The 141,404-nt window shown below is 49.6% G+C and overlaps 2 protein-coding genes across 4 annotated transcripts in view; both read left to right on the top strand.

The window, feature by feature from the left end:
• The window catches only part of UTP14A (UTP14A small subunit processome component), a 17,129-nt gene extending 1,346 nt beyond the window's left edge, over positions 1 to 15,783 (top strand). Inside the window, exons 3-15 of one of the 2 annotated variants that reach the window (XM_040999842.1) lie at positions 454 to 524; positions 948 to 1,012; positions 2,351 to 2,493; positions 2,742 to 2,897; positions 6,826 to 6,945; positions 7,045 to 7,139; positions 7,961 to 8,084; positions 8,170 to 8,247; positions 8,703 to 9,102; positions 10,322 to 10,716; positions 12,712 to 12,905; positions 13,025 to 13,124; positions 15,369 to 15,783. In XM_040999842.1, coding sequence (XP_040855776.1) covers positions 454 to 524; positions 948 to 1,012; positions 2,351 to 2,493; positions 2,742 to 2,897; positions 6,826 to 6,945; positions 7,045 to 7,139; positions 7,961 to 8,084; positions 8,170 to 8,247; positions 8,703 to 9,102; positions 10,322 to 10,716; positions 12,712 to 12,905; positions 13,025 to 13,124; positions 15,369 to 15,641 — 2,214 coding nt within the window. In that variant the 3' untranslated portion in view covers positions 15,642 to 15,783. The remainder of the gene's footprint in view (positions 1 to 453; positions 525 to 947; positions 1,013 to 2,350; positions 2,494 to 2,741; positions 2,898 to 6,825; positions 6,946 to 7,044; positions 7,140 to 7,960; positions 8,085 to 8,169; positions 8,248 to 8,702; positions 9,103 to 10,321; positions 10,717 to 12,711; positions 12,906 to 13,024; positions 13,125 to 15,368) is intronic. The other variant, XM_040999843.1, reaches the window with a different exon arrangement.
• Positions 15,784 to 66,996: 51,213 nt separating this feature from the next.
• Positions 66,997 to 136,256, top strand: BCORL1 (BCL6 corepressor like 1). 2 transcript variants are annotated; one of them, XM_041000016.1, is made up of 14 exons: positions 66,997 to 67,126; positions 92,436 to 92,565; positions 97,607 to 97,697; positions 97,955 to 101,221; positions 107,123 to 107,288; positions 108,248 to 108,328; positions 110,549 to 110,938; positions 114,537 to 114,760; positions 119,509 to 119,730; positions 120,707 to 120,873; positions 121,714 to 121,859; positions 130,603 to 130,680; positions 131,761 to 131,914; positions 135,397 to 136,256. In XM_041000016.1, the coding sequence occupies exons 2-14, from the start codon at positions 92,480 to 92,482 to the stop codon at positions 135,677 to 135,679; spliced, it is 5,355 nt and encodes a 1,784-aa protein (XP_040855950.1). In that variant the 5' UTR covers positions 66,997 to 67,126; positions 92,436 to 92,479; the 3' UTR covers positions 135,680 to 136,256. The 2 variants fall into 2 exon arrangements, with proteins under 2 accessions (XP_040855950.1, XP_040855951.1); XM_041000017.1 differs by lacking the exons at positions 66,997 to 67,126; positions 119,509 to 119,730 and having other exon boundaries at positions 92,247 to 92,565.
• Positions 136,257 to 141,404: the final 5,148 nt, after the last annotated feature.

Below are 141,404 nucleotides of genomic sequence, written 5' to 3'. Positions count from 1 at the left end.
AGATCTCTCAAGTATGGATTTCTGTGGAGTTACTTAATAACGCTAGTTAAATATGTATGTCTCTCTATATATGCTTTAATAATGGTGGGGGGTTGCTTTTTTTCCCTAGGAAAAGACACCTTAGTGACTGGCTATAACTTACATGTGTGTTTTGGTGTCAAGCTATACAACCACATACTGTAGAGAAACATTAACTTTTTCTTCTTCTCAAAACAAGTTAAGACAAGCGAATGGCTTTAGTTCCCAAGTTACTAAGGATCCATGTCCCTTCTTATGGGGGAGTTTGGATTTTGAAGTTCTTTGAAACAAAACGCCTCGTTCATGATACCTGTCTGGTTCCTAAGTTCTCTACTGACCAAAGGAATGAAAAATTTAACATGGTCCTCAATTTCCACATTGTTTCTCCTACCCTACATCAACATTCGGACAGTTTTTTCCCTTTTCTGTGTCTAGGGGGATAGTGATGGAGAGAGAAAACACCAAAAGCTTCTGGAAGCTATCAGCTCCCTCGATGGAAAGAACAGGTAACAGTTTGCCTTGTTTGAGCAGATTCCAGTTAGCTGATTCCATGCAACTGCTTTGCAGCTTCCATTCGATGCCTAATGTAAAGATCGAACAGTGCCTGGAACATAGAAAGCATTATGTAATTGCTACCTATTATTCTTCATGCTGTTATTTGTGTCAGACCTTCAATTATTTGGATACTAAGTTCAATGTGTTTTCCACTATACTTCATTATCTTGTTTTAGATGGTTAAATATGCATAAAGAAAAAGAGTCAAGGGTTAGATTACCAAATCCAGGTTAGGAACGGATTTCCTGATTGCTTTGGAGTAAAACTTGCCCCTACAAAGCAAGACTTATTTAAAGAGAGAAGTGTTTGGTCCTCCGACACACATACCCCATAAAATCAATCCATTCCTATTAAATTCTTTTGCCTAATTTCAGGCGGAAATTGGCTGAGAGGTCTGAGGCTAGTCTGAAGGTGTCAGAGTTCAACGTCAGTTGTGAAGGTAAGTTTTACAAAGAAAAATATCTAACGCAGTGGCCCTGCTAAAGTCCCTGCCTTCCTTGCACCAGGATCCCATATGGCCACGGATTCATATCCCTGACTTTTCCACTTCCCAGCCAGTTTCCTGCTTGTGGCCTGGGAAAGCAGTAGAGGACAGCCCAAAGCCTTGGGACCCTGTACCTGCATGGGAGACCCAGAAGAGGTTGCAGGCTCCTGACTTTGAATAGGCTCAGCTCCAGCCATTGAGGCCACTTGGGGAATAAATCGGCTGATGGAGGATCTTTCTGTCTCCTTTTCTCTGTGGATATGATTTTCCAATAAAATGAATACATCTTGGGGGGGAAAAAGCGGAAAATTATCTAAAAATGGAGTCTATGGAGCTCCAAAAGCTTAGTGCTCACCTCACTAACCTCCAGCTTCCCCTTTCCCAGAATGATATAGTCAAGTGACTGAGTAGCTAGCTACTTTAGATTGGTTGGTCATGAGAGGTTTTTGAAGAAACAAACTTGTAGGGCCTGGCGGCGTGGCCCAGTGGCTGAAGTCCTCACCTTGAACACGCCAGGATCCCCTATGGGCGCCGGTTCTAATCCCAGCAGCTCCACTTCCCATCTAGCTCCCTGCTTGTGGCCTGGGAAAGCAGAAGAGGATGGCCCAATGCTTTGGGATCCTGCACCTGTGTGGGAGACCTGGAGGAAGTTCCTGGCTCCTGGCTTCAGATCAGCATAGCACCGGCCGTTGCGCTCACTTGGGGAGTGAATCATCAGATGGAAGATCTTCCTCTCTGTCTCTCCTCCTCTCTGTATATCTGACTTTGTAATAAAAAATAAATAAATCTTAAAAATAAACAAACTTGTAGCTGAGATGTGAAAGATAAGAAAAGTCTAAAAGGTGGGAGAAAACATTGCAGTCAAGAGAACAGCTAGTGTGACAGTTTTAACTTATAATCTATATAGATTAAATATATATGTATATTTCATGTATAGATGAAACTTGAACAATGTGGCAATTTTATGCCATTGAAATATTCACAGAATTGAGAACTTGGTACTTACTGGGCTAAGGAAGAAACAGGTAAGGATGTTTGATGACTAGAAAGGTGCCTTGTGTGACTAGAGCATAGTGGAAAGTGGAGAGTGATGTGAAGGTGGAAAGGCACACAGGGACCAGGTTCCATAGTGCTGTGTCCTTTACCTTCATAGGAGATTTTTCAGCAAGTTCATGGTGCTGATTTACATGGCAACCCCCTGAGGAATGAATTTCCAAGGGGTTTGTTAGTTTTTTGTTGTTGCTTGTTTTGTTTCACTTCTCAGTCTAACCAGAAAGTTTGGCCTTTATACAGGAACAGGCGAAAAGTTAGTCCTTTCAGATCTGCTCGGGCCTGTCAAAGCTTCATCCTCATTGGCCACTGTGAAAAAGCAACTGAACAGAGTCAAATCAAAGAAGACTCTGGAATTACCTCTTAACAAAGAAGAGGCTGAACGGGTAAGTCACTGAGAAAGTGGTTCCCTGTTGGGAAGAAATGAAGTTGACAAGAGAAGATGGGGTTAATCAAAAAAGAAGTTATAATTTTTTTGACCATAGGCAAGATTAAAAATGGCAGCCCCAAGAGGGTAAGCCAGAGCCGTTTTCCCACATCCTGATTCTTGGGGCTAGGAAACAACATTACCTCCTACTTTCTTGTTACTCTGTTGGGTTTGATACTTAATCTCATGGGACTTTGCCTGCTTCAGATCCACAGAGAAGTGGCATTCAATAAAACCTCCCAAGTCCTCTCCAAATGGGATCCTATTGTTCAGAAGAACCGCCAAGCAAAGCAACTGGTGTTTCCCCTGGAGAAGGAGCAAGCAGCCTTTGCTCCCATTGAGCATGTGCTAGGTGGCTGGAAGGTGAGTACAGCGAAATGAAACTGAACTTGGAAACTCATGTTTTGCAATGTGCAGATTTCACAGCTGGCAGTTGATGTGATTGGACAAAAGAAACCTAATTCCTACCTTATGTCACCTTAGTTTAGCCAACAGAAAGGGAAGTGGGGAGTAGTAGAGCATTTGCTTGTAGTACATAGGCTTGGTTATATTTTTGCATTAAAACAGCTGTCAGTATAAATGACCAATTCTGATCCTAGGGAAATTAAAATAAATGTTGTTAGCCAAGATAGCTAAAACTCAAGTATCTGCTGATAATGGGGATAAATATATCTGGTGATGTTTTTGAAAGTCACTACGATTCTCTTTCTAGAATGCTTCCTTTTCTACATGAAAAAAGATTAGTTTTAAAGTGTGGCTGCAGGATAAAGAGAGAGTTTAGAAAAAAAAAATCAGAGGTAATATAATTTGCAGGATTCAAAAATTAAAAAGTGTAGGAAATACCTAGTAACAAATCTGATTGCACCCATCCTCCAGCCCATCTACTGATTTTTAGCCTGTACTTAACCCAGAAATAATTACTTTACTAATTTTTCACTGTGGTTGTTAAAGTTTTATTTTATGTCTTCATGGTTACTTTCATTTTAGTTGCGAAAATGGTAGTATCTGTACCTTGCTTTTTCCAAATGACACTAATCTGGGAAATGGCAGCAAAATGCCAGTTTGTTTATGAAAGAAGAAACGGTGGAGGAGGAAGAGCTTACAGTAAGACTGGTCCAACCTCTTCAGGACAGAGTGGGGCCCAGATGCTGTGTGTTGAATGCACTGTGCCATTCGTTTCATTCTAAAATTACGTCAGTGTGGCACACAGATAAGAGAGCACTTAGTCCAAGGGGTGATATTTAGCTAGCAACTCCTTACAGCTTGGAGTGCGTAAATGCTAGAGTTTCTGGGATTTTATTGATTTATTTATTTTATTTTGATCATAAAAATCTGTACTAGCTTCCCAAGATTTCACTGAACTCTAGCTCAGAAGAATTAAATGAACTGATGCATGAGTAAGCATTTGTAAACTACAAAGTACTCGAAGTAAGGTGACTTCTTCATACTTCCCCCCACTTTCCCATGCTGATAGGCTCCACTAGTATTTGACTGAACTCATCATCAGCTAGGAGGGTGGGAGGATTCTGCTGCTATAAAGTGCTGCCACATTCCCCTACTAGAGATTGGAAATTAACAACTTATGAAAAAAAAAAATAGTGAGGAAGCCTCTTTTCTAACCCAGGGTGTGAAACCTGATGTTATTAAAAGTGGAGTTAAGTTTTAAATTTTTTCCAAAATGCAATAAATCTTGTCATTCTCAAATGAGGGGAGATGCGCTTTGGGAAGAGCTGGTGTCATCTACTGTTTCATCTTCCCCGCCCTTTTTCAAACTGCAAACCCATATTCCATATGACCAGCAAATATCACCTAGGTCTTCCATACGTGCACCTTAAATTTTAGCACAATCCGAAGGAAGTTCTGCACTTCCTTTCTCCAGTCTCCCAAAACCTACAGCACCACATCAGCACCTTCATTCTGTAACTCTGTGAGTGGTTTAAATCCCTGCCCCTGTTACCCAGGCAGAAAGCTTGTCATCTGGTTCCGGTTTATCCCTTTGACTGCCCTCCCTCCCCAGCCCATACAGCTGACTAGTCCTATCAATTCTGTCTCTGCAATAGCTCTGCGATCCCTGGTTTCTCTTTGCATTTTCGTTGTCACTCTCCTGGTAGAGCGCCTCATCACCTTTCATTTGGAAACTTGACATCTGTCCTCAACAATATCGCCAGGACTTTCTTTCTAAAACAGAAAACTGATTGCCACTCTGCTGCTTAACAACTCTCAAAGGCTCTCTCGCCTGTAGAATAAAAACGAAAGCACTTTGCTTTTTAGCTACCCTGGACAACACACTGCTCTCTGACCTACCACTGATTTCCCTATAGCTGGTTTCCCCTTACGCTCGTTTCTTGGTTTCAGCTGTTTTCCTCCTGACAGAATTATACTTAGGCCTTAAAAGGCTAATTCACAAAACACACTGCTTTCCCCCAAGCCTAGCTTACCTCCTAATAAGAATTAATGGTTCCTTCACCTATGATCGATGACCACTGTAGAATGATGCTTAGCCTATTATGTGATGTTGCTAGTGGTGTTTGGGTTTGTTTTTGGCTCCGAGAGGCTGTAAGCTCTATGAGGACAGGAACTATCTTAATTATGTATTCATGGCACGCCACACGAGTGCTGAGAATGGAGCTGCAATCAATAAGTGTGAATTGAATTGCAGATTACAACATTGTAATATAAATCACTTTGTAGCCTGTGACTGATCACTGCTGAAAATACTAAAAATGGAAGAACATGCACTTTTATTATGCAGAAGAATGTGTTTATGGCTAAATCAATAGCACTGTGTGGCATGATGATGTGTTTGCCCAGATTTTTGCAAAGTTAATAGTGTCCGTGATGTGTGTGGCTATTGGAGAAAACCACGTATAATATGTGTGTGCAGTTTGCAATTGGCCTTGTTGACTGGTGCCATCTTTGTGCCTTGCTAGAATGGACCATGGCATGATTATTTTAGCTGGCCTCACAATTTCAGTTCAAGATGCAAACGGGGTCTTTTGTTGACATGTGAAATGACTGGTATAGAGTTCATTCATTTCATATGGATAGACTCTGGCTTGCTGCAAAAATTAACTAGGAACTGAGGAGTTGGAGCCAAAGTTAGAAAATGAGTTAAGTTTGAACTATCCAGAAACAGGTCATAAAAGTCAATTATTTTTTTAAAGTTAGTATTGTACTCAGTATCTTTTTGTACTCAGAAAGTTAAAATACAGACCCTTGCCATCAAGTGATTGTAGACTATGCCTAGGTTGTCATGTTTTTCTCATTTCCTTTCATCAATAATTCATGATATCAAAAGACATAAATGTACCAGTTGGCTGTGGTTAGAAACAGGTCGAGGTTCTCTGAGCTGTTATGTAGATACACTTCCCGGTTATAGTCATTGCCAAATGATGCTTAAGATCCAACCTTTCCCCCCACCCCTTCCCTCTGGAAATATTCTTTTGCTTGTTTGAGAGACAGGGAGCTTCCATCCACTGGTTGATTCCCCAAATACTCACAGTAGTCCGGGATGGAGTGGAACCAAGTCTGGGAAGTAGGTCACAGTTCAGGTCTCCCTTGTGGGTGAGGAAGCCTAATTACCCCAGTCATCACTACTGCCTCCCAGCGTCTGCATCTGCTGAGAAGTGGAACCGGGCGCTGAAGTCAAGATTGAACCCAGATACTTCCATAAGGGGCGTGAGCTTCTTAATTAGTAGCCTAAGCACCAGTTCTTTGTGAACAGCCCCTGTATTGTTAAGTATATTTGAGGTACACATTTGCCTTACAACTGGGAATCCCAGAATGTTATAATCAAGACGGTTTCTGAATGGGCATTTGGGCTGGTGGTTCCAAACTGGAGCACTTGGGGTAGATTCCCAGTTCTGCTCCTGACTCCAGCTTATTGCCAGTGCAGGTGCTGCGAAGCATCAGTGATGGCTCAACTGGGTTCCTGCCATCCATATGGGAGAACTGGATTATGTTGCTGGTTCCCAGTTTTAGCCTTCAAGGGCATCCCACTTAGATGCTTGAGAGAGTGGATTTTGGTTTTGTATATGTTGGGAACCTGAACACAGTAATACCACTGAACACTGAGTAATACCAAAGAATATTGAATCCCTTTGCTGAAGTTTCTTAAACCAGAATAAAATGAGACTTTATTTAACAAGCAAACCTAGAACATTTTTCTCTTGCTGTAACCAGCCAGTCACATCCGGTTAGTGATTATAGTTATAAAGCCACCAATTAGCCAGATGTTAAAGAGAGCTGGAAGAACATGGCCTAAGATTTCCCATACTCTCACCTTTTTAAGGCAAGAACCCCCCTGGAGCAGGAAGTCTTTAACCTCCTCCATAAGAACAAGCAGCCAGTGACTGACCCTTTGCTGACTCCTGTGGAAAAGGCCTCTCTGAAAGCCATGAGCCTGGAAGAGGTAAGTGTCACGGGCCCCTTGACCAGCACAAGCCTGCTGAGTTCTTTCCCAGTGTCTGCCCTTGGGCCCAGCGTCACCGTGAGTGCCGTTTGCTTACAGGCTAAGATGCGCCGCGCAGAGCTTCAGAGGGCCCGGGCTCTGCAGTCCTACTATGAGGCCAAAGCACGAAGAGAGAAGAAAATCAAAAGCAAAAAGTAAGGCGTGCCAATAAGCTGCTGTACTGTGGCTGATCCTGAGAGAGCCTTGGTCGGCTGTGGTGGTGATTGAGTTCATGTGAAAGTGATCCCAACTGACACTTTTGCCTACAGCTGCGCCTTTCATTTTGGGTTTTGCTTCTCTCTCTCTCTCTCTCTCTCTCTCTCTAATTGATTGATTTGACAAAGTTGGAGGGAGGGGCAGGGAGAGCTCTTCCATCCATTGGTTCAACTTCCAGATGGCTACATCAGCCAGGGTTGAGCCGGGTTAAAGCCAGGAGCTTCATCTCTGTCCTGCATGGGTGCAGGGGCCCAAGGACTTGGGACATCTCTTACTGCTTCTCCCAGGCCATTAGCAAGGATCTAGATGGGAAGTGAACAGCCAGAACTCAAACCAGTAGTCCTATGGGATGCTGACATCACAGACTGTGACTGTACCTATTACACTACAATAGTGGCCCCCTTGTTTTCTTGTTTTCTATTCTCTCCAAGTTCTGCGTTCAGTAGCTGTTGAGACCTGTAGGACTTTTTGCGTAGTTTTCTTATTATTTTGTTTGGTTGGCTTTGTTTAGTTTTGCCTCTTTGAAACTTATTTTGCTTCTCCCTTGAGCTCTGCATGGGTGTGCCCTTGGGGACTCTAGGGAGCAACAGTCCCACTAAGCTGCCAACCCCATGGCTTCCCCTAGTCAGCTAGCTTTGTGAGATCCATTCTGTCCCTTGCATGTAAGGAAACCCCTTGGGTAGTATGGGCACTTGCATCCTTGGCATCAGTGCTGCAGCTCAGTCTCCACGCTTCCCTCCTCCCCATCTGCCATCTGCAGGTATCATAAGATTTTGAGGAAAGGAAAGGCCAAGAACGCCCTCAAAGACTTTGAGCACCTGCGGAAGGTTAATCCACTTGCTGCACTGGTAGAACTGGAGAAAATGGAAAGGGCCAGAATGATGGTGAGCTTGCTTCTTGCCCCTGCCCCCTCTGAAGCTACTTGCCCTGGAAGGCACAGAGGAGGTCACGGTGCCCCTTTCTTTTCAGGAGCGAATGAGCCTAAAGCACCAGAACAGTGGCAAATGGGCCAAGTCAAAGGCAATCATGGCCAAGTACGACCTGGAGGTAAGGCAACAGAAGAGTGACACTGGAGGAAAGAATGGGATATTGGTCCCGAAGGATGCCAGAAGCAGCAGAGTTAGAGAAGTCATGAGGTTGGATGTAGAACCAGAAAAACTAAAACAGCATCAGACAAATCCATAAGGCAGAGAAGAAAATGCCCAGGAACAGTGTAGAGAAGCAGAGATGAAAGGGGAAACAGCATTGAAGGCCAAGTCCAGTAAAATGGCGGGGGGGGGGGGGCTTCTTTTTAATCCTCGGGTCACATTGATTCCTTAGGAACCAAAAAAAAAAAGTCTTCCTTTTTATTCCATGGCATTGGCACAGTGATATGTGTACAGTGCAAGCAAAAAATACTTAATAAGGCCAATTGAAGGGAGGCAGCTTTTAAAAATAGGCTGGGGAAAGGTGTTATTGTGGTTGCTAATGATACTGCTCCGTGCTGTGACTCCTTTCGCCAGGCTCGCCAGGCTATGCAGGAGCAGTTAGCCAAGAACAAAGAACTGACGCAGAAACTGCAGGCATCCTCCATGAACGAGGAGGAGGAGGAGGAGGGCAGGGCCGCCAAAGAAGAGGAAGAACTTGTCCCTGATGCAGTGAATGAAGTCCAAACCAATGCAGACGGACCAAACCCCTGGATGCTCAGGGCCCACACCAGTGACCCTACAGGGGCTGCAATCCAGAAGGACCCTGAAGAGCAGCCGGAACCCATGGCCCCTGAGCTGGCCGGAAGCGAGGAGGATGAAAAGCCAGTGCCAGAGGAAGAAGCTTTGTTGAAAGAGTTTGAAGAAAGGCGATCTCTTAGGAAAAGAGCTGAGCTCACCCAAGATGCTGTGCCAGGGGACAGTCGGGAACCTCAAGGTGAGCTGGGATGCGGATGAGGAGAGCTTAGTGCTACCCACACTCTGTGAGAGAGAGAGCTCACTGTCCACCCCCACCTGCTGCTCAGGGGTAGCTGTTAGACTCTGGGGATTTGTCCCTAAAGAGTAATTACGCTCATAATAAGCATTTTTCTGTAACAAGCAGCCCTCTCTACATGTACTATGTTCAGACCCATTTTCTACTCTTTCCGGAGCTTACCATCTGCAGAAAGACCTAACTGGATAGTTTTAATGGGTGTGGGGGGGTATGATTAGAATTCCTGGGACTGACAGATCACAGAGCTATGCGTCTGGCAGTGGCAGATCTCAAAAACTGCTGACCTATAGGCTTGCCTAGGTGGACTGTGAGATGATATGAAACTTCTTCAACTCAGCTGGAAGTTTTCACTTTGTAAAGTCAAGGAGCCACCCTGAGCCCCTTCCTGGTCTGTACGGCAGGGGCTCTATAATTAGGAATTGTTGCACAACCAGCGTGCTGCGTTAGAATTGCGAGCGCACACTCAGAAGCTGTGTGCATTAGCTTCTCCGCCCTGTCTTCAAGAGACCCAAGACCAACAATGCGAGGGATCCTTAAGCCTCAGTAGAGCTGGCCTGCCACATTCAGAAATCACCCAGCCACCTGGCTGTCCTCAAGTGCGACATGATTTCACATAGGTGCCAGGGGTATTGATGACAGCGAAGATCTGTTTTAACATGGCAAAGAGTTGTTTTGAGAAGACCTGTTGTTCAGAAGGTACTAGTTCTTAGTAATGTATTTATAAGTAATAAAGCACAGATTACAAGGAAGGAAGTGCATATAGAGGGCACCTGTTAAAAATGACTTTCTCTTTTCAGATTTGGGACTTGGCTGGCAGGGGAGGGGTTCTTCCCAAACAGGATATGGCATGCAGAAAAATTAAGCCACAATCCTAAGTATTCTACGTGCCATTGGCAGAGCTGGGAATGGGCCCCAAGGAGTCTGCCTCCCAACATTCTGCTTTGCATTGTTAAATTCCATTGCCTGCTCCCTTACAGATGGCCAGTAGTGAGCTCTCCAGGAGACCCAGCCTATAGAGTTGTCTCTTCCCCCTTCATCCTTATTAGAGTGGCTAAAAGAGCACTTAGCACCCAGTGGGTATGCAACAAGTACTCATCAACAGGGCACCATCCACACCCCTTTTCTGACAGTTTCTTCATCTCCACCCTTCCCCCTCCCCCAGATTCCAGTACCCAGGAGGTGCTGTCTGAATTGAGGACACTATCTCAGAAATTCAACAAGGACAACCATCGAGCCAAGAAGCAAAAAGTAAGCTCAGTGGACACTGCTGTCCAGGCCAAGAGAGAGGAGGCAACCCCAACCCCGGAAGAGGAGGAGCCTCTGTTGCTGCAAAGACCAGAAAGAATACAGACTCTAGAAGAGCTGGACGACCTAGGCAAAAGAGGGGACCTCTTGCAGCAGGAGCCACCCAGACCCACAGCTCAAGGGCAGAGGGCAAGGAGCTCTGATGCCCCTACAGGGAAGAAAAAGAAGGAACAAATGATCGATCTACAGAACCTCCTAACCACAAAGTCACCCTCTGTGAAGTCGTTGGCTGTTCCCACGATACAGGAGCTGGTGAGCAGAGACAGGGTCCTGGATCCAGAAGTGCTGCGCAAAGGGTCCTTTTGCCACAAGGGAAAGTCCATGCAGCTGGTTTTCCCCAGGGATATATGTCAGCAGTTATGAGGCCTGAGGGAGTCTACAACCAGGTTAGGTCCTGTGACGGCCATAATGTGAAGATGCTTTGAAATGTTCAGAAAATGAAGAGTTCCATTTTGATCTAACAAAGGCTTGGAGCAAGTTAAGCTGCTGCCTCTTAAGTTAGCATCCCATAGGGGTACAGGTTTGAGTCCCAGCTGCAGTACTTCTGATCCAGCTCCCCACTAAGACACCTGAAAAAGCAGCTCATGCTTTCCATGCTTTCCTGTTGTGTGTGTGTGTGTTTCTCTTTATCTGTAATTCTGCCTTTCAAATAAAATTGTTAGGGGCGGGGGGGGGAGTTTTGAAATTCAGGCATACAGGAGCCTTCAGATAGCCTGTGCAAAATGCATATTAGGAAAATATGGTTTATAGTTTCAGAACATTTTGTACCAAATTAAACATCTGTGAATTCTATTTTTCCATGATTTTTTTTTTTACAGAGATTCATTCATTCATTCATTATTTGAAAGGCAGATTTACAGAAAAAGAGACAGAGGGAGCTCTTCAATCCGCTGGTTCACTCCCCAAGTGACAGCAATAGCCAGAGCTGGGCTGTCCCAAAGCCGGGAGTCTGGAGCTTCTTCAACATCTCCCATATGCTACAGGGGCCTAAGGATTTGGTCCGTCTTTAGCTGCTCTCCCAGGTCATAAGCAGGTAGTTAGATCAGAAGTGAAGCACCCAGGACTTGAACAACACCCATATGGGATGCTTGCACTGCAGGTGGAGGCTTAAGCTACTACACCATGGTGCCAGCCCCTTCATGAATTTTTGGAACTATTCTCATAGATCCAGGTACGTGGGTACCTCCAAGATCCCCCACATCCTAAAACCCTGAACCTCCAAAACTTGTCTTGAAGACTCTCCAGCTGCCCTCAGGGGAAGGGAGTCAAAGCTGTTACCGGCTCCCAGGGAGGGCCCCTTGGAAGCGAATACTGAGCTATTCCTGAAGTTTCCTTGACTCCATGAGATCTCACGTGGTCCTGCACTCGCTCACTTACATGACTGAAACTGCTAGAGTTAAGCGGTGCCTATCTATCTCTTCGGTGACATGAGCTAGAGGAAGGGTCCACTTGGACCAGGCTACCTGGAGCTCAGGCTAGCAACACAGATCCTCTGCCTTTCAGCTTCCTTCCTAAAAGGTTAATGCTGGGTCATACTGAGTGGCCATTGTGGAACAGTGGGCTAGACCATCTCATAGGATACCCACATCCCATCTCCAGGTGCCTGAGATCAAAATCTGCTTCCTTTCCCAACTTCCAACTAATGAACCTGGGGGACAGCAGATGATGGCTTAAGTTCTTGGGTTCCTACCACCCACATGGGATATTTGGATAGAATTACTGGCTGGCTACTGATGTGGACATCTGAGGAGTAAACCAGTGAATGGAAGAGTTCTGTGTGTGAGAGAGAAAGAGAGTGCCTGACTCTTGCCTTTCAAGTAAATGGCTTTAAAAATAAAAGTGTTTCATGGTATCAAGCTGGGGATAGCTTTCTCTAGAGCAGGGGGTGAGAAAAGTCATGCCCGCAGGCCTTATAAGGCCTACGAAATCATTTGGGCTGGTCCTGCCAAGGCAACCACAGGTGGGACTTGAAATTCAGTAAATCTATAGCAGGATAATTTTGAGTTGATAACTTTATATGGCCCATGAATTACGTTCTAAATATGCAAATGGCCCTTGGCAGAAGAAAGGTTCCCCACCCCTGCCCTAGTGAGAAGAAAATTAGAGCATGATTGGCTACTAATTGGCTTGTATTTAAAAGATCATAGTTCAGCATTTTCCCCTAGGGGGCGCTAAAATGTCACAGGCCAAAAATTCAAGCGTTCTTGCCATGAAGCTGCAGCTAGTTCACTCTTCGTTTCTTCTCAGGAAGATGAAAAGGAGCGAGACCAAAAGCAGATAATCAAGGAAGCTTTTGCTGGGGATGATGTCATCAGAGACTTCTTGAGAGAAAAGAGGGAAGCTGTGGAGGCCAGTAAGCCAAAGGATGTGGACCTGACCCTGCCGGGCTGGGGCGAGTGGGGTGGAATGGGCCTGAAGCCCAGTGCCAAGAAAAGACGCCGGTAAGAATGAGTTAGGAACAGGCCACCAGGCCACGTTCTCCCACCTCATCCTTGAGAGCCCTCCCAGCCCTTCTGACTTCGGTCCTTAATGCTCCTTGTTCTATTGCTTTACTTCCCAGGTTTCTGATTAAAGCCCCTGAGGGGCCTCCACGAAAGGACAAGAATTTGCCCAATGTGATTATCAATGAGAAGCGCAACATCCATGTGGCAGCTCATCAGGTGGGGTTAGAGCGCTCTCCAGCTGCCCACTCACTTTGCTGCCCAGCTGTCTTGCTCCAGGGGAATGTTCTAGTGATCTAGTGGTCACTGCTCCAGAGGGATGTGTGATTTTATTTGGGGGGGGTGTGATCTTTACCGCAGAGTTCAATCTGCTGTTTTCCCTGCCTGTGAGATTCGTAATTCCCGAGAGACCGTGCATTGCAGTGACTGGCTGGGAAGGCGGCTTACGTTTACAAGCAGCATCCTGGCAAGTCTGTATTTCGCACTGCGCTACCCAGCCAAGAATGACCATCCCACAGGCTTGGTATTTAAAGTCAGCAGTGCTCAAAGGTTGGAAGGCTTAAGAAAAACTGGTACTTAAGGAGGTGAAAAGATTTGAAATTATCGTAGTAACTAGGGAAATTCGTAAAAGAAACTTGGAGCAGAATCATGGTCATCGGGATGTACTGACGTTTACTGTGTACAGTCAAGTTAGAGTACAGGCAGAATGTCAGGAGAAACTTTGTGACAATCCAGAGACAAAATAGGCAGGCTGGGGAGGTGGGAACATGTCAGGGGACTCAAAATGAGACAGGCCTGGGCGACCTTCATGTCCTCTTCAATTCCGAGATCTGTCCCCAGCCAGAACAATATTGAAATGAGTCAACATTTTCCCTCCTGAAAAAAACTACAGGTAGTGAAAATACACATTTCAGTGATACTCTAATTTGATCTATTTTGTGGGCCAATCTGCAGAAATTGATTTGTAACCACGGTAATCCCAATTGAAGGTCATTACGTAGAAAATAGGCAGTTGAGTGGGCAGTTACAGGATGCAGGAGGGGCAGAGGGTGCTGGAACAGCCCGGGGTTCCAGGTGATGAGTAGGGTGGGAACTGCAACGTAAAGGCCACCTTCCCCTCCCTGGGGTCTTACCCTGTTTGTTTCTAATGCAATCGTAACAAACTGATTGACAAGCTCTCAAGAGTCTCCCTTGATTTTTATCATCTTATTAATAAGCTATATACCGTAGGGTCTAGCATACAATAGAGTGCTTCGTGGTGTAGGGGAGAAGCGTATTCCTGAGACAGTGTTCTTTACTCTCTCTGCCCCCTCCCCCCACCATGAATGACATACGCAGCTCTAACCATCTAATCGAATGGGCCATTCCCTCAACTGAAAGAACATCTGCTTCCTTCAGGACCAGCAAATAGCATGGCCACAGCTGCCCTCCAAACACTGCCTTTTATTTTTCTACTTGTTTGCTTTTTTTGCTTTGGGCCATTAGGGGAGTGCTACTTCAGCATCTGAAGATAGCATTATGTTGGAGTAGAGAGTAGTAGTACCAGGGAAGGAAACAGGAGGCCTTGGTTCTGATTCTGCTACTGGTTCTGCCATGCTGCTCCTCATTAACTTAAGCGGACCACTCCCATCTTGAACCCAAACCTTGGGTCCAAGAGAGAGTACCCTTGCCATTTATCTAGAGTCTTCAGCTCCACATTCTGTGATGCCAAAAGAGGATAAAACTAATAAGCACAATAGCCCAGTAGAGTTTATGATGCAGTAGCATGTCTTTGGAATCCTTAAAACATGAATTCTGGGGCCAGAGTTGTGCCACAGAGGGTTGAGCCATTGTCTAAGGCCCAGCCCTTCCACTGCTGATCTAGCTCCCTGCTGATGTGAAGACAGCAGAAGATGGCTCTACTACATGGGAGAGCTGGATCAATTTCCAGGTTCCTGGCATTGGCCTGGGCCAGCATTGAGTATTGTAGGAAGTGAATCAGTGGATAGATCTCTCAGTCTCTTCCTCCTTCCCTTTTTCCCTCTCTCTCTTAACTCTGCCTTTCAAATTAGAGATGAGTCCCATGTATTCATGAGAGGAGAGATTGGGAGCTTGAAGGGGATAGATAAACCCACAGAGGTACACAGTGCCCAGGTATCCCTTCCAGTCAGGGCATTAGCTAGGAGGGCCCACTTGGAGGCAGTAGCCTTGGACTGGCAGTGGTTAGACATGTGTGGGTCGTCTGTCAGCCTCAGAGAGTTGTTGGGTCAGCCTCAGAGAGTTCTAATTCAATTCTGCTGCTCTCAGATGGTCTCAAGCAGATTGGGACCTCGGGTGACGTGGGAGCCCTAGCTCTGGGCAGCTTCACCCCATCACAATCTCCCTGTAAACCCGCCTGTGCCCATCCTATGAGCTGCTGTTAAAGGAAACAGCTACCCCCTGGGCCTGGCTCCCACCGAATCACTTCTTCCTTCCCTTTTGCAGGTGCATGTGCTTCCATATCCCTTTACCCATCATCAGCAGTTTGAAAGGACCATCCAGACCCCTATAGGATCCACATGGAATACCCAGAGGGCCTTCCAGAAACTGACCGCTCCCAAGATTGTCACCAAGCCAGGCCATATCATTAAGCCCATAAAAGCAGAGGATGTGGGCTACCGCTCTTCCCCAAGGTCAGACCTCTCTGTCATGCAGAACAATCCCAAACGACTGTCTACAAGTCAGAGAAAACAGTTGCAGAATACCTCTGCAGACTAAATGGCCAGAGGAGTGACATCTTGGTACCCAGCACACATAGCCCTGACCGTTCCACCTGTCTCCACTGCTACAAGATCAACTTCACAACTGGCTCCACACACTGGGTGTGGCTAAATCACATTTTAAAAATAAAGGCGTTTTTATCTGCTTAAGTTGAGTGAATGCTGTGTTGTCTCGCAGTTGAATAAATGTCTTTTTTAAAGTTGCTCACCTTTGGATGCACCTGCCTTGCATTTCTCTGGAGGCATTTGTTGGGGAACCTGATTTTCTCACCCAATATTTTCTAGAGTTGACCTCAATCAGAGTATAGAATATTTGTATGATTTTAAATACATCACAGGCAAGATACAATGTGCCACAACTGGCCATTTGGAGAGTCAGAAATAGTGACACACCGATGTGTGTTCTAACCTGAAGCTTAGAGCAGGAGTACAAAGAAAACCACTGCATTCTGCCCTAGAATGATACAGGACCAGGACAGTGCTGCCACTGGTCCTGTCGCCAGGTGTGCAGCGCCTTCACTTTGCATGCCCAAAGCCCCCAACTTGTGCAGTTTGCTGTCCTGAACATCCAGCACTTCCTCTCTTCTTGTAACGGGTTTTGCCCCTCCTTTTACAGAATGAGGGTCATGTGACTTCAGAAACACCTATTTCCTTCCCTTCCCAGCTCCAGACTAGCTCCTCATCACTGATTAAAACTGGTCTATCCAGGGTTACCCTGCCCTGTGATGCTTCACTGGGGAACCTGCCTGTCTGGGTGGCAAATACCTGCCAAGAGTTCCTAATGAGGAATCCTCTCAGATTCCACAGCATGCGCCACTTCTGCACCTTGCCTCGTGTCTCAGGTGTCCAGATACTCCCCAGCCTTTATAGACGAGCAGGCTAATTCTCCCATGGTCCGGCTTCTCTGAGAACATAAAGTTACAGACCACACCCAGAAAACTGCACAGGCATGTGCACTGCTTCAGTTTCAGGACAAACTTCATCCTACGCAGTCCAATGGTCCTCAGCCAAGCACGCCACTCTAGAACGGTTCCAGAACAGTTGGACATCAAAGTAGCTAGCCCCAATATCTTCTGGGAAAATATCAGAGAAAGATACGCCCCATGCTACACATTAGCCACTAAGTGGGGGCTAACACGACCTCTGAAGGCAAAGCCACATGATAAATTATGAGTTTCTCAGTGGTACATGTGGCCCTTGCAATTGCTCATCCTGTTAGGTAACAGCCTGGGACTTCGGAGGAAAGAGCGTGTTGGACAGTGTTCAGTACCCAAAGGCTGCTTCAAAGTTCTCTCTTTGGTTGTGATTATCCACAATGCACTGGCCGCCGCTAGTGGGGAATGGAGAATGCCCCTGCCTCCACTTAGACAAGATTCTCCTTCACTCTAGAGCACAAAGCTGCCACTTCTGTCCCTCCCTGCCCCGTAAACTAGAGCACCTAATCAAGTGCCCCGGCAAATGTCCAATCCCTGTCTACTTTGCCAGGACCAGCTCGATGCCCCCCTCCAAACCACCCAAGCCCCTAAACGGATTCGATTGTTGTTTCGTGGGGCTTTTTTTTTTTCTTTTCTTCCTGCGAACCTCCGAAGTGTTCTCCCTTCCCATTGGCCAAAGCTGCCCCTTGACGCCACCCTGGCCTTGCTCGCTGATTGGTCCGTTCTGGATGAGCCCAAGCCTTTTTCCCAGGGTGTGGCGCGCCCCCCCTTCCCCGCCCCAACAGGGTTCTGACCCCTGGCGCCTCCCTTCCTTCCCCCCCCCGGCCCCCCTCTCCTTTCCGAATGGTACCTCCCTGGCTCGGCTTCCCCCCCACACACACACACACCCCGGTCCAGGCCGCTGCCCTCAGGGCCCCCGGACGGGGCGGGGCACGCTGGGGACGGGCAGAGGGCGGCGGTGGCGCCTTCCTGCCTAGCGCCAGGCCGCCCCCGCCACCCTTCTCCGGCCCTCGTAAGGTCCACTTCCCTTCCTCCCCTGTGGACAGTTTGCGTGCTGCCTGCCTCGGCTGCCCCGTCCCGTCGGTGCACAGCCCCCCGCCGTGGGCTTTTCACTCATCCCCTAACAGCGGCGTTCAATGTCCGCTCCCAGCGCGGCACACACGCCCATCCGCCTCCACCCTCGGGGTCCCGCAGCATTTCCTTTGCCCGGGTCGCTGCACCGTATCCCTCCCGCGGACGCCGGAGCCCCGGCCATCCCCAGGAGCAGCAACCCTCGCACTGCACCCCCCAACTGCGCGATCGCTCCTTGGCGGCTTCCAACCTCCTCCCGCTCGCTCGGCTGCCAGCGTGATGGAGCCCTCCCGCCCCCCTTTCTCAGCACCCCGTGCTCCCTTCTTATGCTGTCCCTCACGTCCCCCGGCCAGCCGTCACCCCCCACCCCGAGCGCCCCGCCCCCCCTTGCTCGCCGACGCCCCGCCCCCCCGGCCCGTCCTTTTGTCTCCTCTTTGGTCTCTAAGTGCCCCGCCCCTCCCTCGCGCCCGCCCTCGCTCCCCTGGCCGCTCGTTCTTATCTGCCCCGGGTCCGGCGCCCCGCCCCCGGCCGCGCCCCGCCGGCCCCCCTCCCGCCCGCCACCCCGGCTCCGCCCTCGGCGCTCCGCCCGCCCGCCCCCCGGGATCGCTGCTTCCCGGGCCGCCAGGAGACTCGCGCTCCCGCGCGCTCTCCCCGGACACGCACTCCCTCCGCCCCGCCGCGTTCGCTCGCTCGCTCGCTCACCCGTGCGCCCAGGCCCTGCAACGGCGGCCCAGCTCAGGGCACAGCGCAGCCAGTCTAAGAGTCCCGCGCGAGCGTGGACACCATCCCGGGCGGCCCGCAAGGCCGGGGAGCGCGAAGCCCGAGCAGGATCGTCCGTCCCCCAAGACGACTTTACCCAGAGCCTGCTCCCCGGCTCCCACTTCAAACACGTGCCCCCTAACGCGCCGCTGGGCGTTCGCTGTGATCTGGACGAGGTTGGCGGACTATCCCTAAAATGCCCTTAGGGACAGTGGAGGTGCCCTTTACCGCGGCCCTCTAGGCCCCGGTAGATAGGTGGGAGAGCCGGCGACAGGGCCCGGCCACCCAGGAAGAGAGGAGGAACTACTGCCCATCGCCTCACCGCCCGCCACCGCAGCCCCGCGGGCCAGGTTCCCCGCCTTAGCACCTGCCCCACAGGGCCATTGCCTCCGTCCCCTTGTATGAGGCCCGCCGGTGGGGCACTTGGACCTAAGCTGGGACTGACCGACAAGCAGACAGAAAGCCCGGCCACATATCATAATACACTTTTAAAATGTCTATTCAGCGATGCCCAAATTGGCTGTGTTCCCTTGCCTATGGAAGGGAGGGGGCAGCCCCAAAGACCTCGGCCAGGCTTACCTGATGCCCGGACCACACTGGAAGCTCTCTGAACGGTGGGAGAGTGGGAGAGGGCTTCAGTGGGTCCCTTGTGATTGGCAGACAAGTGTAAGTAGTTGACTGCCCGCTTTTGGGGTCTGTGTCTTCGTGTGACTTAAGGTTGTAAACTCCAGAGGGTCCGCTTGGGATTACTAGCTCGTGCCAGGCACAGCATGATGCCCGGAACTGACTGGAGATGCTTTTTGTGACTGATGTCACTCATTCAGCAGCGATGCCAACGTCTTGGTCCCCTCAAAACTCCAGGACTGTGAGAGGTCAACATTAAGAAAATGCCCTTGCTCCTATCTCCGGCCAACAGCCAATTCACCCAGCCACCCAGGGGCTGCCAGCACCCTCAGAATACGCCTCAATCACAGAGGTGACTTTTTGCTCCTGCAAATGGCTTTGCCAAAAGCTCGGAAACTCTGGATTTTAACACGTTTTGCAACTGGAAGTGGAGCGGGGCGGAGAAGTAGACAGATTCCTCCAAGTGTAAAGCAAACAGTGCCATATAATATCAAACCTGTAGCTCCTTATCCATTTCTACCAGCCCCAGCGGGAACTCCAGGAGCCCAGGCCTTTGAGAAGTACCTATTGCCCCCATTTACAGAAGCCACCTGTACTCTGTGCACGGCAGCAACCTGCTGACTTCCAAGTGTGTCCGGCTCCCTGGCCTGCCTCACCCTTCAGCCCCCAGCCTTCCTCAGCCCCACACTGCTGCCCTCCTGCACCCTCCCTCCCCCTCCCCCAGGCAGCTTGCTGGACACGGACACATCAGTGAACCAAGCAGATACTGCGAACACTAACAATTGCACAGTGTGGAGAGAGCAGCAGAGATGCCTCAGAACGCCCAGCCTCCTCCTTCTTCTGCCTTGGCACAGATGTTCTTATTGTCCTGGAAACACATACTGAAGTCCCTCCCCAAGTGTGGAAGGCAGGGAGGGGGATACTCCCGGGCTTGGTCCCCAGGGATACAGTCGCCTGCCCAGCCCAGTTCAGTATTCAGACTGAGACACTCACCATTGCTCTTGCCCTATCCCAGCCAAAACTTCTGCCCCTACTGGGGAGAGGAGAAGCAGGAGAGCGTGGAGCTGGATCGGCAGGTTACCAAACTGTTGTTTGGGACTGTTAGAATATTGAAATACATATTTGGAAAATGTTCACAATGAACACTGGGAACAAAGCAGTCAACACAGTGTCACTTTGCCAGGCTCAACAGTTCTGTTTTGTTTAAATGCTAATAGCCTCAAATGGGGAGCAGCAGCCATCAGTTAAATAAACAAGCCATTAGACTGAGACTACAAGTGTCAACACATGACAAATCTACTAATTGGGAGAAGACATCCGGGATAGGAAGTAAGGCGGCAAAGCAAGCGAGAGGGTGCGTGCTGGACTGCTGGAACACCATATGCAGGATTGGAAGCCAAGACCCGGGTTTGAATCCCGTCCTTAACATCTATTAACTGAATGGCTTTCTTTGGGTGATTTCATTTCTCTGAGCCTCTGTTTTCCCATTATGTAAAATGGGAACAATAGTACCTACTATTGTAAGGGCTGTTATAGGCATAAATTGAGATAATATGAATAACGCTGATAGTAGTGGCCTGCTGCGTCCAAAATGAGCAATGTCTCTTACTGACAATAAGGAACCTTACACATAGTAGATTTTTTAAAAAAAGATAAAAAAATAATGTCCTCATGCTTGCTACCTATTGGGCTTACATGGTCCCCAACGCACGGGACTAATGTCCCTGGGCCCCCAGATAGAAATGGCAGAGGGACAAGCTCAGTAGACTAGTGGCTAAAGTCCTCGCCTTGCACACACCAGGGTCCCACATGGGCATCAGTTGATGTCTCAGCTGCTCCACTTCCCATCCAACTCCCTGCATGTGGCCTGCATGTGGAAAGCAGTGGAGGATGGCCCAAAGCCTTGGGACCCTGCACCCGAGTGGGAGACCTGGAAGAAGCTCCTGGTTCCTGGCTTCAGCTCGGTTCACTTGAGGAGTGAACCAGCAGGTAGAAGATCTTTCTCTCTGTAAATCTGATTTTCTAATAAAAATAAATACATCTTTAATAAATAAATAAATAATTTATTTTTATTGCAAAGTCAGATATACAGAGAGGAGAGACAGAGAGGAAGATCTTCTGTCTGCTGGTTCACTCCCCAAGTGTCCACAGCGGCCAGTACTGAGCCAATCTGAAGCCAGGAGCCAGGAATTTCCTCCAGGTCTCCCACACAGGTCCAGGATCCCAAACCTTTGGGTCTTTCTCAAATGTTTTCCCAAGCCACAAGCAGGGAGCTAGATGGGAAGTGTGGATGCTGGGATTAGAACCGGCACCCAGCACATTCAACACAAGGACTTCTGCTGCGAGGCTCCTGCATTGGGCCCAGTAAAGACATATTTTACCAAAGGGGAGGGGGGGGGAAAGCATTTAAGGTGCCCAGGAAGGAAATGAAAAGAGTTTGGGAGAGGGGATAGAAATCTGGTCTTTGACAGGCTAAAGTGTCATGAGCACAAGTTGTATCCTTCAGGGACAATTTTGCCTCCTGGTAAATTCTGCCTTGAACTCCAGACCTGGAACCAACCCACACCAACTTCTGGCTACCAGCCCACCCCACCCCCACCTCCACCAGCACCTTCCTCTCCAGTTCTACTCACCGGCAGCTCGGGCAGTCAGATCAGCAGCCTTCAATCAGTTTAGTTTTGGGGGACCATTCTTCTTTCCTCCACACCTCCGGACAGAGCAGAGAAACAGGCCTGTTGTTGGGGCCCTGCGCTTCACTAACAGGTTGATCTAATGCAGTAAAACCCCTTCCAAGTGCTAAGGGGTTAAATGTGCCTGCCCTCCTGTTATCCTAGCCCTTCTGCTTGCTCCCCACTCCTCTCCTCTCTGTTGGCAACTGTTTCCAGGAGCTGAGACACTGAAGCAGCCTGGCCCCTTACCTTGTTCTCTGCAAAGTCAGCACTTGTGTTCAAAAGGCCCACTGAACTGCCCTGCTTTCAGGAAGCTGTCACAGGCCACCTGCTAAAGTCACCAAAGTCACTTTCCCATCAGTTGCGACCCTCTTGCAGCCCTCCCTTGCACACTCCACCTGGAGCCTCAAAATGAGCTCCTGCCTGCTTCCTTTTGCTCCTTTCTGTACTTGGTTTCCGATGTATTGCAGATCCAGTTAGCCACAATCAGTGGGACCAGCCTTGACTCCGGGGATTCACTACATTTGTTTCGGCTTTGGGTTCCTAGCCCCCTCTCCCACACAAACAGTGCCTAGCACTGCCTGGAACAGCACTTTGAACAAATGAAGCCAGGATTTTGGTGTGAAATGGGAGCTGAGGCTTTCAGAGCAGCTGAGGAGAACCGAACACGGTATGGTATGGGATGGGGGCGGGGGCGGGGGAGGAGTGCGTGGACTCCCATACACTCTGTCTGGTAATAGTAGCTTCATTTCACAGGGGAGCTGGTGAGGCTGACAGAGCTGAAGGAACTGGCCGTGGCAGGGCTGGGATTCCCACCCAGCTGGCTGCTTGCTACCTGCTCTGCTTCCATTTTATGGCATAGAAGACAAACTCTGCTGTGCAGGGCAGCAGCATCACGCACAATGTCTTGCACGTTAACAGGGTAATTGTCAAATACTGACACTGAGTGGTGTCCATCTCATCTCAGAAGTCACCTCATCGCTGCAAGCCCAGTACAGAGTGGGAGCGCAGGCCCCAGGCCAGGATTTGAGGGAAGAAAGTGAACCTCCCCCCATGGGCTCCTAAGACTGCATAGTTTGCAAAAGATAAACAAAGTTTCTTTCCTCACTCCCACCAGTACGGTACATTCTCTTCTGATCTCTGCAATGACCTTGCCACACATAGCCTCCTTTGCAGCCTTGCAGGCTGCTCCCTGCCTCTCTGGACAAACATCATTCTTTGTAGCCTTTGTTCTGTGCATCACCACCCCCACCCCACCCCACCCCACAACACGGACTCACCACGTTTTTTGTTTTTTTTTTTTCCCAGCAGAGGATGGCCTCCCCAACTGCTTTCCAAACCTACATTCTCCAAGTCCAGGTTCAGGTCTGATTGCCCCACAGAAAGCTTCCCTGATTCAGACCACTTTGCACCTTTTTAATCTGGTCTGGTTTTCAGTTTTGTTTTAAAGCTGAGTCTTGATGTTCTTAGCTGTCCCCTGGCTCTCTGGGTGTCTTCTTCTGGGTCGTTCATTTCCTTGATCACATTGAAAGTCCCTGGAGACAGACTTTCTGCTGCAGGAAGGAAAAAAAAAAAAAAAGGAAAAAGTTTTTCAGGAAGAACATGTGGTGAGTTTCCTTTTTATATATATATATTTTTCCCCTCTGTTCTTGCTTCCTCCATGCTATCGCCTTGGGTTTCTATCTCTGCTGCCCCTGGCATCTTTAAAGACCATAATGTCTGTCTCCTTTGTAAATGTTTTTCATTCCTGGAGCCTGCACCATGTAGAATAAGCCTCAGTCTGCAGCACCAGAATCCCATATTGGCGCCAGTTCATGTCCCAGCTGCTCCTACTTCTGATCCAGTTCCCTGCTTATGGCCTGGGAAAGCAACCAAGGCTAGCCCAAAGCCTTGGGCCTCTGCCCTTATGTGGGAGACCTGGAAGAAGCTTCCTGCCTCCTGGCTTCAGATCAGCTCAGCTATTGTGGCCACTTGGGGAGTGAACCAGCAGGCAGAAGATCTTCCTCTCTGTCTCTTTGTCTCTCCTTCTCTGTGTGTAACTCAGCCTTTGACAAAGAAATAAATCTTTAAAAATATGTTTGTCACTCTTGGCTTTCATTGGTCAGGTGGACAGAGGGATCGCTGGGATCCAAGAAGTCTTTTTATCTGAAGCTACTGTGGGGCTTTCTAGGTCTGCTAAGCAGGGGCCGGAGAGGAAATCCTAATCTTTGGGGCATGTTGGTGCCTGCGGTGTGAAGCCCCACTTTATTTCCTTTGGCCCCCACCAGCACACAAACCATGCATGCACACACACTCACAGTTACAGCTGGGTAGGAACAGCCCATCCTCGACTCGACAGAGAAGGAAGAGAGCTTGCGACAGCCTCTGAAACAGAGCCTCCCCTTTCTGCTTGACACAAGGCTGGCTGACCAAGGGGTCACTGAGTAAGGACCACTGGGAGGCCCAAGGGCAGCAAAAGATCTAACCCCTCTGCCCCCATACCCCCATTGTGGCCTGCCCCAAGAAGCTTAAGCTGGGGAAGCACAGAGCAGTACCCTAGTCCTTAAAAAGGCTCAGGCCATGGCACTGGAGTGCTAGCATAGCAAGCTAATCTTCTGCTTGCCATGCCAGTGCCTGTCCTGGCTGCTCCACTTCCCATTCAGCTCTGTGTTAACGGCTTGGGCAAGCAGCAGAGGATGGCCCAAGTCCTTAGGACCCTGCATCCACATGGGAGACTCGGAAGAAGCTCCTGACTCCTGGCTTCGAATCAATCAGCTCTGACTATTGTGGCCATTTAGGGACTGAAGCAACAAATGGAAGATATCTCTCTTTCTCTCTCTCTCTCTCACACACACACACACACACACACACACACACACCCCATGTCTGTGACTCTGTCTTTCAAGTAAAAATAAGTAAACCTTTTAAAATAAATAAGTAAATAAATAAAAGGCCCAGGCCAAATGCATGCTGGGTCACCCAAGCCTGTCAGTTTTGAAGGGGCCAGCATGTACTGAACTTAGAGCTGTTGCTGACATGCGAAGCCCATTCTGCTGCAGGCATTCCCCCTCCCCTGCCACCCACTGCCCCACCACAAGCAGGCAGCAGCAGGCAGGATGTTGCAGCCTCCTCGAAAAGGTAAAGAAACTGAGGCACTGAGAACAACAGGAGCCTCATTTTATCATCTGTAAAGGGAACTTCCTTCCTAGCTTAGGGCCCTTGTTATCCTGGGCCCCCGGGGGTTGGGGTGGAGGGGAGTGGTCAGTCACCTCGGGTCTGGTCCCTGCCTTTGTATGGCCATAGTTTCAGGATCCCAACTCTCCCACCGTCTCCTCTGGCACTCACCCAGTGGCTCTCTGACCACTCCCCGCCCCCTGCGCCCCGCCCACCCCCGCCGGTGCCGGGTGCCAGGCCGCTCCCTTCCTCAACTTGCCAGGCGACCCGGAAGTGCCTGGCCCGTGCGATCCAGCAGGCTGAGGGTCGAGATCCTGCAAAAAGAATAGCAAGAGGAATTTTCTCCAAAGAGCCAGACTCTCCCCGCCTTCCAACTTTGGCTCTGGGCATCATCCATAGAACCTCCGCACTTGCCCTGGCCCTCAGGACTTCGAAGTCACCTGCCTGAGGGCGGAGCCTGCCACGCCCTGCACCCATATGGGCATTGGTTCGAATCGTGACTGCTCCGTTACCGCCAGCTCTCAGCGAAAGACGCAGAAGGTGACCTAACGTGTTTAGGACCTTGCCACACCCATGAGAAGCTCCTGGCTCCTGGCTTCAGCCTGGCCAGCCCCAGATGTTGCAGCTGTCTAGGCAGTGAATCAGCAGCCAGAAGATTTCTTTCTCTCTTTCCGCCCTTCAACCCCGCTTTGTCTCTGTAATTGTGACTTTTAGATAAATAAATACATCCCTTTTTTAAAAAGTGCATTTTGGTGCAAAAATTGTAAAATTCAAGACTAGTTTCATAATACTTTTTTTTCTGAGCTTTGAGAGTGGGCAAATGACAAAAGCTGGTTTATGGGTGTCATAGAATTAAAATTAAGGCAATGTAATAGAAAAGAACCTGGAAAAGTGTCAAGTACCAAAAGAAAGACTATTTCATGTATATGTGTGTATATATTTAAAAGGAACATGAATTGTGGCACAGAAGGCTGCGCCACCTCTTGGGACACTTGAATCCCACATCAGTGTGCATGCTTGAGTCCTGGGTATTCCACACTTTCTGTCTAGCTTCTGTTCATACACCTGGGAGGGAGCAAGCATTTGATGGCCAACAACATGGGTTCCTGCCACCGGTGTGGGAAACAGGGAGAATCCTGCCTGCTGGTTTCCAGCTAGCCTAGGCCCAGGCTGTTACAGGCATTTCAAAGTGAGCATGTGCATGGAAGATTTTTGTCCATCTCTTTTTCTCTCTCTTTTTCCATCTCCCTCCATTTCGCTATTTCTTCTTATCTCTCTGCCTTTCAGAAAAAAAAATATTTTTTATTGTTCAAAGATGTGTTTTCTATCATTCTTTTTTCTTTTCTTCTTCTTCTTCTTCTTCTTTTCTTTCTGAAAGTCATTTACAGAGAGAAGGACAGAGAGAAAGATCTGCTGTCTGCTGGTTCACTTCCCAAGCGGCTGCAATGCCTGGAGCTGAGCTGATCTGAGGTCAGGAACCAGGAGTCTCCTTCAGGTCTCCCTTGGGTGCAGGGTCCCAAGGTTTTGGATTGTCTTCTACTGCATTCCCATGCCACAAGCAGGGAGCTGGAAGAGAAGTGGAGGAGCCAGGATTGAACTGGCACCAATATGGGGTCTCAACACAGGCAAAGTGAGAACTTTAGCCACTAGGCTATCACACCAGTAGCAGAAAAAAATTTTTTAATCTTTTTTCATTAATATACAGTCATTTTGGAATTTTCCAAAATACAAGAAACTACAAAGACCATCGCTTACAATTCTACCACATAACATTTGCCATCACTGACATTCCAGTGTTCCTTTTTTCCCCAAAGACTTATTTATTTGAAAGAGTCAGAGAGAGAAAGAGAGAGAGAGATTGAGAGAGAGAGGAAGGAACACAGAGAGCAGTCTTCCATCCACTGGTTCACACTGCAAATGGCTGCAATTGTCGAAGTTGAGATAATTCGAACCTAGGAGCCAGGAGTTTCATGTGGGTCTCCAATGTGGGTGCAGAGGTCTAAACATCTGCTGCTTTCTCTGCCTACTACTAGCAGAGAACTGGATTGGTTGTGGAGCAGCCTGGACTTGAACCAATGCCCATGGGGGATGCCAACATTGCAAGCGGCTTTATCCACTACTACACAGTGTGGGCCCCTAGTATTTTCTTTATAGTTATTATATAACTTTAAATGCAAATGGAATCATGATTTTTATATATATATATATACATATAAAACTTTTATAACCTGAGTTACTTGCACTTACCAGTTATTATTGTCTGAAACCATTCTTTTTATTTCTAAAAAGGATTTTATTTATTTGAAAGGTGGAGTGACAGAGAGAGGGAGAGCAGGAGGGGGCTTCCATCCACCCCACCAGCACACTCACTGAATAGCCAGAAATGCCGCGGTTGGGCCAGGCTAAAGGCAGGAGCCAAAAACTCCATCCTGATCTCTCACATGGGTGGCAAAGCCGCAAGCACTTGGGCCATCTTTGTTACCTTCCTAAGTGCATTAGCAGGGATCTGGATCAGAAGTGGAGCAGGCGGGACTCAAACCTAAACACATATGGGATGCTGCTGCTGTAGGTGGCAGCTTTACTCATTACATTACAATGCTATCCCCTATAGTGTTTCTTGGTTTTGTTTTTGTTCTAAGATTTATCTATTTTTATTGGAAATGCATATACACACAGAAAAAGAGCCAGACCCTGCTATTTCTTCTTTTACCTGTATCTCTAAAAAGACAATCCATAATTCCCAGGATCAAAGGAATGCTCTCCTATTTTCTTAAAGATTTATTTAAGAGATAGAAGACAGAGATAGGAGAGAGAGAGAGCTCTTCCATTCACTGGTTCACTCCCCAAATGGCAGCCATGCTCAGAGCTGGATCTATCTGAAGCCAGGAGCTGGAGCTTCTTCCAGGTCTCCCAAATGGGTGTAGTGGCCCAAGGACTTGAGTCATCCTGTTCTGCTTTTCCAGATCACAAGCAGGAAGCGGGATTTGAAGTGCAGCAGTCAGAACTCAAACTAGAGTCCATATGGGCTGCTGGTGCTGCAATCAGATTAGCCTGCTATGCCACAGTGCTCGCCCCCTTACTTATTTTCTTCTAACAGATTTTTGGAGGTTTTGGCCATTCGTCTTTTAAAGATTCATTTATTTGTATTGGAAAGTCAGATTCACAGAAAGAAAAGAAGAGACAGAAAGATCTTCTGGTTCACTCCCCAAGTGGTCACAACGGAGCTGAGCTGAGAAAATCCAAAACCAGGAACCAGGAGCTCTTCCAGGTCTCCCACATGGGTGCAGGGCCCCAAGGCTTTGGGCCGTCCTCCACACTGCTTTCCCAGGCCACAAGCAGGGAGCTGGATGGGAAGTGGAGCAGCCAGGACATGAAGCAGCATCCATACGGGATCCCGGTCCTGGTCCTTGCAAGTGGAGGATTAGTCACACTGGGTCCTATGTATTTATTTTTGAAAGGTAGAGCATGAGAGAGAGAGAGAGAGAATTGGTTCACTTCTCAAATGGCCACAACAGCCAGGTTTTGGCCAGGCTGAATTTAGGAGTCAAGAATTTCATTCACATTTCCCACACATTTGGCAGTGGGCCAACTTCAGACATCATCTGTGGCCTTCCCAGGAACATTAACAAGGAAGGCAACTGGATCAGAAGCAGAATAGCAGGGACTTGAACCAGGGCTCTGATATGTGATGTTGTTCCCAAAGTAAGTGATATAACTAGAATCTTTTATCTTTATATTTACTAATATTTGAAAAGTGAAGAAAGAGAGAGAGAGAGAGAGAGATCTTCCATCTACTGATCCGTGTTTCAACTGCCTGCAACAGCCAGGGCTGGGCCAGGAGCCTGGAGCTCCATCTGTATCTCTTACATGAGTGGCAGGGACTCAAGCGTTTGAGCCATCACTTTCTGTCCTCCGCAGCATGCATTAACAGGAAGCTAAAACTGGAAGCTGAGCCAGGAATCAAAGCCAGGCACTTTGAGATATGCATCCCGAGAGGCACCTGATCACCACCGCAAGAGCTAACTCCTATTTTTTGGCTCTTTTGGGGCACGGTGGACAAGTACAGGCACTGGAGTCCAGTGTAGCTGAGACCAAATCTAGGCTCCCCTTGCACCCCATCACCAGCTGTGTGACCAAAGACATATTCAATTTCCTCAGTCGACAAAATGCAGATAGTAAGCCTCCAACTTACAGTGTTCTTTCGAGGATTAAATGAAATGATTTATAGAGAGAGCAGTTGGTTGGCACCTAGCAGACATCTAGTGCTCAAGGATCATTACAGTGACAGTAATTAACATTTTAAAATGATTTGTTTATTTATATTTGAAAGGCAGATTTTCAGAGAGAGACAAAGATCTTTTGTCCCTTAGTTTATTCTCCAAATGGCTGCAATGGCCAGAGCTGGGCAAGTCCGAAGTCAGGGGCCTAGAACTCCTTCTGGGCCTCCTACATGGGTGCAGGGGCCCAAGAACCTGAGCTGTTTTCTGTTGCTTTCTCCGGGTCATTAGCAGGGCACTGGATCATGAGTGGAACAGCCAGGATTCAAACTGGTACCCATATGGGATGCTAGCATTGCAGATGGCGGCTTAACTTACTATGCCACAGCACCAGTCCCAATGTCTGGAAGTTTGTTCGTTCAGTATAGACACCCTAATGATGTGAAACAAATCATGAGAAGCACAAAAGGCAATATTCCTTTTTTTCCACTGGCAACTAGGAAGAGAGGATGAGACCCAGGCTCTGCCAGCCAGATGCATTCTTGCTCTCTCTCTCTCTCTCTCTTTCTTTTTCCCCACCCCCATCTAGATTTTGGGACGAGAGCATCATGGTACTGACGAAGATTCCAGCTGTTATTCTCAGAAGTCTCAGCAGTCACATGCCTAGCTGAACAACAGCAGCTCTCCTGGAGCAGGCCGTGCCCCTTTGAGGCCACCTGAGCTGCCAGGCCTGCATGGTAATCCTGACTTTGCCTGCATTCCTTCGTTCCTTTCCTCTTCACGAGGCTGGTTGTTCCTCACATTGCCAGAAACAGTGAGACCTACAACAGCCTTCCAGCAAACTCCCTTTTAGTCTATGCTTGTATAGGATACTGTGGTTTGCAACCAAGAGCCTGAGGTTTCCCTGGGGGTTACTTTGGTAGCTGGCATGAAGAGCTAACATCTTTGTTTTCCAAATCACATGTCCCCAAATCATTAATTGGGGAGTTTATTTATTTTTTATTGAAAATGCACATTTCCAGAGAGAATGAGAAACAGAGAAAGATCCTCCATCTGCTGGTTCACTCCCCAAATGATCTCAATGACCAGAGCTGAGCTGATCCAAAGCCAGGAGCCAGGAGCTTCTTCCTGATTTCCTGTTAGGGTGCAGGTTCCCAAGACCTTGGGCCATCCTTGACTGCTTTCCCAGGCCACAAGCAAAGAGCTGGATGGTGTTAGCTTTTTTTCCACAAATTCAAGATGCTGGACACTGCTAAGTGAGCCACACAAGAGGCCTTTATTTCAGTGAAGGAGGTAGCCCGTGGGTCAGGGAAAAAGAGCAGAGCAGAGGGAGAACAAAGGGAGAGGCAGCTTTCATGGCCTCGGGATAGGAGATAGGAAGTATGCGGTCAGGGACTGGCCGGATGCCGCTGCAGATGGACACCAGGAATACATGCCTCAAGGGATTGGTGGAGCTCACAGTTTAAACCTGAAGGTCAAAAAGCTTGATTATGCAAGTGTGCCTTAAGGGGGCTGAGATCTAAGAGGTTTATGGTAGTGTTGGGTGACCAGGTGTTCAGGGAGACTGAGACCTAGGGGACTGAAGGCAGTACTGGGCAAACTGCCATTCAAGGTGGCCCCTGAGTCCAGGGCGGTGGGTTCAGTCCTCAGAGTCCTTCCTTATGGATGGGAAGTGAAATAGCTGGGATCCTGGCGTTTGCAAGGGGAGGGTTAGCCAATTGAACCGTAGCACCGGGCCTTTCCCCAAATCACTGTTAAAGAATGTGTTCTTGGGGCCAGCACCATAGGATAGTAGGTTAAACCTTCATTTACAGTGCCAGCATCCTATATGGGCCCTATATGGCCCATATGGTTAGGGCCCTATATGGTTGGAGTCCCAGCTGATGCACTTCAGATTCAATTCCGTGCTATTGTGCCTGAGAAAGCAGTAGAGGATGGCCCAGGCCCTTGGCCCCTGCACCCACGTGGTACACCCAGAGGAAGCACCTAGATGCTGGCTTTGGACTGGCTAACCTCTGGCAACTCTCTTTGTCTCTCATTCGCTCTCTCCCCTTCTCTCTATAATTCTTTCAAGTAAAATAGATAAGTTAAAAAACAAAACAAAACTAAACAAACAGTCTTAGGACCTCAGCAGAGGATCTTTTATTCTCTCCACAAGAAAAGTTTCCTGTTCTAGAACGCAGTCTGTCTAGAAGGTGCTAAACCCTCTGAATAACAAAGGATCTCCCTGCCTCGAAGCTGGAGGGCTGCATTCACTTAGATTCCGAAGGAAGGAAGGAAGGCAGGGAGCAAGGAAAGAGGGAGGGGAAGGGAAGGAGGGAGTGAAGGAAAGAAGGAGGGAAGGACAGAGGGAGGGAAAGAAGAACAAGCAAGGGCCAAGAGAGACACCTGCTCCCACTGCGCCCCATCTGCTCATCGCTCCCTATTAGGTAAGTCTCAATAACGCCATGAGAGAACAGCGCCTATCAATCTTCCAATCTTCCTCCAATCATAGGAGCTTGATTGGGCCCAGAATGCCCTGCCAGTGGCCACAGCACTCGCCTCCTAGCCTACTTTTCTAATGACATCAGAAGTGTTCACTGAGGGCCCAACACGGTAACCTAGTGGCTAAAGTCCTCACCTTGCATGCCCAGGATCCCATATGGGTGCGGTTCATATCCAGCTGCTCCACTTCCCATCCAGTTCCCTGCTTGTGGCCTGGGAAAACAGCAGAAGACGGCCCAAAGCCTTGGGACCCTGCACCCGCATGGGAGACCTTGAATAAGCTCCTGGCTCCTGGCTTCAGATTAGCTCAGCTACAGCTTTTGCAGCTACTTGGGAAGTGAAACAGAGGACAGAAAATCTTTCACTCTGCAAATCTGACTTTCCAATAAAAATAGATTCTTTTTTTCGAAAAGCCATCTTTTAAATATATATATATATTATTTTTATTGGAAAGTCAGATTTATGGAAAGACTGAAGGAGAGGGCCCGGTGCAGTAGCCTAGTGGCTAACCTTGAACAGGACCCAGGATCCCATATGGACGTCAGTTCCAATCACAGCTGCCCCGCTTCCTATCCAGCTCCCTGCTTGGGCCTGGGAAAGCAGTTGACCACAGCCCCAAAGCCTTGGGACCGTGCACCCATGTGGGAGACCTGGAGGAGGCTCCAGCCTGCTGACTTCGGATTGGTTCAGATCCAGCCGTTGTGGCTACTTGGGGAGTGAATCATTGGATGGAAGATCTTCCTCTCTGTATATCTGACTTTGCAATAAAAATAAATGAATCTTAAAAAAAAAAAAAAAAGAGTGAATGGGCCCGGCGGCATGGCCTAGCGGCTAAAGCCCTCACCTTGAACGCACCAGAATCCCTTATGGGTGCCGGTTCAAATCCCAGCAGTTCCACTTCCCATCCAGCTCCCTGCCTGTGGCCTGGGAAAGCAGTCGAAGACGGCCCAAAGCTTTGGGACCCTGCACCCGCGTGGGAGACCCGGAAGAAGTTCCTGGCTTTGGCTCCAGATCGCCACAGCACTGGCCGTTGCGGTCACTTGGGGAGTGAATCATGGGACAGAAGATCTTCCTCTCTATCTCTCCTCCTCTCTGTATATCTGACTTTCCAATAAATGAATAACTCTTAAAAAAAGAAAAAAAGAGTGAAGGAGAGACATAGATCTTTTGTTCTCTGGTCACTCCCCAAGTGGCTGCAATGGCCAAAGCTGAACCAATCCGAAGCCAGGAGCCAGGAGCTTCTTTCAGGTCTCCCACACAGGTGGCAGAGTCCCAAAACTTTGGACCGTCCTCAACTGGTTTTCCAGGACACAGGCAGGGAACTGGATGGGAAATGGAGCAGGCTGGATTAGAACCGGTTCCTAAATGGGATCCCGGTGGGTGCAAGGCAAGGACTTTAGCCACTAGGCTACTGCGCTGGACCAAAAAAAAAAAATAAATCTTCAAAAAAAAAAAATAAGTGTTCACTGAGCAGCACAGGGGCCATCTCTACTATGTGGAGAGAGATTTGCCTCTAAGAAAAGCTTGACTTGTAGCAGCTTTGGGAAGTGAGAACAGGGCAAGATGCTGAAGGGAAGGCCTAGAGGGTGTTCTGGAGCCAAGGTAGTCTTGAGATATAACATGCTACTACAAGGTCTCTGAATGGGCCACCATAAAATGTAAGGGCAGAAACTCAATGAAGTGTCAGAGTGATGACTGGGTGAGGGGCTGGTATTGTGATGTAGCAAGTTAAGCTGCTGTCTGTGGCGCCAGAATCTACTATGGGCAGCGTTTGAGTCCCAGATTGCTCCACTTCTAATCTAGCTCCCTGCGAATGCGCTAGAAAAAGCAATCGAAGATGACCCAAGGTCTTGGGACCCTGCACCCACATGGGAGACCTGGAGGACACTCCTGGCTGCTGGTTTTGGACCGGCCCTGCTCCAGCCATTGCAGCCATTTGGGGAGTGAACTGTCAGATGGAGGATCTTTCTCTTTTCCCTAACTGTATCTTTTGGATAAATAAAAATAAATCTTGGGGAAAAAAAAAAGAGAGAGAGAAATGCCTGAGTGAAAATACTGACCTCAGTGTCTGAAGAATTAGTGGAATTTGAACGAGGAGACAGGGACCAGGTGGTTTCACAATAGGGTTTGTAATTAAGGGTGCTGTGGTGGCGCTCATGGTCCAGGACAAAAGACAATAGGTCTGGGGTCTTTTACAACAGGGAACTACACAATGGGGACTGTTATGTTTATGTCATGCTTGTGTGAACAAAATGTTCACAAAGATCCTTTTTCATAACATGAGGAAATTCTTCTTGCAGTTTGAAACTGTAAAAAACAAAAAGGAAAGCTGCGGGGCCAGCATTGTGCCGTGGCTCAGGCTGCTGCCGGTGACGTCAGCACACTATATCAAAGGGTTAGTTGGAATCCTGGTTGCTCCACTTCTGATCCAGCTCCCTGATAACGTGCCAGGGAAAACAGCAGGAGAGGGCCAAAATGCTCGGGTCCCCTCATCCAAGTGGAAGAACTGGAAGAATCTCCTGGCTTTGACCTGGCTCAGTCTCAGCCATTTAGGGAATGAACCAGTAGGTGGAAGATTCTCTCTCCTTCTCTCTCTGCAACTCTGCCTTACAAACAAATAAATAAAATTTTACATTAAAAATAGGTATTAAGTCAAATCACACAAACTAAGCGGGAAAACCATGCATGTTGGGCCTGACGCGGTAGCCTAGCGGCTAAAGTCCTAGCCTTGCACACAAAGGGATCCCATATGGGTGCCAGTTCTAATCCCAGCAGCCTTGCTTCCTGCTTGTGGCCTGGGAAAGCAGTCAAGGACAGCCCAAAGCCTTGGGACTCTGTACCCGCGTGGGAAACCCAAAAGAGGCTCCAGGCTCCTGGGTTCGGATTGGCTCAGCTCTGGCTATTGCAGTCTCTTGGGGAGTGAATCAATAGACAGAAGGTACGCCTCTCTGTCTCTCCTTCCCACTGTATATCTGACTTTCCAATAAAAATAAATTTTTAAAAATCATGCATGTTTTAATTATTAAGTTCTTATTTCATTTTAACATTTGTTACAAAAGTGACAGTATTGCCAATCCATGTGGACCTCCACTTACTAGGCTCCAGCCTGGTCTGGCCCACCCCAGTTCCAGTGCTCACTAGCAGTGCTGCAGCCTAGTGCTGGTTTTTCATGTGCCTGTGAGTGCTAAGGCTTAGTCAGGGTGACCCCAAAGAACCCCTGCCAGACTTACCCCAAACATGGTTCTCACAACCATGAGCAGGTGCTGTCACCCAGCCTGGCCTGGTCCATCCACAGCCCCAGCTCTTGTGCCCGGGGGTGGTGCTTTGGCATGACCCATGGAAACCCTCAATTTTCCCCTTCCAATCTACTCCATCTCAGCCTCCTCGATTACCTGTCAGTGTAGAGGTCCAGTTTGGGGAAGACCCCTGAAAGCATTTTATATGTGTCAAACAAGCTCTCAGTGGTCCTCATTCCAATGTGTTCCCAATCCCACAGTCCCTAGCAATGTACAGCCCTGCCACAGGCACCTGTGGCTCCGGCAGGCCAACAGTGGTACCAACACTGGTGCAGTGAGTGCTCCACCCGCTTCTCAGCCCCAAGATTTATTTTTTTTTTTTAAAGTAGAACATGCATCTATGCTGGCACACTGGTATAGTTAACACAGAGTCGGCCTTAATCAAGCCAACAATGCAAGCTAGCTACTGACTGATTTTTTTCCCAGCAGTGTAGCTCTTGTACAAGGCAACCTAGGCAGCTGCCTATAGTTGGAGTAAAAATGCTCTTTTTTTTTTTTTTAAAAAGATTTATCTATTTTTATTGGAAAGTCAGATATACAGAGAGGAGGAGAGACAGAGAGGAAGATCTTCCATCCGATGGTTCACTCCCCAAGTAGCTGCAACAGCTGGAGCTGAACCGATCTGAAGCCTGGAGCCAGGAGCCTCTTCCAGGTTTCTCATGCGGGTGCAGGGTCCCAAGGCTTTGGGCTGTCCTCGATTGCTTTCCTAGGCCACAAGCAGGGAGCTGGATGGGAAGTGGAGCAGCCAGGATTAGAACTGGCGACCATATGGGATCCTGGGCGTGCAAGGTGAGGACCTTAATTACTATGCCATTGCACCAGGCCCAAAACACTCATTTTTAAAAAGACTGGACAGGGGGCCCACAGCAGTAGCCTAGTGTCTGAGGATCTTACCTTGCATGCGCCAGAAGCCCATACGGGTGTTGGCTCGTGTCCCAGCTGCTCCTCTTCCCATCCAGATCCCTGCTTGTGGCCTGGAAAGCAGCAGAGGACGGCCCAAAGCTTGGGACCCGGCACCTGTGTGGGACACTTGGAAAAATCTCCTGGTTCCTGGCATTAGATCAGATCAGTTCCGTTGTGGTCACTTGAGGAGTGAACCAGCAGACAGAAGATCTTTCTGTCTTGCCTACTTTCTGTAAATCTGACTTTCCAATCAAATTAATAAATCTTAAAAAAAGACTGAATGGGGAGCTGGTGCTGTGGAGTAGCAATTGACAAGTTGAACAAAGTAAAATAATAATAACTGCAAAAATTGCGATAATGGAGGCTGGCACGGTGGTATAGAATGCCAATGCTCTGCCTACAACACAGGTGTCCCAGATGGGCACTGGCTCATGCCCTGGCTACTCCACTTCCAATCCAGTTTTTCTTTTTCTTTTTGAAGATTCATTTACTTTTATTGGAAAGGCAGATATACAGAGAAGAGAAGAGACAGAGAGGAAGATCTTCCATCCGATGATTCACTCCCCAAGTGGCTACAATGGCTGGAGCTGAGCCAATCCTAAGCCAGAAGCCTGGAGCTCTTCTGGGTCTCCCACATGGGAGGGGTCCAAGGCCTTGGACCATCCTCAACTGCTTTTCCAGGCCACAAGCAGGGAGTTGGATGGGAAGCAGGGCTGCCGGGATTAGAACCAGCAACCATATGGGATCCTGACATGTGCAAGGTGAGAACTTTAACCACTATGCTATTGCACCGGGCCCCAATCCAGTTTTCTATTTATGGTTTGGGAAAGTGATGGAAGACGGCCTAAGTGCTTGGGTCCCTGCTTCCATCTGGGAGACCCCGCAGAAGCTCTCCGCTCCTGGCTCTGGATCAGCTTAGCTCCAGCTGTTGCGGCCATTTGGGAAGTGAGCCATTGGATGGAAGATCCCTCTGTCATGGTGTGTGTGTGTGTGTGTGTGTACCTCTCTATGTAATTCTTTCAGGTAAACACATGAATCTTTGGAAAAACCGGTGATTAAAATCATTTTTCTGCTTTTCTCTGTTTTCCAAATTTTGGACAATAAGCATGTACTTTCTGTCTTTAACCAACTGTCTCTTTCCTTATCTGATTGATCCTTCTTGTAATAGGAACAAATAGGAACATTCTCTTCTGCTCCTTACAATTTGTAACCTCTTTCTCAATAGAGCAAGAGCTCCTGGTGGGGAGAAGTCTTCCATCCAGTCCCAGGTCTCCGCCTAGAGGGGCACAAAGTGATGTCCAATAGATGTTTGTCAAATAATGGATTGAAAGGAGTAATAAAAGAGCAATGGACACCAAAACGTTGACTCTTTTATTTTTAAAAAAAATATTTATTGTGGGGTAGTATTGTGGTGTAGCTAGTTAAGCTGCAGCCTATAACACAGGCATCCGATATGCAAGCTGGTTCCAGTCCCAGCTGCTCCAATTCCAATTCAGCTTCCTGCTAATGGCCTGGGAAAGCAGTACAGAATGGCTCACGTACTGGGATCTTGCCACTCACATGGGAGAGCCAGACGAACCTCTTGTCCTGGATTTGCTCTAGTGTTGGCCATTATGGCCACTTAGGAACTGAACAACAAATGGGAAGATTCATTCATTCTTTTTTAAAGATTTATTTTTATTATTTTTTCATTGGAAAGGCGGATATACAGAGAGGAGAGACAGAGAGGAAGATCTTCCGTCCGATGATTCACTCCCCAAGTGAGCGCAACGGGCCGATACTATGCTGATCCGAAGCCAGGAGCCTCTTCCGGGTCTCCCACGTGGGTGCAGGTTCCCAAAGCTTTGGGCCGTCCTAGACTGCTTTCCCAGGCCACAGGCAGGGAGCTGGAAGGGAAGTGGGGCTGCCAGGATTAGAACCGGCGCCCATATGGGATCCCGGGCGTGCAAGGCGAGGACCTTTAACCACTTGCGCCACCGCGCCGGGCCCTAGATTCATTCATTCTTTCTCTCTCTCTAAAATAAATTTGCAACTACCCAGGCTAAGCCAAGAGCTGGGAACTCCATCCGGGTCTTCCATGTGTGTGAAAAGGACACAAGAAATGGTTTCATCATCCACTATTTCCTAGGCATATGGGAGGTGAGCTGACAGAAGAACGGAGTAAGTAAGCTAGGTCTCAAATGAAACACTCCACTACGGGACTCTGGCATCCCAAGCGGAGGCTCAACTCAGTGGACCACAAAGCCCGTCCCATAAACTTATCTTCCAAATAATTTTCCATCAATTGTGAAGCACTTTTGTATATACAAGGAATTAACACGTTCAAGACCAACATCTCAGGGCAGATGTCATGCGCAGTTCATTAAGCAATCCACATCAAAGTGCTGGCTACTTCACTTGCTGTTAATCTACGTGCGGTCAGTAGGTGATGGATGGTTCAAGCACTCAAGGTCCTTGTCCCCCATGTCACGATGTGCATGGAGTTTCCGGCTGCTGGGTTCAGCTAGGTCCAGTGCTTGCTATTGTGGGCATTTGAGCAGTGAAACAGGAAATGGAAGGCTTTCTCTTTTTCTCTGTCACCATGTCTTTTGAACAAAAAAATTGAAATTGTTTCAGAGCAGGTTAATATGCTGCCAGCACTGCATCTTACAGCGTTGGTTCCAGTCTCTGTTCCACAGCTTCCGATCCAGCTGCCAGTTATTGTGACTGGAAAAACAGCAGAAGATGGCCCAAATACTTAAACCTTTGCTGCCCTAATGGGAGACCTAGATGGAGTTCCTAGCAATGGCTTGGCCCAGCTCTGATCACAGCAGCCGTTTGGGGAATGAACCAGGGGATGGAAGAGCTCTTCCTGTGTCTTTCCCTCTAGCACTTCACCTTACAAATAAATAAATACAACGAAATCCACAAATTACTCTTAAGAAAGAAACACAAAACCACTGCAGCTGACATTGTGACACAGTAAGTTAAGACACCCCCTGGGACACCAACATCACATCAGAGTGCTGGTTCCAGTGCCAGATGTTCCAGCTTCCTGCTAATGCTCCTGGGAACCCAGTGCCTGATAGCTTAAGGACTTGTGCTCTGCCACCCACAGGGGAGTAGATGGAGTGCTAGGCTATTGGCTCGAGTCTGTCCCAACCTTGACCGTGGCAGGCATCTGAGGAATAAATCAGAAGGTGGAAGTTCTCTATCTCTCTGTCTGTCATTCTACCTTCAAATAGATTTTTTGAAAAGCCTGGCTTTTGGGGCCCGACAGCGTAGCTTAGCGGCTAAAGTCCTCACCTTGAACACACCAGGATCCCATATGGTCGCCAATTCTAATCCCAGCAGCTCCACTTCCCTTCCAGCTCCCTGCCTGTGGCCTGGGAAAGCAGTCGAGGACGGCCCAAAGCTTTGGGACCCTGCACCCGCGTGGGAGACCCGGAAGAGGCTCCTGGCTTCGGATCGGCATAGTATCGACCGTTGCGCTCAATTGGGGAGTGAATCATTGGCCGGAAGATCTTCCTCTCTGTCTCTCCTCTCTGTATATCCGCCTTTCCAATAAAAAAATAAATCTTTTTTTAAAAAAAGCCTGGCTTTTAAAAAGATTTATTTATTTTTGTCTTTCTTTTTAAAAAGATGTATTTATCATTTTTATTGGAAAGTCAGATTTACAGAGAGAAAGAGAGACAGAGAGGAAGATTTTCCATCCATTGGTTCACTCTTCAGGTGGCTGAAACGACCAGAGCTGAGCCAATCTGAAGCCAGGAGCTTCTTCTGCGTCTCCCACGCGGGTGCAGGGTCCCAAGGCTTTAGGCCATCCTTCACTGCTTTCCCAGGCCACAAGCAGGGAGCTGGATGGGAAGTGGAGCAGCAGGATATAAACCAGCTCCCATATGGGATCCCAACACTTGCAAGGCAAGGACTTTAGCCACTAGGCTACAGCACCGGACACAAAGATTTATTTTTATTTGAAATGCAGATTTAAAGAGAAAAAAGGGCAACAGAGATTTTCCATTTGCTGTTTCACTCTCTAAATGACTGCAATAGCTGAACCTGGGCCAGTATAACTCCATCCTGATCTCCCACAGCAGTGCCAGGGGATCAAGCACTAGGACCATCTTTTGCTGTCTTCCCATGGAAATCAGCAGGAGCCTGGATCTGAAGTGGAACAGTCAGGAGTCGAATTGGAATTCCCCTATGGGCCATGGGAGAGGAACATTGAACAAATTGTGCACACCATTAGTATTTAAAAAAAAAATTTTTTTTTGTACCAAAAGTCATCTCTTTAAAAATATTCAGGCCCGGCGCAGTGGCCTAGCAGCTAAAGTCAGCCCTTTCTCTCTTTTTAATAAGATTTTATTTATTTGTTTTTTTTTTTTTTTGGAAAGTTAGATTTACAGAGAGGGAAAGACAGAGAGGAAGGTCATCCATCTGCTGGTTCACTCCCCCAAGTAGTCACAATGGCCAGAGTGAACCAATCTAAAACCAGGAGCTTCTTCCAGGTGTCCCACTCTGGTGTAGGATCCCAGGGGTTTGGACTATCCTCTACTGCTTTCCCAAGCCACATGCAGGGAGCTGGATGGGAAGTTTAGTAGCCAGGACATGAACTGGCATCCAAATGAGATTCCAGTGCATGCAACAGGTGGACTTTAGCCACTAGGCTGTGACACTGGGCCCAGCCCTTTCTCAAATGTGACCTTCTTCTAGCCTTCAAACTCCCAGGTTCTGGGCCTTGCCACCCAGGCCTTTGTAGTTGTCACGTTCCTCCTCCCATGGAAATATCCCTGCTACAGCCACAGAGAGTAGGGGCATCTAACAGAAATACTGGATTCTCAAAATTCAGGGGAAGGCCTGGTGGCTAAGGGGGGCGGGGGGGGGGGGAAGGGAACTCAGTGCAGTTTGCAAAGTAAAAGGAATAGCAGACAAAGGGATTCCCAGTGAATGCCAATAAGGACACAGATGCCCTCAGAATCAACTGCCCTGTTCTCAGGGACCTGCAATCTAGATTTGGGCACCTTGCGTTTGATGTCCAGCTGAGGCTCTGCAGTGGCATATCAGAGAGCTTATGCTCCAATCCCAGCGACTTCAATGGTGACGTCACAGGAGTGAGGCAAACAGGCAATGCCAGGGCAAACCTCCTGGTGCTCATGAGCCCTACTCCCTGAACGGGGAGCCACCTCCTATCGTCATGGGCCAGGGGGACAGCGGACAGGATACTGACTTCATTTCCTCCTGGCCCATGCTTCCTCAATGGGGAAAAAAAAAGCATGCTATGTGAAGTTTTCATGGAACTGGTAGCACTTTGGAAAATTATAGCCAATTCCCAGTAATCAGCAGCAACAGGAGCCAGCAGTAGGGACTGCAATTAGATAAAGAAAAGTAGCCATGTTAGCAATCCAATTTGTTTTAAAAACAACAGATTTACCTTTATAATTATGAAGCCGTACAGGTTCCTGCCAGAAGAAGGGCTGCAGCCCTTCCACTCAGAATAATCCCTGTACCTGGCCTTTAATTCCCTGGACGCCAGGGCTCTCCCAGCCTTCAAGGCCTCCTGCAAATCTTACTTCCTCCAAGAAGCCTTCCGGTTCCCCTGTCACGGATTGGGTCTCAGCATTCCAGAATTGTGGTGTAGCCCCTTTTCCAGTCTGCCTCCTGTCCCCGTAGAATGAAAGCTTCCAGCAGGCTGGCTCAGCTGCGTGGGCCATCTCAACACCTCACCCTTGACCCCCGAAGTGGGGCGGACCTAGCCCAGTGCCTAGCACCCAGGGACTTTTCCCAACGTCTTCTGTGTCCCTTGTCCTGTGGGACAGGGGCCCCTCTACTCTCAACTCATCGCGCTTTTCAATAAGGCTTTAAAGAGCAGGAGCATTTGGGGGGGGGGTGCGGCTGGACTGGGCAGCTCCCTGCAGAGCTGCAGGGGGACGCTTTAAACCCCTTGCCTGGTCAAAGCAACCCAGTGCGGACCCTCAAGTGTGAAACCAGAGTTGAGACTGGGGAGAAGTAAAGGTCGGGGGGGGGGGCGCGAGAGGTCGGGAGCCGCCTGCCTGCCTGCCTGCCTTCCGCTCCCCGTTTCTCTCCAAGTGCTCACCGCCGGCCTCCCTTCCCTCTTTGGGGCTCTGTCGGTCTGTCGGTCGGCTTTCTCTCGCTGCCTTTCCTGCGCTCGCTCGTTCTCTCCCTCTCGCACCGTTCACGTGACCGCCAGCTCGCAACGGCTCCGATCACCTCTTCCTGAGGCTGCACCTTTCGGTTGGTAACAGGAGACACTTGGGTGTTGGGGGCAGGATGGGTTTCCTTCCTTAGCTTTTCCTCCGCGCCTTCCCCGGCAGCTCCCGCCGCTCTTCTCGGCCGGGCCTCCACCCTTGCAGCCTCTCCCAGCCCCCACAGTGCTTGCTCTCCCTGCCCACTCCTTTCCCCCTCCCTGCCACCCGGCCTCCCCCCACCCCCACGCTGCCGACCCTCTTTGGGGAGGGGGCTTCGGCGGCGCGCCAAGTGGGGGGTGCAGACAAAAGGGCTAGGACGGACTCCGGGGCACCCCTCGGCAGCTCCCCACCACGTGGCTCCTCCCTGCTCAGGCCGGGGACAGCCCCCTCCCTCCGCAGCTAGAAGTCTGGGGAGTTCGCCTCCGCCCCGTGAGGCGTCCTTTCCGGGCCTCCTTCGGGGCCAATCGCTCCGCCGCGGGTGCTGAGCCTCCCGGCGCCAGGAGCACCAAGGAATGCACCCGGCGGGGTGGGGGAGCCGCTCCGAGGGCCGAGGCAGCAATCTCTGGGTTGCTAGCATGGGCTTCTGGTTCCAGAAAGGTGACAAGCTCCCCGACCTCGTGGAGCCCTGAGAGCTCAATCCCTCCTGCGGGTCCAAAACTCAAGAAAAAAGGACAGATGTAAAAGCAGAGTGAAAAGTGCCCTGCCAAAGCAAGAGCTGGCCTACCTAGGGAGAACCAACTCATCCAGCTGCTACTACCTCCCCACAGCCAAAAGCTGCACATGAACTCCTTCCGCTGGCACCTTGGGGGCTCGTTCACCCAACCAAGGCCACTGAAGACCCAAGTGACCAAGTCCAATAAACAACTTTTTCAAAAAAGTATTGTTTATTTTTTATTGCAAAACCAGATTTACAGAGAGGAGGAGAGACAGAGAGGAAGATCTTCTACTTGCTGATTCACTCCTCAAGTGCTCACAACAGGTGAGAACTGAGCTGATCTGTAGCAAGGAGCCAGGAGCTTCTTCCAGGTCTCTCATGTGGTTGAAGGGACTTAAGGACTTTGGGGCCATCTGCCACTGCCTTCCCAGGCCACAAGCAGGGAAGCATGGGAAGTGGGGCAGCCGGGACATGATCCCTTTATGGGTTCTCAGCACTTCCAAGGGGAGGATTATTCAGTTGGACCATCACACCTGCCCCCAGACAGTTTTTCAATGGTGCCTCCCTGGAAATGCACTCCTGGCTTGTGGCTCTGGCTGGGGCCCTTAGATAACATTGTATGTGCATTGGAAAGCTTGGAAAACTCCTCCCACCCCCCCAAGCTGACCACTTAATATCGGTTTAGTCAATAAAGCTAAGTTTCCTCAGGGGATATTGCCTGTGGCCAGAGCCACACTTGGATTTTCGGAACAGTCTTGTCCAATCCGATCAGAATGCTGGGAGGAAACGGTGCCTGGAGGAATTCCATTGCTCCAGCATGTCAGGGAGGGGGCTAGAGGTGAGAGGTAGCCCAAGCTTATGCTGGGCCAGGACAGCTGCACGCACTTACAGCAAAAAAAAAAAAAAAAAAGAGAGAGAGAGAGAGAGAGAGAGAAGAATCACCACAGCTGCCACTTATCAGTCCTTATGGTGATGATGTAGATGATGAGGTAACAACTGCAGAGCACGCAGGAAGCTTGGATCAAAGCAGCAGCAGGTACTATTATTATAGGTACTATTATTGTCAACCCTCCCGCCCCCTGTCCTGTAGAGCAAACAGGAAACAATGGCTCAGAGAGGACACCTTGAACAAGTCTCACAGCTGGCTGAAGGTAGAGCTGCCTCTGGAATCAAGGTCTGACCACATCCAGGACTTCAACCACCACATTATTTGGCGTCTGGTCGGCCAAACTGGAGTGATTCCAGCCCTCTCCCGCAAGCAAGGGCCTGAGACAGTCGGGCAGCAGGGCACAACCTTGGTGGAAAGTGACTATTTACAAAATTGTGTAGGGGTCAGCCCAAGAGGCCCCAAGTCATCCTGCTGCCATTGTAAATGCCACAGCCTTGCAAACAAGTGCACACTCCTAGATTCCAAACCCTGAAAAGCAATCCAGACATTCTCATCTGCCCATCCTTGTAGAAACCATCCATCTTCTGGCTTTGGTCTATCCCTGCTGGGTAGGGGGGAAAGCAGAGCTTTACAGGGTGCCAGGCCATGGGATGGGTTTCTTGGAGAGTGTTGTGGGGGTGGGCTTGATCCTGGACCCCCACGACCCTATCCCCAGTGCTCCCTGGAGGGAGGACAAATAGGCCCATTGATTGAAAACTCTCCCGGAGGGCATGAGAGTAATGACTCAGGCCTGTGTGGTGCCTGCACCCCCTTTGACCTCCCCACTGACCCCTGCCCTGGGAGGTTCCAAAGACCACAAATCTCTGGTGCTTGTGGGCCATGTGGTTTGTGGCAGTTGAGAGTTCTAAAGGGGAGGGGGAGCTGCAGAGGGGACAGGGGGACACTGCTTGTCCCCAGAGAACGAGCAAGGGGCGGGCAGTGCCCCTTCCAAGCCCTGCTAAGGCACACTGCAACCACTGATAGGGGCTCCATCATTTATTTTTGAAAGCAACAGGGCTCTGGGCTCATTTGCATAAATGTTTGCACTGCCTGCTGTATTTTTGGTGTGGGAGAGGGGCATTAGAACCCAGAGCATACTTAACAGATTTGTAACTGGTCACCTTGACCCTGTCCAGGTTAGTGAGCTAAGCAGCCAGCCAAAGATGGCCCCTCACTCTTTCTACCCCATCTCAGTGTGAAGCCCAACAAATACTAACGGACTACTTGTAAGCCAGCTGTTTTCCAGGAAGGGTAGAGAAAGCAATCTTTTCACTTTTAAAAACGTTGGGATTCTTGAGGTGGTGCTATGACATAGTAAGCTAATCCTCTGACTGTGGCACTGGCATACCATGTGGCTGCACTATTTCCCATCCAGCTCCCTGCTTGTGGCCTGGGAAAGCAGTCGAGGACGGTCCAAAGCCTTGGGACCCTGCACCCGCGTGGGAGACCCAGAAGAGGATCCTGGCTCCTGGCTTCGGATTGGCTCAGCTCTGGTTGTTGTGCCCATTTGGAGAGTGAACAGCAGATGGAAGATCTTCCTCTGTCTCTCCTCATTTCTGTAACCCTGTCCTTCCGATACAAATTAAATATATATATGTAGTTTTTAAAGGGGAGGGACTCTTCATTTCTGTCATTCAAGAGACATTTTTGGAGTGTCTTCTACGTCCCAGGCACTTTATCAGGTACGGGACACTTCAGCAGCAAGACGCTGTGTCCATCACTGAGAAAGGCCAACTCAGGCCCAGGAGACAGAAACATAATCAAATAGCTTTAGCGTCGTATGCCATCCAAGACAAGACTAGAGCAGACTGCTGCGGTAGGCCTAAGGGATGGGAGGAATTTGGGGAGACTTGTTGGGAGGTAGGGTTGCTTAACCTGGATCTCAAGCTTGTAGCCACTCCCTCACCTCCTTCCCCCTTCCCAAGGGGCTCTTCCGAGCCCCTTGTGCAAAATTAGCAAATGATTCTGCTTTCTGGGAAGTCTCAGTTTCCTCATCCTCAAAATGGGGGTTATCAGACTATGACTCAGGTGGGCCCTATCTCCCACCCACCTTCTCGGATTACTGAAACCCATCTGGAACCTGATCCTCCGCGCCTCTTCCCCGCCCCCCAACCACCACCACTACGAGGGTGTAAACAGCAGCCTTTTCAAGGTACCACGAAAACACGTGGTAGATCTGGAGAGTAGGGAAGGTGGAGAGGTGGCGACGGGGGACGGGACACGCGGAGGCGTGCACTTTGGGGTGTGGCCCCAAAAGAGGGCGCCCGTGGCGGTGTGGGTTCAAGTTCGCATGTAACGATCTTCACGTGCTTAGCTATACTTCCACAGCCTTCCTCTCCCCCACTGTATACGCGGGAGCTGAGTAGCAGCAAGCAGCTCCCTAACGCAGCTCGTCCCACGCGGGATCCGGAGGAGCAGGGCACTCAGGGGAGGCTGCCCCCTCAGACCTCCACTCCTTCCGTTGAGTCGAGCGCATTTACGCGCATTCCCCTCCCCCAAATCCTAAAGCTAGCCCACCTTTGGAGGGGATTCCCAATCCCCGCTAAGGTTTCTGCTAGCCCAGAAAGGAATTTTTTTCCCACTGGCCCCTTGGAGCCCCCGTGAGGGTGGGGGCGAGAGCTGAGGAGTGGGCAGGGACAGAGCCGCCCGCGCTGCCCCTCCAGGATTTCCAGCACTTGGCGCTGAGAGCGGCTCGAACTTCGGCCTCCGCCGAAAAGGCCCGGGCGCTTCCTTTAAAATGCAGAAACTCCCAGAGTCCACACCCCCGCCTCTCGGGCCGCCTCTCTCCCCCTTCCTCCTCCGCCCCCGCCCTAGCCGAGGCTCCTCCTCCCCGAGCTCTGCGCGTGGGGGCCTCCCTGCCACCTGCCCGCTGCCCATCCCACATGCAAAGCGTGACCGCCGGGGAAGGAAGCCGAGCACGCGCCCACACCGGCCCAAGCGCCGCGGCGACAGCGAGCAGCTCGCCTCCTCAGTCCGTCTGCGCTTACCCAGCATGCACTTCCAGGCCCTGAGGTATCTCGGAGCCGCAGCCCCGGGGTCAGAGCGGCCGGAAGAAACAGGAAGTTTGGGACGGTCCTAAATCGTGGGGCTGGGAGTCCGACACCGCTTGCCCTTAGTTCTGCGCTGCCTCTCCCTACCCCCCCCCCCTTTGCACCCCGCGCCCTCCCTTTGGCCAACTTCCCTGGGGTCCCTTTCGGGGGCTGGCCTGATCTCCAAAAATCCAGATGTGTTTGGGGGTCATTCAAGGCGCACTCCCAGGGTTCCCTTCGCGGTAGCATCCCCTTGCTCTCTGGCTAGAGGGGCGGGAAGAGAGGGAAGGCACCCGCCAACCCCGGTGGGGTGCTGATCTTCCAGGGAGGCCTGTTTTGTGCCTGCGGAGAGGGAGGGACAGAGTCTAGGTTGCAATGCCGCTGGGGTCTGGGGCTGGCAATTCGCCTCCCAGGGCCATTTCTTGGACGGATAGGACAGTGGTTAGAACCTGGTGTAGAGTCAAGGGTGATCGCCTGTCCCTCCCCTTAATAGTTAGCCACACTCTAATCTGCTTTCGGAGCTGACCCGGGCTGCCCCATTCTCCTCGCTAACCAGCTCCCTAAACCTTCAGCACTGTAAACCATGGGCACAGGACAAAGAGGGACTATGCACCCCACCCCACCCCAACCTTCCTGGTGCAGAACAGGGCTAGAGCTGTGAAAGGTGACCCACCCCATCCTCAGACCCCTTTGGCCAGCCTGAAAGGAGTAGGTTTCCAGCACCCTTGGCCTGCCTTTCTGTCTTGGCCCCAGCATGGACCACTTAAATTGCCAAGCTTAGTTGGACCCACTTGAGTTCTCACTAACCTATGGATTCTGATGGAGTCCCATGGGCTGTCCTGATCCCAGTATGCCATTTAGCCAATCCTTTTCCAGGCGTTGCAAAAGAGCCCTTGACAGAGACCCTTCCCACAGCCTCATGCTCCTGGCCAGTCACCTCTTCCCATTCACCAAGGGTTTCCAAGCTGTGTCTATTCTTAGAGGTGCTGAGAATAAGGAGCCTGGTGGGGTGGGGGGGTAGAAATGAAGAAAGGATGAATATTTGAGAAGCATAGAAGTGAAGGTAAAAATGCATTTGGCTGTAGAATGACCATTTAAAAAAAAAAAAAAAGACTGCTATAGGCATAGTTTCTGTCCCAGAAAGAATTAATTGATCTTTCCTCTGTACTTGTATAGCATAGGATTTATGCCCATTGTCACATTGAATTGTAATTATTTGTTCAAGTATTTCTCTCCCTCCTAGATGGTGATCTCCTGGAGGGCAGAAATGATGCCTTATTTATTGCTGTACAGATCCTAGCTCACAAAAGGGCTGTCGAATAAATGAACTTTAATGATGTTGACCTCCAGGCTCTGGTTCAGATCTAATATTCCATGATGCAATTTGAACATGCACCCAAGGCCCACGGATACAGTCACATTCATGTAAACACACAAATGGGGCACATCCATGAATACTGTGATGTCAGTCTAAGTGTGAGCATAAGAACACTCCTGCAGAAGTGAACAGATGTTACATGATACCAAGGAACTGGTAGTCTTTGGAAAGATGAATCTCCAAAATGAAATATTTGAAGTGTGGATAGCCAGCATCGCAAATGATGTGGCCGCTTTCTCTTTCACTGCTCTGCCTTTCCAAATAGCCACAGCCCAAAATGTAGGAACATTTCAGGCTGATACTCTGAATTTCTTCAGTACAGGTCTTCCTGATTTACAGACCAGAAGATCCTTTGGACCAAATTGAGGCTGGACTGGAAGTATCCATCCTGTTTCCCCAGTGCTTGCTTGGAGCATGCATGAGTGTGACTACATGTATGTCTGCAGACACCTACTTGGAACTGCCCACTGCGCTGCTAACATACGTGATATGGGCGCAAATACTCGCAGGCACATTCTTCCCTCATCCCACCAGGAAAGCAAGGATGGCCTCATCCTCACTTGGGAGGAGACAAGGCTGCTGTGGGTCAGGGAAGAGAGAAGGAGAGAGAGGGCAGGGGTCACCGGGCCCCCAGACAGCCCTGGGAGATAACATAAGGACTTTGCAGCTGACACTTAATGTGCTTTGGTTCACCAGCTCCTCAAGGCTTTCTGTCGTTCATCTGCAGAGGGTTCCAGGGAGTGTGCATCCTTCAGGCATGCCGTGTGAGGAAGCTGTGCATTTCCAGCTGTTGTCTTACACTGACAGGGATGGGGGGGGCGGGTGGAGGCGGGAGATCAGGAGGGGTGCTGACGGATGGGGGCCTTCCCCTCACCCCCACAAGCAAAATGCATTACCCACATTACCCATGGCCGGCCTCTCTTCACATGGGCATGGTTATGGCACCAGAACCTTGGCAAGCCCTTCTCAAGAGGAGAGAAATTATGGCTTTTTCTCCACCTTGCCTTTTCCTAGGGGATTGCCTCTCTCAGCCTCTCCTCCAACTGGAATCCTCCGCAGTCTTAAGCCCCACCTGTCTCTGCTGGCCCCATTGCAAACACACAGCCTGCATCCTAACCTTTGGTGGCCATGTGTGTTTCCCCCATTGGGTTCTCGTTGTCACCTGCTGTCACCTCGCCCCCACCCCTACCCTAACTTTGTGCCATACTTTACAGGTTGCAAAGCACTTTCTTCCCAAACATGCTTTCTTTCACCAGTGCCACAGTGTTTCAAGGCAAGTATCCCTGGCTTGCTTTCTACTCCAAAAGTCTGCAGCTCAGAGAAAACAACAAGTTGTCCAAGCTCACACAGCCTGTACCTGGGAGTGGGGCAGGGCTACATGCCACAGCTTTAACCACAAAGTACATGCCATGCCACAGTTTTGCCACGCTTGAAGCCAGACTCCCGAAATGGAGGGAAATATCTTTCTGTTTCTTTGGTACCCGCAGGGTATCTGATGGGTAAACCTAGCTTTGTGTATGGTTGGCATTGTGATACCTGGCTAACCGGAGAAACCCATGAAAGAGCCTGCCAGGGAATCCTGGAAATTCCAGGAAAGAAGAGGCTGCCGCACCCTAAAGGTGTTGTGTCCGGAGCTCATGAATAAAGCTGGTATTGGAGCTAGACATCAGCTAGTGGGAGCGGGACTGTGGTCTAGAGCCTACCTTGCAGGGATGGGCTGTGCCAACGGAATGCCCTGAGGCCCCAGCCCTTTCATGCAAGGCTGGCTCGAATTGAGCAAGCCCCCCTACTTTGAAGAGTCGTGGTTGATTTCTCCCCACCCCTAAGTCCTCCCCCACTAGTCAGCACCGCCCCCCACCCCGCCCCGCCCCGCCGGACTCTCACTGTACCTGGGCCCCTGTCCGGACTGTCCTCAGGGGCGGGGCCAGCCCTAGGGCAAGCTGGGGCAGGAAGTGGTTGCAATTACACACTCCCGCCCCGCTCCGGCTGCCACTGCCAGAGCGACAAGGCTAACGCGACCGGCCTCTAACGTTCGTCCCTAGGGCAGAGGCTTGGAAAATGGCTCAGCCGACCCGGAGGGCCGGCTGGCTGGGAACTCCTGAGCTGGAATGAAGCTCCTTCCTGAGGGACAGAGAGTTTCCAAGGTTGGACAAGGCTGATGTCGCCACTGGCTGCTGCTGGTGGCATTCAGGAGTGGGGGAGATGATGGGGATGTGTGTGTGTGCGGGGGGGGGGGGCTCCAACCCCACCCCAGTGTGTCAATCACTGTACAGCATTATCCTTTTTTAACCCGGCAGCTAGCAAAAAAACAGCTCTTTCCCCCGTCGACACAGGCAGCTCTGATCCCTACCGAATAGGGGAAAACATGCTTTGATCCTCCAATGGTTTTATACCCCCCTATTCTGTACCACCCCTTTATCCCCCCACCTCCACCGTGTGTTACCCATGGCCATCTGGGGCCGGGTATGAGCCAGGTGGAGGGTGGGGCTGGAGTGGCTAGCGGAGTTAGTGCATGTTTGACTGAATGACTTTGATGGCAAGCATCTTTAGCTCAAAAAGCTGGGGTTACTTTCTGAAATGGCAGTAGAAGGCAGCAGCCAAGAGATAACACAAGGAGTCTCTGAGGGAATTGGGGTGAGAGAAGTGGTTAGGCTTTTTAAAAATAAAGTTTTAAAAGATTTACTTATTTGAAGGGCAAAGAGCTACAGAGATAAAGAGAGAGATCATCCACACTGGATCACTCCCTGGATGGCCTCAAAACCACAGACCTGAGCCAGGCTGAAGCCAGGAGCCTCCTGGCGCTTCTTCTGGTGGTAAGGGACCCAGGCCCTTGGGTCTGTGGGGCCAAAACTGTGGGGTATTAGGGTAAGCTTTTGCCTGTGCCTATACAGACACTAGTTCATATCTTGGCTGCTCCACTTCCCATCCAGCTCCCTGCTTGTGGCCTGGGAAAGCAGTGAGGTTGGCCCAGAGTCTTGAAACCCGTACCCATGTAGCAGACCTGAAAGAAGTACTTGATTTGTAGCTTTGAACTGGCCCAGCTCTGACTATCGTGACCATCTGGGAGGAGAACGAGTGGACTGAAGCTTTCTCTCTGTGTCTCTCCTCTTGGTAACTCAAGGTCTCCTGCTGGGTGAAGGTGTAGTCTTCCTGGAGAAGACTTCACTGCCTGTTGGTTGGTTGACACAGTGGCAGACAGAGAGCTTTCTTCATGACCTGGAGGTGCTTATGGAGGGGTTGTAGAGCTGCCCTTTGGGGCCAGGGCATGGAGGGAAGCTGGCACAGCACAGGGCTACTTTGCTGGGATTGGTACAGGACATGTATTTCTCTCTGTTGGAAAATTCCCAGGCAAAGTGCTCAGAGCCTGCAAGTATTAGAAAGTAGATTCTTCCAAGGTCATTCACTGTGTGCTTTAGTCTCACAAACTCAGAAAGACTTACCACCACATGCAGCCAGGTAGGAACTCAGAGGGCCTTGGGAAAAGTCAAATCAGGGACTGGCAAAATGGCTCAAGTGGCTAGTCCTTCACTTCCAAGCACCAGCATTCCATATGGGTGCCAGTTCATGCCCTGGCTGCTACTCTTCCCATCCAGCTCCCTGCTAATGGTCTGGGAAAGCAGCAGAGGATTGTCCAAGTCCTTCAGCCCCTGCACCCATGTGGGAGACCCTGAAGAAGCTCCTGGCTTTTGGCTTCACATTGGCTCAGCTCTGGACATTGTGGCCATTTGGGGAGTGAAACGGCTGTTGGAAAATCTCTTTCTCTGTCTTTCATACTCTGTAAATCTGCCTTTCCAATGAAAACAAATAATTCTTTTTTAACTTCCTCATTTTTTTCCTGTATCTGGTGCAAGGGGGGAGATAAAGGGAGAAGCCCCACCCAGCCTCCCACCATCTCAGGGTCCCCAGTGTGGGGCATGCTTCGAAGGCACTGCTCAGGTGGTTTTGATAGTTCAAAAGTTCTGAATTGCTGCTGCTCCCACCATTCCAAGCATGATGAAATCTCTTCAGAATCCACTGGCTGACATAGCCCACCTTAGAGTCTGTTTGCCCAGATTTTCACTGCCAATTCATGGTTGGGGTAGATGATGGATTTATTCTGTCCTCCATCCTCTGTTGTGATACCAGGCATCCTCTGCAGATTCCTCCATGTGCTCCTGGATGTGCTGTCCACTACTCCAACTGAACCTCAGTTTTGACACATGCACACCATGGTCAGACCATGGAACCTGCACTTTTTTTCATGGTTGGGTTCTGAAATCAGCAGTTCAGTTGGAGAGATACCCAAAGAACTTCATCTGAGGTGATCCCAGACCTGATTCTTGTGTGTGCATGCCTGTACAGGGTCCAGCTCAGTCTGTCATCCCAATCAGCTCTTGCACATGCTGGTCGTTGCAGTTGCTGGGTCGGTTCTGTTTCCAGCCCTGTCTTCCACATGAACCAATGAGTGTTGCAGTCCAGTCCGATCCTGCCCACTTCATACTCAGCCCTCACGCAAACCAGTGGGAGCTGCAGCCTAGTCAAGGTGACCCACAATAACCCCACCAGGCCCACCCCCTGCCCTGGTTCCTGTGCCCTGGTTCATGTACAATAGACTGGTCCAGTCTGTCCCACATCCCATTCGGTTCTCATACATGTCAATGGTCATTTAAAGCCTAGTTCAACCCAACCAGACCCACTATCCAGCCCACACATACGCTGGTAGTTGCCATTCTGTCTAGCCACCCCTGCCACGGTCCTGGTTTTCATGCTCTCCAGTGGGAGTGGTAATCTATGAGGGAGGTGCCCACTATTTCCTTACTGGGTCCACTCTCACGCCCGGATCATGCACTCTCCAGGTGGTTCTACAGTTTAACTTGACAGAATTAGCCCCCAGTGCCAACCTCTGCCAGCTGATGCTGCAGCAAAGCCCAACCAACTCTCACCCACTCTGATTTATGCTTGTACCAACAGGAACAGTCAGCCCAGCCTGGCTTTTCCCTCATCTAGCTCATATGAGGCCCACAGGTATTGTAGCCCTGCCCAGTCTGGTCTGCCCCCATCCCAACTCATGCTCTCCAGTGGGAGTGGTGTTCCAGCAGGGGAGCCCTCCACACATTCCCCCTGCCAAAAAACAAGAATCAAATAGGAATAATTGATGGTGAGTGTGACATTGGTAGTGTGCTGTGTCTCCCACTGCAGTAGACATCCTAGAGGGATGGCAACTTGCTACCACTGAATTTCAGGGACACACCAGCTACTCAAGGGTCTGACCTGGTCCCTGAGTGGGTACCCTGCTTCCCAACTGCATCCTATCTCTCATCCAATCAGTACATGTCGATCACTATTGCTTGCTCTGACTCTGTGTCCCATCACCATCCTGCATATGTAAAGACTACCTTCTAACCTGGATCTCCACTGGTGAGCTAAGCAAGACTGACTCTGTGGCAAGCAGCCGCTACCTACACCTCATGGAAGGGTTTCTTTTTGCACTTCTCCCTTCTCTGCTCTTTTTCTCTTGCTGTGCTGACAGTGGAGTCTAAAGTTAACCTAGGACTTAGCTTCCCCACCTCAAAGGAGCCTGGAATCCTGAGGGGGAAGGAAAGAGGGTGGAGACCAGTTAGCTCCTGCCAGCAGGGGCAGGCTGCTGGGGAGGGGGATCTTTCTCTTCTGGCAATCCTAGAGTGAGCCATAGACCACCTCGGCAACTTGACCGGGCCTGGCCTGGGAGAAGGGGAGCTATGTCTGTATAACAAGCAAAAGTCCATTCAAGGGTGATGTGAAATGAGGCTTCAAGCTCAGAGCAGTATTAAGTCCAGGCTTTGCAAGGTCACCCTCCTCTTAGAGGAGGCCTTGCAACATGGGGTAGTGGGGAGAACAGACCTACAGTGGAGATGCAAGCCAAGCCTTTTGCGTTTGTGTGTGTCTGAAGCTTTGAAAAGCCAAGAGAGAAATCATGTGATTGGTGTCATGTTGGAATAGCATTCTCATCTTGGGTCCTGTCAGAGCAGACACTTCGGTTAGTCCAGCTTTGGTTGTCACCTTGTGGGGGACAGGTAAGAGGCTGCAATGACCAGAGCTGAGCTGATCTGAAGCCAGGAGCCTCTTCCAGGTCTCCTACGTGGGTGAAGGGGCCCAAGGACCTGAGCCAGCCTTCACTGCTTTCCCAAGCCATAAGCAGGGATCTGGATCAAAAGTGGAGCATCTGAGACTTGAACCAGAACTCATATGGGATGCTGGTGCTCTAGGTGGAAGTTTAACATGCTACACCATGCTGCCAGCCCCAGGAAAATATTTTTTGAATATTTATTTTTTTTTGAAAGGCACATTTAAAGAGAGAATGAATGAAAGAAAATGAGAGAAAGAGAGAGAATTTTCCATCTACTGGTTCACTCCTCATATGGCTGTAAGAACCTGAGCCGAGCTGATCAGAATCCAAAAGCCAGGAGATTCTTCCAGGTCTCCCACATGGTTGCACGGGCCCAAGGAGTCCAGCCACCCTCCTCAGGGAGGATGGATTAGAAGTGGAGAGTCTTGGACATAAACAGGTATACTTATGGAACGCAGACCCCAAAGGCATAAGAATATTACCATATTATGCCACCACACCATCCCCCCAAAAGTTATTATTTGTTTGAAATATATACTTAATTTACTTGAAAATAGCAGATTCAGAGAGACAGAGATCTTCCACCCACTAGCTCACTCCTTCAATGGATGCAAAGGCTGGAATTGAGCCTATCCAAAACCAGGAGCTTTTTCTGAGTCTCTCATGTGGGTGCAGGAATGCAAGGATTTGGGACACCCTCCCAGGCCATAGTAGGAGGCTATGGACTAGAAGTGGAGCAACTGTGACTCAAACCAGTGTCCAGATGAGATTTCAGCACCACAGGTGGAAGCTTAACTTATAATGGAAAAATCTTTCTCATATGCATGAGCCTGCTTTTTGGGTTATCAGTCCAACTGAGTCTACTGAGCAACTTGATGGTACCGTTTTGCTCCCCTTGCGGGGGTGGGGGTGGTCTTGCAGGTATTCACAATCAGTGGATCTAAATCAGGTCCCACCAACCCGTAAGAGTCCCTGTCTGATATTTTGTTAAGTCAAATTAGTACAATCCTGTATAGGACTGTAGAGGTTAATAATAACATCAAGTGCTTTCTGGCTTCTGCTAGAAAACACCGACTTTGGTGTGATCATCTCAGGCAAATCCGAAGTTCAAATGCATTTGGTAGATTTTTCGGGGCAAGCACCTGGTGCAGTGGTTAGGGTACAACTTGTACTGCTGTCTAGATCTCATATCTGAGTGCTTGGTTCATGTCCCAGCTCCTCCAGTTCTGGTCCAGCCTCGTGCTGTTGCACTGTGGGCGGCATCAGATGAAGGCTTTAAGTACTTGGCTTTCTGGGACACATGTAAGAGATGGAGATTCCAGTCCAAGCTCCTGGTTTCATTCCAACTCAGCCTGGATTACAAATGGCCATGTTTTAAATGTGGGGAGGGAAACATTTGAGGAATCTCTTTGTCCTGTCTGTGTCTCTGCCTTTCAAATAAAATGAAAATAAATGTTGAAAACATATCTTATTTAATAGGTAACTATTTTGTTTGTTTTTTAAAAGATTTATTTTAAATTTTATTTGTTTATTTTTAGATATTTATTTATTTTTATTGGAAAGGCAGATGAACAACGAGGAGGAGAGACAGAGGGAAAGATTTTCAGTTCAATGGTTCACTCCCCAAGTGGCTGCAATGGCTGGAGCTGAGCCGATCTGAAGCCAGGAGCCAGGAGCTTCTCCCAGGTCTCCCGTGTGGGTGCAGGGTCCCAAGGCTTTGGGTCATCTTTGACTGCTTTCTCAGGTCACAAGCAGGGAGCTGGATAGGAAGTGGAGCTGCCGGGATTAGAACCGGTGCCCATATGGGATCCAGGCACTTTCAAGACGATGATTTTAGCCACTACGCTATTGTACCAGGCCCAAGATTTATTTATTTTTCTTGAAAAATCTTTACAGAGTAAAGGAGAGACAGAGAGAAAGATCTTCCATCTGCTGATTCACTCCCCAAACAACCTCAATGACTGAAGCTGAGCCGATCCAAAGCCAACAGCAGAGAACCATACTGGTGCAGGGTCAAGGCTTTGGGCTGTCTTCAGCTGCTTTCTCAGGCCACAAGAAGGGAACTGGAAGGGAAGTGGAACAGTCTTGATACAAACCAGCACCCATATGAGATCCTGGATGTGCAAGGAGAGGAGTTTAGCCACTAGGCTAACGCATCAGACCCTATTTATTTATTTTGAAAGACAGAAAGAGAGAGAGAGAGAGAGGTCTTCCACCCACTGGTTCACTCCCCAAACAGGCTCAACACCTGGAGCTGGACAGATCAGCACCTAGGAGACAGAAGTTCGCTTCTGGTCTCCTAAATGGGTGTAGGGCCCCAAGCACTTGGGCCATCCACTGTAGCTTTCTCAGGTCTGTTAGCAGGAAACTGCATGGAAAATGGAACAGCTAGGACTCAAACAGGCACCCACGTGGGATGTCGGCACAGCAGGCAGTGTCTTTACCCCTTATGTCACAGTGTCAACCTCTAGGTGAGTATTTGCAACATGGGGTTAAGAATCCATAGTCTGGAGCCAGATTGCCTGGATTCTACTCCTGAATCCAAATTTTTTTTCTTTTTCTCTCCTTTTCCTGAGTCCAAATCTTACTAGCCAGGATAGCTAAACATATTATAGCATATCCATACACTGGAATATTATTCAGCTATGAAAAGGAATCATGAGCACTTGCTGCATCACAAATAAATTCTAGGAGAAAGAAGCCAGACACGAAAGGCCATATTTTAAATGATTTATGAAAATGAAATGTCAGGCCCGGCGCTAAAGTCCTCACCTTGAGTGTGCCAGTATCCCATATTGTCACCGGTTCTAATCCCAGCAGCTCCACTTCCCATCCAGCTCCCTGCTTGTGGCCTGGGAAAGCAGTCAAGGATGGCCCAAAGCCTTGGGGATCTGCACCCGCATGGGAGACCTGGAGGAGGTTCCTGGCTCCTGGCTTCAGATCAGCTCAGCTCCGGCCATTGTGCTCACTTGGTGAGTGAACCATCAAACTGAAAATCTTTCTCTGTGTCTCTCCTCCTCTTTCTATATATCTGACTTTGCAATAAAAATAAAGTAAATCTTGAAAAAAAAAGAAATGTCGTTTTTATATTAATGTATTCTTCAAAATAAAGATTTCTATGAATTCTTTGAAAACATTTCCAGGGCATGAATTAAAAAAAAAAAAAGTGTGGTGCCACAGTAGGTTAAACTGACACAGCATGAGCTACTGCTTGCAATGCTGGCATCCATATCGGAGTGCCTGTTTTCGTCCTTGCTGTGCTTCTTCTAATCTAGCTCTCTGCCTTGGGGCAGTGGAAGATGGCCTTAGCACTTGGACCCTTGTCACCCATTTAAGGGATGGTCTGGTATCCTGATTTAGGCCTGGCCCAACTCAAGCCATTGCATCTATTTGAAGCTTGAATCAGCGGATAAAGAATGCTTCCTTGTACGTCTTTCCCTCTGACTTTCAAGTCAGTATAATAATCTTTTTTTTTAAATGTATTTATTTTTTTATTGGAAACAGATTTACAGAAAGAAGGAGAGACAGAGAGAAAGATTTTCCATCTGCTGGTTCACTCCCTAGGGTAGCTGTAATGGCGGGAGCTGAGCCAATCCGAAGCCAGCATCCAGGAGCTTCTTCCGGGTCTCCCATGCCAGTGTAGGGTCCCAGGGTCATCCTCTACTGTTTTCCCAGGCCTCAAACAGGGAGCTGGATGGGAAGAGGAGCAGCCAGGATTAAAACCGCCGCTCCTATGGGATCCAGGCGTTTTAAAGGTGAGGGCTTTAGCCACTAGGCTACTACACCGGGCCCAGTATAATAAGCTTTTAAGAAAATTATTATTTATTATTGTTTCATAATACAGTTCCGTAGGAGGTATAATAAACTTTTAAAACAAGTATTTGTAGCCAAAAGAAGCTTACCTTTCAATTTTCCACAAACTTAAACAAAATTCTTATGAGAGAGAGATTGATCTTATATCTTCTGATTTACTCCTCAAAATGCCTGTTACAGCTAAGGGTAGGCGAGGCTGACGCCAGAAGCCTAAAACTCAGTCCAGGTCTCCATGCGGGTGGCAGGGACCCAACTGCTTGAACCGTCACTTGCTGCCTCCTGAGGGTGTAGATTAACAGGAAGCTGGAGTCAGGAATGGACTCAAATGCAGGCATTTCCCCAAGGGGGTGTGGAACTCCAAGCACTGTACACAAGGTCTACCCCCACCCCTCTAGTGATCCTGATGTATTTGAAAGTTCAAGAAAATTTAGTATAGATCACATGTGCACTGAATGCAGAACATTCTTCCTTGTTTTGTTGTTGTTGTTTAGAAAAATCCAAATCCCAGCTTTCAGCTTGCTTTTTAATCATCTTCTGACTTTCTTCACAAAACAACAGATCTCTCCCCTGGAGCCCCTTGGTGTTTAAAGAGCAACGAACAGACACACATGAGTGTGCACGAACACACACAAGCCCGACATAAGCGTGGTATCTTGAGTAGGTTATCTATAGCAGCAAAACTATGCGCTTCCCCGCTGCTGTTAATATTGGAAACTCTGTGCTAGGCCACACGGAGGCCACAATGAGACACGGCCTGTGCTGTACACATGCCTACGTGTTCTAAGAGACAGGATGGACACTGAAGAGGCCGGGCATTGTGCAGGTGGTTGGCTTGAGAAGTGTGGTGTGTGTGTGTGTGTCAGGCGTATAGAAGGTTAGTGGAAGGCACTGAGGGACAGAACTCAGCAGATCCATGCCCTTGCTGCTCCCGGCGAACGCTCACTTGTCAGCCAGTCCTGTTGTATTTTTGGAATACTTGCAGTTGGCTCACACATTACCAGGCATTGTGGGAAATGCCACCTTGTATGACAAGGGTCCTGCTCTCAGATGAAGGTGGCCCCACTGAAATCCAGGGCACAACACACAACGTCAGTTAGTGTTCAACTGTGCTGTCCTTAGCTGTGAGGCCAAGAGGTCAGGGGTGGGAGCAGAGCTGATCTGAGGCCCAAGCATTAGGACGGAGTTTCAAGGAAATAGAATCTGAAGGATTTGCCCTGGGGGAGAGAAGCTCCCCAGGCTGTACCCGCATCTCACATCAGAGCCGGAGCCACTGTGGCGTCAAAGGCAGAGGAACGCAACCACTCCACATTCAGGGAGTTGGCTCACTAGCCTCCCATTACTGGGGCCCACTTAACTCGGTGCTGTTTGCAATAGGCTTTAATCTCTTTGGGGGAAGAGCTGATAATTTTTTTTGAAAGGTCTTGGTAAGATAGATTCCATTTCCTTTGCTAAAAACACATCTCTTTCTCTATTTTCAGTTTCTTTTCTTTAAAAAAATATTTATTTATTTATTTATTTATTTACTTACTTACTTATTCACTCATTCATTCGTTTATTTATTTATGTTGCAAAGTCAGATTTACTCTCTTTACAGAGAGAAAGATCTTCCATCCACTGGTTCACTCCCCAAGTGGCCACAACAGAGCTGAGCCTATCTGAAGTCAGGAGCCAGGAGTTTCTTCCAGCTCTCCCACATGGGTGCAGGGAGGGTCCCAAGGCTCTCCCACATGGGTGCAGGGAGGGTCCCAAGGCTCTCCCACATGGATGCAGGGAGGGTCCCAAAGCTTTGGGCCATCCTCAAATGCTTTTCCAGGCCACAAGCAGGGGGATGGAAGAGAAGTAGAGCAACTGGGATATGAACTGGAACCCCTATGGGATGGCAGCACTACAGGCAGAGATTTAGCATACTACACCATGCCGCCAGCCGTTCTTTTTTTTAAAAAAAAATTTATGTTAATGATGAATTAATTAATTAATTTAAAGGACAGAGTTATGGAGAGACAGAGATTTTTCCATCTGCTGCTTAACTCCCCAAGTGACTATAAGGGCCAGGACTAGGCCAGGCCAAAGCTAGGAGCCGGAAGCCAGGAGCCAGGAGTTAGGAGTTGGGAGCTTCATCTGTGTCTTCCATATGGGCGCAGGGGCCCAAGCGTTTGGGCCATCCTCTGTTTCTTTCCCAGACACATCATCAAGGACTTGGATGGGAAGTAGAGCAACCAGAACTTCAATAGGTACTGCATCACAGTGCCAGCTCCAAACCCTAATTTTATAAATGAAGAAACTGACATTCGGAGAGACGTGTCCAAGGGTGATATCACCAGGAAGTGTCAGGGTCAGGTTTCAAGCCGCATCTATCTAACTTCAGAGACTGTAGCTGCAAAATGGAAAGAGAAAGACTGAAAAAGACTAAGACTTCCAAATGAGTCTTTAAGAGGGCCGGTGTCTGTCGTATGATCAGCAATCTCCTTTGGGCACCTTTATTCCCTGCTAGAGTGTCTGGATTCTAGTCTCAGCTTCATACTTGATTAGAGCTTCCCCAGGAAAGTGCATACTGGGAGGCAGCAAGTGATGGCTTTAGGTACTTGGGACCTTGCTCCTCATGTGGGAAACTCGGGCTGAATACCCAGCTCGCAACTTGAGCCTAGCCCATCCTGAGGTTGTTGCAGGCATTTGGTGGAGTGAATCAGGAACAGGAGGTCTCTCTCTGACACTACCTTCCAAATAAATAAACTTTTAGAAATAGCTGAGTTTAATCATAATGAGGCTCTATTTAAGAAAAAAAAATCATTTTACTCATTGGAATAGCATAGTTACAGAGAAAAGGGGGAAAGAGATGAGAGAGATCTTCTGTCTACTACTTCACTCCCGAAATGATTGCAATGGCCAGAGCTGGCTCGGTCTGAAATCAGATGCTTCTTCTGGATCCCCCATGTGGGTGAACAGGCCTAAGGTCTTGAGCTGTGTTCTACTGCTTTCCTAGGTCACAAAACAGAGCTGGATGAAAAGTGGAGCAGCTGGAACATGAACCAGTGCCCATATTGGATGCCAGCGCCACAGAGTGGAGGATTAACCTAATGCCCCACTATACTGGCTCCCAGCTCATTCTTAGATTTCCCCCTTCTCCACCTCTAATACCATACGGTTTGGTTAAGAACTTTTTTAGAGTTCTTAGGGGCAAGGGGAGAGGGGCTTGGTTAGGGAGCTGAGGGGCATGACCTGATGAGGCCTCTGAGCAGATTGTAACCCTCCCCTTCCTCATGGCTTCTTCCTCCCCCTTTGGCTATAAAACCTAGAAAGATTGTTGGTTGTTTACAGAGTTCAGTTTAACCAGACTTGCTGTCTCCCCATTGAGGCGAGGGGGGCGGGAATTGGGGGGAGCCGGAAATGGGGAGGAGATTGGGGGAGGTCAACCCTGCTTGCAAGAAGCTGGGCTCCTATGAGTTTAGGCATCGCCAGTGGGGACAAGCATTGCCCTCTCACCCACAATGGGGCCTAGCTGGACATACAGTTCAGCAGGGGACAGCATTTTGGGAGCTCTTTCCTCCAAGTTGTAAAGTTCAGTCTCTGTCTGTCTCTCCCACTGTCCAACTTTTCACCTTTGGCCAATTTATAGTCCTCCAGGAGTGCTAAGACCCCAAGTTCCATCCCATCTTCACTTGCAACTGACTGAGGTGTGGGAAATGGACAACCAATAGCTTCCAAGTTGCTTCATTTTGATAAGTTATAAAGATCTGAACCACTGGGATTTTTTTTTTTGTCATAGGGTTGGATTGTTTCACTAGTGAGACAAGGGCCTTTGATTGCAGAACAAAGCAGAGAATTAAAGTAATTATCCTGTAGATTTAGCTCGAGGTTGGTTTGGGCACTAAATTACTCTGGGACCCCACATGACCTGCTTTGTCTGCTAGGCATCAGAATGGCAGGGCCTAGGTCAGTGTTACCCCAAGGTCCCAGGAGGCTGGTGCTGCTGACACTGGTAATAATAAGTCTTGCAGGAGTGCACGAGTTTATGGCATACAAAATTATTTTCCATCCACGCCTGGTTTGGCGCTCATCAGGTGTCCTTGTAAGGCAGGCAGAGCAGGTACATTGATGTCTGGATTTTAGAGGGAGAGAGGGAAGAGCTAGGTCACAGTACCTGGCATGAAACTGGTATGACTCAGTCAGACGTTAGGGCTTGCTTGAGGTACCACAGGTAGCCACTGGGAGGATGGTACCAGGACCTGACTCTTAGAAGTCCCTCAAACAATCCTCTTTCCATTGCACCAAGGTGCCCTGCTTGGGTCCCTGGATGTTACTGGTGGGAGAAATAATGAAGAAACACAATATGCCTGAAAAAGACTATATTGGCATTTGAGGCAAGTGCTGCACTCTTTTAAAAAGTAGAGTCAGGACTATGTTTTCTAGGTCTTAAACTCACTTGTTACGTGACCTCAAGCAAGCCACTTGTAGATAGTGTAGGCTCAGTTTCATCTGTTACCAAATCAGGAGTTGTAGTGAGAAACAAATGCAATAACACAAGGGGAAGGGTCTGTAAATGTGCCCACGCCCAACGACAAGAAGGTGTTGCCATTACGGCTCTGGGTGCTGCTGCGGCTCTGGCTGTGAGCAGGTTTCCCACAGCTCTCCCCACCCTGCTCCTTGGTTTCCCATCATCTCCTGCAGGGCAGGAAGCCTGGCCCCCAACAGGAAAGGGCTCAGAGAAGCTAGAGCTTCAGCCAGGAAATAAGCATCTTGCCCCAACATTCGTTTCGCCAGATCAATGTTGCAGTCAAATGGCGAGACACCCGCCTAAGTACCTACCGAGGTGCTCAGGAGGCATTGCAGCCTCAAGCCAAGGGGTAAAATAATCAGTAAGATCCTCAGGGCTGGAGAAGTGTAGGGTTCATCATTGTTAGATCAAAATCAGTGGGGACACTAGAGTTAAATCAAAAGCAGAGTTGATGGGGTAGCAGGGGTGGGGAATTGGAGTAGAGTGCTGCCTTATTAAGCCCCATAGAGATTGGCCCCTTAACAGCGCATATTGAATTCTCATGTTGATCAGTATAAACAAATAATTTCCAAATCTTCACTCTCCTGGTGCAACTAAGGCCAAATACTTTTAAAAGTGTGTGTGTGTGTGTGTGTGTGTGTGTTATTTGGGGAGGGAATGCATGGGACCAGAGGAGTGGCCAAGTAAAACAAGTACCAAAGTGGTTCCTAGAGCAACATAAAATGGCCAGGCTGTCTACTCTGCTTGATTTTGAGCTTGTTGAGGATCAGCAAAGAGGGGTCATGGAACAGCAGGCCTCGAAGCCAGTGCAGCCTCCGACAGCTGACAGCTAACTTACTGCAGCTCCTCAGGCACATGGCTCAGAGCAAGCGAGGGAGACAGAGCAGGCAAGTCTCAACTGTTATCTCCCAAGTACTTTCCAAGGAGAGAAGACACCCCATAGCTCAGAGATGGAACTTCTTGGCCTGTGAGCAGCCCTGGGGGAGGGGTGGGAAGGAGAAGGAGGAAGACATTCACCCCGCAGAGCTTCCCTCTAGTCTCCATGAACCCCTGGCTTCCTTACTATAGAGAAACACATAATACATAATATCAATATATCTATGCATTAAATTTCCCCCCAAATTCCAGTGATCCATTTCAAATCGTCCAGAAACTTACGGGCACCTCCCCTAATGCTCTCTTATCTAAGACTGTGCCTGAAGGACCGTCCTGACCCCGCACCCCCATCCCACTAGCACTGGCTCAGGGCTGGAGCCGCTCAGAAACACCCTAAGACTGAAAGCAACTCAGCCGGCTGCTTCTGCTCCTTGCTGAAGCTGCTCTCCTTGGAGTTAATGTAAAGTCATCAGAGTTACATTGCGGACCGCAAGCTCCTCAGCCCTTCAGTCCCGCCGATGGCCTGCGATGTAAACACACATGAGGATTTATTCCTTTGCCCAGGCGGAGGAAAGTCGTTAAGGTAAAGGGTAAGGGTCAAGGGGCTTGGATTGGTGAGTGAGGAGCCAGGGGAAAGTGGGCATAAACCGAAGGCTCCTCTAGCCTGGTTTTTGGCTGCGAGTCTTGCAGGCTTCCCGGTTTACAGAGGTTTCGTCCGCGCCCCTCTTCTTCCTCCTCCCTCGGGTCTTTCGCTCCCCCCCCCCGCCTGCCCCGCCCCGCCCCGCCCCACAGATGCCTCTACGTCCAGGCGGGGGCTGCCCCATTGAAGTGGGTGGGGGGTTCGCGGGTTTGCAACCCCGGGAGGTTGCCACGAAGGGTGGGTCGCCTCTCGAGACGCGGGGAGAGGTGGCGAGCCCCAGCATTTTCCCTTCGCCAGCACCTGTCCCATTTCGGCGCTGGGGCCGGGGCTTGGGCTGTGCCCGCGGGCCGCCTCCGTTGCCCGAGGCCAGAACCGTGCACCGAGGTCGCTCAGGGTGGGCAAGTGGGGGGCCCGGATAGGGGCGGGGCGGCTGGTGGGGGCGGCCCCTCAACGCAGGCAGGACCCCCGCTCCCCCCACCCTCCCCGGCGCACACGGAGGCTAAACGGGGAGAGAGTCACACAGAAAGCACGAGCGAGCGAAAACGCTCGTTTTCCGATCCCGGACCGCGTTGTTCGCCACCCCCCTCCCCTTCCTGGAGCCCGGGGCCGGCCGGGGAAGGTGGCTCCGTTCTTTCCCCAAGGCCAGTGCGGGGTCTGCGGCTTCCCGGCGAGGTTCCGGCTTCCCCGGGGCTGGCAGGGGGAGCCCCGAGAACTGCAGGCCCGCCCCCCCTTCCTCCTCCTCCTTCCCCTCCTCCCCCACGTGTCCTCCCGGAGCCCGGCGGCCTGATCCCAGCACCCCCCACCACCTCTCCCTCCTCCTCCTCCTCCCGCTTCGCCCGGTTCCCCGGTGGTGTGGAGAAGAGCAAAGTTGCGACAGCGGCCGGGGGGCTCTGCCCAGGTAAAGGGGGCGCCATGAGGGAGGGGGACGGCGAGGCCCTGCAGAGGGGGCAGGGGGAGGATAAAGAAACTTGGTTTGCGCGGCCCTCACCCCGCGCGGGTTCGGGTCTTGCGTGAATTGAGCCCTCGTGGCGAGACGCGGCAACGCCGCCAGCACCGAGGCCGGCGCCCGGAGCCGGACCGCGCGCTTGGGCCAGCTCGGCGGGCGCAGGCAGCGGGCCAGGCCGGCACCCAGGCAAGGGCGGAGTAGGTGGCCGTAACACCGGACCGAACCGGGGACTCCAGGGCTGTGGGCACGGGCCGAACCCGGATCGGGCCGAGTTGGGTGGCGAAGTGGACGTGGATTCGGGGGCGGGGCGCGGCGTGGGGGGGAGGAAGCGAACAGGCCCCGGCGGAGTGGCCCGGGCGTGGGGGCGGGGGGCGAGTTCGGGGCACTTGCTGGGCTTGGGACCCAGTGCTAGGGCGGGGCGGCGCTAGGGGCTGGGCCGGACCGCGGGGGGAGGGGAGGGCAGGGCTGGGGGAGCCGGGGGTGGAGTAGGGGCGTGGAGTTGCGAGCGGGGTCTGGCCTCTGCCGGGGGCGAAGGTAGACCGGCGGGGCCGAGAGCCGAAGGAGGGAGGCCCGCGGTGGCGCGGCGGCGGGGAAGGCCAGCTTCCGCGGAGTTTGTGCCCGGGCAGCCCGGGCTCCGGCCGCCTCACTCGCATAAATGGGGCTAGGGGACTGACTGGTAAGCAACTCCCAGTGTTAGACGGTGTTGGGCTGCAATTCCGGGAAAAGCGAGCAGAGACACCGTCTGCAATTATGCCGCACCCCCCATACACACCTCTTAGCATCTGGACTGTGCTCTCTGGGGGCCGCAGACCCTCCCCACCACAATCCTTTTACTCTCCAGCACTCCCCCCCACTTCTAGTCCTTTCTCGGCCATCTGACTCTCCTAAGGATCTGCGTTTGGGGGGTGAACGGCCAAGGTGTGTGCGTGTGGGGGGGGGGGCGGCGGATAATTTTCCTTCCCGTGGCGGCAGCCTAGTTAGTATCTTATTCCTACAAGGTGCCATCGCTTTTGGTAGCGTGAACATTAGCGTTTAGATAATTTATCCGCCCCCCCCCCCCCCATGATTTGATGGCTGTTAAGGAAAGGGACGAATCCTTGAATTTGCACGGTTGCAATGAGGTTTGAAGGTTGGGATTTACCTCCAGGTCACTTCCACTGCCAACTCCTCATACCTGAGAACCACTTCCATGGGGATCCTAACCTTGAGCGCTGGTGGGGAGAGGTGGGGTACGGGAGTACTAACGTGCTTCTCTGTCTCTACACAGGATCGGCGTGGCGAAGGACTGCTGGTCTCGGAGGGAAATTAGCTGCCACTCCAACTTGGCTCACCCCCAATATTACTTTGGTGAGGGGGACAACATTAAGAAGGGGATCTTGGTGGGTGGGGGCTCAGCCTCAGGGCGGGGACTGGCCAGTCGCCCAGAGTCTCCCATTTTTTGGCGGGGAAGAGAGGCAAGCCCCGACTTCCAGACTTCCAGGGAGGGGTCCTGGGGAGGAGGGGTGGCGACGACGGTGGAAGGGAGCTAGGAAGAAGGGGGCAGTCCCATTCTGCTTGCAAGGGGAGCCTCCCTCAGGCCCCTGGGAGAAGGGGACTGAATGTTTTGTGCTACCCTGCAGGGGAGATCTGGAGTCTCCGGATTTGCACACTGGATCGGGCACCCATGGCCTGAGAAAGTCAGGTCGGGGCATAAGGTGGAGAGCGTTGGGCAAAAAGGAGAGGACCCTCTGGCCGCAGCGCACTGATCTCTCTTCCTCAACCTCTCCTTCTAGGGGTGTCGAGGTGTTGGGGGGGGCGTGGGGCTGTTGCAGCCCCGCGGATTGAGTGCCTCCGCCTCTCCCGGGAGTCTAGCTTTTTGCCCGGCTTGCTGCAGCCACCGCTGCCTCCCTCTCCGGGATCCGCTCGGTCCTAGCAGCGATCCCCTCCTCCTCTTCTCCCCTCCCAGTGTCACCGGGGCTGCTTGGCTCTGCCCCCTTCGCCGCCGCTTGCTCCCTGCTTTCGTCCCTCCCTCTCTTGCTCGCTCCCTCCATTCGCCTCCACCTCCCCATTCACCCCACCCGCGTAGGCGGCATTCTGGGAGTTGTAGTCCGCTGGTGTGGGGGCTAGCACCGCCCGCAGACCCGGCCGGACTCCACTTCCCGTCGAGCCCTGCGACCGGCACCCACTCCACCAGGCTTCGCTCGCACACACAGACACACACACACACCGCTCTCCCCCTCACTCTTTCGCTCGCCGCGGCTGCTGCCAGTGTGTGGCTCTGTCTCTCCTCCGCTTTGCTGAGCCCTCCCTTCTTCCTCTCAGTTCCTAGAGTCCGACCGCCGTCGCCGCCGAGAGAGGAGAAGGAGGTCGGTGGTGATAAGGGGCGGAGGGGGGGCTTCAGATCGGGGCAGTATCTGGCGGGTGGCGGTAAAGAAGGGGTAAGAGGGAGCCCGGGTGGCGGCCTGAACCTCCCCGCGGAGCCGACCCGGGAACAGGTGCGTCTTTTTTTCTCTCCCCCGACCCCTCCACCTCTTTTGACTCCCCGGCTTTTTCGTATCCCCCCCCTCCACCGCTTCTTTCTGTCTTAAGCCTTTGCTCAGCCCTGTCCCTTTTTCGCCCCGCGGCCGCTCTGCTTGCCCCCCGGGGGCGCCGTCCTCTTCGTGTCCCCGGACGTAGCGCTCCCTGGAGCTCGCTGTGTCCTCGCCCCTCCCTTCGGGATAGCTCCCCAGCACTTCCCACCTTCGAACCCCATCCCTGCCCTGCTCTACCCCCTTCTCGACCCCCTTCTCTCTCAGCCAGGTGAGACTTATTCGCTGTGATCCCAGAGAGTCTTCTCCCCGGCTGGGCGGGGGTCTCCATGGAAACGGGGGTCGGTTGATCCTGGGGTGGGGTGGGGGATGAACCATAGGAATTACCCCACTCCTCGGAAAGGGTGGTGGAGGCTACCGTCTTGATAACTACCTGGCCCCAAACCCTGATACAGGGATCCAAGATCCGAAGGGAGGTTGGTCAGCAGGGCAGGGCGAGAAGAGGCTTGTTTTATTTTTTAATTTTTTTGGGGGGGTCCGTAATGAAGTCTTGAAAAGACCAGAAGAAAATACCCTGCAACCTCAGGGGAGGTGCGACGGCTGCTCCCAAGGCTGCTTCCTTCTTCACGCTGAGGTGAGGGAACCATAGGGTAAGGGGTACCCCTAGGTAGCGGCGGGGCCTGAATTCGGGAGTGGGAGTGCTGTGATGGGGGCAGGGGCAATTATCCGAGTCCCTGGAAAAAAGGCGGGGGATGACTTCGGAGCGCCCCGGTTCCGCTGCCCTCTCTCTAGGGGTGGGGACCGCCGGGCCAGGCGTTGCGAGGAGGGGGCTAAAATAGAAGCAGGATGAAATGGGGGGGCAATTTGTACTAGCCCCGGCAAGCCGGGTGCAGGGAGGGGGGTCAGGCGTGCTAGCCCTCTACACGCTTCGCGCCAGGCCTGGAGGCAAGGGGGTTTGAGAGAAGCCCAGGGCTTGAAGGAGAGAAGCTCTGGTTACGGGGCCGGGTTTCGGGATCAGGGGCAATCCCCCAGCCCTTGGAGGAGGGAGAGGGATGGCCGCGAACCCCAGGGCTCCCCCACCCTGGGTCCAGAGGGGCGTGAGGAAGGGACAGCAGGCCCAGCGAAGCTAGATTCGAGCGGAATCGCGGCCGGGGAGTGGTGGGGCTTAGTGGTGGGCTTGGGGGGTGCAGTCCGGCGGCGGGGCGGCGGGGCGGCGGGGCGGCGGGGCGGGCGGGCGGGGCGTGGGGCTCCGGCGGGCGGCGGGGCGGGGCCGGGGCGGCGCTGCCGCCGCCGCTGCTGCCGCCGCTGCTCCTGCTGGGGCCGCCGCAGCCGCTGCCGCCGCCGCGGCCGCCGCCGCTCTGGGCGGGGAACGGAGGCCAAAGGGAGTCCCGTGCCGGGGCAGAGGGCGCGGGCGGCGCGCGGTGGGGAGGGGGCCGTCCTAGGGGCGGGGGCAAGCGGGGGAGGTGGAGCCCCCGACGGGAGGCGGTATGAACCCCGACCACGACGACGCGGAGCCCCTGGGACCCGGTGCATGGAGGACGAGGTGCTGGGAGAAGGAGGGGGTGGGGGTGGCTCCCACGACGGACGGGCCTCGTGGGCTTGCCTCCTCGAGGTTCAGCTTCAGGATAGAGCCCTGCGGAGATGGCCAGAGGCCCGGAAAGAGATAGGGAGGCGAAGTGGATGGTGGAGGGGGGCCCTCCTCGCCGGGGTCCCGCCGAGAGGAAGGCTGGGCCAGAGGGACGTCCGGGGCAAGGCTGGGAGGAGCCGGCCGCGCTACTGCTGGGGCTTTCGCGTTATGGAGGCTCCGGAGGGTTGTTGTAAGGACCGACGTGGTCTACGGGAAAGGTGGGAGGAAAGCATGCTGCGAAGCCAGCAGGCCAACAGCACAGGCCCATGAGGGTGCCCTCGCTGCTAGTCCGCTCCCACCACCCCTTCCCCCGCCCCATTGAGGCGCTGTGTTTTTGTTTTATTGTTTTCCGATTTACTGTATTGACCAGTGTGATGCTTCTGAACTCATTCTCCGTGTCTCTTGAGGGTAGATAGTTGAGGCCGGGTTTGCCTTGAGAAGCACATGTCTAGCCCAAAATGTGCGGACTCTTGCTGCCAGTGTGTGAAGCAGGCCTAGTAACTTTGTGTACTCTTCTAGCAGTTTGGAGGTTGTCCCCGTGGCAGCAATGCAAAAAAAAAAAAAAAAAAAAAAAAAAGGAAAGAAAAAACCCTCTTTGCTGAGACTTCTAGAGAGTGCAATTGTGGGTTAACTGGTCTCCCACCACCACCTCTGTCCCAGAGGTGGGTGCTGGTTCCTGGGGGAGCTCCCCTGGTTTTTTAAACTTTGAAGACTGTTTCTGAAAATCTCGGCACTAAAATCTTTCAGGGAGAAAGAACTGGGGAATGCATTTGGAGGTTGGGGTAGAGTAGCGTGATAATAAAATTCTGAGGTGGAAAGACACGTGAAAGGTCATGTAATTCTGTTTTTCTGTCCTAGCTTTGAGTGTGGGAATTGAGTGAGGCTTGTTAAGAGGGACTTGGTGGGTGGCAAAATCGATGGTATTGGAGGACAGTTTGGTGTAAAACTGGATCTTGATATCTCTGTGTAGTACTGAAAATGACAGTACGTACGAAAGAAATTTGGAGGATTAGATTTGGGGATCAAGTGGGACAGTCTAAATTCCAGAAATCACCCAGGGGCTCTTCAAAGAGAAGCAGAAGGTTACAGAGCAGCCTGTCAAATTTTGGTGGTCAAGCGAAGTTAGGAAGGACTGGGAAAGTTGGCAGAAGTATGGAATTCAAGTCAAGTGTAGAGAATCTGAAGTTTGATGGTAAGGTTTAGGAGCAACATGGCAATTTTCACTAAGTCATAGGGATGTTGATCAACAGACATCTTTTCATAAGGTGGTTGAGGCACCTGCCATTAGAGCAAATGGGCACCAGAGTTGCAGGCCTTGGGGCACAGATCATGGCCAAAATGGAGTGTATATAAGGGTTGACCCCATTACTAGCTTTGCAGTTGGGCTTTCTGGGTATCTTTTTCCTCTGGTTCTGAGAAGACTGGTACTGTGTAAGTCGTGGGTGATGCAAGGGGACAGGATGCTAATTCTGTATTCCAAAGGACTAGCTCTTTAGAAGAAGCCCAGAAGGAAGGGAGTGCATATGCCTACAGTAAGGGCAGGGGAAAGCCAAGGCCCCAGCTAGCACTGTTGTTGGAGTCTGGCTTGGGCAGAGTGGAAGGGAGTTGCAGCATAGTAGCTGTACCAAGGACACTCCTGCAGCTGGCTGTGGCTATTTAGATGTGTCAGGAAACAGTAGGGAGGAAGAGAGGAATCCTTTCTTCCTCAGTGGCTTAGGCTTTCTGGGGGAAAGTATAGGGAATTTCTTGCTTTTATTTGTAATGCAATTCACTTTAATCAGGTAAAAATGTTGATGAGCACAGGGGGCAGTGGGTCTCATAATGTGCTAGCCGTGGGATAGGGATTTCATGGAAGGTCATCTCTGAGAGAAACAGAATTAGGGAAGAGAGGACTTGGTGAAAGCAGAAAGGGAAGTCAGGAAGAGGGTTGGTTGAGCAGTGGAGAGAGAGGACATGTGGTCTTCAGTAGGCCTGTGTGAGGGGCAACAAGGAAAAGTAGTACCTTGAAATCTTCAGAATAATATTTTTCCAAGAAAAGTTTCAAGAACTCCTAGAGTTCTTTACACTTTCATTATAGAATCACTGAGTTTAGGCAAGAAAGAAGAAAGATCTTGGTAGCGGTAGCTTTGGGGAGAAAGTGCCATTTACAGACAGATGCAAACATATTTACCCATAAGGAAACAGGATTTTTTTTAAAGATTATTTATTTATTGGAAAGTCAGAGATATACAACGAGGAGGAGAGATAGAAAGGAAGATCTTCCGTCCGATGATTCACTCCCCAAGTGAGCGCAACTGCTGATGCTATGCCAATCCAAAGCCAGGAGCCAGGAGCTTCTTCCAGGTCTCCCACGAGGGTGCAGGGTCCCAAAGCTTTGGGCCGTCCTCGAATGCTTTCCCAGGCCACAAGCAGGGAGCTGGATGGGAAGTGGGTCTGCCGGGATTAGAATTGGCGCCCATAAGGGATCCTGGTGTGTTCAAGGTGAGGACTTTAGCCACTAGGCCACGCTGCCGGGCCCAGGAAACAGGATTTAGTGAGAGTATACAGGTGAAAATGCAGAATGTGACAGGAGAGGCAGAAAGAGCTGAAGGAACATGTCATTTGGCGCTGGAATTGGGGAACGGAAAAACTTTAGCCACAGCTCTGCGAAGGTGTAAGAGGCTGGGGTGGGGTGGGGGTGGGGAATCCAGGGCTTACAAGTTTAGGCATTAATTAGAAAATCTAAAAAGTAAGGATCCTAGGTAGGAGAAGGAATTCACTGTCCTAAATAGGATGGCGTTGAAAAGAAGGAGAAAGTGGGAATATACTAGTATTCCAGTATGCAAGTAGGAGGGATCCTAGATATAAGGAGGGCAGTGATGAAAATTCAGAAGGAATTTTGGATGAAGAGTGGTATGACAGTCTTGGGGCAGAATTGGAGGGTAGTATAGGGGTAGGGAGAAAGAGACTCTATTTAGAGGTTGTATTTGTAACAGATGGAGTGCCCCATTGATTTTAGCCGAGCTAAGTTGGGGATGGAATAGAACAGTCATAGGGAATGGAGAGCTGTTTGCCAGGGTCAACCAAAATCTGAGATTGAGAGAGAAGAAATTCGCCATTGAGAAAGAGGAGAGAGAAAAAAAAGAGGAGAGAGAGAGAGGAGAAAGAGAAAGAGAGAGTGTGTGTGTGGAGGGGAGAGGAATAAATGCTAGAGTTCCACAGAGAGAATGTTGGTTTAAGTGGAAGTTGGTGGGATAAAACAGAGAGGAAAGAAAAGGAAAAAGCCACTGATGATTGCAGTAAGGGGAAGAGAAGACCTCACTACTTCGGAGTTTTCAGAAAGAAAGGAAGCATCTTCCTGCTGGAGCTGGAATTAGATGTTAATCCATGCTCGCCAGAATGTTTAGCATCAGGACAGCCAAAGAGGGAGGTAATAAGTAATTTACCTTTGGGCCTCTAGTGCCGTGTTTTACATAAGCTCACAGACGGTGAAGCTTCATTAATGCTGCGTTTTGAATGGTCATCCTTAAGATTAGTACATCTACTTTTTCCAGATTATGTCCTTTCCTTCCCCCTGTAACTTAAAAACCATCTCTGATGGTGAAAACTTTATTTGGTAAACTGAAGTCACATTCTGATCAAGAGAAAAATTTAACTATAATTCTGTCCCCTTCTAATTCTATCCCCTTCTTCCTCTTTTTTTTTTTTTTTTTTGTAAGGCAGAAACCACCCTTTTCCAATAAAACATTTAAAAATGGATCATTTTTTAAAAAAGTAACTGCAGGCTACATGTCAAGGTCATAGTTCCCCTGGTCAATGAATAGTGATAAACTTGAACAGGGATAACTTATCATTTGTAAAATATAACTTTCACATTTACCCAGAAGTGTGTGCGAGATGGGATGGGCACTCATTTCAAGACCTTCAGTGGGGTCGATGTGTTAAAGCAGGTAAAGCTGCAACCTGCAATGTTGCCGTCCTTTATGGGCACTAATTCATGTCCTGAGTACTCCAGCTCCCTGCTCATACCTGGGAAAGCAGCAGAGACTGGCCCAAATGTTTGGACCCCTGCCACCCACTTGGGAAACCTGGAAGAAACTCCTTGTTTCTGGCCATGAACTTGCCAGCTATGGCTATTGTGGCCAACCTGGGAATGAACCAGTGGTCAGAAGATCTCTCTCTCTCTCTTTCTGTATCTCTGATTTTTTTAAAAAAAGTTTTATTTATTTATTGGAAAGTCAGATATACAGAGAGGAGGAGAGATAGAGAGGAAGATCTTCCGTCCGATGATTCACTCCCCAAGTGAACGCAACGGCCGATGCTATGCCGATGCAAAGCCAGGAACTTCTTCCAAGTCTCCCACGCGGGTGCAGGGTCCTAAAGCTTTGGGCTGTCCTCGACTGCTTTCCCAGGCCACACAAGCAGGGAGCTGGATGGGAAGTGGGACCATCGGGATCAGAACCAGCAACCATATGGGGTCCCAGGTGTGTTCAAGGTGAGGACTTTAGCAGCTAGGCCACGCTGCCGGGCCCTCTGTATCTCTTGAGTTTTTAAAAAAGATTTATTCATTTGTTTTTTATCAGAAAGGCAGGTTTACAGAGAGAAGGAGAAACAGAGAGAAAGCCTTCCATTTGCTGGTTCATTCCCCAAATGACTACAGCGGCCATAGCTGAGCTCTCCAATCTGAAGTCAGGAGCCAGCAGCTTTTTTTCAGGTCTCCTGCATGGGTATGAGGTCCCAAGGCTTTGGGCCATCCTCCATTACTTTCCCAGGCCATAAGCAGGGAGCTGGATTGAAAGTGGAACAGCTAGAACACAAACTTGTACTCATATGGGATTCTGGCATTTGAAGGGGAGGATTAGACAGCTGAGCTTTTGCGCCAGGCCTATATATATATATAATATATATATAATATATAATATATAATATAATAAATTATATTTAATATATTAATATAATATATAATATATATAATATATAATATATATATATTTTTCTTTTTGAGGAAGATCTTCAGGTAAGGGTTCAACAAATAATCAAGAATGCTAAGGAGCAGGCAAACCTTTGTGCTTGGGCCTTTTTTATATACCTGCTGTCTGCTAAGAAACCCCCATTACTAAGGTATGCCTTGAAGTCACAGTGTTAGTGCTATGTAAGGATGCAGTCCAGGGGAAGGAGAAGCAGCAGATTTTCGCTTTGTTAAGTTCTGTGGAGAAGTGCACCATGCCTGAACATGATCCCAAGACTTAGACAGTGCTCTCTGTTCCTGACTGCATGAGACTGTTAGATATTCTTCTGACAGGGCTCCACTCCATTTAACCTGGTGTCCAGGTTAGTATAGTGTAATGGTTCTCAAATTCCAGCACACATCTAAATTGTTTGGGGAACTCAGAATATATGACTTTGGGTTAGAGTTCCTGCTCTTCTATTTCCTGACTGTGTGGTAGGACATAAGAGGTGCCCTTCTTCCTTCCTTCTTTCATTCCTTCCTTCCCTTCCCCCTCCCTCCCTCCTTTCCTCCTTCCCTCTTTTTTTCAACTTTTATTTTTCATGTTATGGTTCCATAGGCACAGGGATTTCCCCTCCCACCCAGCCACTCCTGCTCTTTTGAGTTACTTTATTTGAAAGGAAGAGAGATAGACAGAGAAAGAAAGAGATCTTCCATACACCAGTTCACTTCCCAGGGAGCCACAAGGCTAAGGCTGAATCAGAAGGAAGGCAGGAGCCTGCAGTTCCATCCAGATCTCCCACAAGGATTCAGGGACTCAAGTACATGGGCCAGCCTCTGCTGCTTTCCCAGGTGTATGAACAGGAAGCTGGATCTGAGGCAGAGCATCTAGGACTCAAACCTTGGTGCTGATATGGGGTGCTGGCTTTGCAAGTGGCTGCTGAGTTTGCTGTGTCACGGCACAGGCCCTGCCTAACTTTCTTGAGCCTCGGTTTTCTCATCTATACATTGCAGATGATAATCCAAAGATCATAGGGTTCTGTGGATTAAATAAGATGAACTATATATGGTGAAGATCCGTAGTTGATGTCCAATAAGAGGAATCTGTCATAATCATCTTTCACAATTCTTGTGAAAGTTTTTCTTTTTTCTTTTTTTCATTTATGAGACAAGGAAAGAGACTTAGCTAGATGGACAGGTAGAGATCTTCCATCTACTGTTTTACTCCCCAAGCGTTTGCAGCAAATTGAGGTGGGGTCAGGAAGAAGACAGGAACTCCATCTAGATCTCCTGTGTGGGTAGTAAGAACCCAAGTCATTTGACTATCAGCTGCTACCTGCCCCCTCTCCAGTTGCATTAACAAAAAGCTGGATCTGAAGTGTGGAATTACCAGGACTTGAACCAAGCACTCTGATACAGAATGTTTCCAAAGCTGCATTTTAACTGCTGTACCAAAAGGTCCCCGGAAAGTAGAAGAAATTGTGGTGCAGGGGGTTAAGCCCCTGTCTGCGATGCTGCCATCCCATATGGGTGCTGATTAGGGTTTCCGCTGCTCTATTTATAATCCAGTTTCCTGTTCATGTGCCTGGAAGGCAGAAGATGGCCCAAGTGCTTGGATTCCTGTCACCCACTTAGGAGACCCCAATGTAGTTCCTAGCTCCTGGCTTTAGCCTGGCTCAGCCTTTCAGGAGTGAACCAGTGGACAAAAGATTTTCGCTGTCTTTCTCTACTTCTAGTAAATAAAACTCAATATAAAATATATTTATCTTGGCGCTCAACATTTTGAAATACAGGCATAGTTCTTCATATTCCCTATTTTCTTTTTTTTTTTTTTTAAGATTTATTTTTATTATTTTTTCATTGGAAAGGAGGATATACAGAGAGGAGAGACAGAGAGGAAGATCTTCAGTCCGATGATTCACTCCCCAAGTGAGCGCAACGGGCTGATGCTATGCCGATCCGAAGCCAGGAGCCTCTTCCGGGTCTCCCACGCGGGTGCAGGGTCCCAAAGCCTTGGTCTGTCCTTGAGTGCTTTCCCGGGCCACAGGCAGGGAGCTGGAAGGGAAGCGGGGCTGCCGGGATTAGAACCGGCGCCCATATGGGATCCCGGGCGTGTAAGGCGAGGACCTTTAACCACTTGCGCCACCGCGCCGGGCCCAATATTCCCTATTTTCAATAAACTATTTAAAAGCATTTAATTTATTTGAAAGAGTCACAGCGCTAGTGGTAGAGGTAGAACCATTTCCCAGTTCACTCCTCAATGCCTGCAGTAGCTGGTGCTGAGTCAGGAAAAAAGCAGGAGGCAGAAACTCCATCTGGATGTTCCATACAGGTAGCAGGCACTCAGGTACTTGAGGTATCATTTGCTAGCTCCACCAGGTCCATTAGCCGAAAGTTGGCTTGGAGTGAAGCAGCTGGGACTCAATATCAGGTGCTCAGACCTGGGCTGTGGGATTTAGCTCACACACCACAATATCCGCCCTTCCGTTAACTTTTTGAAGGTCTCACATATACAAAAAAAATTGGGGGCGCCAAATTATCTTTTTTTTTAAATAAAAAGATTTATTTATTTTTATTGTAAAGTCAGATTTACGGAGAGAAAAACATTCCGTTCACTGGTTCACTCCCCAAGTAGCTGTAACAGCCAGAGCTGAGACGATCTGAAGGCAGGACCCAGGAACCTCATCAGGTCTGCCACATGGGTGCAGGATCCTAAGGCTTTGGGCTGTCCTCCACTGCTTTTGCAGGCCACAAACAAGGAGGTATAAGGGAAGTAGAGCAGCCGGAATAAGAACTAGTGCCCATATGGGATCCCGGCACATGAAAGGCAAGGACGTTAGCCACCAGGCTACAGTGCTGGGCCCAAATTTATCTTTTTTTGTGAAGACTGGAAGGTATGATGGGAGAGCGTGAGAGAGAAATGGATCTTTCATCACGTCAGCTGTTTCACTTTTTCCAAATAACTGCAATGGTTGTGATTGGGGCAGGCTGAAGCCTGGAGCATGGACCTCCATCCCCGTCTCCCACATCGGTGACAGGGGTCCAAGCACTTGGTTCATCTTCCACTGCACATTACCTACCGACTGGGAGCTGGCTTGGAAGTGGAACAGCCAAGATTTAGTCTGGTGCCCATATGGATGCCAGCATTGCAGACCCCTGTACCACAACAGCAGTCCCAAAGCTATCTCTTAATTTCATTTTCCATACACATTTTCAAATGCCCTCAGATTAGTAACAGGTCACATTTGCAGAGTGTCATGTTGGGGAGAAGTGAGTTGATACTGTATCATCTCTGTTGGAGGTGGAAGTGGTAGTGTCTTCTAGGTTGTAGTGTTGATACCGCTCAGTATGTCAGCGAAGGAACTGAAGAGTGGGTAGCCAGTTGAAACTTTAAAGGCCATTTTGGGCCATGGGTGACATTTTAAAAAGCCACTGCTTTCTGAAAAGAGCTGCTGGGTTTAATTACAACTGGTTGGGCTTTCCAGCTGTCTTTGACATCTGGAAATTCTACAAAACCTGGTAGATAGAACCCAGCTCTGGTATGGCTGTATGACGAGGGTGTTTATCAGCAATAGACTAGCAGCGAATAATACCTCCAATAGCTCAGGGTTCCCTATACCAAACTTTTTTTTTTTTTTAAGATTTATTTTATTTTTATTGCAAAGTCAGATATGCAGAGAGGAGAGACAGAGAGGAAGTGAATCTGATGATTCACTCCCCAAGTGACTGCAACGGCCAGAGCTGCATTGATCCAAAGCCAGGAGCCAGGAACTTCTTCTGGGTCTCCCATTCAGGTGCAGAGTCCTAAGACTTTGGGCTGTCCTTGACTGCTGTTCCAGGCCACAAGCAGGGAGCTGGATAGGAAACAGGGCTGCCGGGATTAGAATTGGGGCCAGTATGGGATCTTGGTGCGTTCAAGGTGAGGACTTTAGCTGCTAGGCCACGGTGCTGGGCCCATACCAAACTTTTTAGCAGAGAAAAAGCATAGACTGTAAACAGATCTTTCTGCAATTGAGGTATTTTTTTTTAGAAGCTTTATTTGTTTATTTTGAAAGGCAGAGTGATAGAAAGACAGGGATCTTCATTGACCAGATGACTAGGGCTGGGCCCAGGTCTCCCATGTGGATAGCAGGAATTTAAGTGCTTGAGGCACCATCTGCTGCTTCCCAAGCACATTAACAGGGCACTGGATTGAAAACAGTAAGCAGCACTCAGACTAGGACTCTGATAATTTGTATGGGCTCCCAAGTGCTGGCTCACCCACTCTGCTACAGTATCTGCCCCTGAAGCAGTCCTTTTTTTTTTTTTTTAAGTTTTATCTATTTTTATTGGAAAATCAGATATACAGAGAGGAAGAGAGACAGAGAACATTTTCCATCCACTGATTCACTCCCCAAGCAACAGCTGGAGCTGATTCAAAGCCCGGAGCCAGGAGCCTCCTCTGGGTCTCCCACGGGGGTGCAGGGTGCCAAGGCTTTGGGCTGTCCTCAACTGGGTTCCCAGGCCACAAGTAGGGAGCTGGATGGGAACTGGGGCTGCCGGGATTAGAACCAGCACCCATATGGAATTCTAGCTCTTGAAGGGGGAGGATTTGCCAATTGAGCTCTTGTGCCAGGTGCGAGAAATTTTTTATCCACGGTTTCACCCCCGAAATGGTTATAGTGGCTGGGACTGGGTCAGGCTGAAGTCAGGAACTCCCATTTGAATCTGCCAGGTGGATGGCAGGGGGTCCACCTGGGTCTTCTTCCACTGCTTTTTTCCCAGACCATCAGTAGGGAGCTGATTTGGAAGTGGAGCAGCCAGGACCTGAACTGGTACCTTTATGGGCCCCTGAATTAAAGACAGTGGCTTTACCTGTTCTGCAACATTACTGACCCCTCATTTATATTGTAGCAAGGAAGATATTAAAATGAATTGTTGCTTGAGCACAGATCTACTGACAGTGGCAAAAGGCAGCGTATATGACACTTGGGTTTAAAAATTAGCTGTGGTTAATTTGTACTCAGATAATTGGCAGTTGATTTTATTGCTTTGCCTTACTCAATTTTACTTATTTCTGTGGCTGTCTTCATTGTGAAAGTAAAGAGGAGAGAATTTTTTGAGAGTAAGGGAAGCAAAAGGCTTCCATAGACTTGATTTTTACATGGAATTTTTGGTTTCTGCATGATGCAGAAAGGATTTATCTTTTTCCTAGTAGTTTAACAAGTATTTATTGAGTGTGTATTGTATATCTTATTCATGCATGGTATTATTTGGAGAGGACTGTTAAAAAAAACAGGAAATTTTCTTTAAAAAGATTAATTTATTTGAATGGCAGAGTGACAGAGAGTGGGGATCGTGGAGTTGGAGGGAAGAGATCTTCCACCCACTGCTTTGCTGTTTGCTCTCTAAATGTCTGCAACAGGCAGCACAGGGCCAAGCTGAAGCCAGGTGCCAGGAACTCCACTTGGATCTCACATGTGGTGGCAGGAACCCAAGTACTTGGGCCTTATCCACTGCTTTCCCAGGCACATTAGCAGGGAGCTGGGTTGAAACAGGAGGAGCCAGGGCTTACGTTTATTCTCCAGTGACATGGTATGCTGTAGTCCCAAGTGGCAACTGTACTTGGTGGGCCACAGTCCGCAACCTCTGATAACAAGTTGAATTAATACTTACAATTTGAAATTCTTGGGCTGATATAATTTAATCAGAGATGTTTAGATATAGATTTATTTTAAAATTTTAAAGATTTATTTATTTTTATAGGGAAGCCAGATAGAGAGGAAAAGAGATGGAGAGGAAGATCTTCTGTTCGCTGATTCACTCCCCACGTGGCCACCAGTGCTGAGCCGATCCAAAGCCAGGAGCCTGGAGCTTCCTCCAGGTCTCCCATATAGGTGCAGGATCCCAAGGCTTGGGCCATCTTTGACTGCTTTCCCAGGCCATAAGCAGGGAACTGGATGGGAAGCAGGGCCGCAGGGACACGAAGCGGCACCTATATGGGATCCTGGGTGTATGCAAGGCAACGACTTTAGCCACTAGGCTATAGTGCCGGTCCCAGATACAGATTTATTTTTGATTAAGTAATAAATATTAATATTTTAATAATAAGTGCTGAAATTAATTGAATCCATTAGCTAGATCTGGTTTGGAGTGAGAGAATATAGATAAAATAACCTGATTGTAGTCTCTCCAAATATTTGTGTACAAGGTCTAGGAGACTAAAAGAAGTGAAAGCTGGGTGAGGAGGAATCCTCTTTAAATGAAAAATTCCAAGAATCATGAGTGCAATGTATGCTGAAAGAACTGCAGAGGGTCGTGGTGGCAGCCAACAAGAGGCAGGACACAGGAGTATCACAGAGGGGAATCTAGTGGCCTAGTATAGTGTTTCAATTTTGGATGGCACTAAATATTCTCATGGCGCTGCTGAAGACCAAGACTAAGGACACCAAATCCTAGTTTTGGTCTAGAAGAAATCAGAAGTGCTTGAAAATGACCTTGCTTGGATCTGGCACGGTAGCCTAGCAGCTAAAGTGCCTTGAATGCACTGGGATCCCATATGGGCGCCGGTTCTAATCCAGACAGCCCTGCTTCCCATCCAGCTCCCTACTTGTGGCCTGGGAACCCAGTTGAGGACAGCCCAAAGTCTTGGCACCCTGCACCCCCACCCCCGTGGGAGACCCAGAGGAGGCTCCTGGCTCCTGGCTCTGGGCTTTGGATCAGCTCCAGCTGTTGCTTGGGGAGTGAATCAGTGGACGGAAGATCATCTTCTCTGTCTCTCTTCCTCTCTGTATATCTGACTTTCCAATAAAATAAATCAATCTTTTTTTTTAAATGACCTTGCTTACTTTGGTGACACTTTGAGGTGGTTTTGCATTTTAAGAAAGGCTGAGTAACTTCACAGTGACAACTTTAGACATCAGTGACACAACTTGAACAAAATCTTGTAGCCAGGGCTTGGGTCTAGTAAAGCTATGATGAGAGTTGTTCCTCAAATGAAGTAAAAGCATTTCCTTATAGCAGTAATTGGACGTGAATCATATTTGAATAATAGAAAAAAATGTAGTTTGGCAATGGGTACAGAAGCTAAAACAATTTGGTTTTGTTGTGGTGTAGGGGATAAAGCCACTGGTTGTGGTGCCAGCATCCCATATGTGTGTTGGTTTGAGTCCCAGTTGCGCCAATTCTGATCCAGATCCCTGCTAACATAACAAAAGGTAACACAAGTGACTGGATCCCTGTTAACCATGTAGGAAACCTGAAAGACGTTTTGGTTCCTGCCTAGTTCATTGTGGCCGTCTGAGTAGTGATCCAGCAGATGGAAGATCTTCTTTTCTGTGTCTCTCCCTCTGTGTAACTCTGACTTCCAATAAATAAATGAATGAAAGAAAGGAAACGTGTGTGGAAGATTCAAACTTTCATTTTTGTTTACTTTGTTGTTGGACTAGATTAGGTTTGGTCCCGGTATGCATTTTCAGGTTATTCTGTTTTAGGGTGGGATAGTATATTCCCATTTTACAGGTGATGTGCCAGGTGGACCTGATGAGATGGTCTGAGATGGCTGAGCAGTGCTCTGCAAGTTTTTGTTAGTGGAGTGTTTCACTTTTCAACATGCTACTTGGTTGGGTGGTTCTAAATGGGTTTGGGAAGTTCCTCAACATTAGATCATGCCAGAAAAGACAGTATCAGGAATAAGGTGATGTGCAGAGTGATGAGACCAAAGGGCTTAGTGGATGGATTTGGATAAGAATGCTCACAAGGGAACTCTGGGGAGATGGCAAGCCCTGGGCACTCCGCAAGGTGACTACTTTGGAAGTAACTACATTCATTTGCTTTAGTAAGCTTTCATGTGTTTAACAGACAGTTAACATTCTTTTGTATTCAGTCTCATAAATGTTTATGGGGAAGGTTTTTAAATGTGCAAGTATCCAAGGAGTCTATGAAGATGTCCATACTGGAACCATGTGCAGCTTTCTTGGTAAATGTTTGGTAAATACTCTATAGCCTTCTCGGTAAATATGAGAATTGATGTATCTAGAAGAAACAGGATCCTGTGTCCTTTGTAATACTGATCCCTTGGGGGTAGACAACAGTGGAAATATTTGGATGGGAAAAAAAAAAGCCCCATGGGAACTAGAACGTGCTAAAATAAATCTAGTCAAGCAGAAGGTTGGGTGAACAGCAAAGGATCTTTCCTTTTCTTTTTCCTTTTTTTTTTTTTTTTAATTAGAGTGAGAGAAAGAGAGAGAGAAAGGTCTCCCTTCACTGATTCAGTCTTAATGTCTGCAAGGCCCAGGGCTTACGCTAGGCCAGGACCAGAGCTGAGCAATTGGAACTCAATTCAGGTCTCCTATTCAAGTGGCAGGAACCCATTTACTTGAGCCATCACTACTGCCTCCTATATTAGAGGAAGCACAAGTTAAGAGCTATGGCCAGCAGTCAAACCCAGGCACTCTAGTGCAGCATACAGACACTGCAGCTAGTTACGTTTCTACCTCTCTTTTTTCCTGTCTTCAAATTGCCTGATAATTTTTTTCCCAGTTGATGTTATATATGCATGTTTGTGAGTGGTGGTAGAAGAATCTGCTTTGCATAAAGGTAGGCAAATAAAATGATTGAGATATGTATACGCTCGTGACTCTGGACTTACTGGGAATGACATTTGGTTCATGGGAGGGAAAGATGGAGGGGGCTATGAGGAGAATATTAGCGTACCTATGTATGAAAAATCATTAAAACAAAGCAATTTAACAGCATGGTGGTATATCAGGTTAAGCCACTGCCTATTGATACCAGCACCCCATGAGTTGCCAATTCAAGTCCCAGCTGCTCCACTTATGATCCAGCTCCCAGCAAATATTGCTGGAAAAACAGTAGAAGATGACTTAAGTGCTTGGGCCCATGCTATGTGCATGGAAGATCCTAATGGAATTGCAGTCTCTTGGCTCTGGCCTGGCTTAGCTGCAGTGTTTGCAGTCACTGGGGGAGTGAGCTAGCAGATGGAAGATCCTTCTCTCTGTTTTTGTCTCTCTCCCTATAACTCTGCCTTTCAAATAAACATATCTTTCTGTTACTTATTTGAGAGACTGAGTTAAAGAGAGAGGAGTAGGAGAGAGAGAATCTTCCATCTTCTGGTTCAGTCCCCAACTGGCTGAAATGGCCAGAGCTGGGTCAGACTGAAGCCAGGAGCCTGGAGCTTCTTCCAGGCCTCCTACATGGGTGCCATAGTCCAAGCCCTTGGAACATCCTCCATTGCTTTCCCAGGCACATTAGTAGGAAGTTGGATAGGAAATGGAGCAGCCAGGACTCAAACCAGTGTTCATGTGGGATGCCAACATCATAGGCAGAGACTTAACATGTAATGCTACAAACCCAGCTCCTCAAATAAAGAAATATTTAAAAAAATAAGTTGGGAGAACTTCCACATAGTGGGACAGTGGTTGAGTTCTATAATGAAGTTGAGAAAGCAGGAATGTTATTTACCTGTTGTATGCACTTGGAATGAGGCAGAGTAACAAGGACGGTAAGATCTGTAGTAGGTGTTCCATGTCTAAAGCCGGTAAAATTCTCCTTGTAGGGTATGTGTGTACACTTTCATGTGGAAAACAATGACCTAGAGAAGTTTTAACTTTCCATCTAAAGGCAGGCCTGTGACAAGGCCGGAAGCCGTAGCCCTTTCACTTTAGCCCTAGGATCTCCATGTCAGGGGTCTCTTGGATCTCCTTAGGGGTGGCTTTGATCCTGCTTTTGCTGGAGTGGAATAGTGGGATGACCTTTGCAATGCGTGTGTCAACCTCGGTCTTAGGGGAGCTTTCCTGAGAGCGCTGGCTTTTGATTGGAGCACTAGGTCCCAAAGTTGATTTTCTTTACTTATTAGTCATCACTGACCTAATCCTCCCTGCTTAAACTGTCTACCGGCCACTCCTATCCTCTTGAGGATCAGTTCAGAGCCAGGCTTTGAGATGAATATTTTCCGGCTCTTTCATTTTTAAAAGTCATAATTGCTTCCAGGTCACTGAGCAGTATGAACCAAAAGGAGCCTAGGGGAGTGCAATAAGATTTAATTTAACAGAGACCTTCTTAGTTTGGAGTTTCTAGTTTGCTATCTTGGTGGTAGAGACCAACCATGAATAAAATGAATAAACAGGCACTGTTTCCTGCTGTATGCGGTGGGTCTGTTTGTGTCACCTTGGATCATCCTGTGCTTACTGGGTCTTTGGACACCAAGGAAGCTACACGACTCTATAGCGCTTGTCAGCTGGAGGAATACCGTGTCAGGAGTACCTTGTAAGAGTCAAGGTTTAAAGCTTCTGAAACATTCTCTACCTGGCAAAGAACATGTGTTCAGTAGATTCTAAATTGTTTCTTTTTGTGCCCTTCTCCTCCTCATATGCGAGAAGACCATGATTGTGCTTGTAGTTCTTTTGAAATCTGCTTCATTTTCACTGGTATCTTCGCTCCAAAACAGAGAAAAAAATGTGACCCTATCTATAAAATTGCCTTTGAGATTCTAGTGCTGCCCATGTGCTATTTATTGGTAACTCCCCTCGCCCTGACACGGGCTGTCATTTGATGTTGTTCTTCCTCTTTTGACAATATATTCTCTAAACTTTTCTAAAATGTCTGTCGTCAGTGCCTCCCCACAGTGTTTCAGTTTGGCCCGTGATGGGGAAATATTTTAGGTTCCTCAATTTCATTTTTCTCCCTTTTGCTTGTTTTATGTCATGGGCTTCTCTTTTATGCCTTTCCTACCTGCCCTTGTTTTCTAGTGCTTTTTTTTTTTTTTCCTCTTGGATTAAAAAAAAAGATTTCTGTTTCTGTATGATTTCTCTTGCATTGCCTGCTGGTCCTAAGCTTAGCTGTTGTTTTCACCATTGAAGAGTTATTGCTCTCCTAAGCAGTCTGTTTTCATTTGGGGTTCCCCCGTTCATAGTGCAATGATGAGTCTGGTTAACTGCTCTCGCTGCTTATTTGTTAGATTAATTTGGTTGAATCTTGTTCAGTTTTCTACTTCAGTGTGTATGTGCCTCCTAAAACTGGGAAGTTGGAGTTGTTTCAGCTAAGCCCTTCACTTGGGTTTGGTGGAGCAAACATGTACTCTTCTTGGTCCTTCCCATGAGTTGACTATGACTGTGCCTTTTGCATTTCCCCCCACATTGTAAGGAAAGTTCACAGTGTTCCCATCATCTTCCACTCACAGTTTCCAGCATTTGATTGTTGGGCCAGGCAGCTGTTCATTTCTTTCTTTCTTTTCTTTTCTTTTTTTTTTTTTTTTTTTTTAAGATTTTTAAAATTCTTGTTGAAAAGTCAGATATGCAGAGGAGGAGAGACAGAGAGGAAGATCTTCTGTCTGCTGACTCACTCCTTAAGCGTCCGCAATGGCTGGAGCTGAGCTGATCCAAAGCCAGGAACCAGGAGTTTCTTCTGGGTCTCCCATGCGGGTGCAGGGTGCCAAGGCTTTGGGCCGTCTTTGACTGCTTTCCCAGACCACAAGCAAGGTGCTAGGACACGAACTGGTATCCATATGGAATCCCAGGGCATGCAAGGCAAGGACTTTAGTCACTAGGCTATTGTGTCGGGTCCAGCTGTTCATATCTTAACAATTACATGTTTGTGACATCTGGGAAAATCTTTTCAGGTGTTTCGTAGCCTTGTGCCTGTGCTTCCTGGGTCATCTGGGATTACCAGGTTTCCTCTAAGTTCCTTTGCAGAACTTTGCCTTTGATGTAATGATTCTCATCCAAAAGCCAGAGGGAGAGCACACACGTGAGTACCAGTGGTTAGAGCAAGAGCAAGCTAAGATGCGAGGGTGTGTACCAGTGAACCCTCCCTTGTGTGGCATATCTGTGAGGTTTTTCCTTTTTGATCCCCTCTCCTGAGTGGTTTACAATTCAGCAATTACTAATTAGATTGGACATGAGGTAGCAAAACAAAACCCTAAGCCTACTAAAGGATGACTCTCCAGAGACTTAAGAGTCTATTTTGAAGAGCTTCTCAGTCATTCTGGCTACGGAGACATTGGCATACACTGACCATTCTGACACCTCCTTTCCTATGTGGGCCTCAAGGCCAACAGGAACCTGTTGTCATTTTATAGCATTCCCTTTGCTTTCTCTGGATCAATAGGACCGATACTGCTCCTGTATTCTCCTGCCTGCATTTCTACCCTCTCTTCTCTCCCTATGTGAAGGGAGCAATAGGCTTCAAATGGAATGAGGTGCACCTCTGAAAAAGAAACCATGGTAGGAGCTGAGGAGGCAAAGCTTTAACTGGGTGATGGATCTCTAGGATCTCATAACAATGGGGTGTCCAGTATTGGCTTTGCTGTCTAGGAAGCTGTAAAATGTATATCCTATGGTCGTTGTTTTCCCTTTAACTTGATTTTTCTTACTTTTAGCTTGTTTGATCTAAAAAAAAAAAAATCTTTATCCAGGTGATGTTCCCTTTTAAAATACAGGGATTTCCCCCCTCTGATTTCTGCCTCAGATCCTAGGAACCACTGATCCCCTCTAGATAGAGCCAAAGTAAGCATGGATGAAAAATCCATGTTTACTGACATGTCTGCTGCCTGTGGACGTGGAAGGACTTCAAAAGTTCATGCAAAGTGCATATCAAGAAAACAGCATGTATGGATTTTGATTTTTATACCAAAATTAAGTTCCCTTTTAATTCTATTTTGTCAAATTAAAAAAGATATTTATTTATTTGAAAGGCAAAGTCTAAGAAGGAGGGAGGAAGGGAGGGGAGAGAGAAAGTTTATGCCCTAAATGGCTGCGATAGCCAGGTCTGGGATAAGCTAAAGCTAAGAATCTCATCCTGTCTCTTACATGAGTGGCAGGGGCTCAAGCACTCAGGACATCTTCTGTCTTCCCAGTCACATTAGCAGGAAGGTGAATCAAAAGTAGAATAACTGGGCCTGGAACTGGTAGTCCAGCCGCTGTCACATGTGCTAGCTTAACTTGCTGTATTACGACACTGGTTCCTTCCATAAACTCTTTGAACTACCCACATATTTAGGTAGCAACGAAATCTTGTACTTTGTGTTGAAATTCACTTTGTGACAAGAATGGCCCCTATCCATTGCCTGAGTCCTCTAATGCTTCACAGAGAGAGAAGATGGAAAAAGTATTTGATATATCAGCCAACAGGCTGAGCCATTATTTCTTTTTAAAGACTTATTTTTATTTATTTGAAAAGTAGAGTTACACAGACAGGGGAAGAGAGAGACAAAGAAAAATGTCTTCCATATGCTGGTTCACTCTCCACATGGGTGCAACAGCCAGGGCTGGGCCAGCTCAAAGCCAGCAGCCAGGAGCTTCATCTGCATCTCCCATGTGAGAGCAGGAGCTCAAATACTTAAGCCAACTTGCCCTGCTTTCCCAGGCAGAGTAGCAGGGAGCTGGATCAGCAGTGGAGCAGCTGAGACATGAACCTAAGGCTATGTTGGATGTGAACACTGCAAGTTTAACCCATTCTGCCACAACATCACTTTGAGGCATTGTTTCTTAAACTGGAGATGTTCTGAACTATTGTAAGAGATCGTCAATACTTGATTAAGTAGGATGCTAAGTTTCTAGAGGCCCCAGCACTGTGGCATAACAGGTTAATCCTCTGCCTGTTGTGCCTGCATACCAAATAGCTACCAGTTCATGTCCCAGCTGCTCAGTTTCCAATCCAGCTCCCTGCTAATGACTTAGGAAAGCAATGGAGGGTGGCCCAAATAGTTGGGCCCCTGCCATCCATTTGGGTGGGAGACCTGGAAGAAGCTCCTGGTTCCTGGCTTTGGACCTGCCCAGCTGTGGCTGTTGTAGCCATTTGGAGAGTGAACCAACAAGTGAAAGATTTCTCTCTCTGTGTGTCTCTCCTCTCTATACATCTACCTTTCAAATAAAAATAAATAAATCTTTTTAAAAAACTTTCTAAAATTACACTAACCCACATAACTGTGTTAGTAATGTTTAAAAGATAATTTTCAGCAAAAGGTAAAAAAAATCATGACTCTCATATAGATAAAAAAAATGAAAATGTGTTAAAGATTTTATTTCGTGCAGTAATCAGCAGGGGAGCCAAGACAGACTTCATAGACAGTTGAAAGAAGAACCCCCAAAGCACAAATTTATATGGAGTGAAGAATTGTATTGTAAATGGAGGCACAACTGCTTTTTCCCCAGTGATGTGGAAAGTGTGAGATAGGACAGAGTTTGCATATCCATCAGTTACCTGCCATTCCCACAGGCCCCAAGCAGCTTGGATGATGATGAGTCAGGTTAGAATCCAGCAGCCCAGGATGTGCTATAGATACTTTGCAGTTTTGTCTGTAGTGAGTAAGCGTGGCGGACTCTGTTCTGGTTTCAGTCCTATGCAACACACATTTACTGAATGCTTACTGTATGTAAGACATTTCAGAGGAGCCAGAGACAAAAAAGGATGATCCTTTTTTAAGAATTAGTTTTATTTTGAATGTTATTTTTAAAAAGATTTATTTATTTTTATTGGAAATCAGATATACAGAGAAAAGTAGAGATAAAGAGAAAGGTTTCTATTTGCTGGTCCACTCCCCAAGTGGCCCCAGTGGCCAGAGCTGAGCTGATCCGAAGCCAGGAGCCAGGCGCTTCTTCTGGATCTCCCATGCGGGTACAGTGTCCCAAAGTTTTGGGCTTTCCCAGGCCACAAGCAGGAACCTGGATGGGAAGCAGGCCTGCTGGGATTATAACCGGCATCTATATCGGATCCTGGTGCATGCAAGGCAAGGACTTTCTTCACTAGGCTTCTGCACTGGGCCCAATGTCATGTTTAGGGGGATGCACACCCACCTATGTGGGCCTCCAGTTAAAGTGGGGAGGGTTGAGGTATGGAGGAAGGTGGGTAAGGGTGATACTTCTTTTTTTATTTTTTAAGATTTATTTACTTTTATTGCAAAGTCAGATATACAGAGAGGAGGAGAGACAGAGAGGAAGATCTTCCATCCGATGATTCACTCTCCAAGTGACCACAATGGCCAGTGCTGTGCCAATCCAAAGCCAGGATCCAGGAACTTCCTCCAGGTCTCCCATGCAGGTGCTGGAAACCAAGGCTTTGCGCTGTCCTCGACTGCTTTCCCAGACCACAAGCAGGCAGCTGGATGGGAAGTGGAGCTGGATTAGGACCAGTGCCCATATGGGATCCCGGCGTGTTCAAGGCGAGGACTTTAGCTGCTAGGCCACGACGCCGCCAGGCCCAGGATGATACTTCTTTCTTAAATGATCGTCTAGTTGTCTGGAGGGTGGATGTCGGCAGATGTTCCACTCAGAATCAGGGCTATGGTGGGGGGCAAGGGAGGGCGGTGGTAGGAATTAGATGTTTGAAGAGAACCAGAGAGCGAGGGGTTAACTGATCAGGGTCAGAGCTAGTGGGGGGGTGGGATTTACATTTAAGCTGGAAGGGTGACAGAGAAGAGGAAGTGGGGTAGTGGGGTCACAGGAAGGGGCCAGCTGAGTGAGGAAACAGCCCAGTTCTGAAACTGGATGGTCTGTTTATAAGGAGGGGTCGGGAGCTGAGGGTGGTGAGAGCAGCAAGGCTAATGGCAGGAGAAGGCACACCAGAAGCCTGGAGAGGGCTCTGAGCCCAGGTCGTGAGGACCCCCTAAAGGCTGTGCTAAGAACACGACGTGATTCTGAATGTTTTTGAGGCAGAAGGGGATGACATTTTCGAACAGGCACTTCAGATGAGTTGTTTGTAGAATCTAGAGATTGGAGGCCAAGGGAGCAGTTAAGAGGTGAGCATAATATTCTGGATAAGAGATAAAGGCTTACATCAGGGAAGTGGCAAGAGAGGCAGAAGGAGAGGATGGAGATGGCAATATTAAAGTTTGGCTCCTGATTGGACCTGGGCAGTGAGAATGGAGAAGGAGTTGAGGAAGTTTACAGAAAAGGAAACAGTAGTGCTATTGACTAAGATGGGGAACATGCTATGCACTAGGCATAGGGGCAGAGAACAGTTTCATGAGGACATATCATGAGTCTGACTTGAGTCCTGATGGGTTTGAGGGATTCAGGAGACATCCATTTGACAGGAATTTGTAGGTAGCTGGAAATTCCGGTCTGGGCCTAAGGCAGGAGATCAAAACTAGATACAGACTTGAAAGTCATCATTACACAGGGGTGAGTTGAAACTGTTGGAGATCAAATACTGAGAGAGAGATGAGGGAGCAAGGCTGCCATATATACCAGAGCTGCAGGAGCCAGAAAGAGGTCCAATAAAGCAGAGAAAGAAAAAAGAGGCAAGTGTCAGGGGATGAGGAGAGACCAAGACAAGAGGAAGACTGAAGGCAGAGGCAGGAAGAGGCAAGAGCAGACAGTGGTGGAGAAGGGAAACGAGGAGAAACTGAAAGGGAAACTCAGGAAAGTGGCAATGTGTGAGGTAGAGTTAGAGAAGAGAGGTATTAAAGTTGTGAAAGAGGGGTGTGCTGCGAAATAGAAGAAACGTGGAGGAAAGGGGAAGAAAAAGACAGCTGGGAGAGATGAGGAGGAGGAAGAAATACCAGGAAGAGGAATAGATCAAAATGGGAAAGAAAGTGGAAGGGGAAAGATGAAGGAGAGACGGGAAAAGGGAATGGGGGGGGGGGGGAGAGTATGAAGGAAGACAGAAGAAAGAAAAGATGGGAAAAGGGGGCAGAAGTGAGGTGAGACAGCATTAACATGGGTTGATGCTTGGGAAGTGCCCACAGTGTTGGAAGGGGGAGAGACAGGCCCCAAAGAAGCTGGGAAGGAGATGGGGAGGTGTAAAGCAGAGAGGTGAGGGCAATGGCACCTTTGAAGTCCCATGAGGCACCCATGAGGTCCACGAAAAGTAAAGGGCTGACACATCTCTGCTCTCCGACCACCTCCTTCCTTCCTTGTCTCTTCCTGACCCTTTCTTGATCTTAGCATCTCCTTCTTTGAGCCTTTACATACTCTCTTCGCTCTGCCTGGAAAGTTTTTTTTTTTTTCCTTGATAACCACATTGCCTGCTCCTTCACCTTCATAATGTTGAAATATCTTCTCAGTGAGGCCTATTCTGATTATTTTGTTTCAAACTGTAGTCTGCCCACACCCTAAACACATGCCCAAGACTTTCCTTGTGCCCCTTAACCTGTCTTGCACCACCTTCTAACATGCTATGATGTAGAATGATTTGATGTATTTATCATCCAGCTCTTCTCTCTGCCATGGAAGCTGCACACAGATAAGGACTGTGGTTTATTTTGTTAATTGTGGAATCCCCAAGACCTTGCACAGTGCTGACACATAGTAGGAGCTCAAGATATACTTGTTGACAACATGTTGCTCTACTCCTGAATAATGATAGGATGCCCATTGCTACTTATAAGTATACTTCTACATTTCAGTACTGTATTTACCATGCCAGGATGTGTTGAAATATGAGAAAGGTAGGCATCATTTTCTGTCTCCCAGGACATATTAGCAGGAAGCTGGATCAGAAGCAGAGCAACTGGGACTCAAACCAGGCACTCTGATATGAGATGTGGACATCCTGAGTGGCTGCTTACCTTGTTGTACCATAACACTCTATCTCTTTTTCTTAGTGCCTCATTTTCCCCAGAGGTGAACTGACCATGCAGTGGCTGACACCATGCAAAAGCTGGACATTGGCTGGTGAAGGGGGATGGGGTGGGAGATAGGGATGACAAAGTAATAGCAAGGGACAGGGGCAGAAGTGCGCATTGATAAAACATTGGTGTTTGCTTGTTTATTGTCATAGTACATGGAATATTGTACCTGATTTGAAGGGAACTTCCTTTCAGGTTAGATGTATGTGTTATGTCTAACTTAAAGGCAGAATGCTTTTGAAGGTCTTATGAAGAATGTATCTGCTTCCACTAGAGAGCTTCATTTGGCTGCATCACTCCCATATCTTTCAGTGCACCATTTATATATGAGTATCACCCTCTAATTGTAGTTGGTTAGGCTTAGGCTAAATAAGTATAGAAAAATATACTCTTGTCTCACTTTTCTAATAAATTTCCTTGAACACTGAAGCACTTTTGTCTTTCAGAATAATTTAAAAATCACTCTAGGGGCCAGCATTGTATTATAGGGGGTTAAGCCACTGTCTACAATGCCAGCATCCCATGTTGGAGCACCGGATTGGGTCCTGGCTGCCCTATTTCTGATCCAGCTCCCTGCTAATGCACTCTCAAAGAAGCAGAAGATGAACTAAGTACTTGGGCCCCCTGATACCCACATGGCAGACCAGGATGGAGTTCCAGCTCCCAGCTTCAGCCTGGCCCAGACCTGGCTGATACAGGCATTTGGGTAGTAAGCCAGTAGAAGGAAGATCTTCATTCTCTCTCTCTCCCTTTCCCTTTCAAATAGTGAAAAAAAAATTTTTGTAAAGTCACTATAGGTGATTAGCAGTGTCCTCATCTTCAACCTGAAACCTATAAGTTCCTGGAAAGCTGGTACTATCTCTTCCATGTTTGGACCTGAATTTTTTCATAGTGATCTAGCTTGGGAATGAGACTGCTTTAACACGCAGATGCTATAATTCCTTTATTGAGATGTTGGTGTGTAGAAGGTGGTTATAGCAGCTGTCCTTGTTCCCAGTTTTGATGTCTTGGGATTCTTTTTCCCCAGGGGGAGTGGCCACAACAGGTCTTATCTGGTGGTGAGTGGCTGTCATGATCTCTACGGCACCGCTCTACAGCGGCGTGCACGACTGGACCAATTCTGACCGGATTCGCATGTGTGGCATCAACGAGGAGAGGTGAGGAGGGTATCAACTGTTGCCAGATTTGGAGTGGCATCTAGTCACCCTCAGGGAAGCTGCATGGAGTGGGGCCTGGGAGAAGGGTCCTTGGGAGGCAATTGAGTTGTTTCTAATATTCTTGAGCTGGCATGGACTGTGTGAGGGGCCGGCTCTGTCATGCTGTGTCTGCTCAGGTGACCTGAAGTCAAGGAGGCCAGTGGATGACCTTTTGCGAGCTAGGATTCGTCTCCTCATTAAGACTTGTTAGATTGTAGAGTAGAGCAAGGGGAAGGAAGCTTAGGTAATGGTGATTTTTTTATTTGCTACATCAAAGGGTGGTGCTCAGGATACCTGGAAGATATTTTTGGTCCCTGACCTGGCCCTAGAAGAAAGACTGTTTTGTCGTGCAGCTTTAATAGTGAGAACTGGTGGTGGGCTTGCTGATGGACAGCCCTTTCCTGCCTTGCAAGGCCAAGGATAATTCGCAGTGAGATCCTTATGAAGTGTCAGAGGAAGATGAGACTGCCTGATAATGTTTTTCTGTAAAATAAAGAGTTGGTGACACCTGCCTGATCTGAGTGTATCTTCAGTTTCCTTTACACCAAAAGTATTTGATGGACGCTGAGATAGACCACTTCCTGATCATGCTCCCCTACCAAGGGCCCTCAAAATGGCCTTTCCACTTTATGGTTGACTTTCATAACCCTTAGCCAAAGAAGTGTGTCTGGTGATGGTTTCAGTGCCTCTCCCATTTGAAGAGGAAGGCCTTGTTCTCTTATGCTTTCTGGAGTCTCACTGTTGTTTCAGCCCATTGACTTAAAATTCAAAGGTGCCAGAGAAATCACCTAGAACACAGAACAATATAGCTTTGTTGGAATTCATGATCTGGTGATTCTTGAGTCAGTGTTCAAAGCAGGTGCATAAGTGTGCATGTCGGGGAGTATTGGTAATTTTGAAGGCAAAAAGGAATAGATATCTTTGTGTTTATCTCCTTTCTTCTTCTGTACCTAACTGGAGAAGTAAGTACTTGTCTGAGGTTAAGGTTAGGAGAATAGACCTTTTTTATTTTCTTAAGCCATTAGTGCCTGATAGCTTAATGTTCTCTGCACTGAGGAACAAGTTAGAGATGGACTTAAAAGGAATGTAATTTTAGAATCTAAAAGTCAAGACCAAGGAAAATACGAAAGAATTCTTCTTAGATGCAACAAGAGAAAGGTTATTCTCCTTTGTGTGTGAGGTGTGTGTCCTTGGATGATTAGTAAGAGATGACCCAGGGCAAGGCAGGGTGGTGCTATTGATTTGTGTAAGCACGTGTTAGCAGGTCACGTTAATCTTGTTATAAGTAGTCTTGACTTTGATGCAGAGGGCTTGACTACAGGTTTCAAAAAAAATCAGTAGACAAGTTCCCTCGGTTCACTGTCCGTTCTAAATCCTTGCCAAGAAAGGAGCAGGAAATGGGCTTGAAATCTGATTTTCCCTCTTTATGGATCTTTCTCGGGATGCTAAATTACCAAAGATACCTAGTGGTTAAGATGACCTTTTAAGCATTGTCACTTCTGATCTCATCCACCTTTTATTGTTGCCTTCTCGCCAGAGTCTAGGCCGTGCCACAGCCAATTTTCAAAATGTAATTCCACCTTATTTTAAAAACCATTTTTCTCAGCTCCGTACAACTTGTGGAACTTGGACATGGGGTGGTGGGGGAGGGCAGTAAAGCTGCAGTCAGGGGTAGACTATGAGAGTCAGGCTTTACAAGCCTGCCCAGGTTCATCAGACACAACTGAGGACCCCGGCCCTGGAGACTGGTTTTGTGCTGCCTTGGCAGCATGGGGTGGGGAGGGGACTCCAGCCAACCCTTCAGTGAAATCTCTGTGGGTCTGCTTGCCTGCTTCCTTTCCAGCACAAACTCATCCTGCCATCCAGCAAACACTACACACATACTGATAGTCATGGAACATGGATGATAAGTGCCACAGGGTGGCATATCCAGGGTCCGTGGTAGTCTCGAATGACATACTTCCTGAGGAGAGGAAGGGAAGCCAGTATCCTGTGAGCCTGGGCTGGAGGATGAGTAGGAATAGGACAAGCAAAGGGTGTGGAATGTGTGTTTGCCAAAGACCCGCAAATAAAGGAAACCAGCCTTGGCCTCGCAGCAGGGCACTCTGCAGGGACTGGAAGGACGGCGCCCCCAGGGTGTGTTAGGCTGTATACTTTTCTCCTGCAAGTACTCTGAGCCCAACAAGAACCAAAAAAAGGTCCATCCAGTTGTTTTTTTTAAAGATTTGTTGATGTTTGTTGGAAAGCAAGATTTATAGAGAGAAGTAGAGATAAAGATATTTCATCCACTAGCTCACTTCCCAAATGGCCACAATGGCTGGAGCTGAGCCAATCCAAAGCCAGGAACTAAGGGCTTCTTCTGGGTCTCCCGCTTGAATTCAGGGGTCCAAGGATTTAAGCCATCCTCCACTGCTTTCCCAGGACATAAGCAGGGACCTGGATAGGAATTGGAGCAGCCAGGACACGAAGCTGTGATCATATGGGATGCCGGCACTTTGCAAGGGGAGGATTAGCCAGTTAAGCCACTGCACTGGGCCCAGTCTGTGCAATTTGAAAGGGGTGTCAGCCCTTAACCATTAGGAAAATGGCCCGAGATGGCTGAGGCCATTTCTGGTTTCAAGTTCAGCAAACCTTGCACATACCAGCCTGTAGCATCTGATAGGAAGAATCAGCAGCTGGGTTTTCAGTCTGTTTTGACCTTTTGCTCTCTTGTCCCATTCTTTCCCACCCCAGCTTGCACCCTCATAACCCTGCCTGGGGGACCTAGCTGTCACCAGGCACCCCTACCCTGCAAACTATTCCTGTCCCAGGCGGGTCTCCCAGTGAAACACTTTAACCTTTGCTTAGCACTACACACCCTTCTCAGAGGGTTTCAAGCCTGATTGCTTGACCTTGCGCTCAAGCTTCAGGGGCTGGCAGTGAGGCATGGAGTCTGGCTGGAGCAGCCAGGCCTGCTGGCACTGCTGCCATCACTGAGTTTCCTTTCAGCCTGGCTCTGTGGCTTCTCTCTCGTGGTGGCTGCCTTGGAGGCCAGACTTTTTGCTTTCAAGTAGGATTGCAGGCGTGGGAGCCCATCAAGGGGCAGCAAGTATGCAGCTTGCTCCCCTTTGTATGGTCAGCAGGGGAAAGAATGTAAATAAATAAGCAGGCCTTCTCCCTTCCCGTGTGAGGTTAGTGAGAGGGGAGACTGCTGCTGCCTTCCCTGCACTCCCGTCCTCCCCCAGAACCATCGATTGGCATGTCTAGTTGGAACATGCTTCCCCCTGGCCCAAGGCTGGATACAGGTTGTGCTTGTCTGGTCTCTCGGCAATTTATATGAAAGGAACTTTTCCTTTTCTCTCATGCCTTTCCTTTCCGTCTCTTCCCCAACACCCCCTACCCCTGCCCCACCCAGGCAGCACCAGAAGCCCTTGACTCTCCTTAGGCTCATTTCTTTTCATCATCAACAGTCATTTCCAGCACTGGAACCCTCCCATTTCTGCCAGCCTAGCTGTCACTTCAGGAGAACAATCCTCCTTCTCCCTTACCTTGTTTTTTCCCCGTTGCTTCCCTTACCCCAGGCACACCTTGGGATTCCCCATTTTTTTGTGGGAGGGTGGGAATTGTCAGCAGGGCCCTTCCCTTTTTGTTGGGGTTGCATCCAAGTACCCCTGACTGTTAACCATTTCACCAGGGCAGTTGGTGAGGGGGCTGGGGTAAGAATGGGGTGGGGTAGTGGGTACAGATGCAGTGCCTTTCTCTGGGGCAAATGGGGGCACACAGGTCAGGCCCACCCAAGGAGAACACCCTAGTATCATTTGGTCCCTTATTCTGTAATGCTGCCCTCCTCCCTGGCTGCTCCCAACCGAGGCTCTGGTGTCCTGGGCTTATTCTCCAGGGCAGGGGACAGTGTGTTCTTGTGGTCCTTCTTGCTACAAGTTTCACAGGTATTTTTCCCTTTCTATAACTTTACTGTCCCAGTCTAATCCTTATCCTCAGCCCCTAGCTGCCCCTCAACCAGAATATAACTATTTTGTAAGATTCTTAACTTTGGGGAGGACTTTTTCAGCAGGTGGGGGAACAGTTGAGTTTTTCTCTCTCTTGGGACCCATCTCTCTGGCCTTGAGCCCTTCCCGCCAGCATATGCCAGGCTGATTTTGAGCCTATGACCTCGAGGAAGTCTCCCTTCCGGAGGGGAGAGAATATGGTAGTGCTGGGAGGCCAAGGGGAAAAGTGAGGGGGGGAGGTGATGGGTGGGGAGGCTGGGATGGGATGGGTTACAGGCAAGGGTAGGAAAAGGGTAGGAGGGGGCATGCTGGCAGGAGCCAGATGAAACTGTAGAGGAGTAGGAAATGTTCCCTGGTGGGAAAGAATTAGTGACTTTAAAATGCCACCCAGCATGCAGTAACATGGTGGCCTCGAATCACTATCTGCACTGATGCTACTAAGCACATGTATCTGCTCTAGGCAGACTGATCAGGTGAACAGGTGACAATTCAGGCAGCCTAGATTGGAAAACACAATGTGACCAGCGATTTGTTTTAGAAAAGGATTACCCTCGTGGCACCAACCTCCAGCTCCCCTTATGGACTTCAAATAAGACAGCTTTTAAAACAAAAATGGCCTGCATGCCTTCTGAGGCCTTCAGGAGGTTCCTTCACTCTGTAGGGTCATGCCTTGTCCATCCTGGGGAGTCCCCTGATGGGTAGGCTTGGGTGTTGGGGGTTGAAAGAAGGTACTGGGAGTCCTGCACACTCCCAGTGGAAGCTTGCCATTTAAAGGGAGCAACAAGTTGAAGTTGGACTAGGCAGAAATCTGTAAAACTGGATGTGTAAACTGGGCTTTTTAACCCAGACCTCCCCCCACCCTGCTTCCTTATGAGCCCTTGCAAGCTGCCAAGGGGAGGAAAATGGGCAAGTTTTGTGGGAATGCAGGCAGGCAGCAGTCAGCATTCTGGGGAGGGTGGTGATGGGTCATAAACCGGGACCTTATATCCCTTCTCTGGTTGTGTCTCTCATGGCAGAAGAGCACCTCTTTCTGATGAGGAGTCCACGACAGGTGACTGCCAGCACTTTGGATCTCAGGAATTTTGTGTCAGCAGCAGTTTTTCCAAGGTAAGGGGTTGTGAGGAGCCACCTGCTGCCCACCAAAGAGTAGAGCTGATCCAGCCAGCTAAGCCTGCATCCCAAGGAAAGGGGCTGGACATTTGCTGGGACTTGCTGAAGATGGGAAAGCAATTGGTTGGCTGCCATCCATCGCTGCTTGGTGCAGTTGCCAAGAGGAGCAGCTCTGGCCTTTCAGGGGCCTCAGGACCCTTGCACCTGCCACAGGGAGGCTAGCTGAGAGGAGCAATGCTGTTTTGTCATTGCAGGTGGAGCTCACAGCAGTTGGAAGTGGCAGCAATGCCCGGGGGGCAGACCCAGATGGCAATGCGACAGAAAAACTTGGGCACAAATCAGAAGAGCGGTGTGATGAGCTCCAGCCGAAAATGGACTATGCGGGAAACACAACCGAGGCCGAGGGCCTCTTGGCACCACTGAGCAGCATAGGGGACGGCCTCAAACTGCCCCCGGGTGAGAGTGCCGAGGCTGGCGAGAACAGGGCCAACTGCTCCTGGACTGCCCTCAGCCCCTCAATGAGCAAGCAGACGGAGTGCTCCCCAGCACCGGCTGGGGCAAAGGCTTTGGACTCTCGCCATACTGTCGGGGAAAAGAGTACCTTCATTTTGGCAACTCTGGGAACTGGAGTCCCCGTGGAGGGGAGCCTGCCTCTGGTTACCACTAACTTTACTTCGCTGCCTGCTCCCATTTGTCCCCCTGCTCCTGGTGCAGCCTCTGTTCCCCCGTCAGTTCCAGATTCATTCCAGGTTCCCCTCTCTGTCCCCGCTTCTGTGCCCCATTCTGGGCTCGTTCCAGTCCAAGTTGCCACTTCAGTCCCAGCTCCTTCTCCCCCCTTAGCACCAGTCCCGGCCCTTGCTTCGGCACCCCCCTCCGTGCCCACACTCATCTCTGACTCGAACCCTCTCTCCGTTTCAGCATCCGTCTTGGTGCCTGTGCCAGCTTCTGCACCCCCATCAGGCTCTATTCCCTTGTCAGCTGCCGCTGCTCCTGCCCTCTCAGTCCCGGTCTCAGCACCGCCCTTGGCTCTAATCCAGGCTCCCGTGCCCCCTTCAGCTCCTACATTAGTCCTCACTCCTGTCCCCACTCCGGTTCTGGCTCCCATGCCGGCATCCACCCCTCCTGCCGCTCCTGCCCCTCCATCCGTGCCCATGCCTACTCCGTCCCCATCCTCTGGCCCATCTTCCACTCCCACCCTCATCCCCGCCTTTGCTCCAACGCCTGTGCCTGCACCCACCCCAGCCCCCATCTTCACTCCAGCCCCCACGCCCATGCCGGCTGCTACACCAACTGCCGTTCCCACCTCGGCACCCATCCCGGCCTCTTTCAGTTTGAGCCGGGTATGTTTTCCTGCAGCTCAGGCACCAGCTATGCAAAAAGTTCCCTTGTCCTTTCAGCCAGGGACAGTGCTGACCCCAAACCAGCCACTGGTATATATTCCACCTCCGAGCTGTGGGCAGCCACTCAGTGTAGCCACACTGCCAACCACCCTGGGCGTCTCTTCCACTCTGACGCTCCCTGTCCTGCCATCCTACCTGCAGGACAGATGTCTTCCAGGCGTGCTGGCTTCCCCAGAGCTCCGCTGTTACCCATATGCATTTTCAGTGGCCCGGCCTCTGACTTCCGATTCCAAGCTGGTCTCTCTGGAGGTGAACAGGCTTCCCTGCACCTCCCCATCCAGCAGTATCGCCACCCAGACCACGCCCGAAGGGGTCCCTGGGCCTTTGGCAGATACCTCCCTCACCACCACTTCTGCCAAGGTGCTTCCAACCTCTCAGCCTTTGCTGCCGCCCCCCAGTGGGAGCTCGGCTCCACTGCATCCCACCAAGTTGCCGGGCGGTGCTGAGCAGCAAACCGAAGGGACTTCCGTTACTTTCTCTCCCCTCAAGTCACCGCCACAGCTGGAACGAGAGATGGCCTCTCCATCGGAGTGTAGCGAGATGCCCCTCGACCTCTCCTCCAAGTCCAACCGCCAGAAACTTCCATTGCCGAACCAGCGCAAGACGCCCCCCATGCCCGTCTTGACCCCAGTGCACACCAGCAGCAAGGCCCTCCTCTCCACGGTCCTCTCTAGGTCTCAGCGTACAACCCAGGCTGCCGGCAGCAATGTCACCTCCTGCCTGGGCTCTACTTCCTCACCCTTTGTCATATTCCCTGAGATTGTGAGGAATGGAGACCCGAGCACCTGGGTGAAAAACTCCACCGCGCTGATCAGCACCATTCCTGGCACATACGTGGGAGTGGCCAATCCAGTGCCTGCCTCTCTGCTGCTGAATAAAGATCCCAACCTGGGCCTCACCCGAGACCCCCGCCATCTCCCCAAGCAAGAGCCCATCTCCATTATCGATCAAGGAGAACCCAAGAGCACCGGCACCATGTGTAGCAAGAAGGGTGGCCAGGCTGGTGCTGAGGGACAGCCAAGCACAGTCAAAACTCGTTTCACCCCAGCCCGCATTGCCCCTGGACTGCCAGCATGCCAAACCAAGGAGCTGTCCTTGTGGAAGCCGTCGGCGCCAGCCAATATTTACCCACGGTGTTCAGTCAATGGGAAACCCACCAGCACCCAGGTCCTGCCTGTTGGCTGGTCACCGTACCACCAAGCGTCTCTGCTTTCCATTGGCATCTCCAGTGCCGGGCAGCTGGCTCCCAGTCAGGGGGTGCCCATCAGGCCCACCAGCGTCGTTTCTGAGTTCTCCGGCATGCCAGCTGTTGGCTCTGGTGAAGCCGTGCACGGACTGCCTGAGGGGCAGCCACGGCCCGGGGGCCATTTTGCTTCAGAGCAGGACACAGTCACAAAGAACAAAACTTGCCGGATCGCTGCCAAGCCTTACGAAGAACAAGTTAGCCCCATGCTGCTAACTCTGAGCCCGCAGACAGGCACCCTGGCGCTGTCTGTGCAGCCTAGCAGCGGGGACATTAGAGGGACTCAGGGGCCTGAGGAATCCGAGAGCCACCTCGGCCCTGACAGCACCCCTAAGCTGGAAGGCTCCCAGGGTGCTTGTGGCTTAAAGCTGGCAGGAGATGCGAAGCCCAAGAACCAGGTGCTAGCCGCCTACATGTCCCACGAGCTGGTCCTGGCCAGCCCTCCAAGCCTACGCAACCCGCCTGAGCTGCCTTTGCTACCTCATGACAGCCACTCCCAGGAGCTCATCTTGGACGTGGTTCCGAGCAGCAAGAGGGGCTCCAGCACGGAGCTTTCACAGCTTGGAAGCCAGGTGGATCTGGGGCGGGTGAAAACTGAGAAGGTGGATGGTGATGTGGTCTTTAATTTAGCTACCTGCTTCCGGGCTGATGGCCTCCCAGCCGCTGCCCAAAGGAACCAAGCAGAAGTGAGGCCAAAGGGTGGGCAGGCACGAGTGAAACGGGAAAATGTTGGGGTCCTTACTTGCAAGAACCAGTGGCAGCCAGATGACATGATGGAACCCGTGCCTCCCAAGAAGAAATGTGGCAAAGAGAAAGAAGGCGAAGAGCACCAGCAGCCACAGGCTAAGCCTGTAGTCCGGAGTTCCATGGGGCCCAAGGTGAGTCCCTGGCGGGGCAGGTGGTGAGCGGGGAGGTGAGACCCCCTACAGGTTTGCGGAACTCTTCTGAGCTCAACTGCATGTGCCCCTGGAGTAGCTGTGCAAACCAAACTGACCAGAAGGCCTTATCAAAAATGACCCACCGTCCCCTGTCTTTGACTGTTAAAAAGTTACCTGAACCATTTTTTAAAATTATAATGTTTATTTCATGGGGGGATGAGAGAGAGAGAGAGAGAGAGAGAGAGAGAGAGAGATAGAGAGAGAGAGTGTGTGTGTGTGTGATGCAACAATCTGATTCACACTCCTTCCAAACGCCTGCAATGGCTAGGGCTGAATGGGAGCCAAAGCCAAGGTTTGGGAACTCAACCTATGTCTCTCATGTGGCTGACGGGAATCTCATTTCTTGAGCCATCACCCCTCCCCTGCTAATCCCTCTGCAGCCTGTATTGGCATGAGGCTGCAATCAGGGGCTGGAGCCAGGTATTGAGCTTAAGTATTTCAATGTAGGTTGTGTGAGTGTTTACCTCCAGACCATCTGTCCATCACACTGTCCCCTTTCTAAAGTCACATCCTGCATATATGGTGTTTTAGCCTGGGGAAAGGCTGGCTCGTATGTTTTAGAATGTGGGGGCTGATTCTGTCCTTGGGGTTAGGGAAGCAATTGTCCTAGATGACGCTGGAAAGTAAAAGAGGGTATTGGTGACGGAGATTAATAACAGACTGTGTCATGCATAACCACTCTTCATTGTCCTATACCAAGTTAACTGCTGGCCTTGAGACTTTGGGCTCAGGAAGGGAAAGGTCCTTTGGCAGGGTTATTGCTTGTACGGCAGGGGCAGTCTGCTAAGGATTTCCATGAAGTCCTGTGAGGTCAGACTCAGTTAGCTTCTAGGCTAATCTTCCTGTTTCCTAGTGTTCTCATGTTTGAGGTGGCGGATTTGGGTTTGGCTTGTTAGGAATCTAGCGGATGAGGCAAGTGAATATTCAAGTGTTGGTTCATCATAGGCTGTGGATGGTTGTGGTGTGGTAGGCAAAAGAGTGGGTCAGGAGCATGCTACTTGAATCCATTCCTCCAGAGAACAGCTCCTAGGCCATTGGTAACCCAGGAAGATTCTGAAAACAGTTGAGGACAAGATTTATTCAGCAGATAGAGCAATGGAAGTTCTGTTAACAAGCTTACAAATCTGATATTGGTAGACATTAACAAATACTGTTCTAACTGGAGAGCTGCGAGTTTGTTCATAGCACAAGTTCATTGTCTTCTTTGATGCATAGACCATTGTGAGAAGCTGATGAGAGCCATGAATCCTGTCACTAGAAACACAGCCTCAGATTTTTGCCAGTAATTTCACTGACTTCGTGGGCGCAACCCCTCCCCAAAGGCTACCTACAGACTACAGGTTAAGAATCCCTGGAATAGAATTTGGGTAGATTTGACTCAGTAGCCCCACCACCACCCCAGGGTGTCAGAGACGAAGTAAGAACTTAGGTCATGGTATGGAACAGTTGGTAACGTAATAGGAATAATATTCATTCATGTCATTGGGTTTGGTCCTGTTGCCCTCTTCCTTTATACCAAGGGCTTTCTACATATGCTATTTAATTGTCTGAACGGGAACTTGGTGAGATGAATGTCGCACTCAACTTATGGGTGAGAAAATGAAGGAAACAGGCTCAGAGGGGATAAGTTACAGTTGACACAACTACCAAATGGCAAAGCTGCAATGCCAGTCTTGTGTGCTCCCAATTCCCTGTTCTTCAGCAGTGCCACCTTCCCTCTGCTTGCCCACAACTGGCTCAGTGAATATTTATCAAGTGTTTGTTGAAACGCCCTACCCCTCCAGGCAGAGGGACACTGTCTTCAGGAGGAGGATGATGTAGTAGAATTGGTGAGGAATCTCTTTTCTGGATCCAGGCCCAGAGCTTGAGTTTGATTCTTAGTGATCTTAATAATATTGGTCAAGCTACTCTCTCTGGCCCTCAGTTTTTTTTTTAACCCATAAAATGAGACAATAATAGTACCTATTCATAGGGTGATTGTGCAGATTAAATGATGTGATATGAAATGTCCAGATTAGGGAAACCCATAGAGACAGGCATCAAGTAGATTAGTGATTACCTAGGATTAGTTAGGATGGAGGAATTGAGTCTTGACTGTTTAGTGAGTGTGGGGTTTCCATGTGCAGTAATGGAAAAGTTCCAGAACTAGATAAGTGGTGATAGTTACATATATCTGTGATTGTACTAAAAATGGGTGAATTGTATACTTCAATTGTGAATTGTGTGATACAGCTCAATAAAGCTGTTGTTAGGAAACAAATGAGGTGATGTCTCTCTCTCTCTCTCTCTCTCCTTAGATTAGATTGGTGTAAGTACCTGACACATGATAAGCTAACTTGCTTAATACTTGGCACATAATAAAGTTAGAGACTACTTTTACTGTGAGTATTATCGCCAAAATAGGCACGGTCTCAGCTCTCAAGGAACTTGATGTCTTGCAGAAGACTCAATAACAAGCGGACACCACTCTCCCTATAGAAGATGAACAGTTCAGTAGGCCCACGGATGAATGCAGAGGTCAGAGAAAAGAAGTTATGGGTTAAGGACCTGCATGCAATGCAGCCCTTAGTAACTTGTCTGCAATGATTTAGTAAATGTCCACTTTCTGGCAGACCAAGTAACTTCGTTCTCTTTTTAAATCATCCATTTTCTCAAGAAAGAAACTGCTGGTAAGCCAAGTAAGAGCAGAGGTTAGTTCACAGGTGTTCCCTTTAGGACATGGCTGAGGAACAGAGTATTGTCCTGTCGCCTGCATTGCCTACCTGCCCAGAACCTCTGCGAGTCCTGAAGGACATTCTGGATAATCAAAGTTCTGCCTCATTGGTTCTGGGAGCATCTTATTATTTTCTCATTCTTTGGAAGATGTTTCAAAACTGCTAACTGGAATATTCATTTATCTGTTCTTCTCTATCCTCTCAACTTTTCGCATAAATCGGAGTAGACAAAGTATTTTTACTTTCCATGCAGCCACACACAGAAATCCCTTCTAGATGTTATTTCTTGTTTTTGTCTGTCTTAGGGAGCAGAAGTTAATATCTGTTTTGGTGCAGCTAAAAACAACTCAGGAGTAAACAGGACATGTTCAAATTCATGTACATTTCACTCTTATTTCCACCCCCCACTTGAAGAAGTTTCTGACCATACCTGAAGGTCAGTTTTTGAGCAGCTGTTGCTCATCTTCTCCCTTCTCAAATTCTTTTCATTCATTGTTACTTTGTAAAAACTGACAGAGCACAAGGAGAGAGAAACTTTCAGCTCAGCCCTCAAGCAAGGAGAGTTCACGGGATTGGGCGAGTCCCGGGGATTGGGTAACTCCCCCTTCCTCACATATGTTCTTCCCTTAAGTATTTACCGTCTCTTAGCCGGAGGTAGACTGCGTGGGAACACCTTCTAGAGGTAGGTCTGCTTAAGGGAAAAAGAACTCAAGTAGGTTTAACTCTTCCTTTCTGGTTAGGCAGTGCTTTCCTTACTTAAACATTTTGTTTATTCCCTACTCCCTAGATCTCAGAATGCTGGAGACCCCTGCATTGTCCTGTGTCTCATTGAGTGGCATAGGATGACCCCCAAACTTGTGAAAATTGGTGACTTTCAGGCTGAGGGTGGCTTTGCAGTGTGTGAGCATGGCCATCATGCCTGCTGGATGTACCAGGCAGTAGGTGAGAGTAGGGAAGGAGAGGTAGTCAGAACTGATGCCAGGGGTCCCAGGTCGGGGTCCAGGAGCCCAGGGACTTGTTGCCAGCTCTATATCCTTTTCTTTGCAACACAAACGAGCCAACTTGCAAGTGGCCCACCTTTTAGGAAGCCCCTGGGCTGTGGGCTGCCCTGCATAGATCACCCAGCCTCAGTTTCCTCATCGGTTGAGTATGGATAATGTCAGCCTTCTCAGAGTCATTGGTAGGATAAAAATCCAATAATAGAGATGAGAGCCCTTGGAGAAGTGGCAAGTGCTGCAGTCTAAAGTGGTGTTGTTAATAATGCCCGGGTCTTTGTATTGTGCTTCATATGTCTGGGGGGATTTCAGTTGCCCTGGTGTTATGTTTTTCTTTTTGCCATAGTTGAATCTCCTCTCTGGTATTAATTTACACATGAAAACAAACGGTTTTTTTTCTTCAGTTGGCCCATACTGAGAATTATTTTCAGTTGTTGGTGTCCGTACCATTCACAGCTAAGTTATTTGAACAATGTAGTCAACCCAACTTGCAGAAGAGATGTTTTTGGTATTTGGATAGACAGAGTTGTAAAGTTTGTACCTTTTACAGTGACTTTGGATGATGAGTGAATGCAGATTCTGTAGACATTTTTAAGATGACAAAGTGGGGATGCATAAAGAGATCAGCCAGGAGACCGGATTTGGTCAAAAAAAGACTTTGTTGCCCACCAGGGGAGGTGGCGGATGGGGCCTTCCTCAGGCTCCCGCCCTCGGCAGCTCATGTCTGCTGTCAGATACAGGCATATGGCTCTACCCAGGGAGAGGTACTTTTGTTTTTGTTTCTTTATTTTGTTTTGTTTTTTAGATTTATTTATTTTTATTGCAAAGTCAGATGTACAAAGAGAAGAGACAGAGAGGAAGAACTTCTGTCCAATGATTCACTCCCCAAGTGAGTGCAATGGCTGGTGCTGTGCCAATCTGAAGCCAGGAGCCCAGATCGTCTTGGGTGCAGAGTCCCAAGGCATTGGGGCTGTCCTTGACTGCTTTCCCAGGCCACAAGCAGGAAGCTGGATGAGAAGCAGGGCTGCTGGGATTAGAACCAGTGCCCACATGGGATCCTGGCACGTTCAAGGCAAGGACCTTTAGCTGCGAGGCCACTGTGCCGGGCCCATTTTTTTAATGTTTATTAATTTATTTACACTTAAAATGTGAGAGATAGAGATTGAGAGATTTCCTATTCACTACCCCCCTGCTCAAATGCCAGCTCTAGTCCAGGCTGAAGCCAGGAGACCATAACTCCATCTGGGTCACCGCTGTGGGTGGCAGAATCATCATTGTTGCTTCTCAGGATGCATTGGCAGGGAGCTGAATCTATAGCAGAGCAGCCAAGAATTGAACCCACGCTCCAGTATAGAACGCCAGCCTCAGAACAGTGGCTTAACTTGCTGTACAGTGATACCTGCTCTGGGAAAAACTTTGTTTCCCTTCTTCCTCTTCCTTTTTTTCTTTTTAAAGATTTATGTACTTGAAAGGCATCATAGAGAGGGAAAGATAGACATGTCTTTCATGTTCTAGTTCACTCTGTAAATGTTTGCAATGGCCAGGGATAGGTCAGGTTAAAACCAGGAGCCAGGAGCTTCATCCAGGTCTCCCAGGTCGCCCTCATGGGTACAGGGGCTCAAGCACTTGGACCATCTTCTGCTTCTCCTGGATCGTAAGTAAAGCAGCTATGTATTGAACCTGCATCCATATGGGATGCTAACATTATATAGGTGGAAGCTTAGTCCTTTATGCCACAATGCCAATCCTGAAGAGCTTTATTAAGAAGCAAAAATGAGGCTAACATCGTGACTCAGTTAAGCCACTGATTGTGATGCCCACATCCCATGTAAGTGCTGATTTGAGTCCTGCCTGCCCTGCTTCTGATGTAGTTCCCTCCTAATATGCCTGAGAAAGCAGTAGAAGATGGCCCAAGTGCCTGGTCTCTGCCAGCCACATGAGAGACCCAGTTGAAGTTCCAGACTGCTGATTTTGCCCTGGCTCTGAATTGGCTGTTGCAGGCATTTGGGGAGCGAACCAAAGAGTGGAAGATTTCTCTCTCTCTCCCCACGTCTACCTTCAAACAAGCCAATAAATGTTGGGAGAAGAAAAGTAACAAAAGTGACCTCCACCCTGACTCTACCCTTCCACAGTGCCGGAAGCCACCTAGTGACCCCCCGGAACCCACGAAGAAAAGCCCCAGGGGATCCTCCGAGTCAGGAAAAGAGCACAGTGCAGTCAGGGGAAAGCACAAGCAGCGGAAACCAGCAAAGCCAGAAGCCCAGTCTCCAGGGAAACGAGCTGACTGCCCTGAGGAAGGTAAGCCCTCAGGGATCTGGCCCCCCCCCAGGACTGCTCCCGGAGGGGCCCCCAGGCTTGTTCCTGGGCTGGGCTGGGCTGGACTGGGGACTCTGACCTCCCAGGTTGGCCAGGAGGGAGGCTGGGGGTGCCTCTTCACCCTGCATTCTAGAATAAGGCTCATTTTGAAGGCCAAAGGAGGTGTGAGCTTCCCAGTAATGGATCAGTTTCTCTGCAATGGATTGAGGCTCAAACAAGAAACAGATTTCAGGGGGATTTAGTAAAATGGGGATTTCTCTACTTTGAGATATATTGGAAAGTTCTGGTTCAAAAAAGAGAAATAACTTGCCACCTATGTGGCCAGAGGAATTTAGAAAATTCCTAGATTATTCTTGTCCTTCAGAGATGGGACTGGTACCTGCTTGACCTGTGTGCTTTGCCACCAGTAGTTCTGTGTGCCGACAGGGAGGGAATCCCATGCAGTCCTGACCACAATAGTTTGTACTCATGATCTGGTCCATTTCACATGCCCTTCCTGTTCTTACATAACTGTTTTTCCCAGTTCGCCATCTTGCTGCTCCCATCTCCCTGCCTTCCTCAGTCCTCCAACATTTGTTGGGGTTAAGCTTTTCTGGCACTTACTCCAGCTCGGTTCTAATTGTAAAATGGCCTCCAAATTATCTAGGCTTGCTGGACCTTCCACCTCCTGGCCTAACATTGAATTAATTCTACGAATTGACTTTCTTAATGTTAGCAAAAATGACCAACCTCCAAGTTTCCAAAAGCCTCTGGGAAATACATATTACCTAAGAGCATGCCTATGTGATAGTAGCATAAGGCAAGGTCATGTGTGTAACTCAGGGTAACCAGGGGCGGAAGCATTAACTCTCCCTTGATTTTTTCACCTCAGCCTCTCTGACAGGGTTTTCCAATTGTCAGACTCTGTGCTATTTTTGCCCCCAAACCACGCATTGTTCCAGGTTCCATGGAGAAGAAAGCAAAGAGCAGTTTTCGGGACTTCATCCCTGTAGTTCTGAGTACCCGCACGCGCAGTCAGTCTGGTAAGTGAGATTAAAGGCATGGCGTCTGCACTGCAGAGAAAGGTAGACAATCATTTGAATGATTTTACCACTGGCCCAAGGCAGAGAGTTGACAATTTAATTCACAGTGCCAAGTTGTGTGGCTCCTTTCTACAGGTGGCAGCAGGGATAGTGCCCATGGTCTTAGGGTTGTTATTGGCCTAGCATCCCAGGTCAGGGATCCATCATGTCTTGTCAAGAGCCAGTGATAAAAGGAGGCAGGGAAAGCTGGTTCTGCTGCAAGTTCTGGCATCAGAGGGTTATGGAGGCCCAAGTCAGACAGTTAGCCTTTGGGTCTGGATCTTAGTGTCCTTTTATGGTGGGCATCATCATGTTTGCCTCCCTCAGTGTGTATTGGTCAACCCCAGGGTTGAATTCAAAATGGCCCTTGCCATGCACCACTGGTCTTCTCCCAGCCTCCACATTGGTACAGGGTGCTAGAGATGGTTTCACTTGGATCTCCAGGTGGACTAGCTGCCATGGGGAAATGAAGCATTGTGGAGACTCAGTGATCTGGCACCTCAGCACATGGCAAACATGAGGGTCATTGATGCTCATCATGATGGCCTACAGGCCTTGCAGAATCAAAAAGGATCTTCCGAACCATCATCAAAGAGTGATTACACTCAGGCCAGTGGCATTTTGGCGTTAGACACCGTCTGTCGCGTTTGAGTCTGGCCATTGGTGATCCCCGTGTGATCTCTATGGTGATTGTACATTACCCAGAGTATTAGATTAAGTGGAACACTTGGTTTCCTTGCTCACTCTGTGTCATGGAAAGTTTGTTGCATAGGTGCTGTCTGCAAGTGATCTGACCAGTTTGAAGCTTGGGTTCAGGATCACTGTGTTTGCCTTCTCTGCTGACCTCACTTGGGTCTGGAGATGGTCAAGTTAATAGCTGAGACTTGCAAGAAAGATGGTCATGCCTTGCAGCTGCTTCCCAGGAAGGTGTCAGGTCTCCGGGTGTCCACAACCAGCCAATTTAGGATTGTACTTTCGTTGTTAGAATTGAAGGAAATTGGCAAAAGGGGAAAATGGCCTCCTGGCAAGGTGGCCAAAGAGGGGTGGAAAGGTGCCACTGGTCCAGTCTCCAGGGCTGTCAGGAAAGAAGGGGAAGTGGCTGCCCCGCCCAGCAGTGAGGAACAGCTGTGCTAGGGCGGGGGGTGGGTGGGAGGCAGTGCTGGGCGAAGCTCCACCCCTGAACTCTTGGCAGCTCTGCAGGAGGTGGGGTCAGTGGAAGGAAAAAGGGACTGGCCAGGGAGCACTTGGGCGTGACTAAAGCAGGCTATTTCACAGGAAAAGGACTCCTTGCTTGACTTTTCTTTTGTGAGGCTTCTGCTCATTTAGGGTGGCTCTAGCAATGAAAATGGTGGGGCCACAGAGTGAGCAGGCCTGGGGAACAAAGCCAGTTGGGCCTTCTTCATACTCCACCAAAGCCCAATTTGCTAAACAGATGGACCTGTGGTCCTCTTCTGCCCCCTTCCTCCTGAAGCTTAGCATTTTCTATGTGCTAAGCATGAGTTTGTGGGTTGAATTCAAGTGTCACAGTAACATATGAAAGTAAGGTTGTGTTTTTTTTTAATTTATATTTATTTTGAAAGGCAGAGTTACAGAGAGAGAAGGAGATAGAGAGAGGGAGATGTTCCATCTGCTGGTTCACTCCCTAAATGGCCACAATGGCCAGAGCTGGACCATTCCAAAGCCAGGAGCCAGGAACTTCTTCCGGGTCTCCCACATAGGTACAGGGGCCCAAGGACTTGGATCATCCTCCTCTGTTTTCCAAGACCACAACAGGGAGCTGGAGTGGAAGTGGAGCCACCAGAGCCCATATGGGATGCTGGCAGCACAGGTGGAGAATTATCTTGCTTCATCGTGGCACTGGCTCCAGGGTGTGTGTGTGTGTGTGTGTGTGTTTAATAGTGGATAGTAGTATGACATGTCAGTTTCTATAAGGTACTTCTGGGTGAAAGATCGTATCTGAGCCTCCAAACAGCTCCAAGAGGTCAGTAAGGGAAGACTAGTAGCCCCATTTTACAAATGAGGAAATAGAATGAAGGAACTTTTACAAGGTGCATGACTGATAACTGGCAGAACCTGAACTTGAACCTAAACTTGGGACCCCTAGCCCAGGGGACTCGCTTAGAGTGTACACACTGTCTTCTGGAGAGGTCTGTGACTGTCTTCTGTGCATCTCATTCCCAGGAAGCATCTGCAGCTCCTTTGCTGGTATGGCAGACAGTGACCTGGGAAGCCAGGAAGTTTTCCCCACCGAAGAGGAAGAGGAGGTGGCCCCTACCCCAGCTAAGCGGCGAAAGGTGAGAAAGACCCAGCGGGACACCCAGTACCGTAGCCATCATGCCCAGGACAAGACCTTGCTGAGCCAGGGACGAAGACACCTGTGGCGAGCCCGAGAGATGCCTTGGAGGACAGAGGCTGCCCGGCAGATGTGGGACACCAATGAAGAAGAGGAGGAAGAGGAGGAGGAGGGCCTGGTGAAGAGGAAGAAGCGGAGACGGCAGAAGAACCGGAAATATCAGAGTGGGGAGTACCTTACTGAGCAAGAAGAAGAGCAACAGCGGAAGGGGAGAGCAGGTAAGGCTGGCCAGGGGGACTGCCATTCCCACAGCAAACTGGGCTGCTGGCGAGCCTCAGACATCACAGGTCTTCATGCTGCTGCGTTCTGTGCTGCAGCCAAAGGCCTCTGCAAGCACTGTGGTGATCTCCAGCTGTCGGGTGGGGTTATTCAGCTTCAGCCCAGAGCTTCTGGCTTTGCATTGAGACTGAATGAGTCCAGACTGATCTGCAGGAGAGCTGAGGGCATGAAGGTCAAATCTTTGGGCCAGGCCATGGGGACAGAAGTTGTCACCCAAGTGGGCAACTTGATGTCAGTGAGTTGAGACTTTTAGGAGTCTGGGTGCTCTTTTCTCATATCCCAGGTTCAAGAAGAGTCAGGGCATTGGCTGCCTTTCCTGGGGTTCTTCAGCTCCTAAGCTCAAAAGTACAGCAGTTCCCTCAGACCTGCAGTACAACTTCCAAGCCAAAGTCAGGCACCACTTGGCTTTCTCCGTGAAACCACAGAAAGTATTTGGAAGCAGAGGGAAGCGTTGGGATGACCCAGAGCAGCTCCATTTTTGTTGGACCTGAGGTGGGAAAGCATACAGCCCAAAGAGAAAGGCAAGCTTTCTTTGGTCATGTCTAAAACTGTCACCTGTACTCCAGGAGGCACAAACTGCCAGGGTCCATTAGCAATGTGTTTTACTAAGGACTGTTCAGGCCCATTCCTATAGTAGATTTCTAATTGAGCAAAAAGCATATCCCTGAGTTGCATAAGAACACTTCTGTCTCTCACTCTCATCCTATGACCATCTACCCTTGAAACAGCAATTGATTGCCTCCCGTGATATATTCATCCTGAGCTACTGGTAGACATCTGCAGCTTGTTATCAGTGGAAACTAAGTAACCTCATATTGAGCGGGTACAATTCTGGGTTTCCTATAATAATGCAGCAAAAGCTTAACCTCATTTCTGGCTCAGCTTAAATGGTGATGTATATGCTACTACTATCCTTATGCTCAAGAGAGTAATTGAGCTAATTTTCATCAAACTATGCAGTGAGTAGGGGCAATTTTCCCTTTCTCCTGCTAGAGTCATAACGGATTGGTTATCGATGAATTGTTGAGCCATTGGCCTCAGCCACTTGTGTTGGGATGAAGAGCAGTGTTTGCACCCACCCATCTTCTCTGATGTGGGCTAATTTCCTCACTTGGAGGATTCCTACGAAACTCGTTGGCTCTTGAAACCAAAAAGGCCTTCAGGGTAGCCTGGTACAGTTGGCCAGTCAATGCAGAGCTAGCGATTCCGCAGTGTTCCTGATAAGTGACTAGCTGGCCTTTGGACACCTCTAGTGGCACAGAGAACATCACCAATCAAGTCTTCCTAGCTTGTCTGGGGGAAGCTCCCTTTGTTGAAAAGTCTGTATCTGTCTCCCTCCATCTCCCCCCCTACCCCCACCTCCTCTCTGGATGTGTCTGAAGGGCTTTGCATTGAGGCAGCTGGCTTTGGCATGTCTTGCGGTAACCTTCCTCTCCAGCTCTGATAATGACATTTTTTATGCAGGAATTGCCTGCCAGACCTTTCTGTCTTCTGGAAGCTCCAACTCCACCTCCTCCTGTCATTTGGTTTGACATCAGAGAACTAGGCAAAGGTCAAACTAGGCAGATCACCCTTACTTACCCCTATCTGACCCTGTGCCCAGGATCTCTCTTCTTAACCTTCAGAGATAAAAAAAGAGCCTCTTCCTCTCACACTCCTCCTTTGTGTGCTGTGTACTCTTAATTCCTTAGCGTGCTATGGTAAAGCCACTAGCTCCTCCACAGCTGAATGAACCTGAATTTGCCCTGCTCTGGGTGAATGGGGTAGGGGCAAAAGTCTCTTTTATGAGTCATTGAACACTGTAATATGGTTTTCCTATGTTTCCCGGGGTCCTAACTGTTCCTTCCTCCTTTGCTTCAGTCCAAACTTGCTGCATCAAAACCCTAGTTGAGGAGTGGGCATGTGGCTAAGTGGTTAAGACAAGCATGTCCCATCTCTTGAACCTGGGTTTGATTTTTGTCCAGACTCTTCGTTCTACTTTCTGCCATTGCAAACCCTGTGAGGCAGCAGTTGATGATACAAGTAATTGGTTCCTGCCACTCAGGTGGGAGACCTGCATTGAGTTCCTTGATCCCAGCTCCCCAGCAATGTAGGCATTTTGGGAGAGAACTGGTTGATAAGAGCTCTCTCTTTCTCTTTGTCTCAAACAAAAATTTAAAAGTAAGTTCTAGTTTAGAAGGTGCACAGTGAAAGTGCCGTTAGGCTGTACGGACCCATTTGTGGGATGGAGCTAGTTGGATAAAGAGGGGATGGTCTGATAGCTGGTCTTGTAAGAGCTGTGCATAAACTATAGCCAATGCCTTATGTCTCACACAGAACCTATGTCAAGGTCAGGGGAGAAGAATTTGAACTCTTGGATATTAATCTCTTCGTTTCACAAGTTAGAGATTGACCCCAGTTCATGTATTCCATAGACAGACAGCATGATCATTTGCTATGTGCTTGGTGTGATAGTCTATCCTTTAGGGATATAACATACAGGTATGGCCCTAACTAAAAAGTCCATGCATAAATAATAAAGCAATATATTGCCTTACATGTTATCAAAAGAGTTTTGTGTGTGTTAATTTCATTTTATTCTTACATCACTCCTATAATGTGAACTGTATTATCTGTTCTACAGGGAAGGAAACTGAGGGTTTACAGAGTTTCTGGGTTGCACACCGTTGACAGTTAGTGCCCTAATCATGTAACCTGATGTTAAAAGATAGCGAAAGATACTATTGCCCCTATACCTGAGCCATCGCCCCCACGCGTGGGCTTTAGCGTGCACCTCTTGGAAGGAGAGTCTTGAGAATGGAGTTCCCAACAGTCCTTGTGAACTTAGAATGAACTTTGCTCAGTGAGCTGTGGCTAGAGTTTGAGGTGTCACCCCATGTGTTGTTGTGACACTGGTGACTTGGTTTCCAACCAGGGAAGGCAGAAGGTTTCTGCCATGGACTACCAGCTGTGTAGCTTCATGGCATCTTTTGGATTCAGGGAGGTTCTAGGGCTTTCATCTTTGTGTCCTCAGAGAGTGACAGGGAGGACCATCAGGTGAGTAGAACTGAAGCCAGAAGGCAGCGTCTTACATGAATGCCCTATCCCCACTGTACTTGATGCTTTCCATCAACAGAGCTGCCAAATTTGTTTTTGGCTTTTTGTTTTTTAATGTTGCAGTGGAGACAGACCAGTGTCTGGGGGCGGGGGGAACCTGGAAAGAAACTCCGATTTGCTTAGGCCTATGGGTGGACCCTTTTAAAATTACCCTTGTCTTGAAGACAGCCAAATAGGCTGCCTCCTGCTGGCAGGGCTGGGAGCTGTCTCTGTTGATAGAGGGAAGGACTTGGATGTTGAAGTCCAGTGTCCATTGAAGGAGGGCTTTGGGGCACAGTCAGCAGTGCACTAGGTTCTGTTAGCTGACATTTCCACAACTTCACATTTGCCTTCTGATTCCCATAGGTCCTCTGATTCAATCAAAAGGATAGTGTTGTTTTGCTGGGTTCTGTGTCTTTGACATGGTTCTCTCCCGTTTTTTTTTTTTTTTCTTGCCTTCAGATTTAAAGGCCCGTAAGCAGAAGACTTCCTCCCAAAGTTCAGAGCACTGTCTCAGGAACAGGAACCTTCTCTTACCCACCAAAACCCAGGGGATCTCGGATTCACCAAATGGCTTCCTCACAAATAATTTGGAGGAGCCAGCCTGCCTTGAAAATTCCGAAAAGCCATCAGGAAAACGGAAGTGCAAAACCAAGCACATGGCAAACGTCTCTGAAGAGACAAAGGTATGTCACTATCAGGGAACATGTCTAGGGGAGGGGCACAGGCTGGTCGAGCCCACCAAGTTCCTTGGTCAGTAGGCATTTAGGGAAGGAAGGCAGGGAGGTATGGCAGGGATCAAATGTACTTATCGTTATTAAGGTATTCCTAACTTGTTCTAGAAGGATTAGGGGGCAGATCTGAAAAATGGGAATTTAGGTTTACTTACAGGGTATGGGCCCATGAGGGCTTTTCCTCTCCACTGCCTGGATCTCCTTTGAGTTAAAGAAGCATTCTAGAATATGGCAGGATGTTAGTGTGAATATCTTTGTTAACATCCAATGTTAAGCTTTTGTCACTGGAAGCCAATCAATCACAGGGCTTCCTGAACCAGTCAAGGTAAGAAAAAACAACCACAATAACTCATAAGAGCAAGGAGTTTGATAGCCAGACAAGGGTGGCCTGAGGGTGGAGCTGGCTGAGGTATTCTACTTGGGCCCAGGTTATAGCTGCCCTGCTCTGCCTTTTGTCCCAGCTCCCGCATGTCTGGTGGCAGCCCAGGAGTGAGCAAGTGAGCAGTCATAGTCAACCCGAAAAGCATTCCTAGGATGCCCTCTCAAAGCAAACATCTCTTTGGGGTCTAATGTTCATAGCGTTGGGGTTGGATTCCACATTGCACTATCACGGGGTGGGGGGTGCTCATCCATGTGAGCTCTATATTTGAGAGAAGTAAAGGTCCAGATTCAAATGTGATCCATAATAGGCACTTGTCATCGCTCACCCCTCCCCGAGGCCCAGCTGGGCTTGTTGTGGTGCTTGTGGTTGTTAATGGCTCTTTCCATCTCCAGTTCCTGGGCAGGGATCCCTGAAAGGGCAAAAAAGTGGGAGACCCAGATGCTTGCTTCCCTTCTAGCCCTTCCCCCACCCAAGCCACAGCCTTATTCCAGCTCACATGAGGGATGCCAGGCTATTTCCTCATCCTTCAAAACGGAGCTATATTCCATGGTCTTTGTGGCTCACAAGAGTGCTTGGAGAAACAAAGGAAGCAATGTCTGCGACGGGCTTCGATCACGCTGAAGTGCTCTCTGGGGCTTGCTTGGGCATTCTCCTCATCATTTGGGCTGAGGCAGCGTGAGGGGCATGAGGCACAACATGGCCATGACATCTGTTCTCCGTGACCCTCAGAGTGGGAGACAGACAGGGCCCAAGGGAAGGATGGTCTGTGCCAAGTGCTTTGCTTCTGTTACCATTCTTGTTTCCGGGAACAAATGCTTTTATGCTTTTGGAGGCTAGTGCTTTTTTTTTTTTTAAGATTTATTTTATTTATTTCAAAGACAGTTACAGAGAAGAAAGGGAGACACACACCCACCCCCACACACACACACAGATCTTCCATCCACTGGTTTAGTCTCCATATAACTGCAAAAACCGGGCCTGGCCCAGATGCAAGCCAGAAGCCTGGAGCTTCATCCCAGTCTCCCATATGGGTAGCAGGGGCCCAATCACTGCTACCTCCGCTGCTTTCCCAGATGCATCAGCAGGGAGCTGGATAAGAAGTGGAGCAGCTCAAACATGAACTGATGCCTATACGGAATGCTGGTGCTGCAGGTGGCAGCTTCACCTGTTCCGCCTGAGGGCCAGTCCTGAGGTCAATGGTTTAGTTAGCCTCATCAAAAGTGACAAGAGACTTAAGTGCAGTTACTTTGCCTTGCTGCAACAGGCCTGTGTACTTTAAGAGCCACAGCGCCTCCCTGTGGCTCTCAGGCTCCCAAATAGCTTCAGTCTGTGGGAGGGGCGATTGGATAGGAAGCCTTGCAGCCTAGAGGAGCTGGAGACAGAAGGCACCCCAGGTTCCTGCTTGTTCTCCCCCCCCCCCCCCCCCACCTCCCTGACACATTCTGATGATTCCATCCCACCCGGTGGCTCTGCCTGGTAGTGTGCCTGCAAAAATGTGTTTCAGCATATATTGCCGTCCCTCCTGGCACCTCTTGTTTGTCCCTCTCACCTTCTTTTCATTTCTGGTAGCCCCGATGGCGCAGGACTTTGTCGTAGCAAGTGAGATGGTGGGAGGCTAGAGATAGTTCCCCAGCACTGGTGTGGGGCCTCTGCCAAGGGCTGTGGGGGGAGGGGGAAGCAAGGGGTATCCACACTTGTACTTACTCCTTACCTTGCTGTTCTCTGACAGCTGTGGCTGCCACAAGGCATGTTACCCTTGGGTTCCTGCTTGAGCCTCCTGAAACACCTGGGTGCTTCAGCCCAGCTTGCTCCAGTCCTGCCATGGCATGCTCTCTCCTGCTGCTCACCCAGGGGTGCTGGGCCCTCCCAGCTAGTCTCTTGTTGCTGGGGACTGTACCTCACTACCTAATCATTAGGCCTTCCCATGCCTCTTGGGATCTTCTGGAGGGAACAACTGCCCTGAGGCCTCCGCTTGCTCTCTGCCACTAGGCTGACTTGGCTGGCTTTCCCTGGGCAATATTTTCTGACTGCCTAGTGCACTGCACCTGGCCACTATTGGTGCACTGATGTGCACAGCTCTGAGTACTGGAAATAATGAAAGGAAGATGAACCCCATTTCCAGATTTGAATTTGAAAGTCAGAAAGGAAGAGAGAGAGAGAGATCTTCTATCCACTGGTTCGCTCCTCAAATGGCTGCAATAGCCAGATCTGGGCTAGCCTGAAGCCAGGAGCCTGGACATACCTCTGGGTCTGCCACATAGGTGCAGAGGCCCAAGGCTTTGGGCCATCCTCTGCTGTTTTCCCAGGCCACAAGCAGGGAGCTGGATGGGAAGTGGAGTGGCTAGGACATGAACCAGCACCCATATGGGATGCCAATGCCAAAGGTGAGGCTTACTTGCTGTGCTATTGCACTGGCCACATCCATTGACTTTTTGAAGATGCCTTCCTATCATTTATTGCAGTGTAACAAATTGGTCTACAACCTAGCAACGTAACAATAACAAGTATATATTCTCTCACACAGGTTTGTGAAACTCCAGAATTCAAGAATAGTTTAGCTGGGCCTGCCTTGGGGTCTTTCATGTGGTTGTAGTCAGGATGTCAGCCAAAGTTACAATCATTTGAAAGCTGGAATGGGGCTAGAAGATCTGCTTCTGGGGTGGCTTGCTGCGTGGCTGGCAAACCGATGCTGGTTGTTGATAGGCAGCCTCCTACCCTGGCCCCGTTGCACCTCTCTAAAGTGCTCCTGAAGTGTCCTCCTGATTTGGCAGCTGACGGTGCCTCTACAAGGCATTCGAGAGGGAGCACCACAGAAACCACACATGTCTTTTGGGGCCCCAGCCTTGGAAGTCAGACTGCAATGTCTGCGATCTCCTATGGCTTACACAGGTCGGCCCTGTCTCGTGTGGTGGGGGCTACGCCAGGGCCAAGGGTCAAGAGGTGTGGTCGTCAGGGAGCATCTTGGAGGCTGGCTAACACAGTCAGCCCCCTGCCCCCTCCTCAAGGATTCATGGCCCTGCTACAGACAAAGGGAGTTCCCCCCACACAAGGGCCCCTCGAAGTGGCGTCCAGTTGTGTCATTTGCTCCAAGCCTAAGGTCTCTTCACGTAACTTTGGTCCACATGTAGACGAGGCTCCTTCTATCTGGTTCCTCCAGCACAGTTGCTCCTGATCTGAACATGTGGTACCTGCCCCCCCTCCTCTGGAAGGACCCCAAGACCCTTTACAGCCAGCTAGGCCTGGGTTACCACTGGAGACACCCCAGTCACCCATTTGAAGGGGGAGAAGGGAAGACACTTGGGGCACACAGGGAAGAGGCTCTGAGTGCCTGCCCTTTTTTTTTTTTTTGGTCTGTCCTCTTAAGGTCATGGTCCCTGGTTGGGCTGTTGTCTCTGAGACCCTGTAAAGAAGAAAGTATGGCTCGGGGGGGTTGCGCTGTGCCCCAGGCTCTGGAGCTGGTGCCTGGCTGAGGCCTGGTTCAAGCTCAGGTGTCTCTGCATCTGAAGTCAGAACTCACCCCGCTGCCCCAATTGGATCTGGGTATGGTCTAGGGACACCACACGGAGAAAGACAGGCAGCAGTGTCCAGGCAATGCTTGTAAGGGTGGTGGGGATGAGGTCCCAATGTCCTTGATTCTCTTTACTCTCAGTGTTTGCATTTGTTGTTGCATCTGGCTGACTTGTAAAACCCTCACTGAAGGCACTGGTGTAGTGACTCAACAGGCTATTCCCCCACCTGCAAGCATCAATATCTCACATAGGCATCGGTTCATGTCCTAGCTGCTCCACTTCCTTTCTAGCTCCCTTTTTATGGCCTGGGAAAGAAGTAGACAATGGCCCAAGCCCCTGGGACCCTGCACCTGCGTGGAAGAACCAGAAGAAGCTCTTTACTTCTTGGTTTGGACTAGCTGATCTCCAGCCATTGTGACCATTTGGGGAGTAAACCAGCAAATGGAAGGTCTTTTTCCATATCTCTAACTCCACCTTTCAAGTAAAATAAATCTTTTTTTTAAAAAAAGACTCACTGAAATTGGGAAGGTAGGCAGGTGGGCAGAGTGCTTAAGTGGAACAGGTATGTCATCCACATCTCTGATTTCCAATCCCTTCATCAGTCTGTACTTCCTGGGATGAGGATTTGAGCCTCTTGCCATCTCGCCACCACCGGTGGGTAGCAGGTCCTCTGCTTTCAATGTGACAGTGGTCTGTGCTCCTGGGATTACCATCAACAAAGCACAACATAGACATCACTGAGGGCACATGGCCCAAGTAGAGTGGCTGTGTTGTCTGGCCTGCCCCATGACCCTATCTTGGCTTTCCAGAGCAAAGGTCGTTGGAGCCAGCAGAAGACACGCTCGCCCAAGTCTCCCACCTCAGCGAAAGCCACGGAACCATGCACACCCTCTAAGTCCCGAAGTGCCGGCCCGGAGGAGGCCACGGAATCCCCCACAATCCGGCAGATTCCCCCGGAGGCACGGCGGCTCATTGTGAACAAAAACGCTGGTGAGACCCTCCTGCAGCGGGCAGCCCGTCTTGGCTATAAGGTAAGCTGGCTGCTGACTACACATTTCCATCAGCCTGGGCAGCTCTGGCAAAGCTGTTCTCACCCTTGGCTCCCCTGGGGTTTGTGTCCAGGCTGGCCTGCCTCCCCTGCCCACACTGCCTATAGAGGGTGGGGGTTTGCCTTGCCCTTCATCTGATTGTTTTGTGGGAATGCAAGTTCATTTGAATGACAGTCTGCAATAACATTGAAGTAGTAACAAAATATCATCCAGTGCATTCCTGGACTTGAGACAGGAGTATGGGGATTTTTTTTTTCCTTGTCTGGAATTTCTCTCTGTGGTTGTTCCCCTGCTCCAAGAAGAATAAAAGGTGATTATTACCCACTTTTTCACCATCCCCTCATTGCACCTGCTGGGAGAGGTGTCAAGGGGAAAAACTGAGCGACTCCCTCTTTATCTTCCTTCTCTGTGTGTTGAGAAGATGGCAGGAAGGGAAGCTAGCACCTTTTTGGTCATGCTGAGGTCTTTGATGTCTTCCTGTGACTTAAAGCTCACAATACGCCTGCAAGGTCACTTTTATTATGCACACTATATGGATGAGAAGAGCGAGGCTTAGCAGCAGCTCCCTCTGCCAGCTTACGCAGAGCAATGCTGGTTTGCTGGAGGGTAGTGGGGGAGGGCCAGAAGTGACTACGTTGGTGTGGACATTGATCCTGCCGAAACCAGTATTCGGGGCTGGTTCATCTTAACTCATTTTTTAATTTTTCCCAGAGGCTGTGCTGGCCACGCCCCTCTCCTTGCCCCCATCTGCAGCTGCCTTGCAAAGCCAGAGGAGTGCAGGTCCAGGTGCTGGGGCTTTGCAGGGGCAGGTGAGCCTCTTAGAGTGACTGCCAGCCCAAATGTGTGTTCTCTGCCGTCAAATGTACCTCCCTGCTGCCCCGGAAACATAGCAGAGCTGGTGTCCCGGTGACAGCAGGGAGATCTGTCTGTGCTCTCAAGGCTCTCCCTGTGCCCACAGGACGTGGTCATGTACTGCCTGCAGAAGGACAGTGAGGATGTGAACCACCGCGACAATGCTGGCTACACAGCCCTGCATGAGGCCTGCTCACGTGGCTGGACTGACATTCTGAATATTCTCTTGGAACATGGTGCCAACGTGAACTGCAGCGCCCAGGATGGCACGAGGTAAGGTTGTCCTACCCTTGCCCCTAACTTAGAGCACTCAGCAGTTGGACTTTGGCTTGGTCAGGAGGCATTTCTAAAGGACTCATGTTGAAGGCAGGCGCTGATAAGTTCTTGGAAGGCCAGTGTCCCACAGGTTCCCATGGGAAGGCCGTGGTTGTCGAGGCATCACCCCATCCCTTGCAGGTGTCAGCACTAACACTGCCCCGCCCCCTCCCCGATCAGCTTGGTGCGACAACTGTTTGAGGGAGACTCTGGGGCTTTAGGAGTTAACTAGGGAGCTGACCTCAGGGTAACATTCCACATTGGATTTTTGTGAATTGATCTCTATATACTTTTTTTTTTTTCCTAAACACACCTACGGGGTCTTAGAGAAATCGCACCCTTTCTCCTCTGCTCTAACAGAGCGCCTGGTTCTTGGGCAAAATAGAGACGTGAACTGGGGTTCAGGTCCCAGTACCTCGAGGCTCCACTTGGCCACCGTCACCCCACTCCTTCCTCTTGAGTGGCAGTTTGTACCCCCACTTCATCTGCTATAACTTCTTTGTTGCTCACAGGCCCATTCTCCGCCAAACTCCACGAAGACCAGCAGAATATTATTGTGTCCTAGGAACTGAACATTGAGGGTGTCAGGAGAGGGACAGGGCATGCATGCAGATATGGGGGTAGGGAGAGAGAATGAGAAGGGAGGAGGAAGATATGCAAAGGCGGGATGGAAGATTATGGAATTACCCAGGGGGAGGGGACAGTCACCTCATTTGTTCTCTGCTGAGGTAGCCTGAAGCCAAGACACCTCAGTTCCTGCTGGCTGCCTGTTGTCTTCACCCTGTGTCACCTCCACAGGCCAGTTCATGACGCAGTGGTCAATGACAACCTGGAGACCATCTGGCTTCTGCTGTCCTACGGGGCTGATCCCACGCTGGCCACCTACTCGGGGCAGACGGCCATGAAGCTGGCCAGCAGCGACACCATGAAGCGCTTCCTCAGTGGTGAGTACTGGCATGCTTGCATCTGCCATCCCTGGGGCTGACCACTTCCGCTTGAACTTGGGAAAAGACCCTGTTCATCTCCCTTGATCTCAGAGTGCTCCCATGAGGGCCACCTGCCCCCTCCTCACACTTTCCTTCAAGCACCTCAGAAATTCCTGTCTGCTTTGTTCATTTGCAAAAGAGAGAGAGACAGAGATGCATCCGCCAGTTTCCTCCTCAAATGCCTGCTCCAACGGGATTGGGGCCAGGATGGGGGAAGGCTGCTGAGGGCAATCCTGGCTTTGGCTCAGGTTCCAGTCAAGCTGAGGAGGCCATGCAGGACAGATCTTAACCCCTCCTGGGTGGGAAGTGGCAGGAGAGCCTTCTCCATCCCCCTCCACACCGCAGCTCTGCTTCCCCAGGGCCATGTCCTTGAAGGGTAGGCAGAGTAGGCCTGAGATGTTCCTTCAGTCATTTGCCCTGGGCAGCAATAACTGCCATTCCCTCTAGCGGAGCTGGTCCTATGGGGTCCCAGCACCCCGGTCGAGCTGCCCTCAGTGACCTCCTCTCACATACTGTGCACAGCATATGCACATGTGTGAATCCGCCGAGATCCCAGGAAAGCACTCCGGCACATCCAGAGCATCTCAGTGCAATGAAGGACACCGCAGACTCTGTCTTGATCAAGGAATCTCGGGCAGCAAACCCAGGGGGGCTCTGCAGGGGTCTCGGTGGATCATGGAGTTGTTCGGGTCCGGTGAAAGCTGTCTGACCATTTCTGTAATCAGATGAATTCTTTCTTTACTTCCTAGAAACTCCAAAAAATGGATGTTGTAAACATTTGAGTTCTTAAAAAATTAGAAATTAATGTGTTTTTTTTTTCTTTTCTGTCAGCTCAGCCTAACTACCAGCCAGCCCTTTTTCAAGAGTTTATTTGTTGATTTGAAAAGCAGAGTAATGGAGGGAGGACCAGAGACAAAGAGAGGGAGAGACACAGAGAGATCTTCCATTTGTGCCTCACTCCCCAGTGCCATGGGCCAGGCTGAGCACACACTTCCATCCAGGGCACCCTTGTGAGCGCCAGGAATGGCAGGATTGGGGCTATCACCTGCTGCTTCCCAGGCACATGAGCAGGAAGTTGAACAGAAACTGAGGAGCCAGGACTTGAACTGGCCTCCAAAATGGCATGCTGGCATCCTGCCCTTTAGCCAGGGTACCCCTTTAAATAAACAAATGCTAGTGTGTGTTGCAAAGCGCAAACTAAGTCTTTATTTAAAGATTTATTTATTTTTATTGAGACAGCAGAGTCATAGAGAGGAGAGACAGAGAGAAAGATCTTCCCTCTGCTGGTTCACTTCCCGAATGTCCCACAACAGCAGGAGCTGAACTGATCTGAAGCCAGGATATGCTTCTGGGTCTTTCATGTAGGTGCAGGGTTCCAAGGCTTTGGGCCATCTCCCAACTATTCTTTCAGGCCACAAGCAGAGAGCTAGATGGGAAGTGGGACAGCTGAGACTTGAACTGGCACCCGTATGGGATGCTGGCCCGTGCAGGTGGAGGATTAGCCCATTGAGCCATCATGCCAGCCCAGAAGACTTACTTTTTTTTTTTTTGAAGACATACCTTATTTTTGTTGGGAAGTCAGATATACAGAGAGGAGTAGAGACAGAGAGGAAGATTTTCCATCCGATGGTTCACTCTCCAAGTGGCTGCAATGGCCAGAGCTACAGTAATCCAAAGCCAGGAGCTAGGAGTCTCTTTCGGGTCTCCCACATGGATGCAGGGTCCAAAGGCTTTGGGCCATCCTTGACTGCTTTCCCAGGCCACAAGCTGGGAGCTGGATGGGAAGTAGGGCGTTTGGGATACAAACTGCTGCCCACATGGGATCCTGGCATGTGCAAGGGGAGGACTTTAGCTGCTAGGGTACCGTACCGGGCCCAAAAACTCATCTTATTGCTGGCACTTCGTAACCTGTTGAAGCTGCATGGCTTCATCCAAATCTTGACCCTGTTTCCCCATTTTATGGGTGTATAGCTGGTTAGTAACGGGGATTGGGAGCTGATGGAGTGCTATAAAATCTCTTTGCCACAGAAAGTTCTAACAAGAACTTTGGCTTTAACCCAAAGGATGTTTGGGGGCGTTAGAGGACAACACTCAAGGGTTTGTTAAAATTGAGGTAAAAGTCACCAAGCATTAACTGGTTTAAAGTGGGTCATTCAGTTGCCTGTGGTACATTCATGACGTTGTGTCTTCGTCATCAGGGGCTGTTTTCATGCCTCACAGTAGATATGTGTCTGGTGTCATCACTGTACGCCTCCCCAGCACATTTCCAGGGATGGCTAGATAGAGTGGCGTCCAAGGCCACAGGACACAAGCCAGGATGCTTCGCTGCCGCCCCCTCCTCCTTAGCCCCCGCGGCTGGGTGCGTCTGCAGAGACCTGTGTGTTGTTGTTTCACCTGGCCCATGTGCTTGAGGCACTTTCCCAGCATGTTTTTCAGCCCCAAGCATTTGCTCAGCCAGATTCTCTGTTGATTGTCTTCAGCCTCGCCCACTGTACGTGCCACTGGGCAGCAAAGGAAGGCAGGTCCCTGTGGGGTGCAAAGAATGCCTTAAAAAAAAAAGATTTAGTTGTTTGTTTATGTATTTTTATTGGAAAAGCAGATTTACAAAGACAAGGAGAAACAGAAAAATCTTCCATCTGCTAATTTATTCCCCAAATGACCACAATGGTCAGAGATGAACCAATCTGAAACCAGAAGCCAGGAGCTTCTTCTGGGTCTCTGATGGAGTTCAGGGTCCCAAGGCTTTGGGCCGTCTTCGACTGCTTTCCCAGGCCACAAGCTGGGAGCTGGAAGGGAAGTGGAACAGCTGGGATATGAATTGTTGCCTATATGGGGTTCCAGCACCTGCAGGTGGAGATTTAGCCAATCAATTGAGACATTTAACTGGCCAGAAAGGCTCCATTTTGTGGAAACTTAAGAGGGGAGGCTGAGCATCATGGTATGCCTCTTGTAGTCTCCCTTGCCTCACACAAGGTGCCTGTTCTAGATAAGTCTGATACCCAAACCCTTCTAAGAGGAAGGGTACGCCATGTTTTTCAGGCTTACTGTAGTAGATCCTTTTTGTGAAGCAGAAAAATTCCCATCATCTGGGCTGTGAATGTGTACTTTCTTCATATTAGGTGGGCTTCAAGTGGGGCCCATTTTGCTGGAGATGGTAAGGATGGGTGGAGAGAATGTAGGGGTTTGGAGCAAGTGTTGCTCTTTGGCTTGGGATGTCAGAAGGACCAGGACTGCTCTGGTCTCCACTGATGAAAGGGTTAACAGTTATCACTTAAGCTCATTCAAGTCACAGCTTTGTTTTTCCTGGTAGAGACTTCTGCTGCGCGTCAAAAGACTACTTGTTTTTTGTTTGTTTGTTTTGTTGTTGTTGTTATTCTCTGTCTCCTTTCATGTCCCTCAGCTGGTGACTAGATTTCAGGAGCTGGGGAGGGGTATGATGGAACCCTGGGAAATGGAGTAGCCGCTGCTCAGCCACTCATGTTGAGGTTAGAGGCTGTTCTTAGAAATGAGGCTCAGAGGGGTGGGCACAGTGCCAACATCCCGTAGGGACACTTGTTTGTGTCCCAGCTGCTCCACTTATGATCCAGCTCCCTGTTAATGGGAAAACAGGTGGATGGCCCAAGGCCTTGGACCTCTGCACTCATGTGAGAGACCTCGAAGAAGCTCCTGCTTCTCAGCTTCGGGTCAGCTCAGCTCAGCTCTGGCCTATATGACCATTTGAGGAATGAACGAGTGAATGGAAAACCTCTCTTCTGGCTTTTCTTCTCTGTGTAAAAATCTGCCTTTTAAATTAAAAATAAATAAATCTTTTTTAAAAAAATAGGAAGAAATGAAGTCTGGAGATACTTCTCATGAAGGCATTGAGATGAGATTCACATAAAACAAAGAGCAATTCTGAGACTGGCTTTGGGCACAACAGATACTTCTTAGGGCACCCACATCCCGTGTCCTAGTGCCTGATCCCAGTCCCAACCACTCTGCTTCCTATCTAGCTTCCTCCTGATGGCCATCCTGCTAGGTACTGGGCAGTGGCACAGATACTTGAGTCCCTGCTATTCAGACATGAAACCCAATAGGAGTTCCTGGCTGCAGCCTGACCTAGCTCTGGCTGTTGCAGGCATTCAGGAAGTGAACCAGTACATGAGAGATCTCTACCTTTCAAATATAGAAAAATTTTAAAAATTTACTACAGTGTGCAAGTGTTGTCATTCACTAAGTTTAGAACATTTTCCTCACCCCACAAGCAAAGCTGATACCCATTAAGAAGTTGCTTACTAGGTTTGGCATTGTGGAGGGGCAGGTTAAGCTGCCACCTGCAGCACTGGCATCCCATATGGGCACTGGTTCAAGTCTCATCTGCTCTACTTCCCATCCGGTTCCCTGCTGCCAGCCTAAGAAAGCAACAGAGGATGGCCCAAGTGCTTGGGTGACCCAGAAGAAGCTTCTGGCTCCAGGCTTCGGTCTAACCCAGCCCCGAGGCATTGTGAATATTTGGGGGATGAACTAGCAAATAGAAGATCTCTCTCTCTATCTCCCTTTGTGCCTTTCAAATAAATATTTAAAAGAAGAAGTTGCTTCCTGTTCTTGGAACCACCATATGCATTCTGTGTCTGGATTGACCTATGCTAGTCATTTGCAGTGGACTCCTGCAGTGTGCACGAGGCCTTTCCCATCTGACTTCTTTCATGTAGTATGTATTTTCAAGGTCCACTCATGTGTTAACATGATTCCATACCTACTCTTTTGTGTGACTGTGCCCCAGTTTATCGATCCATTCACCCTCTGGGGATGAGCTATTCCCCAATTGGGGGACATCTGGGCCATGACCACTTTTTGGCTATTGGCTGTTGAGAGTAGAGCCACCGTAAATACACCTATGCAAGTGTTTTGCTTTTTTGTTTTGTCTGTTTTCAGCTCTTTTGAGTGTATGCCTACAGGATGAAATTGCTGGGCCCTGGGTACTTGTTCAAGGACTGTGAACTGCCTGGGGATGTGAGGAAAGAACATGGGGAAGAAGCAAACAGAAGGAAGGGTGCTCTTTCATCCCAGCCATGTGTGGATGTATGGCAGTGCTTGAGGAGTGTGAATGGAAGTTGCACTGCGAGCTTTCCATGTCTGGGTAGAGGGACTTGTTCCAACTTTGCATCTTTGCTCGTGTTAGCTAACTTTTGGCTGTCTCAGAATGACACCTTGAACTGCAAATGACCAAGATTTGCAGTCAGTGAAGAGAATTAGAAGATGGAGTAGGGCTGGTTCTGTGGCATAGCAAGCTAAGCCTCAGACTTCAGCACCAGCATCCCATATGGGCACCAGTTCTAGTACGGACTGTTCCACTTCAGATCCGTTTCCCTGCTTATGGCCTGGGAAGGCAGCAGAGGATGGCCTAAGTCCTTGGGGCCCTGCACCCATGTGGGAGACCTGGTAGAAGCTCCAGGCTCCTGACTTTGGATGGCTTTGGATCGGCTCAGCTCCAAGTACTGTGGTCATTTGGGAGCTGAACCAATGGATGGAAGATCTCTGTCTCTCCCCTTCTTGCTATAGCTCTAAAGAAAGAATGTGTGGGGCAGGGAGTGCTCTGAAGGCAGCGCCTAAGGAGAAGCCCCCAGGAGCATGGTGAGCTAGGGCTGCTCTAGCGGAAGCCACTGTGACCTCTTGTTGGGGGCAGGGGACAGTGGCTTGCACTTGGCCTGCTTGTTAAGCAAGTACTATATAGTCTTTCCGTATAATATGGAAACTATATGCTAGTTCATCCCCCTTCATTCTCTCCTTCCTCCTTCCTCTCCCTCCATCCCATGTATTTCTTAAGCTCTCATAATATGCCAGTCACCTGCTCGGGGTCAGGGAGCCAGATGTGTGCCTTGCCTTTTGGCAACTTCCACTCCCATTCCTGTACCTGCCCCTACACTCAACAGAAGGCTCATCCTGGAATAGCCACCTGCCTGCCTGACAAGTGCTTCTGGAGGAATGAATTCCAAAGCTCAGGGTATAGTGGGGTGTACAAGCCAGCTGGCGTGACCTCCAGGTTGTTACACAGCGTGTACGTGATGGAAGCTGCTCCCTGTTGCCTTCTCTGACCCTTTATCTCCTGGAAGATAGCTCAGGCACTCATGCTCCTGACAGCTAAGGGCCTTGATTGGATGACCTGTGGGAGGTACAGTGGATGAGGTCATAGTGACACTGTCCCTTGGGGCAGTCTAGCTCTGCTCTTTTAAGAATGAATACCTGCCAACTTCAGCATGGGTTTGGATGTTTTTTGTTTTTTGCTTTTTTTTTTTCAGGTCCTTCCTCCCCTTCCCCTCCCCTGTGCTCTTTGCACTGTGTCCTGTTCTGTTGCCTAGGTGTCACTTTGAGGGGTGGTAATAGGCACACACAGAGCTAAGTCAGTTTGTCAGTTAGGCTTAGCCAGTGTATTAGCAGCCACTGGGGCCATGTGTTCACAGATGGCCTGGGAGCAGTGCTCAGGAAAGCCAGGAGACCTATGTGTCATCCAGGGGGACTGAGCGCTGACATGGTTCACATGGTAAGGTGTAACTAGGCAACAAGGAAGCCAAAGGGGACTGAAGTCCAACTCCAGAGCAGGGGAGCAAAAGGCGCTTTTTATGGTGGTAAAATGCATGTCACGGAAAGTCTATTCTTTTAACCACTTTGATTTATTTAAGAGAGCTTTTTTTGAGAGGCAGAGAGAGACTTCTCATCTGTTGATTTCCCTCCCCAAATGCCCAGGATGGCTCTAGCCAGTCCCAAGGCAGGAGCCAGAAATTCAGTCCAGGTCTCTTATGTGGGGGACAGGGACACGGTTACTTGGAGCCACTGGCACTGCTTCTCAGAGCCCCATGTCAGCAGGAAGCTGGGGGAAGGAGGTAGAGGCAGGATTGTAGCTCTGCGCCCTTCGGTAGAGGATGTCAGTGTCTCTGTGAGTATCTCAGTTGCTAGGGAACAGGTGCGTGAAGTGTGCACAATGACAGTGTTGTCTCTCTTGCTATCTAGTTTTGCAACTTTTTTTTATTATCCTGAAGGGAAACCCCAATCCCGTTCACATTCATTTCCCATTTCCTTGGCCACCATCAGTATGCTTTCAGTCCATGTACTTGCCACTTTCGGATGTATTAATTTTTTATAGGTAAATTTCATTTATTTAAAAAGGAGAGTTATAGAGAAGGAGAGTCAGTCAGAGCAAAAAAGAGAGAGAGAAAGAGAGAGAGAGAAAGACAGGCACACACACACACACACACACACACACACACAGAGATCTTGCATCCACTGATTCACTTTCCAAATGGCCGCAATGGCTGGTTCTGGACCAGGCTGAAGCCATGAGATAGAAGCTTCTTCCAGATCTTCCAAATGGTTACAGGGGTTCAAGGGCCTGGGCTGTCCTGATTTCCTAGACCTTAGCAGAGAGCTGAATCAGAAATAGAGCAGCCGGGACTGAAACCAGCAGCCATATGAGATGCTGTTGCACCAGGTGATGGCTTAATTCACTAAGCCACCATGCCAGCCCCTTCTGGACACTTTATATAAGTGCAGTCTTACAACACACTGCCTATTTTGTCTGGCTCCAATCACTTGGACTTCCATGCTGTAGCAAGCATCAGAAGTCCATTCAATTTTATGGCTTGTGATACTCAACTGTGTGGACCGGTCATGATTCACATGAGCTAAGGACCATTGGGACTGTTTCCCACAGCAGCCCCTGTAAGTAGAGCTGCCATGAACTCGCATGCATGTATACTTGCCTCAGTGTTTCCTTTGGAGTGTTCAATCAGAAGTATGGCTACCAGGCCACGTGGCCATTCATTCTGTGTTGAACTTTTTGAGGAACTACCAAAGCACTTTCCCAAGCAGGTGAATCATTTTACATTTCCATCAGAAATTGCATTGAATTGATGGGCATGTGGAGTGTTTCCACCTTGTGGCTACAGTAAATAGAGCTGCTGTGAATATTTCTGAGTTTTTGTTTGAACACCTGTTTGTTTGTTTTTGGTTCTTTGGGTGTATACCGCGGTGTGGAAGCAGAAGATGCTTAATGAGGATAAACCTAGCCATTTCTCCCCATGGTTTTCAGAGATGAGGCACAGGGCATTTTGCTTCCTTATCTTACTTTAAATTCACGAGATCATAATTGAATCTGTAAACATTGGAAGTTCAGGGAATGGAAATCTTGCACTGGGCCTCAGGTTGTGCTAGTGGAGGACTTCCCTTGCCCCGCATGGAGCAGGACTTGCCAGATGGATATACCTTCAGGATTATGTGCACTGCAGGGAAGAGACAGGGTGGGACCTGGGGAGTCGGAGCCCACACATGCACACTTGCACGCGTGTCACCGCTCCCTCTGGCCAAATGTTGACATGCAGGAATGCAGACCCAGCGTTGCCAGATCTGATTCCCCCCCCCAAAAAAAAATTGGCAATCAGGATTTTTGAGTGAAATTTCCCAATTTGAAAGACATTGCAAGTTAATAGATCAGTTTTAAAATATTGGGCCAAACCATAGATAGGCAGTTGGGCCACATTGGGCACGTGGCTGCTGCTTTGCAGTCTGGCTGGGAACAGGAAGCCTCTCTCCCCCAACCCTCTCATCACACCAGACTCCCCGTTGTGGTCCCTTCTTCCTTTCTCCCACTCTGGTCCCCCATGCCTGAAGCACAGGGTTCCTTCTGTGACCCGCCTCTTCATCTCAGCGCTTTCTCTTCTCTCACCAGATCACCTCTCAGACCTTCAGGGCCGGGCAGAGGGTGATCCGGGCGTGTCCTGGGATTTCTACAGCAGCTCTGTGTTGGGTAAGCTTTCAATGGCCTCCCACTCTTGATCTGTGGCTCAGAGAAGCCCTATTGGATGCAGGGTCTGCTGCTTCTGCTCCAAGATAGGAATAGCTCTGCCCCCAGAGACTCCGTCCTTCTCTCCTGATAGGAGTTCGCAGACCCTTTTAGCCCAAACCTCGACCCCCGCCCCCAGATCCAGAGGTCACTCGCCAAAGCCAGGGAATTGCAACAGTGATGTGCACAAAGCCATCCCATTCACCACCATAGGTGCTTTTAAGCTTCCCCCACATCTCAATGTCTTGTCCTCCTCCCTGGCTTTGTCTTCACCCAGCTAGAAGTCCCTAGGAGTACTGTCACTTCTTCTGGCTTCGATCATGCTCAAGAGGGACCCAGTGTGTCCTACAGCAGCTATCAGCACCATCCTTCCCTGCGCCCAACAGTGCACACACAGATTTTTGAGATAGCTCTGTCTCCAGAGCCCTTAGCCTCATGGCCCAGCTTTCCTTTAGTAGAAGATCAGCAAGTCTTTTATCTAGTGGTGGATCTGCCAGCATGGGCCAGGGGCTAGCCACACTGGGCCAGGGGCTAAGGATTAAGGGAAGCCACCACCCCTGAGCCTGTAGGCAGAGCTGCATATGGGTGGGGGCTACAGTCCAGCACACAGCTTGCAGAGTGGTGCCTTTTAGGCCTCCCCCCACCACCCCTGCCATGTGCTCCACTACAGCCCAGACTTACAGACCAGGCAGCAAGGCTAGGAGAACTACAGCCAGAGAAAGGATGGCACCCCTCTCTGACAGCTAAGCAGCTCACCTTGCACATCACCTAGTTTTCTACAACCAGAGGGCAGCCCGATAGAGTGGCTCTCTGGCCACAGACTGCCATCCTCCAGGACTAGGACTTGCACCTGACCTCCTGGGGATACGCACCACAGGGTCAGCGGATCTTGGCTTCTGCTGGGGTGGGGGGTGGTTATGGCTTTGTCATTTGTCTCTGAAGTGCCCCTCTTCTTTCCAGCCCTGCCCCTGATATCACTGGGCATTTCTTTGCTTTTGTTTTGGGCACGTAACAAAATACTGATTCTGTGTGTGCTCCTCACAGAGAAAAAAGATGGGTTTGCCTGTGACCTCCTGCGGAACCCTCCTGGCAATGCCGAGCAAGAAGGAAACGATGGCGAGGAGGACGATTTCATGTTCGAACTCTCAGACAAGCCTCTTCTCCCTTGCTACAACCTCCAAGTATCAGTCTCCCGTGGGTAAGTGGCTACACAGACACCCAGCACCAGGTTCCTGGCCAGTCCTGGCCTGCCTCCGTTGGGAGATGGGGGCTCTCTGGGAGGAAGTGGAGCAAAGGAAAGGTAGAATGTGCCAGAGAGTCTCCTGACCCACTGTCCTGGGTTGGCTGCAGGCGCTGGCCTTGTCATCTGTTTGCACTGCCTCAGTTCCTACATCTAGAGCCTTTCCCTTAAAGGCTTTGCGCACTGTCCCTACAGACTGGAGATAATGTGGGAGATCTTGGAGCTGATGAACTAGTAGAATACCTGGAACATTTTTGTGCTTGCTGGGGAGAGCCAGATTGGATCTCTGAAATTGAGATTCTCAGCCCAACCAGGAAGACAAAGGGTTGTCATAGCCATAGGACCATGTGGATCCTTAAGCAATCCACAGTGTATTTTCTTGCGGCCTAAGTTGACTAGGTGATGGTGTAGAAGCTGTCATTGCAGATGACAGTACATATTTCAATGAAGATCACTTATTTTCCAATACCCGGATGTGCCTGACACTTCCCGTTGCACCGAACCCACATGATCTTTATTAGAGGATCCACACGGGGGCCAGGTAGCCTGCAGGGCTGTGGTTCTTGTTGGGCATCCCTGCCCACACGTGGGCACTTGGAAGCATTGCTTGGCCCACACGGGAACTCAGGGCCGATGACTGTTCTCTTCTGAAGGTATTGCTTCTCTTCACCGTATTCCTGAATTTCGGATGCTTTAGTGGCCAGCTGTGAGGGTCTTTATCTTTTTGGTCTTTACCTTATTTGTCCAAGCAGTCAGCAGCTGGCATGAAGGGCACCAGGACTTGGGGGAGTGAGGTGGGTCATGAATTAGGAGTCCCTCTGTTTGCCACTTGATTAGACCACTGCTTCTCTTCTGCATGCCTGCCCTCACGGCTTGATCAAAATAAAAATAGCCTATATGATGACACGCGAGGGATCACGTTTCAGGGGCTTGTGGCCCTTATTCTTCTGGGCTGAAGCTGATCCCCGAGGGTGGGGCTAGGCCTGTGGGATATAGTATTGCACGCTTAATTATTTCCTGCCCAGCATTGAGCAGGGCCTGCTCTGAAACAGGATCTCAGGCCACAGGCAGTAAGAGGGCCAGGATAGTGAGCTTTAAGTGTGGCCACCAAGGACCACCGCAGGGAGTTCTGTGAAGCTGGCAGCAGCCCTACATTCTTTGAGAACCAAGGGACGAGGGAGGAGGACAGGAGGCTTGCTGGGGTCCTGAAGTGCTCTGGATATCATCAGACCCAGACTCAATTTTGCTCAGCAGGGTGAAGGACATGGAATTTTGTGTGTCCTCCCTGCCCCCCCCCACACACACATACACACCCTTCTTTGAAAACACTGGTCCCCACATGATAGTGGCTACAGTCCCTTCGTCTTACTCCCAAATCCTGGGAGGTAATGCTGTTTGCCGTCATTTGGAAGAAATGTTATTTTGCAGACTGCATTTTGCAGATCTGGGATGGAGGTGGGAGGTAGTGGTCGGCGGCACCGTGTGGCGCACTGGGTTCCGTAAGCATGTTCTCTGAGAGGCTGCACCAGGTGCAATACTCGGGCCTAGAACACAAGCCAACCGCCCAGGGCCCCGAGGTCCAGTGGCCGAGGCAGGCAAGTGCAGAATTGACTCTCATTGAGGACCAACAGTCCTAAGCAGACTTCCTTTTTTATTGTCAGAAGCTCTCAACAGTTTAGCAGATCATCAAGAGAACACTAAAAAGTTCCAGTCTGACCCCATGCCCCCCAGGCCTAGGCTGCAGAGAGCACAGCAGATTTGAGTTGCTTTGGCAGCTCTTTAGTATTGGGCTCTGTGGTAGACGAAGGGTTTAATTAGAGGCATGAAGCAAGTGCTGTGAGACTTCGAAACATGAGCTACTTGATCAGTTACATCACCAGAACGTCTCCCAGGGTATGGGGAGGAATGCCAGCTGAGCTGAGCCAGGAAGAAAGATGAAGGGCATGGCCTGGGCAAAAGCCCTGGGGCATACAAGTTCAGAACCTTTGGGAACAGGGATGGTTCTCTTTCCTATGGCTGGCACTTGGTGGGATGTGAGTAGCTTGTATGAGAGAGAGAGAGGGAGAGAGCTACTCAGTGGGTGTTGGCTTCAAGAGGTGGCATGCAGTCCTCTTTGGAAGGTCTTGTACAACATGATGCAAAAGATTTTGTTTCTTGGAGGTCCTGGTGATCCATTGAAAACTGTTTGGGGAAGGAGTGGAAAACCAGATTTTTTGTTAAGATTCATTTATTTTCATTACAAAGTCAGATATACAGAGAGGAGGAAAGACAGAGAGTGATTCACTCCCCAAGTGACCTCAACGGCTGGTGCTGCGCCGATCCGAAGCTAGGAACCAGGAACCTCTTCTGGGTCTCCCACGCGGGTGCAGGGTCCCAAGGCTTTGGGCTGTCCTCGACTGCTTTCCCAGGCCACAAGCAGGGAGCTGGATGGGAAGTGGAGCTGTAGGATAAGAACCGCTGCCCATTTGGGATCCCGGCGAGTTCAAGGCAAGGACTTTAGCCGCTAGGCTATGCCGCCGGGCCTGGAAAATCAGATTTTATGGTTGGAAAACTCTGATTGGGTCAGAGGATCCAATGAGGGTGTGGAGGGTATGACCAGGTGACTCTTGGCCTGCCGTGGTGAAGGCGGGACCCAGCCCAGCACGGTGGCTGGGAAAGCAGACCCTGTCAGTGGGGAACTCCATGCCGCAAGGGGCCATGTTGCTTCTGGGTTTAGCCATTGGATGCACCTGGCCCATGCCTGGCCCCTCCTGCACTCCTCCCAGCTGTTCCTAGGTTGCCGCCAGTCGGGGGTGCTGTCTGTGTCAGTGGAGGCCAACTTGCTGTAATGTGAGCCATGGGCCTGCACAAATGATGGTGCTGCTGCCATAGCCACCACAAGAAAAAAAATGTCTAATGCATTCCAGACCCAAAGAGACAAATGCCTTTTGGATTACCCGCACTTGGGGCCTTTTTCCACAGCTTCCTCTCTGCTGTGGGAAGATTTGGAAAAAACAAAGAGACAGCGGGAGCAGAGGAAAGGGAAACTAGTTCCATTGTCAAGGGCGTGGGTCAAGGCAAGCGGTTGTCCTGGCAGATGGCAGAACTCAGGTCAGAGGGGTGCTGGCTAGGTCCTGGGGATACCTGCTTAAGGGACGTTTAGTTTCTGGAAGGCCCATTCCCCGCTTCCTGCCTGTTCTCCCTGGTGTGGAGAGAGGGCTCACCTGCCTGGCTGAAAGCCAGGCCAGGCAGCATAACGGGCCAGGGACAGTCCTTGGCCTTGGCTGTACCCAAGGAGCTTGCATTGTGCTGGGAGCCTGCCAGAGGACCCTGGGTTTCCAGGGCAGAACGGAGCCAGGATAGACTGCAGGGTCCCCATGGGACGCCCTGCCTCACTCCACACACAGGGCTGGCCCCCAAGCCAGTTGCCTTTGCTGACTGCCACCTTGTCCTTCTTCCAGGCCCTGCAACTGGTTCCTCTTCAGCGACGTCCTGAAGAGTCTGAAGCTGTCCTCCCGGATCTTTCAAGCCCGCTTCCCGCACTTTGAAATCACCACCTTGCCCAAAGCTGAGTTCTTCCGGCAGGTGGCCTCCAGTCAGCTGCTGAGCCCAGCCGAGAGGCCTGCGGGCATGGACGACAGCTCCCCACCCGGCGCCTCGGAGACTGTGGAGCTGGTGCGCTATGAGCCGGAGCTGCTCAGGCTCCTGGGCTCTGAGGTGGAGTTCCAGTCTTGGAGCAGTTGACCAGGGAAACAGCCCCCTACGGCAGTCCTTCTCTTCTTTCTCCTCCCAAGTTTGCCCTTCCCCCCCACCCCCAGCTTCACCTCCCATGTCTCCTCTCTCCCCTGCCCCCCTCCACCGAGCACCAGACTGCAGAATGAGGCAATAATACGGACCAACAAGAAGCCGCCTTATTAATGCCAGCATTAGTGACTGGATTTGTTTGTTTGTTTTGGTTACAATTAGTTCTCATCTCCCTGTCCTTGTTGTTGCAGTTGGTGATGGGGGGATGGGAAGTTGAAGTTCACGTCTGAGGCCGGTGGGAGGTCCCCCAGTGGTGGTGGGAGGTGGCCACCACCAGGGTCCAGAGGTTCTCTGGACAGGCCTTTTCACATGACACCTGACACCACAGCGGGTGAGAAAGGAGAAAAAGCCTGAATCTCTGAGCAGGGGTGGGAAGGGCCCCGCCCCCCATCCCCCTGTGTTCTCCTGTCTGCCATAGTATTTATTTTATTAGTATTTAATTTGTATTGTTTCATTGGTTTCTGATAAGTCTGTATCACTGTGACAATTTGAGACAACTCGTTTTGTTGAGGGATATTCTTGACCTCCTTTTCCTTTTCTTTCCTTTCCTTTCCTTTCGTTTCCTTTCCTTTCCTTTCCTTTCCTTTCCTTTCCTTTCCTTTCCTTTCCTTTCCTTTCCTTTCCTTTCGTTTCGTTTCCTTTCCTTTCCTTTCCTTTCGTTTCCTTTCCTTTCCTTTCCTTTCCTTTCCTTTCCTTTCCTTTCCTTTCGTTTCCTTTCCTTTCCTTTCCTTTCCTTTCCTTTCCTTTCGTTTCCTTTCCTTTCCTTTCCTTTCCTTTCCTTTCCTTTCCTTTCCTTTCCTTTCCTTTCCTTTCCTTTCCTTTCGTTTCCTTTCCTTTCCTTTCCTTTCCTTTCCTTTCCTTTCCTTTCCTTTCCTTTCCCTTTCCTTTCCTTTCCTTTCCTTTCTGGAGCAGCTCCGGGCTGCTCCCTCCCGGGGTTCACCCCCACCCCAACCCCGCTGCGGGGGAGGGGTGGCCCTTGGGGGCCTGAGAGCTGTGGGTAAGTAAATGCCGGGGCTTTGGTGCTCCCCTCCACCCGCTGCGCCCCCTCTCTCCCTTTCTCCCTGCCCTTGGCAGCAGCCCCACCATTTTCTAAGGAAGAGAGGATTGTGGGGTGAGGGGGGGTGACACGTCAACAAGTTACCCTCATAAAGGAACCTTGAGAAAGGGGCCTCCCAGGGCCTCCCCATCACTGTTTTCACTGTTCCCTCAGAGCCCACAGCAGGGGTTTCTTCTGCCCCCCTCAACTGCACCTGTCCTTCCGCCCCAAACTCCCACCCCCGTTCTGACATCCTGCCCCAGCCCAGATACTGAGCCTGGCACCTCTCAGCCCTCTAGGCCTCCCATCCCTGCACCTGCCTCCACACACCTCTTTCTCCCACTTGCCCCTTTCATTCTTCCCAGAAGCTGCATGCACACATGCGCGCAGGGGGGCTGGGAGAGAAGGCCACAGAAGAGACCCGGGCCAGAGCAGGGCACTGGCCTTCTGCCTGGGGACCTGGGCCAATGCACACACCGCCCCGCACCCCTCAGGCTGCCCTCCCAGCCACCGCAGGGCCTCCAGCACTGGGGGGCGGGGGGGGGGGGAGGGAGCGGGGTGGCGAAGCTGGTAACGGAAAAGCTGGTGTGGTCTCCTTGTCCCCCACCTCCCTACGTGGCAGTGTCTTTCTCCCTCTCACTCTTATTTTTCTACCAATTGCTATTTTTCCGAACAATCCTTGTAGAGAGTATGTATCATCATTCAAAGGCAGGAGGGCCTCGTTGTGGCCAGCCCTGGTTGAAGATGGTACAGTTTTATTGTACAGGTGCTAAAAACAACAACAACAAAAGAAGAAAATGGGGAAAAAAAAAAAAAGACAAAAAAAGCAAAAAAAAAAAAAAAAAAAGCCAGTTTGAGAATGGGACAGTCTGTTCCCTGGAGGCTCCCGACCCATGCAGGAGCCTTGGTGGTTATTTTTGTTGTATTGTGTTTGTTCTTCTTTGTTCCCCGAGGATGGGGGGAAGTTCTGGGTCCCCTTCTGTAGACTGCTCCCCCAACCATACTGCCCAGTTGGTTTTGAAGTTGTTCTCCCTTTTAAAAAAAAAAATATATATATATATATAAAGTTGAGGGACTTTGAATTTTAATTGTTTTGGTTTTGCTGAGGTTACTGGTATTGTGTGGTTTATGTTTTTGTTTGCTTTTACTTTTTTTTTTCCGCATTCAGGTGTGTATTCTCGCTGCCCTTGTTTCATTTGAAGCAAATGGTTGTAGAGTCAAAAACACTTGCATACTGAAAAAAAAAAAAAACCTGTGTCAGGGCTTCTGTCTGCCGGCTTGCTTTTCTCTCTTCCTCCCCCCCTCGCCCCCACTCCTACCCCTGTCCACCCCATGTGACTTTGAAGAAGGTGGGTATCCCAATGCAAGAAATGGGGACACTGCAATTATATTTTGCAGCTCCAGGTAGGCAGGGCTGCAATTGAAGGAAGGCAAGGTGGAGTAGCTGGTGAACAACAGGTGGATCAGTGAACTACCTTGGAAAGAAAATGCAATGCACAGAACAAGGGGGGGTGCGGAGGAAGAGCAGAGTGCAGGGGAGCCAGTGGGTGGAAAACTGAGTATTTGAGTTACTTTGCAGAAAAAAGGTGTGTGCGCACACGTGCACACCTGTGCACCAACATTCCTTGTCTACCATAGGATAGGGCAGTAGCATTGGAAGATGGAGCCCTCATTTTTGGTGGCCCTGGGGAATCATTCTCCATAATGAAACCACCTGCCCCCTGGTTAACTTTCCTGCTGTGGGCCACCCAGCCATTCTGGCTTCTGGCTCCCTGAGTCTTCTCATTGGCTTCCACGTTGGGCCAGGGCCTGCTTGCCCACCCATGCAGTACAAGCGTGCCCCTGGTTCTGGTTTCCTACTGCCCAGCTACCATGAAGGCAGAAGTGCACACGGAGCTGACAAATTGCCTCCCCAGTTCCGGAAGGACAGTGGTAGGAGCCGGGATCCCTTGATTGCTGATGGCTCCAAAATGTGCAGGGGGCGGGGGAGAGAAAGGTTCATGAACAGCCTGGGCTGAGGACCCATTAACACACATTGTTAAGCATTGAACCATCACCCCAAGCTCATATGGGCACCAGTTCATATCCTGGATGCTCCACTTCCCATCCAGCCCCCTGTTTGTGGCCTGGGAAAGTAGCAGAGCACGACTCAAGGCCTTGGGTCCCTGCACCCATGTGGGAGACCAAGAAGCTCCTGGCTCCTGGCTTCAGATTGGCTCAACTCTGGCTATTTCAGCCATTTGGAGAGTGAACCAGTAGTTGGAAAATCTTTGTCTCCTGCTCTCTATAAGTCTCCCTTTCAAATAAAAATAAAATTTTTAAAGAAGCAAAACAGAAATTACAGGGGGCAGAGAAGACTTTGGAACTAAGCAGACAATGTGAGCAAAGGCTTCTGGACGAAGGACAGTTTCCTTGCTTTGGAGTCCCTTTGTTGAGAGTCCCATTGCTAGTGTGGCAGTTTATAAACATGGAGACAGGAGGTATGTGGGCCAAGAGAATAAATCTGCACCCAGTTCTGGGATGGAGTGGAGTACTTATTCAACAATCTCTATTCGAATGATTGAATCTTTTAAGTGTTGTGTAGGGGAGAGGGCCAGCTGATACCGGGTGAGAACATCACCTTTCTTAACCTTGACTGGTCCATCTGGGAAATGGGGCCCGAGTAAGCACCCAGAGCCCAAACAGACTCATGCAGAAGGTGAGTCTTGGCTGTTGGCTGACATTACTGCCAAGGTCACAAGCATGATGACCGTGTCCCACCCTCAGTAAGCCTGTTGGCAGGGGTGGGTATGCATGCAAATTGAAATGGGGTCTGTTCCACTGGCACACTGTTTGGCTGCTCCTGAGAGGCCTTGAAGGGCTTGGACCTGACGTACCCCTCTGCCAGCTGGGCTGGAGTTCCACATATTACCCTAGAATACAGATTTCCACCCCCGACGGGGGCTGGCCAGTCAGGAGCTGGGTGTGGGCGCCAGGCTTCTGGAGCCAGGGCTCACGCGGCGGGTGGGTCAGGGCCGTCAGGGCCAACGGATGTCACAACGCCTCAGTCGCTCTGTGATTTCAAGGCAGAAGGACGCGGCGCATGAAAAGTAGCTAAATGCAGGCCCGGGTGGAGAGTGGGCCAAGAGGGAGGCGGCGGGGACTCTGGGCTTACTTTGGCTGCCCCCGCAGGAGGCCGGCCGAGCCCGCCGCCTGCTCACCTGCTGGTCTGCACGCTTGGGGGAGGGGGGCTAGGGAGGACATGCAGAGACGGAGCCTACGCGCGACCTGCCAATAGGGCGAGTGCATTCGCTGGTTTGGTAAATTTCCCCTGGGAAGTGCCAGGGGGCTGGTGGGAAGGGGAAAAGTTGGAGGATCCCGAGCTGTGGAGGGTGTCGGTGGGGGATGCGGGGACGCGAGTGAGGGGTGGGACGCGGCTGGCCGCCCGGCCCTTCACGGGCTTCGCCGAGGGGGGGTGGGGGGAGGGGACCTCGCCGGCTTAGTAGCGCCACCTACTGGGGACCGGCGCCTCTGCGCCCGGGGTACCAGGGCCGGGGCTCTTGGCTGGCGGGTTGGGACCCCCGAGGACCGGTTGGGCCGACTCTGGCTTGAGCGGCTTTGAGAACCACTCAAGTGCGTCGCTTGGTATGCCCTCTCCCTGGATGCGGAAAGACCCTCACAATAATTTTGGTCTTGCTCCACCCACCGAGGCTTGCATTTTTCACTGCTGAGTTCCATCCAGCGGGGAGGAAATGGCTGAGGCAGCTCCTGGAAGCAGCCTCACGGAGCCTCCACGGGACAGCAGCTGAGTCACCTGTGTAGTGCTGTGGCGGTGAGACACAGTGGGCGACAGCCCAGGGCTGCTGGTGCTCCCTGCTGTGGTGGGGGGGTTGCGACAGAGACAGGCAAAGGACCTGGCTGCCTTGCTTCCCTGACTCGTCCTGGCCCGCTCTAGGCTAGGGCATACGTTTCTGTAATTAAAATCTGCCTTTGTTCTGTCAAGAAACATTTATTGAGCACCTACTGTGTAGATGGCGCTAGGCATACACAGCAGTGACTAAGACGTCAGCCCGTCTTTGAGTGTATATGGAACGCATCAAGGTTTGAGGCGCGACTCTGCGACTCTCAGAGGCAGAAACAGAGTGCTGGGCAGCCAGGATCGGCATGCATGTTGCAGCCAGGAAAGGCTGGGTCAGCTCTGGACTCTGCAAAGGCACGCCTGTTGGTACTATGTGACCCTGGCCAGAGTGGACCTGCTACCTGAGGCTGTCATGGGGCCTCTTCTGATTCAATCAGAAAGTGTTGACACTTTTGAATTGGAAAGAAAGTGGCCAGAGAAGTTTCTGGAGGGGCAGAGCATGTTCCAAATCGTAACAAGTCTTGGGGGTGTAAGGTGGGAGAGGGGAATGCTGGGAAGGGATGAGGAGAGCACTGAGCAGTGGAGTCCATGCGGGAGGTCAGAGGTCACTGACATCCACAACCGGGCCACGCAGCTCAAGCAGTCCTCACCATCAGCTTTAATCTTGTAGCTTGGTGCTGTCCCCATCCCCTAAAGAGGGAGCACCCTCACTTGGGAGACTACCGAGGTAGTTTGTGGTAATAGAGCACTGAGGTAACAGTTTGTGGTCACATCACAGGTTCACCGCAAAA

Source organism: Ochotona curzoniae, unplaced genomic scaffold (assembly GCF_017591425.1).
Source record: "Ochotona curzoniae isolate NIBS_2020 unplaced genomic scaffold, NIBS_Ocur_1.0 scaffold_1852, whole genome shotgun sequence".
Lineage (NCBI taxonomy): Eukaryota > Metazoa > Chordata > Mammalia > Lagomorpha > Ochotonidae > Ochotona > Ochotona curzoniae.
The sequence above is the reverse complement of the archived record's forward strand: the minus strand, read 5'-3'. Positions and strand labels throughout refer to the sequence as shown.

Excerpts from the sequence above, each read along its gene's own strand:
- BCORL1 (XM_041000016.1), top strand. The coding sequence starts at position 92,480 with ATGATCTCTACGGCACCGCTCTACAGCGGCGTGCACGACTGGACCAAT. Across the intron at positions 107,289-108,247 it reads AGCTGACTGCCCTGAGGAAG|GTTCCATGGAGAAGAAAGCA; the intron begins GTAAGCCCTCAG and ends GCATTGTTCCAG. Across the intron at positions 114,761-119,508 it reads ACGTCTCTGAAGAGACAAAG|AGCAAAGGTCGTTGGAGCCA; the intron begins GTATGTCACTAT and ends TTGGCTTTCCAG.